The sequence below is a fragment of the Corvus cornix genome, chromosome 1 (genome assembly GCF_000738735.6).
Source record: "Corvus cornix cornix isolate S_Up_H32 chromosome 1, ASM73873v5, whole genome shotgun sequence".
In the NCBI taxonomy this organism is placed as follows: domain Eukaryota; kingdom Metazoa; phylum Chordata; class Aves; order Passeriformes; family Corvidae; genus Corvus; species Corvus cornix.
The window spans coordinates 4732616-4852096 of NC_046332.1; the positions used below are offsets into that span (position 1 = coordinate 4732616).

General features: G+C 45.6%; 5 protein-coding genes across 16 annotated transcripts in view; 3 read left to right on the forward strand and 2 right to left on the reverse strand.

The window, feature by feature from the left end:
• The window catches only part of GPA33 (glycoprotein A33), a 9338-nt gene extending 7470 nt beyond the window's left edge, over window positions 1-1868 (forward strand). Inside the window, exons 5-7 of the mRNA XM_010399474.4 lie at window positions 291-404; window positions 860-983; window positions 1409-1868. Coding sequence (XP_010397776.2) covers window positions 291-404; window positions 860-983; window positions 1409-1499 — 329 coding nt within the window. The 3' untranslated portion in view covers window positions 1500-1868. The remainder of the gene's footprint in view (window positions 1-290; window positions 405-859; window positions 984-1408) is intronic.
• A 5584-nt stretch (window positions 1869-7452) lies between these two features.
• MAEL (maelstrom spermatogenic transposon silencer) lies at window positions 7453-20582 on the reverse strand. Its single transcript, XM_039556363.1, has 12 exons — window positions 20413-20582; window positions 19935-20024; window positions 17751-17853; window positions 15654-15809; window positions 15138-15179; window positions 14381-14508; window positions 13589-13643; window positions 13111-13252; window positions 12339-12401; window positions 11586-11718; window positions 11291-11369; window positions 7453-10515 (listed from the first exon to the last, which is right to left on the reverse strand). The coding sequence occupies exons 1-12, from the start codon at window positions 20542-20544 to the stop codon at window positions 10400-10402; spliced, it is 1239 nt and encodes a 412-aa protein (XP_039412297.1). The 5' UTR covers window positions 20545-20582; the 3' UTR covers window positions 7453-10399.
• Window positions 20583-31123: 10541 nt separating this feature from the next.
• Window positions 31124-70536, forward strand: ILDR2 (immunoglobulin like domain containing receptor 2). Of its 8 annotated transcripts, none has more exons than XM_039555350.1 (10): window positions 31124-31270; window positions 39978-40310; window positions 41397-41516; window positions 51627-51683; window positions 56322-56468; window positions 57198-57374; window positions 62539-62655; window positions 64071-64281; window positions 65244-65991; window positions 66754-70536. In XM_039555350.1, the coding sequence occupies exons 1-9, from the start codon at window positions 31225-31227 to the stop codon at window positions 65974-65976; spliced, it is 1941 nt and encodes a 646-aa protein (XP_039411284.1). In that variant the 5' UTR covers window positions 31124-31224; the 3' UTR covers window positions 65977-65991; window positions 66754-70536. The 8 variants fall into 8 exon arrangements, with proteins under 8 accessions (XP_039411284.1, XP_039411297.1, XP_039411289.1 ...); XM_039555363.1 differs by having other exon boundaries at window positions 62542-62655; XM_039555355.1 differs by having other exon boundaries at window positions 31125-31270; window positions 65244-65937.
• Window positions 70537-78091: 7555 nt separating this feature from the next.
• LOC120410450 (zinc finger protein 239-like) lies at window positions 78092-84615 on the reverse strand. Of its 5 annotated transcripts, none has more exons than XM_039556647.1 (4): window positions 84422-84615; window positions 83738-83930; window positions 81411-81497; window positions 78092-80973 (listed from the first exon to the last, which is right to left on the reverse strand). In XM_039556647.1, exons 2-4 carry the CDS (start codon window positions 83748-83750, stop codon window positions 80057-80059), a joined length of 1017 nt encoding a protein of 338 aa, XP_039412581.1. In that variant the 5' UTR covers window positions 83751-83930; window positions 84422-84615; the 3' UTR covers window positions 78092-80056. The 5 variants fall into 5 exon arrangements, with proteins under 5 accessions (XP_039412581.1, XP_039412572.1, XP_039412590.1 ...); XM_039556638.1 differs by having other exon boundaries at window positions 83738-83953; XM_039556656.1 differs by lacking the exon at window positions 83738-83930.
• A 20648-nt stretch (window positions 84616-105263) lies between these two features.
• On the forward strand, window positions 105264-114531 carry LOC104689393. The gene is made up of 6 exons (XM_010399478.4): window positions 105264-105707; window positions 106544-106822; window positions 108267-108515; window positions 111689-111823; window positions 112424-112543; window positions 113974-114531. Exons 1-6 carry the CDS (start codon window positions 105647-105649, stop codon window positions 114132-114134), a joined length of 1005 nt encoding a protein of 334 aa, XP_010397780.1. The 5' UTR covers window positions 105264-105646; the 3' UTR covers window positions 114135-114531.
• The last annotated feature ends 4950 nt before the right edge of the window (window positions 114532-119481 follow it).

Sequence of the window (119481 nt, forward strand, 5' to 3'; positions counted from 1 at the left end):
TCAAGCACAGACACTTCTTTACCCTCCACCTACAATTTTCTTTCTAAAAGGAATGTTCAAATACCACATGTTCCCTGTAATCAAAACAGCACACTTCTGTTTATCCTCCCACAAATCACACTAAAACCTAGGGATGAGCATGGCAGCTCCCAAGCAAGACAGAGCAATCCATCAGCTTTAATAACCTCTCATCACTCCAACCACCCTGGGCTGGAACTGGAGGGCTGCTGTTGCTGCTTCCTTCCCTGCTTTAATTCTTTTTTTTGGGCCTGATTTGTGTTTCACAACAGGGCAGCAAATAACTTTGACGAACATCTCAGCAGACACCTCTGGCTTTTACATCTGCACTTCAACAAACATTGTGGGAACAGAATTTTGCAACATGACAGTCAGCGTTGTGCCACGTAAGAGATGGGGCTGCCTGGGGGAAGAGGAGTACCAGACAGAGTATCTTAGCTCAGAGTCAAAGCTTTAATGGAGGGGAATGTTGGTATCTGCTTTCTGCACACCTTTAAGAGAGACCCTCTCCATTGGTTTACATGCTAGTAGAACACTCACCAACTCATTGGGTTAGTTCAAAAATGACAGAAAAGCTCTACAGAGTCAGACAGCACTGAGTTTGCAATGCCTGAAACTAAACTTTATAAAGAAGAGCAGTTGTTCAGATGCTGGGGCTCCTCCCTGTTAAGTAGCTAATTAACTGCTCCTGTACTACCTAGTACAGAATTATTTCCAGGTGCTGTAGTCAAATAAATGTGGCTTCTACTCAGTCTGGATCTGGTGGGGGGATTTGAAGTCCAGTGATTGTGCTGAGCCTATTTGACATCATCTTCCCTGCTAATTCCTCCCTTCCATGCAGCATCCATGAACATAGCTCTGTATGCTGGCATCATTGGGGGAGTTGTTGCTGCCATTGTGGTGATTGGGATCATTGCCTACTGCTGCTGCTGCCGGTCAAGCAAAGACACTGACTACGAGATGACGTGAGTACCTCTCCCTATAGGAGTGAGTGGAACAGGTGAAGGGCTCTCCTTTTCCCTCCAGCATCAACAGATGGAGTGGAAAGCAGGGGAGAAAACAGAAATTTGGGAAAGCATGCACTGCTTTCTCCTTTCAGTGCCTACCCCAGTAACTCCCATCTCTCCTCATGGGACATGCCCAGGAGCCCCAGACACCTTTGTGTCTCTGGGTAGAACCAAAGTATTCAAACCTTGGATCACACATGCTATGAAAAAACCAAGCAGCTCATATACATCTTGCATCACCAGCAAGACTGAATTTGTGGACTTCAGTTTGGTACAGCTCCAGATCAGCTTAGAGCAGTGCAAAACTATTCTAACACAAAATCTCTTCAGTGAGGTTTCTGGCTGGTTTTGATTAACATCTCCACTCCTGAACAATGTTTCAGGGTGCAAGAAGACAGAAGTGAACCCTCCAGGCAGACGCCAACGAGGCATGAGAGGCATGAGAGCACAGAGGAGGACGTGGAGAACGTGTGAATAAAGAAGCCACTGCCATCTCCAGGATCTGCTGAGGCACAGACATCACTGTAGAAAAGAAATCAACCCCTTTCTTACTGCAAGAAGTTGAATTATAAAATGAAAGCCAAAGGCTCTGCCTTCAAGTTCTGTGAGAAAGCATTCTTGCTTCCCTGGAAAGAAGTGCTTGGTGTACAGTGAGCACTACCGCACACTCTCATAGCAGAAAAATGCACGTGGAGCACTGCTGCACCCAGTCATCCAAAAATAACCAGTCTTCCAGACTTCCCACTTTCTGAAAAAAGAAACCAGTCAGGTCTATTTGGAGAACAGAGGAATAGAGTTGCTGATGTATCCCCAGATCCACAAAAGGTTTCAAGGTCACCAACTGCGACTGATCAAGGAAGGGTGATTTTGTTCACTGTGTCATGCAAATGTCACAGCTTTCACTGCGGTCCAACACAGAAACTTTTTTCATGGAAGTTGAAGCAAGACGATTTTTAAAGGCATTTTATTAAATGGGTTCTTTGTATATATTATACATGCACACAGAAATAAACATATGGAAAATATTAATAGATGACCAGTGAGTCTCCTGTTTGGGGCAACAGTGCATACTGAAGTCACAGAAAAGGTAAGAACTTAGATGGGGAGCTGATTAGAACTAGAAACAGTCTAGTACCTATTTATTGTCAGACTCCTGAATTCTGAGTTCTAGCTCCCAGAGTTCTTAATTTTCATTACATTATTCTTTCCTCCTGATTGTTGCATGGGCATGTCAGAAAGAGTCCCTTGCTCCTGCTGCTTCTGAAAAAATGACAGTGTGAGAGCATGTACATGACAAGTACCTCTTTAAAAGAAAAAGGCAGGGGGAAGGGGAAGGAAGAAGGAAAAATCCATTTTTATTCAAAACTGTAGCAATTTAATCAGAAGCACTCTATGTGCAAGATGTGTGCAAATGTGGAGAGAACTCCTGCCACTGGTATCTTTGGAAGAGAATGGACTGTCCATCCCCAAGGATGGGCATTAAAGCTAAGTAACAGCTGGTTTAGGGTTGGTTGCCTTCTTTGCAGTAAAATATTTATCCTTTCAAAGCTCCTTATTGCATCTTCAACTTTGGGAGTTTCAGAAACTTACAGCAATGCCTCCCACATACCCTTTAGCCCCAAATAGTTACTGTAATAAAAATCTAAAATTTAACTTCAAAGGAGAACCAGCAATCCTCCTACACATGACCAGCATTTTCTAGATTTCAAACTATGAAAATCACCCTACCAGAACTGTAATTCTGGCTTGCTTTCTGGCTGCCTTTGTTTTACATAATACTTAAAATACAATTACTCGTTTGTAGTGCAATAACAACTGCAAAGACCAACAACAGGAGTTCTTTACAAAGAACACACAAATCTAAATCTCTCTGGCAATGGACAGCCTGAAAGGCAAGACATCCTGAGGACCTTTTCTCATGATGTGTGACAAAACACTGCAAAAATGGATGGCTAAAAAAGAACATTGCACAGAAAAGCTGAAGGCAGATAAAAATGAAGTGCATAGCTCAGAAGCAGAGCTGGTATGCGTTCTATTCTCATTGTAACAAGCAAGTATAGTGTGAATTATCTAATTACCACTGTAACACATTTCTACTGTGAAACAAAAGCTATTTCTTTTATAAATGTTACAGACATTAGTCAGCACAACCCATTTCCTCCACTAAAACCCTGTGGCTGAAGAGGGCTTCTGCTGAGGGATGGATAACTCTGTGGATTCTCAAAGATCTTAACTGGAAAGTCCAGCAAAAGGACTTGAAAATTATCACCAGAATAACGCCAGAATATAGCCAGAAACTGTCTGTGGCCACTAAACCATTGTAATACTGTGCTACATGTCCCACACTCTTCACTTTTAGGATACGTGAGGCTTAATTGCTGTTTGTCAGCTGAAGTCTTCAGGTAACACTTGCACAGTGGTCATTTTAGGCATGAAGGAAAATGCAGATTAGCAGACCTACACTAAGTTGTCTGAAGAAACCAGCCACAAAATAGAGAAGAGTTTATATAATGACCCCCAAACCTCCAATTCTCTGTGAGCAGATTCCATAAGAACTAGCAGAGGAAAAGCAAGAGAGTTCAACTCAACGACCTTTAAAACAGAACTACTTGAAGTTTTGCAATGCTAAGCTTAGTTCTACACTGAGAAATAAACTAAGTGATACATGGAGATATGGCTGGGATAATTCAGTGCTGCTTATCACTTGTTACCTTTTTAAAAATACCTTGGAAGTAGTGCATTTATCAGAATGCTTTATGTGTTTTTCCTCAACGAATTTGTTCAACCCCATCAGCCAGAAATACACAAATACACACATTCCAACTCATACCTTATTCCAGGGTTTTCCTGCGACTGAATTCATTACTTGCCTGTCTTGTGTGTCTTTTGAAGCAGGAATAACTCCTGTGGTATAGGCACAACCTTATGCAAAACTAAAACCAGCAATAATGTATTTGGAGGGAAGATAAATTAAGCTAGTGATACTTAACTAATTCCAAGGAGTTTATGTATACCCAACTTCAATAACCACTTCCCTCAAAAGGGAGGAAGGAGGGACAAAATGTATGACCAGGCAGAAAAGTAAATTCCTACTTTATCCCCTTTACATAGCAAACAGTAAACTTCTGTTTAGTTATGGTTCAACTTTCTCTATTCGCAAACTTATCACAGAAAGCAAACAGGCTGGTCAGGCGTGATTTAGCATTGGCAAATCCATGCTGACTCTTTCCAGTCCCCCACTTCTCCTTCATGTACCCAAAAACACATTTCAAGAGGGCTTGCTCCATGACTTTTCCAAGGAGTGCAGTGGAACTGAGAAGCCCAGAATTTCCTAGATCACCCTTTTGACAGATGGGTGCAGTATTTGCCTCCCATCGCTGTGGATTTCCTGTGCTCTCTGTGACCTTCCAAAGGTGAGAGAACGGCCTTGAAAAGGTGTCAGTCAGCTTCCTCAGCATCCTGGGATGCAGCCCATCTGGCTCTAGGGACTTGGCATGGGTCTGGAACTCCTGCTGCTGTTCTCCTCCCTGAACCCTTCCTGAGTACAGATTTAAGAGCCCCTCTTGGAAACGACTGAAACAGAGAAGGTACTGAGCACCCCAGCCTTCCCTGCACTACCCCAGTCACATTACTAAGTCACTCACCCCATTCAGCACCGGGACCCTGTTCTTTTGTTCACTCTTTTACTGCTAACAAAGTCATAAAAGCTCTTCATTTTGACCCTGATCTCTTGTAAGCATCAACTCCAGATGAGCTTTAGTTTTCCAAACAACATCCCTACAGTCCCGGCCAGTGTTTATGGATTCTTTGGAGCCCAAACCTGCTTCAACCTCCCTTACACTGCACTAGGACTAGAATACAGCCACAAGATCCCTGTAAAGGCAAGAGAGTCTTCCCAATCAATCTCCCTGCATTCCTGGACTGCTCTTGTTGTTTGGGAGACACCGTCCTTAATGAACAGCCAACCTTAATGAACTCTACCCTACACAGTTGCCCTCAAGGATTCCACCCTTTCCCATCTCCCACACAACCCCCCAGATCTGCTCTCACCGTCTTCTCCACTCTTCTCAGGATATTGGGAAGGATTTCCAATATTACACACAAAAGCTGGTGCTCCCACAGCCCACTTCAAGACTCAGTACAGTGCACAATTCACAGCTTGTCAGAAAGACAAGAGTTAATTATCTCACCATCCTTGTTGCTAGAGCAACTGCACTCTTTTTCTGTTTATTTGCATCATCTGTTCCAGGAAAGACACCGAGGCAGTGTTCTGGCTGATGAAGTTCACAGTACAACGATCAAACCTCCAAGATTAATTCCGGATGTGCTAGAGCTACCACTAAATTTATTACAGCTCAACGTAAGGGAATTTGTAACTTCTGTTGCATTTCACCTGTTCACTAGGGATTGAAGGGAATTATTTGAAAATGGCATTTAGAAAAGTTTATGGGAGTCTCTAAGACAGAACCATGGAAAAGTGAGGGAACAGAGATAATACAGGGTTAGATTAATAGAAGTGTTTGCCAATTTCTTCATTTTACTAAATCATTGCAATAAAATTTATTGGCTGGCCGTTCTAGGGTGACAGTGAGGGATGATAATCCTGCAGAAGTCATCAGGAGGGCAGAAACTAGATAACAAACTTGTTTTTCTCCTGCTCCACTACAGTACATTTACTCTGCCAAATGGACTATGTTGTTAAAGCCTCTGCAGTCAGCTGCAGCTACTTCTATCAACCAGAAAATAAACCCAGTTTCACACACATACTTGAGTCACTTCACTTTTGGGCAAAGTTCAAGATCCTTGCTAGCAGAAAGGGTTAGCACTTTTTAATTCAACTAAAAAGTCCAAAAGCACAATTCCTCTGTGATAAATATGCAGGTTTTTTTACAGGTATCAGGAAAAGAAAAATACAACTATTTTACAAGAAATTTGAGACAGGGTTTCCTAGAAAAGAGTTTTTCATTCACCCAAAACAAGCACTTATTCAGAAGAATCTGACCTTCAGCACACCACTACTTGACTGTGACTGCTCAAGACCCAGAATCACTGAAATGGCAGCAAGTTTCCTAGTTGGGAATGACTCAGCATGGACCTCACTCAAGGCAGCTGGCACAGGACACACCCCAGGGAATGAGCATCAGCTGTTTCTGTTTGATCCAGGATCACAGCACTGCTTCCTCCAGCCTGACAGGCACCCCAACAGCACAGTCCAATGCCTGACACCTGACAGACCCTCCACACAAAAAATCCCCACCAAATCACCTCCTTGTTTCTATCTTTTAGGATTTGGATGAGTAACACATTGCCAAGGATGCAACAAAGATTTATCTTACCTTAGACACAGCAAACACCCTCTGATAACATCACAGTTATAATGCAGATCCCAGAACTAGCACAGGCATCAGGAGTCAAGAGATAACGTGGCTTCCCTTCCCACACATCACTCACTGTCCAGCTTCTTTTCTCACACCTGGGAGGTAAGGAGGGAAAGCTGCTCTCCATGTGAGAGAGCAGCTGGAATGCAGAGCTCCACCTGGGAACACACCATGAGCCAGTTGGGAGCTCTTGGGTTGGACACAGAGGGCAGGCCAGTGTGGGTGACATTGCAGGGGATGTCTGCTACAGGCAGTCCTGCCAGGATGAAGCTCTCAAGGCCTTCTTCACACCTGTGAGGAGCCTGACACTTGACAGAAGTGACCGAGGAGCCAAGGAGCAGAGGTGCTCCCTGCTGGATCTCATCCTTATGGATAAGAAATAACTGGTCAGAGATGTGAAGGCTAGGGGGCAAATTTAGCTTCAGTCACCATGAGATAGTGAAGTCTGGCATCCAAAGAGGGAGGAAAACAGCAAAAAAGCAGCACCACAGCCCTGGACCTCAGGAGAGCAGTCTGGCCTTCTTCAGAGATCTGCCTGGAAGACTCCTGTGGCACATGGTGATGGAAAGAGGGCCAGGCAAGACTGTTGATTTTTCAAGTATTACCTCCTCCAAGATAAACAGCAGAACAAGCAGAGGTTAACCAAAGGAGCTCCTAACAAAACTCACCCATGAAAAGGAAACATGCAGGAGACAGCAGCAGGGAGAACTGACTGGGGAGAAACACAGAGGTGCTGTGTGTGTGCAGGTATGGGAAAGAATAGGAAAAGGTTAGGTAAGAATAGGAAAGCTAAAGCCTACTCAAAGCTGCATCTGGTGAAGCACATGGAGGGCACAAAGAAAGATTTTTGTGGGTGCATCTGAGTGGGAATGGGCAGCTGGTCATAGAGGGCACAGCTAAAGCCACCTTCACCTCAATCTTTACTGATAAGACCAGCCTTCCAAAACAAAATTCAACTTAAAGATGTCAAAACCAGGTTCTGTTGTATCTACAGTATAGATGTGTGCATGTAAGAGAATGCTGGAGCAGAGACAGTGTTCAACAGGAACTTCTGCCACATCCCTCATTCCTGCAGTTTATTGAAAGGAGAAGGTGGACAAGCCAGCAGTGAGTAATAACAATTAAATTAGAAGTAACAGCAACTGCTATTATCTATGCTAACATGTTTTATTTTTCAGTATCAGTTACATACTTCAAATAGAGTGTAAAAGGAATGGTTACAGGTCACTATCCTGATGAAGACTAGATCAGCAAAGCTGTCACTACAGTCATTGTTTTCGTGACCCTCAGACAACCGTTCTGGCCAAAACCTCTAGAGTAGCAATACACAATTCAACCATTTGTCTACTATTGTTATAACAAGGGCACAAACACCTATGCAATGTGTGTGTTAAACCAGGATGACTTTAACCCTTTCCTTTCATGGGAGTGAACCAGCTACACCAACAGCAGGGCAGGAAGCCAGGTCTGATAGAACCTATCAAAAGTCTCCTTTACAAAAACAACTCTTTAGCCAGTTCGACACATGTGGTACCAAACGCCCACACGCAGAGCGTTGTCACCATTACTTTTACCCTGTCGGAGGTACATGTTTAAAGCTCCCAGGCTGCACCAATCAAACTCTGCTCAAGAGCCATTCTGCCCTGCCTTGGTTTTGTGTCCCCTTGAGAATTTTGTCATGCAAGTGGGGAGAATTTTGTCCTGATTTTGACACACTTCGTGCCTTGCCAGTACTAGTCCCTGCACTTAGGAAGTGGGCTAGGCTTGCAATCCCTCATCTTTACTTTCCTTTACTTAAGGGAGAGAAGCATTACTTTATTGTGCTTGTTTTTCAGAATTTATTTTTCCAGAAATCAAACTGCCAAACAGCCAGGGACACAGACCTCCAAAATGCAAGAATTTTCTACCATCCTTCAACAGCTGTTAGGGTTCCCCCTCAGTAAGTGCAGAATACCAGTATGAAATGGGTTACTTTAAGTTGGTGTACTCATTCTAACCACATAGATCTTATTATTTTCACTACAAAAAAACCCAACTAGAGTTGCTGGCTGTTACAGTAAGACAGTTACTGCCCCAGTTAACAGCCCACTGCCTGCAGCATATAATTAGATCATCTACAGTTTATGTGCTATTTTAATTTACAGGTGATAAGGTACAGATATGCCACGGAATCCTAACGGCATTTTCCCACTTCTGCTCAGATTCTTTGTCTCAGTCTTGATATGCAATAAGGTTTAGTAACAAATGTTCTTAGGTTTGTGTATTTAACACTAAGTATTTTAATAATAATTTTTAATGAATTCTCTCCTACATAATAACTGAAACAAACTTTTATTGCAACACTGCACTTTGAAAAATAATTCAAAGACAACAGTTCTGTATGTCATGAAATATCAATGCAGCAATGGCTGTCAGTTAAGGAACTTGCACAACTCTATACAAATGCGGAAAAGACGGTCTGTTACAACATTCCCGGGTGCTTCATTGGTAAATTTCAGACTTAGAGGTTTATTGTCCCTTATTCTGTGGAAATTAAAATTAGCAGGTAGAACAGCAGCCCCAAAGGAAGGAAATACAGAATCAATTGAAGAAATTCAGTGATAGAGGTGAACAGTTAGGTAAGAATAGAAATGCCTCAGTGATCCCAAAATACTAGAAGAAAGGGCTCAACTGGCCTTACAGCAACTGTAACAGGCTTCCAACTAAACCAGCGATGGCCTTTTCTGACACACCGATCAGCACGCTCAAATAAACCTCTTATTTTGGCTGCATTTTGCGTTTTGCTTGCATTTGTTTTGTTGAGTTTTTCCTTATTCAAGGGAATGAACCACCTCATCCTGAGTTTCAGTACCTACATGGAATGAAATCTTCACACAGTTAGTTGCTATGGAAATAGTATTTCAAAACTGGATATCTGCTGGTACAAAATTTAGGAACAGCTTAACAAAATAAGCTCTTAGTTCTGAGAATCACTTGCTTAGGAGACACATGGACTAAGCACAAGGCTCAGACCGACAACTTTTTGGGGACTAGTCCAAGCACTACCTCCACAAAAAGGAATATCTAACTTCCCTAGAAAATATCAGACATCTCCCACTTTTTTATGTGCCCCCAAATAATATGACTGGTATCTACCCAGCCCGACTAAACTCTTGTGAAATCTATCAGTTTGAATTTGATATTCCTTCCAAAAAAAAAAAAAAAAAAAACCCACCAACCAACCCTGTAACACCTACACTTCTCTTCAGTCTCTAAGTTTGAGGGACATGCATTTCTCAAAAAGAAAACAGATGCAAATTAAAAAAACCAATCTATGCTGTACTTGTCCCCAATGTATATAACACAGCCTGTGCCTCTAAGTACATTAACAGATGGATAAATTTGCCACAGTATTTCTTTCCAGACATTTTCTGTAAGGTCTGCTTTTTTGCCTTGAAAGACCACTCAAATTCTTCATGGCTAAAACTAATATATTACAGCAAATCTTTGGGACTATTGACCTTTAATTAATTCCCCTAGGGCAGCCCTTCACACCTTCAGTGCTTCCCCCCCTGCACCAGCTTTCTGAAGCAAGACTGTTACACACTGAAATTCTATCTTCCACATGCAGGAGATGGGAAGGCTATTAAAAAGGAAATAAAACAAAAAGTCTAAGTTGTCTAAAGTCACACTGGTCACTAAAGAATTCTTCTAATTCAATTATATTGATTAATCAATCTTGAAACTGCACTCCATTCACTAAGAAATGCAACTAGTACAGCAAGTATTTTTAAAGATGTGACTGTCAGGTTCCTTCAAAATACATCTTCACATAGATAATGAACAAGATTTTTTATCTTCTTTAACTCCAGTCAATAGTGTTATTATTCTAACAAGAACTTGAACTGTCAAGGTTTGCACAAAAGATGAAAAACTGAAGTCTGGAGAAACTACTGGTTATCTTAGGGAAACAAAGAAAATTAGGATTTACAGCTGTCCTGGATGTGAAAGAAATTTTCAGTTACTGAAAGACTTGGATAGACCAGACGCACTTCTCAGCAATCGAGTAACTCCTCTTCCTTGTACAACACTTGTTCCACAAGGGAAGGTCTTCACACCACATGGAGAATCACCTATTAAATCAAATACAGTTCGCACATCAAATCAGCCTTTAAAGCTTGCATAGATTAATGGAATTGTTCTTTATATGCTGTGGAGCTGAACCTATTCAACAGCTCTGATACAAGAAGTCAGGCAGATCGTGTCCTCTACAAACACCAAGACCATAAGATCATGATTTCCAGGTGGAACAGAGTTTAATTTAGCATTAATCTGTGCACAAGAAATCAAGCTGCAAACTCAGAATTCTTACACTTATTTATCTTGCAAACCTGATTCTGTTCCTCTGAAGATTAGCCATGAACTGCCCAGAGAACTGAGCTCAGAGGCCTTCTAGGGAAAAAATCCTGTCTGCAAAGAGACTTTAGAAGAGCAGACTTTATAACTGAGTTGTGACAGAACACTTGCAACAATGACAAGCTCAGCCTGTACATAAAATGATTTAAGAGCAAGGAGAGTATTTTAAACATGGTCCTGCCTCAAAACACCTGGGCATGAGAATGGCTTAATGTAACAGAAAAGCACAAATGAGAGAGCAACATTTGTAAGAAAAACTAAATTTGCAGAGATGTTTTTTGACCCTAAGATTCTGCCCAGTAAGAAAAGGGCAGCTCTTCATGCTTGGGTCTTCAGAAATTCAGTGAAATCCATACACAAGAATAAGCACAGCTCATGCAGAGCTGTGCACCACTTAGAGGCAACATCTAAGGCCAGAAATCTGAAAAAGCAACAACTGGGTTAAGTTTAAAGATCTCTTTCCTCTTAAAAATGTGAATGTTTCAAACTCACGATTAGAAGGGACAAACTCTTGATCCTGTCTTGGAGAGCCCAAAGGCTTGTCACACCCAGAACTCTCAGCTTTCATTTTCTGTATGAAAAAAAGAAACATTCAAAATAATGTACATGTGTCTGCTAACATGAAATATACACCACTAATCCATCAAACCTATGAATTATGGTCAAAACCCTGTGAGTTCATCCGTCTGCCCAACATACGTCACAAAGGACAGCATCCAAAGACAAAAGAGATCACCTGAAATTGGCAACTGGAAATAAATCAGGGTGTCAACTGAAAGAATCTGACCTGGATATGTCCAGCATTCAGTTTCACAATCCTGGTATTTGTGCTTTGATCACAATCAGAGTCTTGCAGAGGCAGGTGAGCTGCTGTTAGTGGGACTCCATACACACTAGCAAAAGATTTACTGATGCAGTAACTTGACCAAGAAAAAAAAAGGAAAACAAGGAAAGTTTGGCTAAGAGGGCTATAATGCTTATGTTTAACAGCACAGCATTTTCAATTCTTCAACTGGCAAACAAAACCAACCAGGGCCTGAGATGCACAGAGCAGATACCAGAGGACAGAAGGACTTTACATCAGCATCACTGCATCCTTCCAAGACCACCAGTCTGTTCTACAACTACACATGAAATGAAAACAAACTGCTTCCCCACATTATCAAATTCAGCACTTGGAAGTGTGAAAAGCAACTTTTTTTTTATCAGGGCACGGCAGTCCATGGTGAGTTTTTTGAGTGAAAGACTATTTATTATTGTCTCTGTAAGTGCTACTACTGCTGTCAACTGAGATCATAAACTGCATTTCCTCGTTTCCCAACTATTTACTTTTCCTTTCTCCCCTACAAAAAGATTACAGAACCTTATCTACCTACATCACGTCAGACAGAAGTTTCCAAAGCAGAGATATCCTAGAGTATAGTGAGTATACCTCTGAAGCAAAACAGTGAATTCTAATGCAATCAACACTTTTCTCAACATTGCAATACTAACAAAATAAAAGCCATCATGCTGGAGGCAACTCCTTAGCAATACTCACCTGATTTTCTTACAGGATGCCAGAGCACAGCAGATGATATCATTCTCCTCATGCCACTTGCACCTACATGAAATTAAGTTCAGGCTTATTTCAGAAGCACCTACATTGTTAATCAACAAGAGTAGCTGGTCTGGTCGGATGAACAGGAACAAATATTAAAGATGGTATCTTTTTGTTGCAGTGACCATGCAGTACCTTTAAAACTTCAGAGTTCAATAGCTTTGCCCTAAGTAGTTTATGAGGAGTTTAAAGGTTTGCTTATCAGGCAACCTGCTTCATACTGAGGTGGGAGGCAGGGAGAAAAGAGAACCCTAAGAGACAAATGGAATTTAAACCATTTGAACCATTTCAAGTTCCCCATTAATGTGAAATAGTTTCTCATCGCATAAACATCCTCTTTCCTCTCCAAATGTGTGTTTTAAAGGAGATTTTTCCATTCTCCTTAAGGTTCCCCTCTAGTGTGAAGATACTCATGGAAACAGAAAACTGCCTGACTATAAAAAGACAAAGTGACACCGATGAACCCAATGGATCTTAAAACCCATATTCCAAGCAGACTTCCAAGAATAATTTATATGTTTTTTCTACTGAAATTTAATATCAAATTATTGGCTCTTAAACCAGTAGCAGAGGAAACATTAGAGTCTATTTCTAAATTAACTGCATAATCACCCAATATACTCCTGCAACACTGCAAGCAAACACCACTTTTTGTACAAACACAGAAGAATCTGAAAGCAGGCACATTTACACAAAGAACCACCCAACACACCTGGTATTACTGGAGAAATCCCACAGGCAGACATCCAGTTTTCTATATACCCAGATCTTGGATGGCTCCTTTTGGTATTTCTTCTGGTACAGTTCTGTAATCAGGTCTTCTACAGCAAAAAGCTCCCAATGGCTCTCAATGCCTACAGTTCAGTGAAAATCCAGGCCAGGAGAACAGGAGTCAGTCAATGTCCTGCTTGGCTCATTTCTCAGTCAGTCCCTGTTCCCTGCCCAGCCTCTTATCAGAGCATCAAAGCTCAAAGTTATTCCACCAGTGGTTTTAATAAAACCTGGCTTCCTAGAAAGCGGCAGGAGAAAGGAAGAGGAGGAAGCATGCAAAGCAGTTCTAGCTATCAGCACCAGCTTTTATGAAAACTTTGAGACACGTTTGTCAGACAAATACAGCTGTCCATGATTACACAGCCCTTATTTCTGGGGGACGAGAGGAAAAGGAAGGACAAAAACTATCCATTTCCTACCTGTTATGCTGGCCATTCGACCAAGACACCAATTAATTCGGAATCTGTCATTAGACTGGAGGAAAGAAAATTTCCATCACGTCAAAGGAGTACAGTATATAATTCTGACACTTGCATGACTTCTGAGTAGGTCTGAGAAAGTCACCTCCAAACCAAAATTGTTTCTGGGACTGAATGTAATCTCCCTGACAACTATCTTGAAGAGGAACCAAATTTCATGCATATTTGTTCAGAGCTCTATATTTATGGACGGAGCCTAAGATCTTGTCCCTCCCTACCTTTTTGAGGATTAATATTAGCTTTGAATTGAATTGAAACATAATATACCTGTTATGAAACTTAAACGCCTCTGAATCCTAAGATTTTGTTCTGTTCCCTGGAAAATGGAACTTGAGCAAAAATTTAAGGCACGTGTTATTCTCAAGGGTAGAAGAGTCATGAAAACGTAAAAATATCCCTTCAAAAAAAGCAGGATTTATGACTATTATTGAGCACAACCAATTTAAGTCAAATCTTAGGAGCCCTTAACTAAAGTCATAACAATGTCAGAGAACAATAGACCCTGTTCATCAGTAGATTAGAACCAGAAGTGCAGGCTGAAAATAAGAAGGCAGAAAAATTAGGTCTCTGCTTTACAAAAAGGTTGGCTTCTAGAGGCCATTTCTTCTTGCATGGAACTGGGACACTTTGGAAAGGGTGTCTTTTCCCACTTATATGCACACTGATTAGGTTTTAGGGTGAAGTATCTCCTTAGTCACCCAACAGGACTTCAAGCTTTGATCTTGACCATACCCTGCAGAAGAAGCGAGGCTGAGCACCTCTGGCAGGCTGGGCAAACTCAAGAAGTTCCCGTAGGACAACGGCATAACAAGAACGAGGAAGGTGAAATCCAGATATGGGGATCTTATGAGTTTCATCACCTAATTGAGGGGGGAAGGGAGACAGGGGGGGGAAAAAAAAAAGTCAACAAAAACCCACAAAGTTATGGGAAGTCCAGTTTCTGTAAGAGATACGGTTCCCTCCTCCTTTTTATCTTTCTATGTACATATGTATATACACACACAAACACACACACTCCTCCACAGACAAGGCCTGTGATTAAGCAATCGAAACCTTGCTTCTGTCAGCAGGTCTGGGCTGGGAGCAAACACTCACACTCTTAACCCTTTTAAAAGGCCATTATCCAAGTATGAGCCGTAGGAAAACACAGGCCAAATTTGGTCCCTCTGTACACAAGGAGAGGAAGTGTCCTAATAGAAACAAATTGGAATCTATAAACATTACTGAGAGTCACAAAGGAAACAGGCAGGCCAAGCCAGACACAACAATGGTGTAGATATTTTAATTCTGTTAATATATGCCAAGCTGCTAAACATAACTTTTAAATATCAAGCAGTATCTTTGAGTTACCCTGTTACTAATTATCACTACATGCTGAAGATACACACAAGGATTATCAAGACTTAAAAAACGTTTGGCTAGAGGTCAGATAAGCTGAGTCTAAAACTGCACACCTTTGCATACCATTCTTTTCTCCATTAATACTCACCAGCAGTCTGGCAGTGGTACCGAAAACCACGTGGTGGTACTTCTGCAAAAAAGAGGAAAAAGTACAATCATCATCCAACACCAACAACAAGAGATCCTTAACTCTCAACTCCACACCACAGCTTCATATACAGAAAGGAACAGCTTCATCTTCCCTTGTGGCCTTGTAAAAGTGCCACAACTATTTCTGGGGAAGTTATTTTCAGTTACGTGCATTTTAAAAAACAAAGTGCATTGTATAGTGTGTTTAGGTCCAACCAAGAGCAACAGTCACTGACATGAAATATAAAGCAACAACACGTGCACGTCTTCCTGAATTTAGCCTACCCTCTTTGAAGTTACATGCAGTTCTGACACTAATTCTGCTCAAAAACAATCAGCACTGCTCTGATATTTTAAGAAGTCTGACCACTTAAAGTCAAAGAAATAAACTTGTCTTAATACCAGAAGTCTAATCTGGGCAGCAGCGACACCAGAAATCCTCCCTCTCACCCCAGGTACACTTCCTGGAACACACCTGGATCTATGAAGTGGTGGAAATCAGCCATGATTCCATCCTGTAGGGAGTACTTGACACACCCAATCTCACAGGGAAGGAAGCGCTGCTCGCACTGGGGTGGCAGCTTCCCATAGCTGTAAATGTCCAGGAAGTAGAAGATGTCTGCAATCACATCTGAAAGAAAAAGAACAAAACCACCTTCAGACAATCTACCAGAGGTTACAGATGCCATGCAGGTCTCCGCCTCATCCAGGGAAAGCTTTGGTGAACTTTCTCCTACGACTGGGTGAAAAAGGGTAACGATCAAGCAAAACACACAGCTCTTCTTCTGTATCCAAGAGGACAAGATAACAAACTTATGGAGAAGTCAGGCACACTGGTAGTGCTGGTAACACCTTCCAGGGATGATGCTGTGTGTAGAGATCAGGCAAAAAAACCCAACAAATAAAAGCAACTACAAAAAAAAAGCCAACCTCCAAACCCAAAAGATGTTAAGAGGCCTGGAATCCAACAGGAACTATTATTCTTTTTAAGGATAGGTCTCTTTGCCCTTTCAGAAAATAAGGTTAGGGGAAAACCAAATCAGTAGCTGCAAACAGCCTCACAAGCTCGGTTTGGCAGCTTACAACACTCAAATGAATTGGTAGCAATCTTGTGGGGCAAGAAGATGAGAAGTTAATTAAAAGGATTGCTTCTCCTCCACCAAATGAGCTCCCAAAGAAAGCAGCAAAAATACCCAATACAAACATTAAGAAACAGATTTATCATTTACTAATTTTAAAAGTATCCAACTATGAAAAATGTTTTACAATACACCTTAATCCTTCTCTTCATGACTGTCACAATGTCCTCACTGAAATTTAACGTAGCTATTTTATCCTTACTCTAAACTTCTGCCCCTCACCAAAAAAAATCCTGCTTGCTCTACTAAATAATAGAGATGTGTAACTGTCTTTACACATAAATAATTTTGTATGCCAGACTTTAGGACATTTAACACCAGTTGCCCTAAGCTTGAATGGCCATGTTCGCTTATGTGGGTCTTAAACTGCACAAGCTGTGGGGTCAAAGGAAAGACACCTCTCCTACCTTATGAAAAAATGGATATAGCTACAGGGAACCATACAGAACTTTAACTGAGAAATATTAAGAGCAGTATCATGAAATGTATCTCAATTATCCTTTATCATTATGCCTCTCATTCAGCTGAAAGATCAATTGTGTCAACTCAAGCCAGCATTATCAACCCAATCAAATCTGCATCACAATGACAGGGGAGCATGACCCCTGGCACAGAGGGCACTAGTAAGTATTTCACTTTTTATGCAGCTACTGTTTCTTGTTCCCCCATAACCATGACAACATGAAAACAGTTCAAGAGACTGAGGTAAAACGCTGGAGCTGAGACTTAACCACACAGCAGATACAGCTTCTATGAACTGGCTTCTTGACTTACCTTGTAAGCACTGCCTTTTATCATTCTTCAGAATAACATAATATTAATTGGGTAGAAGATTACAAATGTGTTCACTACTCAACTCTAATTAGAATATCCATTTGAAGGTAGGGTACAGGTAAGAAAGATTTAGTTTTTGAGAATTCTTTCAATAAAGGAAGCAAGTCAAGGTGTTACAAAGGCACTGACCAAGTGCGTATTCCCTCTTTTATTCTCCCAGTGAGGCCAGGCCCTTGTTTTACCTAGCACCTCTACCATACAAATTTTGAACTTTGATACCTAGCAATTCTTCACCCTTTGAAATTGGTACAAGCATTCTTTTATGCTGAACTTGGATTAGGCCTTGTCAAATCATAAATGGAGGGCTTGACAAATTACCTTTTCCTTAAAAATCTTGAAATAACTGTTACGAAACCATTAGTGGCTATATTCCCATTGAGCTAAAAAACAGAGTATAGAATTCTTGGAGTTTGGGGAGGAAGGGTATTTGTGCTGACTTCCCTCTACCTTTTACAGCAGTAGCCCAGTAGTGTCAAACGAACAGCTGACACAGACAGCTTTTAGCAAAATGTAAAGATTCTTTGTAGAGGTACCACTGAGAACATCCTCAAAGGGCAAGCTCTCATCTACCAGGATCAACTGCTTTAAGATCACCATACCCTGGTCATTCTTCCAAGACAGAGCACAGGCATGTGGCAAAGGAGTAACACTGGGCATCTTTGTGGTCAGAGGGGCAGGAACTGGATCAGGCAGATTACATGTCTGGAAAAGATGAGAAAGTTAAAAAAAAAAAAAACCAACAACAAAAGAGTCTTCTCGCCCCAAATAAAGTCCTTCAGCTCCTTATATCAGAGAAAAATGCAACATCCACTAACACCTGTGGTTAGGTAGGACAGTTTATATATAAAAAGTGCCTGTATACCTGTAGGCCAGGAAGGCAGGATTTCTCTTCAGTACCTTTGTCAACCCGTTACCACTTTAAAGAACTACAGCTAAATTTACAAAATGTAATATAAAAAAAATATTTTTTTAGGTTCAGCCACTTGTCACAGGCAAGGAACTCTTCAAACTGGAATTTAAAACATTTTTCCATAAGTTTTTTGAAAAAAGCACCTGGCACATGTGTTAATTGTCTTTGACTAGGAAACAAGTTCATGAAAATCTGATAAAACCCCAAGGAAGTCATTGGATTGCTCTGAAAATCCATTAATGAACAATAAGCTTTTAATAGGACGGGAAAAGAAACCTGGCAGGCTTGCAGAATTTGATCATTCAAACCCAAACTGGGAATAACATCCACACCCAGGTACACTGATTGCAGATAACCATCTTAGCCAAAGTTAATTGGTTATCAGTTTGAACCATCTAAAACAAAATGAGGAATTATTCCCATCTAAATAAAGTCTGGCCACCTCCAAAAGGGGAACATGACCTTTCACCACACAAAGTGACTGTGGTTGTCTGTGTACACGGCTGGGATTAATAAACTGAGATCACATAACCTCATCTATACACATTTCCCTATTTCCACTGACAAGCAGAAAGGATGGCGATCTTTATTTTGGCAAAGCAATTTTTCCTGTCCCCTACTACAGTCTTCTAAAATGCTACAGCTTGTGGAAGGAAATACAGAAGCCTCCATTTATGGCTTACCTGCCATTTCACTTAGTTCTCTACGATAGATAAAAATGGAGTTTCATTAATTACATCCCCTCAGCCTGCTAAATGACACAAGGGTGATCACTTTTTAAACAGCTTTTTCCCAAACAGGCAGACCCCCCAAATCAGAAAACATTGCTTAACACCTCCCTTCCACTATAAATTGGCTAATTCAACTAATCCATATTTACTAGTTACTCCAAACTACAATCATTCTGCCACTCCCTCTATCACTATGTAAGTGTTTCGAAGTCCTGGAATTTATGCTCACCATTAATTCACAGTTCATAGTCATTATCTAGTAATAGAGCATGAAGGAGTAAATGCAGTATTATCCATGTGCTCAGTCAAGCTCTTTCCTTGGACACACAAGTTTTTACACTACCAAGAAAGACTGAAATAAAATAAGCTTTCTGACACCTCGTAATTTAAACTCTTAACTAACTCTGCTTCAGGGAAGTGCTGGAAGAGGAAAAGAGACAGAAACAAAAGGGACACACACACCTTTCCAAGGCAGCAAATAGTAGAAATGATCTGTTTAGCACCATTTCCAGCCACAACCATACACACTCAGCTTAACTCAACCGCCTACTCCTGTATTGTCCTCCACAACAGTAGTACTACTCTGTCCAATATCCAACCAACCCAAAAATAATGGCAGGGGGTAATTATTCTATTTGTGCATAGGCTGCAACATTTCATTGACCTGGTTCACCACACAGCTCCCCGAGAACAAACGAGCTGCCTCTAAGATGTGCTTTCAAGCCATCAGACAGGAACTACCTAAACCATTGACACTCACAAAGCAAAAGCAACATGAACCTATGACACAAAATAACACCAATTTACAGTATAAATTAAAATGAAAAAAACCCAACTAAGTCAGGCACTGCAAAATACTGTTAAAACTAGGGTGTTAGAGAAGTACATTTTACTTGGTAAAAGAGCGCACAGGAACAAGCTCTGCTGGTTTAAAGAGGTATATTTTTACCTTCAATTCAAACCAGAACAATTATCCGCATAATCTTCATAAGGGTATGAACTACTACTGCAGCCATAACCTCCAGAGGCTGGAGGCTGTGGAGAGCAGGTGGAACTTTCACAGCATCCTGTGGAACCGGCCACACGTAGCCCAAGACCATTTACTCCTCCTCCTTAGAGGGCGTTCCATTCTCAGCATTTACCTCCTTTACTGTAGTCTTCTGAGAGCGTTTCTTGCTATTCCATTTACGAGCCTTCCCTGCATACAGTGTCTTTTCTTCCTCTGTCAGGGACTTGAAGGAAAATTAACCGTTATTAAAAGGTTTCTAACACCTCCTTCTAGTAGTCCCACAAACCATTTCCAAAGGACATTATCGATGGCTGCCAAGACTGACTCAAACACTTCCAGTCCTTTTTTCCTAACAACGCCGTAAGCCTTGCTTCCAAATACACAGCAAGGTAAAGGTGAAGGACCTCCGAGCGAGGGCAAGCCACGAACAAGAGACGCCCTGGACCTGCTCCTGCCAGCCAGGGTGGCCACCACGCCGCCCACGGCACACGGACCAGCGCTGCCCCCGCACCGAGAGGAGAATGGCGCAGCCACCTGAGGCCACCTGAAATGGCGCCGAGCCGCCTGCCAGCCCGCCCTCCAGCAAAGCCCCGCCGACATTCCGCCCTCACCCCCCATGCCGGGGAGCAGTAGGGGATGGCATCCGCCACGTGGGCCACGGGCAGCCCGTGCCGCTTCAGCTCGGGCAGCTGATCGTGCACGAAGCACAGAAAGGCGCTGCGGAAGCGGCCGCGCTGCGCCATGGCCTCGCCGTCGGGCGCTCCCCTCACGCGGCGGCAGCGCGGCCCCTCATGAGGGGCGGGCGGGGCGGCGCCCGCGCGCTGCGGCCAGACCGGGGCGGGGCGGGGCGGCGGTGACCGCAGCGGCTCCGGGGCCGCCTGTGCCCGCGGTGAGGCGGTGAGCTGAGGCCCTGTTCCCGTGTGAGAGCTCCGCGTACTCCTCATCAGCGACACGGGAGACTTGTCTGCGGAACACACAGCGGCCAACAAGCTCTAAGGGTCACAAGACCGTAGGACGTTAAGGGGTTGGAATGGACCTTAAAGATGATGCAGCTCCAGGGACACCTTCCACCAGACCAGGTTGCTCAGAGCTCCGTCCAGTCTGGCCTTGAACACTTCCAGGGATGGGCAACTCCCCTGGGCAGCCTGTTCAGTAAGGAATTTCTTTCTAATATCCAACCTAGATTTCCCGTCGTTCATTAAGTAAAACAAGATGCTGTATGTCAGTAGAACCAGATGGTGCCCTTAGTCAAGGACATCCTGCAGCTAGCAAGCTCTATGGATGAAATAAATCAAGGTGTTGATGTATATATTGCCACTTTGGAAAAAGACTCAAGGTCTATGTGTCCTATATAATCCTAAAATCATCATGGTTGGGAGAGACGTTTAAGATGATCCAGTCCAACCATACAGCACTGTCACTGTAACCCCGAAGCCACAAAACCCCATCATCCTGTGCCAGATACAGATGCCTCTTGAATGCATCTGGATATAGCTGAACCGCCTTCATTATAACATTAAATATCACACCTCCTGGTCAGAAAAATCCCTGCCCAGGTGAAGATCCTTCCCCTGAGCATGCACAGAAATTAAGTGCGATTATGTAATTTGTATGGTAATTATTAACCAATCATACTTGGGAGGTTACTAACATATTTTTGTGTATAGGTAATGCCATGGAAAGCCCAGTGGGCTGTGCTTGATTTGTGGAATACTGCCAAGCACCCAGGCTTCTGCGACTCCAAAATAAGTAAATAATTAATGTCTCTCTCTAGTGTGTCATTATTGGCTTGTTGCACACCATGTAGATGAATCTGAATTTTCTGGACAACAACCTTACAGCAGGTCCTCTTGAGAGTGTGGCATGGCTGCTTTTTTGTCAATCATTATTTTTTTAATGTTCTTTGGGTGCTGAAGGATTAGAAATACCCCATGGGAACAGGAGCTTGCACCAGGTTCAGGACAGAGTGAGGGAAAAAGTGGAGACCAACTTCAGGTAAGAACCCTGGGTTTGGTTTTGAGATGTGTGGCAGAAAGCGGAGGAGGTGAGTGGGCATGTGCACACTTGGAAGGGCAAACTTGCTTAATAAAATTATTCGGGAGCTCATGTTACACAAAACTGAGGCTGCTGTTCAGACTCACTTTTTGTGGGTTTGGGTTGCTTTTTGTGGTTGTCGAGGTATTTCCTTTCATCTGTCTCATTGACATAACTGACACTTCCTTCAGTGAAAGTGCATAGGGAACCACAGTTCAGATAAAATAAAAGCTGGAAATAATCTGATCTGCATCATTTTGATAAGTGGCACAGACTTGCTTCCTGTCTTAAGCTTTCTATTGATCTCTCTCAAAAATCAAATGATCTCCACTGGCCATAGTAAAAAAATAAAGAGAAGTTAGCAGGGCTATAATCACAGCAGGTCAATAATCATAACTGGCTTTCAAACAAAGTTTAATCAGTTTGCAGAAATCTGGTTGCCTGGAACAGAGGACCCTACATTTGACGTGAGACAGGGTTACTGAAGTGGCAATATTGGCATGGGCCCTGATTAACTTTTGGCCTGGTTTTCCTTGTCTAGGGCATGTGATGTCTCCCACATTCCTCACTGTTCCCCTGTCTGTTGGGGAATCTCCTTCAGCATCCATCTGCTCTTCCTGCAGCCATCTCCAGTGGAGTTATCCAGACAGTCTCAATGAAAATAAATGGTGCAGCACTGACTTGGGAGATTCTGTGCAGTTCTCCATCTCAGAATCCGCTTGAATTTACTGTAAACTTAGACATGAGGATACAAACAGTGATGAAACACATCTGTGCATTTCCAAATCACTGGAAAAATCTGCCTCTTTCCTCAATCTAGCCACTTTTTTCATCTTTGGGTAAGTCTTCTTAGCTCCAAAGCAGGTAGCTGGTGGTTAGGCTTAAATCTTTGACTTAACTGATTATGTTTGTCAGTGGTGGAACTGCTGTCAGGTAAGGTCAGACCAGATTGCTCTGGCATCTCCCTGGTGGTTGGTTTCTCTGAGGGTTAAAAAATGCTGGCTCATTCTGGAGGCTGTTCTGTCTTGCTCAAATCTTGTGAAACACTTTGGTTTGTGTTCCACTTAGGCAATTTGCTGTTAAACACACAGGAGGAGTCAATCACATCATTAACAAATGTAGAAAATCGTGATGTAACCTCAATGAGAATAGGTAAGCATTTTTAAGGTCACTTTAACTGCTGTGGAAAATAATTTATATTCCAGTCTAGTTCCAGATACATTAATGCTAAGTCTCTAAGGAGAGACTGCAAGAAATGACTTGTATCTTGTAAATACAAACATCTGCACAGAGCCTAGTTCTTTCAGGCAGAAAGGCAAGTGTTTCCTGTTATATTACTGTAAGAGTTGTTGCTAGGAGTGCATCTGTGCACTTGTGTTTTATTTTTCTTCACATCATATTCTTTTCTCTCGTGCAGCTTTGGGACCCACCCTTCAGCAGCCCTTCCTTTTAAAGAAATTCAGATAATGTGTGTATCAACTGTTTGAAAAACACAAGGCTCCACTGATAGCTCTCCTAGGGCTAGAGGTGTGGTTGGAAAATAAAATTCATAAGCAGTAGAGAGAGAAAGGATTTTCCTGTGTGGGGTGGGGATCAGATTAAAAAAACAGGGAACAGATCATCTTCAGCACATCATATGATCAATAGTCTTCCCCAGGGTGCTGAGGAGAGCCCAGTGCCTCTGAAGAAACTCATGTTTTAAATCTTCATTTGTCTGCTGTTTAACTTAGTGGGTGAAGGACTTTTCTGGACCATTTACACTGATTTGAAAATAACATTTGTAGCACTGGGACCATTCCAACAGATAACAACAAGTGTTGTGCCAGTATTTATATATTACTTGTTGGGGTTTTTTTCTTTTAAGCACTTAATTTAATTAATTACTATGCCAACACTTTAAGTCCTAGGTACCTGGCCTTGATTAATGGCCCAGAGAACTCCTCTGCCAGCCTGTGCTTTTCCATCAATGAATGAAGTTTGCCAGTGGCTCAAAATAGGGTCTAGGTACCCTAGTACTATATAGACAGAAAAACTATCTGGAAGTTTTCTGCCAGTAATGTATTTTCATTCATTCAGGATTCAAGGCTATAATCTTTCCTTGCAGTTTTTTGTCAGAAAGAATGAGCAAAGTTATTCTAAAAAGCATGGCAGTGGCTACATCTGCTGTTCCCCCCTTACCTGCTGGTCTGGGGCTACAGCACTCACCCACAAAGGGAAATATTTGGTGTTTATGTTGGAGGAATCAGGCCACATCCATCAGCCCAGGAGAGGCGCAGCTGATGCAACTCCCTGCTCCCAGGTCTAAGTGAAGGGAGGTCAAGTGTGTATTCCCAGCCTAACCCAGCTCCTCCTGTGGTTTTCCCATTAGAGATGAGCCATCCTTTCCCCCTCCCGGGCTCTCGGGGCACACCACCTTCCCACAAAGAGGTCCAGCTGGATTGGTACTAACGCTGTCACACTCGCTCCCTCCTGGCACCGCTTCTGCCCGCCGGTCTGCTCTAGGGGACAGTAATCCTGGTCACTCCCTCGGGGCTCTCCAGCTGTTGGCACCCAGCCACCCCAGTGCCTGGCCCAGCTGCTGGCACCCAGACCATCATTCACTACAGCTCCTAGCCCCAGGGACACGTAGGGGCCCTATCTACCTGCAGTCCCACTCCAGGTGCTGGCATTTGAGTTATTCCTGTCTGTCTGGTCACTGTCACCCAGGCACGTGGACTCTCCAGTGCATGGCTTGACTAGAGACTGGCACCAGACCCCCATACACATGGACACACCCAAAACAGAGAGTTGTTGTAAGTTATAAAGAAATTTAATAAGAAGAAAGGAATGCACTGTGTATGACAGATAAGTACATCACCCAGCAAATTCTTACACACAACTGGTACTTTCTATCCCTTTATCCATTTCCCTTACTTGTTCCTTCCCAAATCACCTAGATCTCTCTTTCTTTCCCTTTGATTCCTCCAGTAAGCATCCCACAAAGAGTCCTATGCAATCCTTAAATGCTCTTCCCTTGCATCCTCTAACGAGTCCTATATCCATAGGATACAATCCCCCTCAGTCCTAAAGTTACTGTGGTGTTGACTTATCTTGATAGGTTCCAGTCTGCACTCTGGGGCCGAGGCTTTCCTGGGACAGCCCTGGGAAGAGCCTGGAATGGTTTTCTTTTATTCGGAGTTCCTATCTGAGGGTTCCCATCTGCCAATTGTCCCTGTGCTCTTTGGACTTGAGAAAATGGGCCATTGATGGGCTATTGTGATGGGTGTGGGAGGAGCCAGGGCAGGGTGTTAATTGGGCTACAAACCACCCAAGTGGCATTGTCTCTGAGCACTCCTTTGTGTGTTTTGGAGGCAAGGTTTTGTCACATAATCGCACAGCTGATTTCTTTCTCAGCCTGGTTATGGAGATTTTGAAACCTACAAATTCTCTGGAGAGTGATACAAAGCGGAAACCAGTAATTATTATTGTTTCACATGTAACACATAAACATCCCAGGGATGAGAGCCTGCAGGCTTCCCTTCCCCAGGTGAATGATTTAATCAGTCAGCTACAGCTGCCAGCTTTCTCTTTTGACCTAGTGAATCTGGGGTTTCTTTCTGAACAGTGCCACGACTGCAAGAGGAGTGCAGGGTGCCTTACACCTCACCTATGTGATCAAGGATGTGACTTTAAACACCTATGAGTCAGGAGGCCTTTTTACAAAAGCTAAGCCATATCACCCTGCCTTGTTCCCATGCCTGTCTTTGCAGGGTTTTGCTGAGTGTTGGACCTACTGTGAATGTCCTGGATCAGGCGTCCCAGGAGGTATCAGCACCTTTCTTCCAGGTTTCTCAGGGAACTCAAATGAGAGCTGATAATGCTTCTGTCTGCTCTCCAGAAATGGTAGCATTTGTGTTGGGGGTTGCAGTGCAGCAGGTCATGGAATTGTGGGATGCATGGGACTTGCTGGGCAAGTGCTGTAACCCTGATGACCAGCACATCCCAGAACCACTAAACCTGATACATGGCAACCAGCTGTCCATGTGTGCTATAGCTACATCCCCTATATGCCATCAGTTTCATCTATCATTAATGCCATGGCTCCAGGGAAACCACCACATTGTTCCAAATATGCTGGACAAAGTCTGGGAAATCCTTAATATCTGGTAAGACCAGATTTTCAGGGTAGGAAACAAGGACCTGGCTGTGACACCCCAAATGCCTTGCCTTTGGGTGTTTGTTAGACATCTCTGTGCTCAGAACTATCTGGGCATGCAGAGAAGGAAAACTGGAAGCCTTTAGGCAACTTTGACAGTACATGTGCGCTTTCAGTCTCAATCTGCTGCTGAATGAGGGTGTTTTAGATTTGAGTTCTAAATGTTAGGTACCAAAAATTTTCCAAAGTCTTGTTTTGGATCTGGCCCTAAGTAGGATGACCTGAGTAATTACAGACCCGTCAGAGTGACAGGGACCCCAGGCAAAAGAATAGAATCACTGACACAGGATTTGCTTCAATAATTAATTAAAGTAACGTAATTAATGCCAATCAACGTGGGTTTGCAGCAAATCGGTTCTGTCACATTGGTTTGTAATTGCATCAAAAAAGATACTAAGTGTGGTTACTAAAGGAAGCACGTGACTCGACCACACAACACTGAATCAAGGATACAGATTTATGATACAGAGACCATCCAGTCCCTGGTTAAAGCATTGGCTTAAGATGTCCCAAAACGTAATTTTAAATAAGGAATTGTAATCACACTTTTTATTAAGCTCTTTCTTAGGTTGTTTCTTGGCTGCATACTACTAAATACTTGTTGGTACCTTTCTAGGAAACATACAGTCATCACAGTTACTTGCAAAAAATAAAAAGATTGAGGGAATACTTAATAAGGTAGGTGAGAGAGCAGGATATCCACCAAAGAGAGGCTTCCTATGTGATGCTATGTCATACTAGCAGCTGGTATGCTCCCTGGAAGGATAAACAAATATTAAGTAGGGATGATGATGCTGTAGTACTCCTGCTTTTATGCTTTTAGCAGCTGGGCCTGGGAGGCTCTCTCCGGTTCTGATGTTAGCATAAGAATATAGCAAGCTAACAGTCTGTTGAACTTCCAGAGAGGATCTTAAGGGTGCTTTGATCACAGCCTGCTGTGTCACCTCTTCAGAAATGCCTTAAGAGTGCCCTGCCTGCTGGCTTGGCAGTAGTAGAATGTGAAATTAGATTAAATTAGGGGCAGGGTGAGCTCCCTTCCAACCCAAAGTAATCTATGATTCGTTTTTGTAACATATGGGCTGTAGCTCAAACTAATCGATGTAGTGTGGCAAAGTGATGTGGCCTATTTTATTAAGAAAGCTGGATTGGACAGTCACAAAAGTCCAGGTTGTGAATTCCAAGTCCCTGAAGGTATTTGTGCTGCCCACAGTTTCTCTACAGCCAAAACCTTAGAGGGTTTAACAGCTTGTTGTCTCCTAGGCTATCTGTAGATAGGCAAGCAGGGTTTGTCCTATTGTGTATTTTTGCCTATTGTGACACACAAAAGATGGTGAGCTGGGATGATTCACTCGTGATCTTGTACCTATATAATAACTTCACAAAACATTATTGCTTACATGCCATTAGTGTTTTAAATGAAAATTTCAGGTTCACTCTGTAAGTGTAGCAAAGCCATGCTATGATTTTTGGTGTCTAAAAAAAGAGTCATGAGCAGCATAGGAAATTTACACAGAGGAGTAAATACTATAGGAGGATGCTGTTCTCTTGGGTTCTTCCTAATGCTGAATTTACATTACAGACCTGAAGGTTCATTGTAGCCAAATTTCTCCATTAAATATTCTAAATACTCTAAATATTCTATTTCTTGGTACAAACATCTGGGTATAAAACTACAAAAGCAGTTTATATATCCACATCACTCACTCCTGATGTTAATAGGACATAAAAGCTCTTATTATTGTGCTATCAAATGTAGCCAGGCAGCTTGGAAAAAACCAACATATACAGAGAGTACACATATTTCAGCAGTGTCTTGCTGTGAAGCTATCAAGGATTAATAAGAGATTCCAGCGTAACACAGCAAATGAGGAAAAGTTTTACTCAGTAGCTATCTGAAGAGACTCACTAAACGCTATGAACTGATGCTGTGTCACCCAGTAAGTTCTGCGATGTGCTGATCTCAGTACTAAATCAAGAGAGCAGTGTCTAATGGCTGAATCCAGCATGGCATCCCAGAAAAGCTGTTGAAATCACTGTTTCTATGGAAATTTCTACAAGGGAAATCCAGGGGGCTGAATGGCATGAAAATCTTCATGCAGCAGAGTGGGTTTTCAGGGGTGTTGTCGAGATGGGTCATTCTGACTGAAGTGCTGGTATAAATCGTTCCATGTGGTGGTAACTTAAAAAGCTGACTCTGCTTATCAACAGAGGAAATGACCACAAAAGATTGGTACTGGAAGATGAGACGAGGGAGGGAGGAATTAAGTACTTGGCAAGGAGAGAAAAGAGCCAGCAGCTGCTACAGCATGAGTAAAAATTTGTTTGTTTGTTTGTTTCCCTCTTGTTCAGCTGAATTTGTTCACGATCCCATCGCTTAGAGAACTCCTTCAGGTGGAGTCGCGGTATCAGCAGTGAGATCAAACACTGCTGAAGTGTGGTATTCCTCCGATTCCGCCCGGGACTAAATTACGCAGGGCAAACACTGGGAATTTGCTCATCCGGTATCAAGGTTGTCAATTGACCGAGGGAGATGAAGGTTTAAGGCCACCAGTATGTTGTTTTTCAAGGGACAGAGAATCCCAGCTGGGCTGTGGCTTGAAGCCATCTGGCTAATTGCATAGGAATTTACTCACCGTTTGAAGGTGAAGTGGGGCTAACTGCAGTCATGCAGCTTTCGGTCTTGGGCTAAAAGGAAAGACAACATCCTAACATTAACTATTAAGCCAGCTCAGATGTTGCAATCATGAGATCAAAGGTCTACAGAGATCTGGAACATCTATTCAGGGCCTGGGCATCCATCTTACGTGGATATATACAAATGACAGCTCTTGTTAAATGAGAAAGGACCGTACAGTAAGTTTATGAGAATTTCAAAGCAGATGTAAATCCAACGTTACATGCGAAACAATGGTGCTTCCTTGTATTGAAAAGCTTTCCTTCCTTTGTCGTGAGTCAAAAGTTTAGCAAAAGTGATGTTTGCCAAATTTATTTGCAAAAGCTGGAGTAGATTAAAAAAAACCAACAACAACAACAAAAAACCCAGTAGAAGCTAGCAATAGTAATGCATAAGGGATTGTACTGCTCCCAGTGTTAAACAGATGAGATGTTATCAACATTGTCTCAGGAAACTCTGGATCAGAATCCTGGCCAGCTAAGTTACAAAAAGGCAAGGAACCAGGAGTTCACTTGAAATTTTGAGGTTTATCAGGAAAAATGGTTAGGGGGAGAAAGATAGCTTTGTATTTACCTTTTAGGAGTCTTAGTTCAGCCCATACAAACTTCCATGGATTATACCCTATAGATAGGTAACAATGGTGAAGCAGGCCCTCAGCTGATGTAAAGTATTATAGTTCCATCTGAATTTTCTGGAACCACACATTGCTGGAGGCTAAATTTGTGGCCCGAAAGGGAGTTTTACTTTGTCTTCCACCTGCAAGTATGCACGAAGGCTGTGGGGTGTCAGATCAGTGTGCTGAAGGAGAACATCACTGTGGGCTGCTGCACATATCCATTATTTAGTGTAACAGGGACTTACTTCTTAATAGTAACTGTTAGCTAGTACTGCAAAACAGTTAAATTCATAATGTATCAGGCCAGAGGAACATCAGGACACTGATTGGGGTGGGTGTGTATTTTTTTTTAAAGCAATGCTGAATAAAAATAAACTTCCATGTGAAAAATATTTTTAAATAACATTGAATAGCTCCAAATAAAACACTTAAAACAGATTAACTGCCTAGGGATTGTCTCCTTGCTTAATTCCATTTTAACTGTACTAACAGAGGGACTACACCTGTTTGAAAACAACCAAAGATGTTTCAACACATCTTTTATCACAGCAAACATGCTGGTTTGCTTTTTCCTTCAGAAATTATTGATCTTTTTTTTCATTCACGCTTTTTAAGAAAAGCTTATCTTGCCTGTAGAGAAGTTCAGTCTGAAAGGCAAAATTATGAGCAACTGGAAACCACCTGCTAGAATGTAAACAGCTTGTACAGATTTACTGCCGCCATCCCTGTGCCCCCTGCCTTTAGCAGCAGGACCCACCAAGCGCTTTGCTTTCGAAAAATCAGAACCGTTTATGGTTTTTGGCAGATTCCAGACGAGACAAAGTTGGAGACTACTCCCATCTCTCATGTGGGTCACTGATGCTTGCACCATCCCAGCTTTGGTTACAAACACAAGCCAAGCCCTTTAAGAGAAGTGCCTGAGGATGAACAACACTCAAAGGGAAGCTGTGCTGGATGCTGTGAATGGGGAGTGCCATTTTGCAAGGTGCTTCTCTCTGGTGCTGAGCCACAAAAGAATGCACGATGCTGTTTTAGCCAGCTCTAGAATGCTTTTTAGCCAGCTCTAGGTCCATGAATAATTCCACTGACTTATTAAGTTTTCACAGAAACTTTAAAAGTTTTAAGTACAGTTAATGTGTATCCACGTGGGTTTGCTGCGGCCAGGACCATTTAATTTCCAAGCAACATCCATATTCTAAAATGTCGGTTTTAGCTGTATGTGACCCCTTTCTCACAAAAAAACCACACAACAAACCAAACACAAACAAAAAAAAAATCCCCATCCCTTCGCGGTGTTGGCACGAAAACTTAACACCCCGCAACTCGGCTGCCCATTGTTAATAGAGAGAACACCTCCTCACCTAAAATTATACTCCCACTTTATCTAAAATTCCAGTAATTAGTTGCAGCGCCCATGCTGGAAATTTAGAACAGGAACCGTCTACGCTCATTTCCCAAGGTATACACTTGGCTAATTTGGGGAGGACAGATGATCATCGGGGACATTTTTAAGCGCTTACTAGAGAAGTTGTAAGAACCCCGCTAAGAAGCGGGGATGCCGGGGGCTGAAGGAGTTGCAGAGGAACGTGCCGGGGTGTCCTTAGGCTGAGGAGAGGCACCAGGCAACCGAAACGCGCCTTTGCCGGAGGGAGGGCGGGCGGGAAGCGAAGCAGTTTCGGGAAGCCGCGTCCCCCTTCCCGCCGCCGCCCCCCGCCCGAGCCCCGCCGCCGCGCCCGGACAGCGGCGGGGGCGGCCTCGGGGAGCGGGCCCGGGGGAGGAGCGGAGCGGAGCCACACGGCGCGGCCGCTCCGCCAGCCCGGCCGGCTCTGCGGGGAGGCGGCTGCCCGAGCGGGGCCGCCCCCGCGCCTCTCCCGCCGCCCCGCGCCGCCTGGACCACTGGGAAGATGGATGGGCACGTCCTGGGATGGATCGTCCTCCTGTGGCTCGCAGGTAGGGCCGCGGGCGGGGGCACGGGTGTCCCGGTGGCCCCGACGTCCCCGTGCCGTGCCCAGCCCGCCGGGCTTCACGGCTTTCCTGAGGGCGAAAATGGGGACGTTTTGGGGAGATGCTGCGGAGGGAGCCGGCGTGGGGCCGGGGGCTGCTCGGGCACGTCCCGCGGTGCAGTTTACGGAGACTTCGCGGAGAGGGCTGGGGACGGGGGGGCAGCCGGTGCCTCCTGCCCGGCCGGGGCCGCGGGGCAGGTCCGAGGGGCCCCCGGCGCTTCTCTCCGCGTGGTCCGCGGGGCGCTTGGGCCCCCGCTCGCCGCCGGGGAGAGAGCGCGCTCGTGTCGGGCAAGGGGGAGCCCGTCCGGGGGCCCGGGGTGTCCTTGGCCGCGGTGCGGGGAGGGATGGCGACAAACCCCCGGCTCCCCCCGCCCGCCCGTGCCGAGCTGGGCCGGGAACAATTGCAGGAACTTCTCCTTTACCCGGTGTCCTGACCGCACATGCCGTCTCAACAGAGGTGTGAGAGGTGGGGGCTGACCTGCCTCTGCCCCGGCTTCCAGGGGGGGCAGAATTCCAGGGGGGCCCTCCCCGTGACGGTGCAGTTGAGCCCAGGCCTTTGTGTGCGCAGGACGGGACTGCCCCCCCAGCCCAGCTCGCCGACCACCGCTTGCCCCGCCGGCTCCTGAAGAGGTCGGGCAAGCCAAGCCCCCCCCTAGGGCAGGGGGAGGGGAGCCGGAGAGGCGAACAGAGAGGGCTCAGCGATGGGGAGAGGGCAAGGGGGACAAACTGAATAGGGGCTGGGTCTGAGAGCTGGGCGGCGAGGAAAGGAGGGGGTAGGGATTACAGCAGGGTGTGAGCGGCGGGGCAGCCGGGAACCGGGGAGAAAGAGAAAGTCCTGTCAGGTCCGGGGCAAGATCTGCCTCCTGTGAGCCGGTGCAGCAGCCGGGCACAGGAGCAGCAGGCTATAGGAAAAGCTGCAGTAGGATGACTTAGCCAGGCGGGCTGGTTACAGGCTGAAAGAAGAAACAGACACTTGGGTTAAGTGGCATATATTTCCCCCTGTCACCAATGTATCCCACAAAAAAGACCTCAGCCTCTTCCCTCTTCCTATTCAGATTTAGGATTCACAAGCAGTAAATTCGGCTTTTAGTCATAACACCTCTCTCCCACCACCCACCCACCCCTTTCCTTGCATTTTCACTCTGAGTCATCTTCAACACCGGTGCCTGCCTACTGCTCCCTTCCAGGGTTTCACGGCCTCATCTGGGGCTTCAGCAGCTTCCAGCTCATCCTCTCTCCCTTCCTCCTTCCCTGCCATTTGGCTGCTTCCAAATGTATCCCACTTCAGTGAGCTGGTCTGGAGTGCCAGCGCACCCTCAGCTACCCCTCCTTTCCTACTAGCCATAGTAGTGTGCTGATAAATAGCGTCCAGAGGCCGGCAAAGGAGTACAGGGTGTAGCTAAACATGACATTACATTCCTCCCTCTTTTTGAAGAGCTTCTTTATCTGGACATGTCAGGCTAATCAGGACTTTTTTATCAAGCTAAAAGACCGGGCTGTTGACACTTTTCTCCCTCCACCGAGGGCAGTTCACGATTCCTGGCAGCGAGTGCTGCTTGGAGCATGCAGGGTCAATGCAGAGAGACAGGTACCGCTGCAGTGGGAAGACCTTCCAGTTTCCTCTAGCCCTGTGATTTTGAGACAGGGCTGCGTGGTGCTGGTGCTGTGGAGAGCTGGCAGGCACAGGCTTCCGGCAGGCAACAGGTTATCCATAGCTGTGTGCTGAGGGATGGAGGCAGTCAGTGCTCGCCTGCTCCCCTCCAGCCGCTGCTGCCCAGCCATAAATCAGGTGCTGATGTCCTTTTTCACAGCCGAGAGAAAGTAAATAAGCAAAGGTATGTGAGTGTGTGTATGTGCACAGAAAAGGAAGAGGGGGGCTAGCAAACGTGGATTCAAGATTTTCCTCTCCCCAGTGGCTGTGCAAAGGAATGAAAGGTCTGCATCAAGGTAAGGAGCCCTAATCCAGCCAGAGTGGTACACTCCGGTCTGGGAAAGAGAAGTGGGGGCTGGGAGGTGGAGGGGCCAGGAGACAGAGTGCAAGATGGGGAGGAAGCAGGGAGACAAAAGGGAGCACGAAAGAGAAGGCTCTCGTTCCCTTCTCTCCCCTCCTCCCTCCTCGAGGTGGGTTGAGAAATTTCTAATCAGCACTTTCAGTCCCTTTCCTCCCAGCGGTAATTCCTCTCTGTCCTTTGTTTGTCTTTAATTTTTGGCTCTTGCATTTATCTTTTGTTTGGTTTTGCACACTGTGAGTTCTTATGGCAATTTGAAAAAAATCCTGTGTGAGGTACAATGGATTTGGTTTGGCTTCTCCCCCTCCTGTCCTGCTCTCCCACGTGCCTAAAGCTCATGTTTTAATAACAACAGCAAATGGATGAAGAGCAGGTTGTTCTTTATTCCTTCCTGTGAGGTCACACGGGTTAAGATATGTGTAGGGCTGTGCTCTCATTCTATAAAAAGCAGATCCCATTTGCCAAGTATCCTTAGTCTCTGTGTAAAGCCTGTTCTTGTAAATTACCAAGTGCAGCTTGATTCTGGAATGAATCCTCCCGTCGTGTTTACTGTTTTCTTATTAATGCTGTAATTTCTGATGCATTTAAAACTAGAGAAAAGTACTGGACTGGAGACTGAACTCCAGTTTTAGTACAGAACAAGCAGAGCAAATTTTTTCTGCCTCACAACTTGGACTAAGCTTGGAAAAGTTACAATTAGAAGACTGTCCACATTAAAATGGGATATTTTTGTCCTGATAAGTACTTTTCCACCAGTAATTTAGCACTCAGTCCCTGTATACTGTTGCTGTACCTGTTCTTTCCCAGCCACAGTTCAGGAGGGCAGGCAGAGGGGGCCTGCTGGAGCACAGTTGTGCTTTGCTGTTTCTGGCCAGCTGACCACACTTCTTGGGAAGGCAGGGAAATGGATGGACTCTTTTACTTGTCTTGATTTAAAGTGTTCATCTGACTTCCCTTGCCTGGCTTCACAGACCATAAGTGTAATGTAACTGGGCAGAAATCTCATGTTTTTCTTACTTTTTATTCCTGTGAGGTCACCTTGAGTAAGCCTGTGAGGAGTAGAAATCCCAATGCTATCCCAAGGACAGGTATTATAGCTTGGTGTTACAAGGCTGGGAGAGACTCTTCGCATTTCTTTTGCTTTGTTCTCAGGCTTCTGATGAGTGATATTTCTGGGAATGATTTCTGGGATGCTGAACCAAGTCTAAATCAGGAGGCATCTGACAACTGTAACAGCTTTCAGACAGTAGTAAGGGTGGGTTCGATCTGGTGGCCAGAGCTAATTCACCTGAGAGCACCCAGGGTGACTTTTGTGAATGTGTGAAAGGGAGTGTAAGGAGCACAGGGAAGCTGGTGAAGAGAATGAAGTGAGGAGCAGGGGGTGCCTGGGGAGAGCACCACAGAGAATGGTGAAGAGCAAGAAATAGTCCAATGTCTACTGCAGTCACTTTGCACAGCCTGGGCTGTCCTGCATGGAGGGTTTTTGTTTTGAGGTTCTGTCCTTTGAGTGCTGGGTGTGCAAGGCCACGCTTTTCTGCAGCTGCTTTGGGTTTTTCCCTTTACAGGTTAAGCAGTTTGAGAGCTGAAATTCTTGGGGTTTGCCATGGAGCTGTGAAAAACAACCATGCTTTCACCTCAGCTGCAGCTGACCTGTTCAGGCATTGGTTTCTTCCTTCCAAAAAAGTTGACAATTAGCGGTCACGTTGCTAAGAACACAAGTCTGATAGGAACCAGACCAAGACATCCTATTAATTTCCCATAAGGCACTCCACACGATCTGATGGTGATGGCTTTTGCTGATAAATTGCATGGATTGGATTTAGTCCAACATGAGTAGGCAAGAACCTGTACAATACAATCTCAGTGATCCCACTGGCTCTCCATTCATCTGTTTACGCAGCTCTTTATTATCTCTGACTTTCTGGTTTCAAAGCCCAGATCTTGCACTTCCTGATTCAGGCTTGATCCGTATTTGAGAGGTGGAACTGGGTGCCAGTATTCAGCAGTGGAGGAAAGAACACTTTGTAATGATGCATAGTATCCAAGATGCCAAAAACAATGATCCTTTTGCCCAACAGTTTACTTTAGTTGGGAATTGGTATAAGCTACCCTAAGGGCACTGTCTCTCACCAGTGAACAGATGCTTTTCTGCCAAAGCCCTGAGGTAAAGTCTAGGAGTAGCTTTCCTGAGGTGCCTGGTTCAGGACCCAATGATTTCCATTCTCCTATGTGCACAACTGCCACTCCTGTCAATAAAGGTACATGAAAATGGGGGAGGCAATTTTTGTAGTTTCATAGAATCAGCTGTACTACCTCAGGCAAGCAGTAGCGCGAGCCAGGTAATTGCAGAGAAGGAGATGAGATGTATGCACAGATAGGGAGGGAGACCCATGTGACCTGAAGAATAATGTGTGCTGTCTTCTCTTGGACTCAATTCTTGCATTCCAGAAGGAGAGAAAGACCTGTTCCACTGAACTACAGTATTTGGCTTTGCTGTTACTTCCAGGGTTTGGTGCTTCAGATCAGTTTTATTCTGACTGGTTGATATTTAAGGTCCCCTCCAGTCGAAACCATTGTGTGATTCTATTCCTAGAGGCTGTGTAGTGAAGCTAAATCTTCCTGGGATTCATTTCACCTCAGGGAGGCATAGCCTTCTCTGGAGGTCAATGGCAAAGCAAGAGCCTCAGTTATCACCTCTCAGTTGCCTTCCCTCTCTTGCTCAGGGAAGGCGGTTATGAAGATCGGGCTCACAAGGCTCAAACCCGCCCTTACAAATATCCCCTCTGTAATCACTTCCTGGAATTTTCTTTAATCACCAGTGAAATGTATTAGTGATAGCTTGTGTGTAGTGTTGATTGCATAGTTTGAATGCATAATCTGAGGATAGTTCAGGAAAGGAATCAGAGAAGGGAGACAAATGCACATTGCCAATTGAAACAGACAAACCCCATACAATTATATTTCGGAAGTGTGATTATTTTTAAGCTCTTTCTCCGGGAGTGTGTGTGTATATATATATTTGTACAGACACACAAAACCATGGGTTCTTTTTATTTTCTAAGAGTAAGGATAAATGTGTTTGTAAGATGCAATTGATTAATATTTTCAGACCTTTTTCTGTGGGTTTAGGAGAGCAAGAAGGGAGGAAAGCAAAATAGTCACATAGTCTTGAGACTCCCAGGAGCTACATTTTTTTCTTGTGAAACCTGAAACATTCACAATGAACAGGTTCCTTCTCTAGAGTGCAGGAATTGCATTTCCATGATGGTTTTGTAGTAAGGGCTTATTTTGCTCTGTCTGCATTAGTCAAAACATAGCACAACACAATTCAGTTTCTTTTTAGTCCTATTTGTCTTAAACTAGACAAAGAGCTACCATGGTGCTGTCACTAAGCTTCTCATAATTTTTCACATATTTCGTTCCTTTTTCTCTGGTGTATTAACAACCCAGAGTTCTGTCCTCTGATATGTCTGAGGCTCTTCTTATCTTGGCTACATTACATTTTCAGGTCAGCAGTTTCTTCTTGAAGGTGAGGAAGTCCTATAATTCCCATGCTTGGACATAACTGATCAGTGTAGAGCCACCATCTTGTCTTCAGGCAGTCAAGCATCCTGGTGGCCTTTTTGGTGGACACTGTTATAGCAGTGACGTACTGCATGAATCAATTCCAATAATTCTTTTTTGGCAGAGGAAATAACAGGTGTATAATTTCCCAGTTCAGCCATATATAATTATATATAATTTGACTTAAATAGATCTAAAGTTTCCTCTGCTCCAGTCTCTCAATCTGAGGCACTGTGTTGCTCTTAAGTGCTATTCCTGGAAAGAATCCGAAAATAATACTTAAGAAGTTAATAAAGAGCTTGAGATAGGATATAGAAGGTGCCAGATAATTTTCTGCACATCTCCAAAATGCTTTTGGGGAGGAAAATAATTCCTGCGTTCTCCCAAAAGCTGCTTTTCTTTTCTTGATATAGGCGTTCACATGGGGGTAGGGTGGGGAAAGTTAGTCAGATGAGAATTTGCTAAAGCTCAGCTAATCATTTATTAAAGCAGTCCCTGGCTTGCCAAACTCATTAATCTCATTAACAGGGAAGGAGGGCTGTGGTGCATGGTTATCTGAGAGCACTGTGTTTACTAAGCAGCGTACTTGGTTCACAAGGGAAAGACTTAAATATTCAGTGTGTCACTGTTTTATCCCTGGAGCTGAGGTAACGTGATGAGTCACTTGATCAGCTCATGCACATGCTGGCTTTGGCCTCAGACTGTGAGGGGTCAGGCACAGGGTTGCCAGACACATGTCTGACATGGACTCATTTGTTTTTCAAGGGGTTCTTCATGTTTCTTGCATTCAGATGCAACCCAGAAAGCACAAATCTCTGGAGAGGAGAGGATAAGACGTCACCACTTGGTTCACCTTGAGAAGCAAGTGGTGGCATTCCCTTAGTGCCACATGGCCCCTGTGTTTGGTCCCTGGGTAAAAGAAGCTTGGCAGAAACATCCCAGCTGCCACTTCCTGAATAATCTCCTTGCCTGTGCAGGAGCTGCTTCATTCCCCTTCCTGTCCTGTGGGAGACCTCAGCTGTGCTTGGTGGTACTCTGGAGAACAGCCACACTTCAGTGTTTGGATTTGGGTCTGGGCACTTCTGGCAGACCTGATAACCTCCTGTGCAAGTACAATGTGCCTGATGTCCTGCATTCATTGTATGCATAATCTGGCATTGCTGTGCAAATGCCAGAGCACCCTTGTGCTCTTCAAGCCTTCACATAGTAGTCCCCAAGGTCAAATCCTGCCTAGATCAGTAACTCTTTGTTAGTATCAGTGACCATCTTGCATACCTGAAATAAGCTTTCCCCTAGGTTCTAGCTATACTGTGTTTTTCTCTCCAGCTGGGATTTATAGACTTCATTGTGCTTTATAGTTCAGACAGTGATAACTTGTTGAATTTAATATTCACTGCTTTTCCAGCCTCTTCGCTTTCCTTTGGTTTTGAATCCTGATCATGCAATCTCCTCTTGCTTTTGCTTTTCAGGTCTGCAGCTGTCTCCAGCTTGACCTTGTCTCTTCATGCCTGCTGCTGTTACACAGTTGATGCATTTATTGCTCTCCGTCTGCTTCAAGCTCCAGTGTTTTAGTCTGTGCCTTCCTCCCCCCCCCCCCCCCCACCTTCTAAAGATATCTCCTGTCATTTCACTTTCTTTTGCCAACTTCCATCTCCTTTTCATCTCTGTGTTCTGGAGTGGGTGGATTATTTTTGCTGACTCCATTTCTTCTTCTCTCTACATCATTTCTGAATCTCCTGCAACCTGACTGCAGCCCTTTGTACTTATTTTGACCTGGGCTGAGACACCTTCTCCAGCTTCTTCCAGCTGAATGCAAGCTTCCATGATTGTCATCCTGCTTATCCTTCTGTTTCTTGTATTTGCTCTGATACTTTATCCTTACTCTGTTTTCTTCTTTCTTGCATTTTCCCTTCTCTTCTATTGCTTCTTGATATCAGGAAGCCTTTCTTTGTCCTCAGTCTTTTCATTCCTCACTAAGCTTCTTCAGGTCCATCATTCCCTTCTCCAGATGTTGTGTAAACTTTCTCTTCTGCTTTGCTGTCCTGAATGTTTCCTTGTAATTCCTCTTTTTCCCTGTGTGCTGCTCTGGGCGAGGTGTGTGGTAACACCAACATTTTCCATACTGAGCCTGATTCCCTTTTTCCAGTGTTGGATGAGTGCTCTCAGACATTGCTGCCTGCAGCACAAGGAGGGAAGCAATGAAGGGCATGCGGGGGAGTTTTGGCCGTCCCTGTGGGTGTATGGAGTGCCTCAATTTCCCAAGTGCTCTCTGCTGACATTCTGACTCTCCCTCAGCTACACAAGGGTGTAGCAGCAGTCCCCTGCATCTTCTCGGGAGCCTTAATGCATCAGGTCCAGGCTACAGCTCTCCTGTCAGCTGCTAGATAAACATTACGTATTGAGATCCCTCTCCTCCCTGGGAATGTGAAAAACTTGAGTGTTTGGGCCATTTTTCTCCACACCTCCCACATGGAGCAATTTCTCTCAGTGTTACTTGCCAGCCCTGGGAAGAGCTCTGTGATTTGGATCCACTCCTTCGTGCATCTCTAGGGTTTGGCAGAGCAGGCAGCACTAACTAGGCACCAGTGCAGAATGTGCTGGTCCAGGCACTGTGTGTTGCCTGACTTTTAAAGAGGAGGTGTGATGCCGCTGAAATGGGAGGGAGGTGACTTATTCTGCAGTGGGGTTGTCATGAACTCAGGATCTGGCCCCTTGCTGACCTGCTGTACAAGTGGAGCACGGCCATCCCTAAAATACCTCTTCCTTATGTTTGATCCTGCCCCAGAAGCCATGAATCATCACACCATTGTGTTAGGTCTCCTACAGCATGAGGATGCTACATTTGAGCCTTCAGCCCCATCATGCTGTGTTTTTCTTTGTGACTGTAAGCTATGAAAAAGCAAACTTATTTCTGCTGCCAACATCTGCGCTTACGTACATTGAGGAGTGTTGCGCCCTAGCACCTGGAACGGATGGACAGTTTTACCTATTTATGTGGGGAGAATGATGCTATGATGAAATGCAGTAGCTCCCTCTTCAAGCAGTGCCATGGCATATGATACTCATGTTTTTGTTTTCTAGCTGAGGTGGAAGGGTTGCAGGTCACTGTGCCTGAGAAGAAGAAGGTGGCCATGTTGTTTCAGCCCGCTTTGCTTCGCTGCCATTTCTCTACTTCTTCCACCCAACCAGCTGTGGTACAGTGGAGGTACAAATCCTACTGCCAGGACCGGATGGGAGAAGCTCTGGGTATGGTGACTTCTGGTTTGCAAACAATGAGCAAGAGGAACCTGGACTGGGATCCCTACCTGGACTGTGTGGACAGCAGGAGGACGGTCCGTGTCGTGGCCTCCAAGCAGGGATCTGCCATCACCATAGGAGACTTCTATAAGGAAAGAGATGTCAGCATTGTCCATGGTAAGTCTCCTTCCCCAGTGATGCTTGGTGGGGGCTGGAATGGACCCTTAGCAATTTGGGATACTGGAGTCTGGCACTAATTGTTCAGCTGACTCTTAAGAAAAGGCTGTGGGAAGAGAGCTGTTGTTTGTCAGACATTTAGGATTCAGCCAACCAGCCCTAGACCCAAAGGTAATTTCCTTTGGCACTTCCCTTCAATTGACTCCATGTAGGTCTTCAACTCAGATACAGTATCCTTTTTTCCTTTCCATGAAGTAGAAGGTTTTTATTCCTGAATTCTGCGTATTGCCGTGTATATAGATTTTCCTTAGCAGGGGGATGGCAGCAAGAGAGATACAAATTCAGTCTTTGCAGGATAGATTTTTCTTCCTTGCAAATGCCACTGATGTTTTCCTTGTTCTGAAATACCAAGATTATCCTACACCTCATGTTTGCTCAGCCCCGGACTTCACCGGCTTACCCTGTCATGAACCTAAACCCACACAGCCTTGGGCAGAGTGAAAGGAAGAGATTTCCATGGGGTGAAGTCAGGTTGGGTGGAGATGAGGGATGGCAGGCTCCTTAAACATTTTTGTCTGGAAGGCTGTGTGAGAGGCCTTGTCCCTCAAAAGTACAAGGTGTCTGATTGACTCGGGATACCACCTAGCCAGAAGTGGAGACTCCTTGGTGTGGAGAGCATGTGATCAGCCTCAGCAAGAGGGAGTGTCTTCCTTTGTGTAACCTCTTTGCAGATGACTGAGGTGCTGTAGCGGAGACACTGTCTAAGCCCTTTCTTCATGACATGAATAGTGTTGGGACCCCAGCCTTAGATGACAGGAAGGACAGAGACATTAGTGACCCCTTCTGCTCTTGGCACTTGCAGAGTGAGCTGCCTCTGCAGCATTGTCTGTCTTCCCACCTACAGCCAGAAGTCCTGAGCATGTTGTTTTTTCCTGAGTACTGTCATATTCTGGCTAAGGCTAACCCCTCTTCTTAATAAGGAAATGAAATGGATTTGGGACACAGAGATGGACCCAGTGCATTTAACATTCCATCCTTCCTGTAAGTGTTGGAGGGAAAGCCTGACTTTTCTTTTTTGCCTTCCAGATGCAGACCTGCAGATTGGGAAGTTGATGTGGGGAGACAGTGGCCTCTATTACTGCCTTATTATCACACCAGATGATGTAGAGGGCAAGAATGAAGAATCAGTGGAGCTGCTTGTGCTTGGTGAGGCCTCTTGTCAGGCTGCTTTTTCAGCAGATACCTGATGCATCTCTCCTCCTGCTCTCTCTCCATCTCTGCACTGTATTACTATGGGTGTAAGAGCTATGTAAAACAGTGCCTGCAGCGCTGTCACCATTGCCTTGCACCTTGTGCAGTCATTCACACCTAGGCAAAGTGGGTGGCAAATGCTACCAAACCAGAATAGTAATGTTTACACCCACACTGCTCACACGTTACACAGGCGTAAATGACTGCAGAAAGTGCAGGGCTGTGGAAAGGCAGAACCCTTGTTTTTAAGGGATAAAACAATAAACTTGCAGCAAAATGAACATTTGAGACAGACACCCAGAAGACATCAGATCGTGTGATTTTTGCAGTCCTCATCCCACTCTTCTGACCTGTGAGGATGCCAAGAAGCACTGTGTTGAATGTGTCAGTTTGGGAGATTTTTTTTGTGTGCCCAATAACACTTGTCCAGTTAGAGGTGCAGTTTCACAGTCAGCCTAATCAGGTCTGAGCTGGTGCTGCCACTAACAGGACCTACCCTCTCTGTGGTGTGTGTGCTTGGCTCTGTTTCTGTTAGACTCCCTTGAGCACTGTACTGAGCAGGATCAGCTTCTTCCCTATTTGTAGGGTTTGCTTTCAGTGGTGGCTTCCATGATACAGCTCACTGTAAAGGTCAGAAAAGCAGCCATACCAACTAGAGGAGAAAAGCAGAGTGGAATGGGCCTTTCAGGGACTTTTGTTGACATGCCTTGAGCCAGCTGTAGTATTTCAACCGTAGATACCCCAGGAGAGCAAGCCGAGTTTTTCCCGACTTACCTTAAGACCTTACCATGGTTCTTGTGTGTACAGATTTGTGCATCCTGTGATGGAAATATTAAAAAGCTTGGGTTGAAAGTCTGTAGGTGATCTGTGGAGGTGTACAATAAAACACATCTGTCAAGTGTTCCCTTGCTCTCCTGCCTAAGGTCAGAGTTTAATTGATATTTATACTTGCAGCTGTAGTTATCATCACCAAGTAAACCAGGCTGTATGGGTGAGTGACTGTCACAGTGCCATTGCCTCTCCTCACCCCTTTGGATGTCAGTCAAGCAATGGACAGTTGGAGGGGAAGGTCAGAAAGTGGAAGGTCAGTCTGGTCACTCCAGAAAACAGTGTCACGTGCCTGTATAAATCCGCAGTGTGACTGTGTATCATCTGCCATTTACTGACAGGCCCAGGACTGACCTGTGTGAGTTCAGGTGAGGTTATCTCTGCCAGGTGGCAGTGGTAGCTGTTAAAATCCTCCCCTGAGGTCCTGTCTGTGGTTGTGTAGTGATGAGTTGCTGAATTTTTGTCCCTTCTTCACCTTCCTGTCTAGGATTTGGTGTCTTCCTCTTGTGTATCTACAACTGTACTCAGACACCAGTGATGAAATAGTGCCATGGTAACAGGAAGAATCTGGTTTTTCAGTGTGTACAGAAGACTGTGGGGAGAAAACATAGAAATCCCCTCCTCTGGAGTTGGCTTGATGTCTCTGCCCCCAGTTCATTGTGGATATGTTGGGGGGCATGTGTAGCTTAGGCTGCATCACCCTTGACCACATAAGCTTTTCTGTTTGGCCTCTGGGTCTGACCTTGCACTTTATGCAGCTCTCTGCCAAGTTTGGCAGCAGCATGAAAGCAGACTTGTCGTGGGCATACTTCTGCCTCATGCTGTTAGGCAGCTTCTGTATATTGCTTTTCCTGGGTAGAGGCAACATTCCAGCTTTTGGTGCAATTGCAGGGTTACTTACCAGTTTTCCTCCCTCCTTCTCTCCCCCTTTCTGCCTTATTCTTTTCCTTCTGCTTTGCTGTTTTTTTTTCATTTTTGTTTATCTCTCCCCATTGATGGCTAAAGGATGAAGCAGCCAGTGATGAAAATATCATTTCTTAATATTCTGCATATGCTGAGATATTTTTTTGTTCCATCCCACTGCTTGGAGGGAGACACTAAATACAGATGTAGATTGTAGCAATTCCACCGTCCTAGGGGACACGTGGTAAAAGGGTTTTGTTTGTTGTTTTGCTGCTCTTTGGGTGGAACCCAGATTCCCTGTTAATAGAGGTTGGAGCAGCAGAGGGATAGTGTGCAAGAGATGCCACGATTCCCAGAGCACATTGCTGTTTGCTCCCTGCTGACAGTGGTCTCTCAGATACAATTCACATTGCTTCTTTTGGGGTTGCTGCATGCTTTAAGCATAAATTAGAGTTTTGAATAGAGCAGAGGTTCTACCCACTCACGTTATCATTGGGGTGACAGAGGAATCAGAACAGAAAAGGAAATAAGAAAATATCCTTTCTAGTGGTTTCATATTAATGCTGGAATGAAAGGGCAGTTTAATATCACATTGAAACCGTGAAAGGACTGAGAGACAAAAATGGTAGATACTGTACTAATAGCATCAATAAATTAATGGAGGTTTAGTTAGCTAAAAGTGGAGGGTCCTGCTTTTATACAATGAGTTGCACCACAAAAAAAATGGTCAAAAGGCACTTTATCATGACTTAGAGCAAAATCCAAAACCTGGGCAAGTTACAGTATTTCCTTTTTTCTTAGGAAAGCAATCACTGAGACTATCAGCGAACTGTTAAGTAGCCAGGGATCCTGGGTCATGATGGGATTGCATGTTGGGTTTTGTTACCTGGGTGTGTCATGTTGACACGCAGAGCTGCTGGGTAGCATCAGACCCCATGTGCTGTCCTCATGTCACTCTTATTTCAGAAAAGTATCTAAGCATTTATTTATATCCATTTGTCCTCAGCAAAGCTGATAGGATTTGTAAAGCATACCTGATGTTAAGCACGTGCTTATTATGTACTTTGCTGAAAAGACTGTCCAGTATCTTTTGCTTAGTCAGGGACTTTAACCCTCTCTAAGGGAATCAGTGGAGGTGAGGGAAGAGGGGTAGCAACCTCTGCCTCAGAAACACAGGAGATGGACTGGTAGTGAACCTCCTGAAGGGTAAGGAGAGAATTTAGATTAAAAAAATACTATTACACATTTATTCTATTTAAAAAAATATTCTTTAGTCCTTATTGCTCTCAACAACTGTCTGAAGGACGTTGGTAGCAAGGTGGGGGGTCATCCTCAAGCTGTGCTGGAGGGGAGTTCATGTTGGACATCAGAAGGAATTTCTTCCCAGAAGGGTTGGTTTAACATTGGAATGGGCTGCCCAGGGAGGTGTTGAAGTCCCTGTCCCTGAGGTGTTTAAGGACAGACTGGATGTGGCACTCAGTGCCATGGTCTGGTTGGCAAGGTGGTGTTTGGTCACAGGTTGGACGCAATGATCTCAGAGGTTTTTCCAACCTAAACGATTCTGTGATTCTGTGATACATGTGCATTTTTATGGCATCTGGAATCTCCAAACAGGATGTAGCGTGCTGGAAACTGTATGAACTCTGCTTCTGCTGCAGACTAGTCCAAAGCTTAGCAATTCCACAGCAGGAATCAAGTGACACTCCCTGCACTCATGTGTTTTATTAGAAGAGGAGAACCTTTGCTGACATTACAGCTGGGCTAATGAATCCATTTGCAACTTTATACATTTTATTTTTTAAACTTTTTAATGTGATTGAATCTAAAAGGCTGAATCCTAAATTGAAGGAAGTCTACGTTTCTGTCATAGTAGGTGGCAGCTAATGTCCTCCTTCTGGAAACGCAGACAGTGCTATTAATCATAATGTTATTTGTAGCCCCTGTGTATTGCTTTTTATATGAGAATGTCAATGGGCTTCAGTAAAGTAATTCATTGCAGTCCTTCTGAAGGGAGCTGCACGTGTACCAGTGCAGGGATGCAGCGTGCCTGGAGTAACCTTCAAACCAGAAGTACAGGGCAGCGTCAGCAGATACCCCATCCTAGCTTCACATCACCAGCTCACATCAGGAAGCAGTCCAGCTTCATTGCATGGCATTGGATACAACCCAATAAGCCTTCCCAAGAGCCAGAATTTACTAACCAGGTGCAGGGACCTATGGAAGCTGCTACACTGCTCCTTCCCAAGCTGGAATAGCTATGGAGCAGTGCCTGTACCTACAGCTCAGGACAGCTGAGACCTGGAACACATAGGTCTGTGCAAGCTCAGTGATGTTTGCATTCTTAGGTTTTACATAGCTTAGACATGCCTCACAAAACAGTTCCCAAGGATCTGTCAAGTTTCTGGAAGAGGTCAGAAAGTACTCCACTAATCCCAGTTGTTGGTTTGACACTTTGGTTAGTGATCCGTGTGCTTTGCTAGACAGCTATTGCCTGCTTTCTTTTCTATCCAATTCGGCAGCTAATATTACATAAACTGTGTATCAGTGAAATACTATTTTATAGTTAATCATAGAATCATTAAGGTTGGAGAAGACCTTCAAGATCATTGAGTTCAACCTTTGACTGAAGACCACCATCTCAACTAAACCATAGCACCAAGTGCCACATCCAGTTGTTTCTTGAAAGCTTCCAGGGATGATGACTCCACCACTTCCCTGGGCAGCCCATTCCAGTGCTTAACCACCCTTTCAGTGATGAAATTCTTCCTGATGTCCAACCTGAAACTGCCCCAGCACAGCTTGAGGCCATTTCCTCTCATCCTGTCACTTCTTCCCTGGGAGAAGAGGTTGACCCGTCTTTCTACACCCTTCTTTAAGGCTGTTGCAGAGAGTGGTGAGGTCCCCTCTGAGCCTCCTTTTCTCCAGGTTAAACACCCTCAGTCACTTCTCATCAGACTTGTGCTCTGGATCATTCCCCAGCTCTATTCCATTCTCTGGACTCACTCCAGCCCCTCAACATCTTTCTCAGAGTGAGGGGCCCAAACATAAACACAGGACTTGAGGGGCCTCGCCAGTGCTGAGTGCAGGGGGACAATCATTGCTCTGCTCCTGCTGGCCACACTATTCCTGCTCCAGGCCAGGATGCCATTGGCCTCCTTGGCCACCTGGGCACACCTGGCTCAAGTTCAGCGCTTTTGACCAGCACCCCCAGGTCCTTTTTCATCAGGCAGTTTTCCAGCCATTCTTCCCCAGCCTGTAGCACTGCCAGCTTCTCCAGGAAAATGCTGTGGGAGACACTCTCAAAGGCTTTATTAAGTCCAGGAAGACACATCCACAGTCTTTCCCTCATTCACTAGTTGGGTCACCTGGTTGTAAAGGAGATCAGCTTGGTCAAGCAGGACTTGGCTTTCCTAAACCCATGCTGGATCCTGCTGATCCTCTGGTTGTCCTGCATGTGCTGTGTGGTCGCACTCAAGATAATCTATTCCATAACCTTCCCAAGCACCAAGGTCAGTCTGACAGGCCTGAAGTTCCCCAAATGAATCTTTTAGAAACGGAAGCTTCTCCCATTGTTTTGCTTTAAATAACAACAATTAGCACTTGAGGTTTGTGTTAATTTCTCTCCAGAAATTAACATTGGCACTTAACATTGATAAACTCATATCTTTGGTAGTTTGTATTACCAGCCAGTATCCATACAGTCTAAATGCAGAATTTAAGAAGCCTAACACCCATAGTAAAAGTAGTAAAGGATGTAAAGTAAAGAATGTAGATACATGTACACACAGCATATTGTACAGTAATTAATGCACTAATACAGACATGTGTTGACTTTCAGGGAGGATGAATCTCCACTGGGACACGTGTGTATGGTGTGCAATGCTAATAAGGCAGTTCTTACTCAGCAAAGTGACTCAATAACTGGTATAAATATAGCCAGGTTTGGAGTCTCTTCTATGCCAGGAGAGACTGTATTATAAAATTTGACATGATTTTGGAGATTGAAAAGTTCTTGGCAAAATTTTCCCTTACACGATGTTGGTTTTAGGATTTTGCTCTGATTTGCTGAAAAGCTGCCAGTAGCATCTGAGCCAGTGCTCGGTCACAGGAGTTGGCAGAGTTGTGCTGGTGGCCTTGTGCTGGGGATGTGTTGGGCCAGATCTCAGCTGGGAAAATGTGAGCAACTCCACGGAGAGGGCTCGCCGACCTTGAGCTGTGACCAAAGGTGGGTAGTGCTAGCAGGTGAAGGAAGTGATTGGCACACTTCCTCTTAAAAATCCTGGGGAAGTGTTGATGCACAACCTCAGACCACTGTGCTGCCGCCTTTGTAACCTGCTTCCAGTCCCCTCGTCCTAGCCCAGCCTACTCCTGGTTATTTATTTCACACCGATTAGAAGTGCTACTTGTTGCCAAGGTTTTTTGCCCCTCTTTTCCTCCTTATTTGCCAGCGACAGCCACACGCTGGTCACAAAGGAGACTGGTGTGATTAAAAGACCTCGGTTACTGAGGTAGCCATGGCAACAGCCTCCTTGGAGGTCTTTGTTGCCTGCTAAAACTTTGATCTCCGAAAGGGGCTGCTGCTGTTTCTCCGTCCAATTGAAGAGAAGGATGGGAAGAAAGGATAAAGTTTACTCCGAGCAGAGGGAGCACGGAGGGAATCATTGCAGAGCCATGCTCCCCCAATAAATCTCACAGCAGCTGCCTTGGAAAAGTATCTGATTTACAAGGGCCACACTTCCTTTCCTATGCTTTCCAGCCTCTCCTCAGGGCAGTGTCCCTTGCCAGGGCCCTCTTGCTGTGGCATGGCTTGGCAAAGTTTTCCACCACTGAGAAGGAAATAATTCCCTCTGTAGTTGCTGTGTCCTGTGATCCCACCGCAGCAGGTCGGGCTGCGGAAGCAGCCTTCAAACAGGAAAACAGTTCAGCAGTTACTGCCATAGCTACCCAATATTTATCGCATTTATGCAATTGCCAGTATTTACCATGTTCCCACATTTACCCAATTGCCATGTTTCTGACTGCACCTGCGCCTACTTTATTCATGCCACCATTTCTTTTCAGCTGCACCACTTACCCTAATTATTTTTGTGTCTCTTCTCTGCAGACTCTCTGCTAATTGTGTGCTTGACTCCAGGTCTTCCCTGCTCCGCTGCTATTTGCTCACTGCTCTGTCGCCTGCCTGCCTCCTGTGTATTAACTCCTGTCCTCGCTCGCCTCTGCTGTGTGTCTGCACCTCTTGGAGCTGCTCTGCATTCCCTCAGCTTTTTCTCTCCCATTCCTCCTCCTGTGCTCTGCCAATGCAGATGGGGGGCTTGCGAGCTCCGTTGCATTTCAAGGCTCGCTGGGGCCTGGGGCATGTGAGGTGCCTGGTGAGAGGCCACTATGGGCAGGTAAAACCCTTCAGCAGCATGATGGGAATAGAGATGGCACATGTCCCAGATCCCTGCAGAATGAGGACAAGCTCCTAGCTCTGACATAGTCACCCGGGACAACCCTGGAAAACGGGGCCATTGTCTATTCCCTCTATCCCGTTGGTGGTGAGAGCTTGCACAGAGGACATGAAGCTCTTGTTGGGTGGGGGCACAGATCTGTGACTCAGCAGTGGTGCCCAGCCATGGCTTGGAGTGCCTGCAGCCCTTTCTCAGGTGGGCAGAGCTGCTGTGCAGAGGTGTTGTGGCCAGATGGTCTCTTGGCAGGATGTTTTACTGAATTGTTTCTTCCCCACCAACTGCTATCTAGCCCCAGCCTCCACTTTAAAATTTCCTTGAAAAGAACTGCGAGCCACCCTGTCCCTGTGCCCGCTGGCTGGCAGGACGGGGTTTTGCTCCACTTGTTGCTGGCAGCAGCTGCAGAGGGAGGAAAGGCAGAGGGAAGAAAGTCGCCTTCAATGAGGGACAGTGGCGGGAGCCTCCCGTTGCTGCGGCAACCGCGGGCAGCCTTAGCCTGTTGGATTCACTGAAGGAATGGTGTGGGGAAAGGTTATCAGGGGATTAATCCAGCCCAGGGTGGGGAGGGGCCCGAGCTGTGGAAAGCTGCTGGGGCCACAGCAGTCCAGGGGTGGGCATTGTGCTCGCTGGCTGTCAGCTGGGCTGGCAAGGCAGGCAGAGTTCAGGCTGAGCTGTGGTGGGATTTGCTGCTGCCTTGGGTCCTCCCAGGCTTTGTGCATCCCTGCTGGGGGCTCTGGGGCCTCCAGGGCTGTGTGAGTCCTGTTGGTAGGGCAGGGATGCAAATTCCCTAGGCAGATACTCTGACAAGCCAAGTGAGGCTGCATGAGCAGGGAACTACTGGCTGCTTGTGGATACCACAGAGGAGCTGCTTTGGTTGTCTTTGTTTTTACCAAGTTCTCAGGCACTGTTATATTAAGGGATGCTTTTTCCTTGTTGGACATGTGGTTCCTCTTGGAGATCAGAAGGTACCCAGCACTAGCAGGGTTCGAGGCTCTCCAGGTAGGTTCAAATAAAGTGGGCACCTATTTTGTCAGTGACCATTGGAGGAGTTTCTGCTGTTTAAAGGTGTCTGTTCCTTGCCTTTTTTACCACAAATAGAAGCCCTAAATTAGCTGTATCCCTCCAGCCATTTATCCAGTGGCATCTGCTCTCACAGTAGGGCTGCATGTGAGCTCCTGCAGAGGTAATAACGGCTGGGGGGTGAGCTACATGCTCATGTCTGCCCATATTCTGCATGCATGTGGTTCATGTGGGTGCTGTTCACACAGGCACACAGAGGACTGCGAAAGAATTGTGTGTTGTTTTATCAAAATAAGGAATATGTTTAATATGCACATGGAACATAACGTGCTGATTGTGAGCAGCTTGGACACTTGATCCTTCCAGGAAATGGACTGCAAAGAACATCACGGAACTCTTTGTAAATGTAGATGAAAATGTTGCAGCAGACTGGTGGCAAGAGTCTCCTCCCTCAAAATGGTAGATGGGGAGCAATTATGTGAAGCATCACCATGCTATCTTTTGCTAAGGATTCAGGACCACCTCATCAGGATGGGCGTTCCTGTGAGTACTAGTCAGCTTTGATGAGTTGCAACTGGCTGCAAAGCACTGCCTGCAGTCACAGTATATTCATTATGGCTCCAGCAGGCTTCCTTGTGGATTTTTGATCTCTACAGAGTCTCTGCTGAAGCACTGAGAAAAAACGGATGGTGGGAATTTGATTGTAATAAGCTTCAAGGATAGACTAGAGGCCAAGGAACTTGGGATCCACTTCATCACTGTGCCTGAGTGCTGTGTAGTGCAGGACCTGAAGGGCATGTGGGGAGGCTAAAGGTAGCTTTCTGCCACTTTTGCATTGGCTTACCCTTAGCTGCTCCTGTTGTGTGTCTCTCTTCAGAGTGCAGCTCTCCTACCATATGCATGTCTTTAAAAATCCCGGCATGATCCTGGGGCTCTATGGAAGAGTTCACAGCACAGCTGCACTTAGGGCTGTTCTGCCAATGCGCAGGTGTGTGTAAATTACAGCTGAGCCCTGTGCAGGATGTTTGCTGTGTACTGGAAATATCCCAGACATTCTGTGCCAAAGCAAACAGGCACCAAGCTGCCTTTGGGCTTGGAGTTTGTTTGTTTGTATTTGGTTGTAAATTATAAATTTCGAAGTTGACTTGCTTTTTTTTCTTTTTTTTCTTTTCTTTCCTTTTTCTTTTGCAAAGTGATCCCACGAATTTCTACACGAATCCTTCCCTGGTTGGTTTGCTTCACTTGAGAGTTGGCCTTCGTCACACAGTCTCACCAAGATGCTTGTGCATCTCCAAATAATTAGCATGTATGCACAGCATTGCTTTGAGGCTCCTTTCCTGGAGTTGTCTGTGCACTCACAGAGCCCCGCACAGAGAGCAGCATTCACGGGTTTTGGAAGCACGTGGCTGATTTATCAATAGCCTTGGGTTAAAGATGTTTCATATCTGTAGAAACTACATCAGTACGTTTCAAAAATAAGCTGTGTCCTTCTGTTTAAGGGCTGTTGTGCATTTCCAGGAGCTTTTGCATGTGTAGAGCATAACTCCAGAAAGATGTTACCATGTAACCATGCTAAAGGGACTCCTTTTACTTGTTGTTTTGTGCCTAGATTGGAGGAGCTCTGTTCCAGATTCTTTCCCTCCAGCTCTGCTGATAAAGATAAAACGCAAGGACACAGAAATGGCAGAAGTGCAGAGGCAGACACCAGGCATCGAGCAGGATGACATCTGTGGTTGATAGGAATTCACATAACGCAGAGTGCAAGTGGGCTGATGAGGAAGGGAACTAGAGGCTGAGGCAGGGGCTGGGGAGTGTGTTTTCCTTGCAGTAACCTCTCTCCTTCTTCTCCTCCTTCTGTCTTTTCTAGGCAGGACAGGGCTGCTTGCTGATCTCTTGCCCAGTTTTGCTGTGGAGATCATGCCAGGTATTCAGTCATTTCACCCTTCAATCATCCATTCCTCTGTCATCTTGTCTGTTTATCCTTCTGCAGCATCTTTGTGTGGTTTATGTTTCACCTGTATGTGTGTTTTATCTGAGAATTTAAAGAGAAAATCCTATCACTTAACTGGGAAAGTTCTGGGTTCGGATCTGAGAGAGCTGATGCTGGGCCATGCTGGGAGCCAGCACACAGAGATGGCTGATGTCATGCCAGGATCAGTGTGAGAGCAGAAATGCCAGAGCTGTTGTGGGCAGGTTTTCTATCAAGCTCTCTGGTCTCCCCCTGCTAGCACAGAGGAAGCTGTGCTGCAGCCTGTGAGACCTCACAGCCCTGCATGGTTCTGTGTGTCAGCTGCTCCTGTGCAGCCACTCAGCTCCCCAGACCTGGCCCGTGCTACTGCTACACCATCACCACAGATGGCAGCACAGGAGGTGCTAGGAATGGAGCATTGGCTAGCAACCCATCAGTGGCACAGCTCCTCTTGTGCTGCATGGCCAGGCCATGATCTTGGTAACACCAGGTGGCTGGGCCCGACGCGAGAGCTCTGGGCCCGACGTGAGAGCTCCGTGCCTGTGATAAATCCCTTGCTAGCCAAAACTAGTGAGAGCCACCAGTTCTGGCACTCCTTGCAGAGGAGACAGAGTGCAACAGATTGTTTTTGAAAGGGAAAAGCTGTGAGAATATTTAGCCCTCGAGTCATCTGATCATTCCCTGGTGGTGCCCGAGGAGCATTTCTTTCACACGTTCGTGCAAAAATGCAACTCCACATAAATGTGTGAAGCTATTTTCGAGCCTGTCCCAGAGATGCAAACGGAGAGAAGGCAGACACTCACCCACCTCCCGTGTAACCCAAAGCTCCCAAGAATTCCTGCATGGCAGGAGAGGGATTGGTCTTTTCAGCATAGATAACAGTTGATTCTCTATTGCCTAACACTTTTCCTCCCGTTATTTAGAATTTTACTGAACGGGTATAAAATTCTGGTGTGTTGGGCAGATAGCTTTCTGGTACCCTTACTGCATGGGTAGACAACAAGAAAGTGTAAGATGCAGCAGCAAACCACATTTCAGCTGTTGGTGTTGCCTGCTATCTGAGTAAACAAAGGCAGATACTTCTGCAAGCACACACCAATAGTTTCCAGACAGTGAGGACACAGAGCATGTCAGCTTTCTCATCATTTGGATCTCAGCATTACACAGTTGTATCAGGAGTTGGTTGAATCCTAGTTGTGTGCATAAAGGAAGAACCAGCAGGCTCTTTTTGCTGTTTCCTTACCCTCATCAGAGAAGGAAATGGTCTGACTTCCTCTGAAGTAAAATTCTGACTCACAGGTCCTTGTGGCTGGGACACTGATTTCAAGCATCCACTTTAGATGCCGAGTGAGTATCCTGCAATGTGCAATGTACACGCTAACCTGACCCCCTTTTGTAGTCCTAGAATATTTTCAGGAAGACCACAGATACACTAATAATAGACTTGCTGTCTGCTTTTTCCTCTACCAGGCTTTTATCCTTTATGGAGTGGTTGTGAACTGTTCACTAACAGCTCTGGAGATCTGACATCTGAGTTTCATCAGATAGCTGTGGCTGGCCACTTGTGTCCCGCAGTACTGTTTCACCTCCTTCTCTGTGTCCATGATGGTCGTAGAAAACAAGATGAGAACACAACAAAAGAAAAGCCACTAAGCTGTTGCTTAGATTGGCATAGATTAGGAAGTGCAGGACTGGAACGGATAGTCTGGCTCCCTGTCTTGCATTCTATCCCCAGCACCATGTAATTTCATCCTTTCTGAAAGTTTAGCAAGTTTAGGAGTAATCTGGGTTTTGCCTTTCCCGTTGGATCACTTTCTTTGATGGGTTTCTTTTAGCTTCCCTCTACATCACTGATCATCTATTTCTGTCCATTTATGTAAGATCTTTAACTGCCATACCTGCTTTTCCTCCTGCATTTATCCTCCTACCATATTTACAGGCAGAAGCTACATCTGCCCTCAACCTTCTGTTTAACAGAGTAACTTCAAGCTCCCCTGCTGCCAGGCAGGCTCCAGAGTCCCTTCATCCCTCAAATCCCTCCTTTCCATGGGCTCTGACCTAAATTCATCTTTTCTGCTGCAAAGATGGCCAGAGCTTAAACATCAGTAACTTCATCTGGAGTTACCGGGAGAGGAGTGTCGGGCTCCCGTCCCCCCGCCATGGCGCAGCCCCGGGCGAGGGGCCGTGAGGGCGGCACGGGGTTTCCCCAGCCCCTGCTCAGCCTCGCTCCCATTGGCTGCTCTGTGCTCCCTGCGCGGGAAGGACCCTCGGGCCGGGACTGGGAGAGTTCCTGGGCAGAGCCCCGGCCGCGGCTGGGGAAATGAGCAGCTCTCCAACACCTACCAACAGTCCCTCCCTAGAGATTGCCTTCCCACCGGACTCCTGGTTTGGTATAGGCGTGTTACAGTATCCCTGCTGTAACAAAGGAGGCCTTATGTGATGGCATTGATATTTCCTTAATGCTACTGGAAATTCTTCCCGTATTTGACCTAGGGTGACATTTGTCATTTTTGGTGGCTGTATTACATGAGTGGTGACAGTAATCCTTTGTATACTGGATCATTTCTCTTGTTCTTTTCAACCAGTGAAGTCTTGTTCGGAACAGAAATTGTTCTTCGTCTTTGAACCTGTGACTCTGAAAGTGTTGCTGCATACCTTGAAATTCAGGAGAATGCTGCATTTCACATTTCCTACCGTAGGCCTTTCTGTAACATGTCCCAGCCTTTAGTGACAATGCATCCCTACTGCTTACTGTCATGATCTATTAACACATTCTTATTTTCTGTGTCAAGATAATTAATGAAATTATTAAGCAAAACAGCTGCTAGAAGCAGAACTTGAGGGACTGTGTCAGCAATCTCTCACCTCTTGCTTTCCCGTTCATGAATGCTTCCCTTCTGCCATTTCCTTACTTATTACCTGAATTTTTCTCAGCATACAGTAAATTCAACCCCAAAAAATTATTCCACAGGGACCAAAATTAACTGCAAATTTAAGTGAAAGTCATCTGTGTCAGCCAAAAAATAAATAAAGAACTAAAAAAAAAAAAAAAAAAAATTCACACTTCTGAAGTGTTCTGATTTGTAGATGCCAGATCTTCGACTGATATTTTTTAAAGGAAATTTTAAATTCTAGATTTAAAATGTCATTTTAAAAAAGGGGAATTGTTTGTAAAAGAGTTAAGGAGAATTCCAACAAAGTAAAGAATCATACTTTTGTTCAAACAAAATGCTGTGGGTGGATCAAAAATGACACTTCTTATTTTTGTGTTGTATTAAGAACGACGAAAAATTCCATTTTGAATGGTCCAAGGGAAACATTTTTCCTTCACTTTTTAACTTAGCAATACAGGTGAGGGTGCTGCACTGTTTTTCCAGTGTGATTCTTCATGCACATTGCAATCCTTGTATCAATACCTCTTCATGTCAAATAATAATGTGCCAGGAGACTCTTTAGTGAACTCTGGACTTCTCTTTGGAAATAGTGGTCTGCTGCTTTTTTTCCTCTGGGATGGGGATAAACCCTTTCCCACTGCAAAGCAGCCCCACCACATCTTTATTTGCTTTTTTGCCATTTTTCCAGGGTGGTTGAGTAACCACCTGGGTACACCTGAAGTCTTTACCCACCAGCAGTCTTGCTTCAAGATAGGTTGGTGCATTTCTCTGACATAAAACCAACCCCAGGCCTCCTGTATGTTCAGAGTCTTGCAATTTCTTGGTCCAGATGTGTTCACAGATCATCCCCTTAGTCTGTGGAATTCCTATGTGGCAGTAGGTGCTGCCCTGGCACAGGCTGAGCCCTGCTCCCACCACCCCTTCTCCCACCAGATTTTCCAGTAGCAAAGTTTGAGCAAAGCTTTTCTCCCTCCCCTTCTCCTTCAAGCCCCATCCTGGTTTTTGTGAGCCAGCTCTTGCATGCTTTCATTTGTAGGGTGTTTTTCAGCCGCTCCCTTTTGGGGCCTGGCACACATCATCTGAGGCTTCAATGGGGGAGAAAAAAAGTGGTTGTTAGGTTTCCTGGCTGGCTGTGGTGCCTGAATAGGGTGTTCGTTCGGCACATTCACAAGAATAATTGCATGCGTAGGCCTCGCTGGGAAGGGGCAGGCCTGGCTCGTTTACTGGGCTATTTATAGCCTGCTTTTCACCATCGTATGTCCCATTAAAACCAGAGTGTGGGTAGGGAACAAACACATAAGCAGGGCACGAACATGGCCAAGAAGAATGAGTCTTTGATGAGGTCCAAATGCTAATGGAGCACGTCCTGCAGCATTGGCACAGGTCTGCTGTGGGGTGAAGGGTTTCTGGCCGGGGAACCAGAGCTCCTGCCTCTGTGCTGCTCGCCTCTCAGCCAGCCAGAGATGCTGCCAGAAGGGACCACATTCGTGTAGCTCATTTCTCACTGTCGTCTGCCATTTCTGCTTCGACACAAGAGGAGGAGTAGACCTAGTCCTGGTCCCATGGGGAGTCGGTCCACTTCTGTTATTCACCTGTGTGTTTTGTCCTTGTGCTCTCCGCTGGGAGGATGTTGCTGACGTTCCCTTCCACAGCAGTGTGCAGTCCTGTAAGTATCTCCCTTTCTCCCCTTTTTTTCCAGAGTGGGTCTTTGTGGGCCTGGTGATCCTGGGGGCGTTCCTGTTCTTCCTCCTGGTGGGGATCTGCTGGTGCCAGTGCTGCCCACACAGCTGCTGCTGTTACGTCCGCTGCCCCTGCTGTCCTGAGTCCTGCTGCTGTCCCCGGGCACGTGAGTGACCCTCTCCAAGCCTGGTGCAAATCTTCTGCCCTACTACTTCTGCTCCCTGGCAGAACAGGAGGAGAATCTGCTAATATTGCTTCCTTTGCCCTGAGCACTTTGCTTGGCTAAAGAACTGGTTCTTAGGGAGTGAAGCATCTGACCTATTACTCAATGGTTGAATGCTCAAAGTTAATTACAAATGTAATTCCCCAAGCCCTCCCTGCCTTGGCAGCTGTGCCTGCTTCTCCAAAGTGTCATGCTCCCGTTCCAAAGTTGTTGTTGTGTCAGTGAATGTTGTGGGTCAGAGCTAAGAGCATCCTGGGAGGTTTCTTCCTGGCATTGCAAATCAGCTGTCTTCTACAACAGTGCAAAATCCTTGCAACCCAGCAGGTTCCTGGTCAGGCTCAGTCAGATCTGTCAAGTTCCATGAGCCTCATCCTGCTGCTTGAGTCATCAGTTATTTTTAAAGCTGAACTGCCACTAGATCATGGCAGCAGTAGTGCTGGCTGTAACACTCTGAGTGTCTTTCTGGGCATCTCACAGTGCTGTGTGCATTTTTTAAACTCCCCTCAGTGCCCTTTAAGGCTTAGAGAAATTCAGGTTGGTCCTTGTTAATTCATTTGTCTGGTTGTCTCCTGTGGAGTTGCCACCAGTATTGGTGCAGGTTTCATCCATGTGTCCAGTGACTCTGTGGGGGGCTGGTGTGTGATGCTAACTCTTGTTCTTTTTCTTTTTCAGTGTATGTAGCAGGCAAAGCAGCAAAAGCTGGGTACCCTCCTGCAGTCTCTGCCATGCCAGGTCCATACTACATCCCCAGTGTTCCTGTAGCTGGTGTCCCATCTCCTGCTGTGCTGATGGATAAGTCACACCCCCCTCCCTTAGCCCCAAGTGAGGCCAGCGCAGGAAGCCAAAATGGTAATTTGCAGTGCCAGGCACAACATTCAGTCTTCTTACTGGGAGTAGGGCTGGGAAGGGGAGAAACAATTGTCACTGATCTAGTGGTGTGAAGAGAAGAAACACAGGGAAACTGCATTTTAATCCTGTCTCTGACAATGACATTTGCATTAGGGCCACATGGTCTAACTTTTCTAGGGCCATCAACACAGAGTCAGTTTGTGGGTGCCTAATTAGGTCAGCAGGGAATGGGAGGCCCAGTTCCTCTACAGGACCCCTCTCATTACTGCTGCAGATGTTCACTTGCAGAGGACAAAAGGACAAAGATGATTTCAGGGGAGCAGAGGCAGGAGCCATTTTCCCCTTAGAGCTGATGCCTTGCAAGCTGCTTTCTCTTTGTAAACTGTCCTTCCAAGCCTCTGTAGGGCGCTGCTTGGCCTCTGGCAGCAGTTTTTGCTGCAGCATGTTTTACTGTTGCCATGGCATTTTGGGCAAAGTAACCTATTCCCTTGATATTTCTGCCCAAGAGCATTTGGGGCTGGACCCCGTCCTCTACTTTACAGAAGTCAGTAGGTCACTTTTTTGTTCAGCCTTTGCATTTGTGAAATGTGAGTGATGAAAGGCTTCTGACTAGAAAGGAGTTGTGGATCAGTGTCAGACCTAGAGTGTCAGTGAGATGCCTCTTGTCTTGGTGAGGGTCACTTCTGCTGCCTCAAAGGAAGCTGCCATCAAGGAAAAAGGGGGCAGTTATTTAGCCACATGCATTTCAGGATCAGAGCGGCTGTCTAAATTCAAACATTATGCAGCAGAAATGACTCTCACCAATGTAGAGTCATCACTGACCCAGCTACTTGTCTGATTTCAAAGCACCACACTAAGTATCAGTTGTTAAGTTAACTCACAACAGACAGTGTGTTGATAAAACACATCTAAAAGACAAGATTAAGTAGCATAATTAATGAAGCTTCTGGAACAACCCTACACATGCTTCCGCTGCCCCAGTCAGTATATTAACCTTTCTGGAATTACAAAAGGTATTTTCTTTTCAACAATCGTACTTTTTTTTGGCCACTGGAATCAAAACAGAGCTCTGGAATGGAGCATTTTGAAATAGGAAATAAATCAATCACTGATCCGACGCAGAACGTATCCAATTCAAAAACCTTTGTCAGAAAATGATGAATGACACCCCAGTGCTTAAAGTTCTTTCTCCTGTGAAAAATGTCACTGCACATAGAGTGTGGTATTGGTTGTGGGAACTCCAGGGATTTTTTAAGAGTCAGATCACAGCTCCCAGTCTTGTCTCTGCTAGCAGAGCACAAGTGCAGAATAAAAACCAGTGGATACGTTTGGTAACCAAATGGAATGGCTCTTAGGATCCCATGATCCTTACACAGAAAGATGTATTTAATATGTGATGCATCCAAATCAGGTGTTTGGATTCAATCCCTCACCTCAGGACCTTACAGGAAGTAGTGCGTATGGCAAATAAAAACATTATCACAGAGTTCTAACCTTTGTGGCAAGACAACAGAGATTCTTCAGGTTTTTTTAAAATTAGTTAAACTTTTTTGCAATAATGTGGACAAACCCTTAGTCGGGATCATGAATGTGTTGTTCAAGGTACTCAAACTGTGGAGCTGAGGAAGAGTTATAGCCTGTACTCTGTTCTTTTAAGGTCCTTCACAATGCCAGAATATCCCCTAATGGCAGGCTGTAGAAGAGACAACATTGTGTGGCTTTTCCAAGCTAGTTATTTGCTTGTTGGCCAGGCAGCAAGCTAAACAAAACAGGTAATGGTTGAGTTTATAATAAAAGCCTTTCTCAGAAGGAGCAATAAAAAGCCTCTGTGTCCTCCACACAGCCAGTGTAGGTCTGATCTGAAACCTTCTATCTTTGTGGCTTCAACCTTTCTGTCAAGTCCATTTAAAAAAATGGGATCAGAAGTGCTGGGGAACAGAGACTGGAGAGTTCTGTAATTCTAGCTAAAAACTACAGCCTTTGCCCTAGATAGATTCTGTGCTTATAAATGACCCCTGTGAGGGGATCTAGTGAGCAAACTTGTGCATGAGGATATTTAGAAAATTTGTCTAGGCTTACATAAAAGCCATGTGGCAAAGCTCAGATTAAGCTTAGGAACTCTATATTAAATTTAGGACTGAATAGGGGAAAAAAAACCCCCATTTAGCTCTCTTATTTAGAAGAGTGTTGACAACACATAAGTTAGGATTTATTCTCTATTTTAAGTGCAGTGGTTGCCTAGAGGCTCTTGCATAGATCCCTTAAACCCTGCACACAGGGAAGCTTTTGGTCCTAGATCTTTAACATGGGAAGTGTATAAGGATGAGACATAATTTACTTCCTAAACATACTTGTCTGAAAAAAAGGTAGTGGTGTCCTTTCTGAGGAGGGAGACTGCTTACAGTTTTGGCTGACTTGGTTCCACCTACAGAAGAATAAAAATAGTGTCCAGTTAAATACAAATTAAACATTAGAAATTTATGAACTGTTCAGGAGAAGAAAATATGGTCTAACAGGGAAGAATGTTCCATTCCTTTTGACTTCAGTGAATGGTTCTGCACATGTGGGCAACATCTCTGCATCTTTATTTCTTTATAATTAAAATGGGCTTAAAATTATTCAGACCTGATTAAAGGATTATGGCAATTTACAGATGAAGAAGAATGTGAGGAGAAAGCTATAATATCTTTGGTTCTCAGATGAAGTAATAATGAAGCGATGTAGTAAGTTGAACATGTAGTATCATGAGAAGTATTTAATAAACAAACATAGAGACAAAACATGCTTCCTCTGTAATGGAAAATACTTTTTATGAGCTGTTCACAGTCATCTTTGCAGATTTAAATCCAAAATTAATTTCTAGATGGTTGCAGAATTAACCAAGAAATTAATTTGTCTTTTGATACACAGCTGCAATAGCAAGTTTAGTATGAAGCTAGCACGAAGCCTAGTTAATTCTCCATCAGTTCCAGGTGCTATAGATGTTGCCCAAATAGATGTTTGGCACAGCCTCAGTGTGAGCAGTGGCTCTGGGGAGACGGAGTCTGGAAGATGCCTGTTCAAGTTCCCCAAAGGTTATTAGTAGGTCAGAGTGGTTTGGTGGCCTGTGTATAAATGAGGTGGCAGCTTAGCTGAGCTCCTAATAGGCACATTAGAAGAAAGAATAGTGAGAGGCCTCTTTCCTGGCATGGTACCAGACAGAAGGGAGGTACCAGCTGTGATGGTGAGGTGGAGAACTAGCCTTGCTGCTCATGCAGTGCAGCCAGAGGCGTTGCTTCTGAGGCCAGTCAGGCCAGCCTCACTTGAGGAGACCTGCTGTGCTTCCACTTCGGGGGGCAGAGGCAGGATTCCTTGTGTTCCGTAAACCACTGTCTGCGTTTCCAGGCACTGTGCATTCACTCACGGGGATAATAAAGAACACACTGCTGTCAGCTGAGCTGTCTGGAGGCACGTTAAAAGAAGGGCCTTGATAGACCCCTACTGTGTTTTCGCATCCTATACCATTCCCAAGTGCAGACCCACAAGGTAGTATTTCAGGATGTAATCACTTATTTTACACACGCACAGTCCAAACCTACAGTAAAGCACTTTGCTTCTGAAGCAGTCTGTGGGGTTATGAGAGGAATCACTCTACCCATTTCTATGGCACAGGCACTCCTGAAGCAGAACATGGTTATTTCCTACTGTGCAGACACATGCACAGCAGTTTAGGACAGAAGGTGCCTAAGAATACCTCTGCCAAGTCCTTGCTCAGCCCACACAGCACATACTATGCGACGTACTACCAAAGCCATATGTTAATAGCTCGATGTGTTGCGGTGGTGAGGGATAAAACAGAAGGAACAGGTTGGCTCAAAACCACTGTCCAAGTATTTAAATTGTTCCCCAGCAGGAGCATTCATGCAACACTGCAGTATTCCCTCAAGGGAACGTGTTAACCCCATGCAAGGCGGACAGGTTCCATTTTGTAGTGCTAAGTGAATTGTCCATAGGATGGTTCTCTAATGAGGCTGAATTTGAGGGTTTTAGTCCGCTGTTGTACCTAGACCTGAATTTCTGTCCATCCTGAAATAGCTCCAGGCTGAGACCTTTCTTGAATAATCTGCTATAAAAACCTGATTTTCTTCAAAGAACGAGTGGAAAGGTGGAGTTCTCTGCTTGCTGGCCACAGTTGCCTTGAGGTAGTCAGGTTGTTTGTAGCTACTGTTAGCAGGTAAAGTGTGCATGGAGCCATCCTGCCAGAATTAAAGCTGCTTTGGCTCCAGTTGTATAGGGTCTTCTTTTCTACACACAGGAACATGGACAAGTCAAAAAGCTGTCCAGACTTCCCAGAAGTCAAGCATTTCATGTATGTCTAAGATACATACCTCTTCTGTAAAGTAAAGCATGTAGAGAATCCCAGAGCAGACAGTTTCACAGCTACCAGTGACCTGGTTTGCCTCATCCCTGGAGTCAGTATAAATCTCAAAGCAGTGTGATGTGCTTTGTGGGACTTTGTGTTTCCTTCTGTATTCTCTGGAGCTTCTGCCACACGCTCTTCAACCTATGTGAGGAGAATTCATGGAGGTGGGAGGGTGGAGTGGTCTTGCACAGTGACAGCTCCCAAATGCTCAGCCACCTGCTTCTCCTGCAGACGGGGAGCTTAGAGGAAGCCTGATCTTCTGGGACTGTTTCTCCCATACCATGACGAATCTTTTCAGTAGTGCTGAGGAAGGAGAAATGAGTTCTGCTTTTCTCTCTGCCATCAGCTGTGGGAGGTGGAATCACTCTGTGGCAAGGAAGGGGTTGCCTTTGTTTTAGCTGCGCAAGTCTGGCCAGCTCCAGAGCCAGCCTGAGCCACCTGGAAAGGTGAGGTGGCACAGCTGCTGTGCTGTGAGGATGTCCCACCATGCTCAGTGTCCATCACCAGATGTATTGGGTTGTACAAACTGGGCATTTCCAAGCCGTTTTTGCTGTTCCTGCAAACTTTTAAAATGATGCAAGTGCTTACAACTTCACATCCCACACTGTAGATGAATTTCTGGTGAAGCAGCGACTGACTCAGTGTGTTTTGACGCAGCCTACCTGCCTGCAGACGTGAGCTCAACTATAGAAGCAGAGTTGTGGGAAAGTCTCCTTGTTCTTACATGGATTTTCCTCTAATGTTTTCTTTTCTTCTCCCTAGCAGTGCGCAAAGGGTACAGGATCCAGACTGACAAGGACAGGGACTCCATGAAGGTGCTGTACTATGTCGAGAAAGAATTGGCTCAGTTTGACCCAGCTAGAAGGATGCGAGAACGATGTGAGCAACAAGCATGGTTTGATTTTTTTCCCCCCCACTGACCTAAGAAAGACTGCAAATTCATAGTTAGAAGCTCACTTGGTTTGCTTCAGCATCAACCCTTAGGATATGATGTTTAGGATATGTAATTGGGACAGATAAAGTCTAGATTTTAGGTATCTACAGGTATGTTCTTATTTTAAAGGTCTGGTGCTTGCCTAATCATTATTAATTAGAGCAAAGTGAGTGTTACTGAAAAGCTCATGAAAATTGTCCACTCATATAATTAAATTTTGGGATCATCAGTATCTGAAAAGCCAAGTCCCTACCCATACCTTCTACAACCTGTGGTGTGATAATAGCTGGGATATTGTTTTCACAATTTCTTAAGAGTGTGGTGTCTGTAAATTCCCAGCATGGCAAAATAGGAGAGGGATAATTTTATTGAAAGGATGTTTTGTGGGCTGCAGTGACCACTGTGTGGCTTGAAGGAAGCAGGAAGTTTGTCTGGAGTGGCTGTTGCCCTGCAGGAGGAGCAGGGTGGTGAATAGGGACGTGGTGCAAACTCAGAACTGAGCTTCTCTGTGGAACTCCTCACTGTCTTCCCATAGCCTCTGGTAAGCTTTATTTCCTTAAATAAAGGCTGAGGCTGCACTTAATGTGTGTCAGAACACAAACCCAAGTGGGGATCTTCCCACATTAGGAGGCAGAGGTACAGAGTGGGACAAGGTGTGTGGGGAGGACCTGCAGTGCTGTTCCTTGTCCTGGGGCTGCTGTGTGCAGAGGACAGGGCAGGTTGGGGGCTCAGTTCCTCTGGGCAGCACAGAGCTAAGCCATGTTAGGCACTGCTAGAGGCTCACTTAAAACAGACATGTGAGATCCTGAAAATCATTGAAGGGAAGAGCTTTAAGGAATGGCACTACATCAAAGCTCTGTACAGATTAGGCATAACGAACAAATTATATATACTTCTAAAACAGTCATTGCTGAGCACACTGTCTTCTCCACCCACAAGATTTACTATAAAAAGACCTCTGCAGATTGGTATGTCAGGCCTACAGATGTCAGTGTGCTTGATGGGGTAGAGACTGACAGTGATTCAGACAGACTTTTACTTTTTTTCTTAATCTTTTTTTGAGGGGGTTGCTTTTGTTTTAGCTGGGCAAGTCAGGCCAAATCCAGAGCCAGCCTGTTTCACACCAGGAGAAGGGGAGGTGGCACAACTTCTGTGCTGTAGTGGTGTCCCACCAAGCTTGGTGCCCACCTGACAAGGGTGGGGAGCTCACATGTGTTACTGAGGGTAAGCTCTTCCTGAAGGCTGAACTCAGTTATCTGGAACGCAGGCATCTCATTCCATGTGTGATACCCTCAGAAGCCCCGCCTGGCGGCCGTCGGGTGATGCCTATCTCGTTTCTTTCCTGCATCCTCCCCTGCAGATAACAACACGGTGTCTGAGCTGAGCTCGCTGCACGAGGAGGACCTGAACTTCCGCCAGCCCTACCGGCAGGCGCGGAGGAAACCTCTGCCCCCCGCGGGGGACATGGACGGCGACACCGAGTACTGGGCAGGAGTTGTGGGCGGGGGCAGCACCTCCAGATCACAGGCTGTATCTGATTACAGGGATGAGCGGGACAGCTACTGGCACAGGTGAGGGACACCACGTTGTGGAGCAGCTCTATCTGGCAAAGAGAGCAGAAGGGACAGATGGACTGGTAGCTCTCCCCTATTTCCTTCTGCTCTTGTTCTGCTTAGCAGGGGAGAGGGGCTAGAGAGAAATAGGAAATCTGGGTATGTCATTAGATGAGGTCAGAATGAAGCTGATTGCCACAAACCTGCTGAAGCCTACCCAGCTGGGTAAAGCTAGGTACAGCTTTAGTAGTCCCAGTGGGACGTAAAAGTGAGATCAATAGGGAACCAGGCCACCCTTCCCAAAGTGGGAAGGTGCAAATCTCTCTTGAAATTTGTACCTGATTCCTCCAGCACTTCCCAGTGGTGGTGTGCTTTATTAGGAGTCACACCCTGGTGCTTTGGTGCACCAAGCTTAAAGGACTCTGTGCTCCAGGAGATCTGTGCTCCAGGCCTAAAGGACTCTCACTCTGGTGCCTAGAAGAGAGATGGCACAACCTTCCCTCATGTACAAGCAGTCCAGTATTCCAAAAGCAGTGGCAGGGATTTCCTTCCTTCAGGAGTGGGCTATTGTACCAGCTCACTGTCTTTAAACCTGCTTCAAAACTGCCCTGCTGTGAGCTTCTATGGCTGGGTTCTTGGGTTTTTCCAGCAGGATATACACCTACAAGCTCTAGGATGAAGGAGAAGCAGGTGCAGCCCTGCATATTGGAGGACAGGGCAGGTGCAACTGGGGATAACCTCAGGTAACATTAGACATGCAGAACCTGAGCTATCTGTGCTAAGCTGCCTTTACAGACAGCAGAGAGAACCCGGGGTTTCAAGGATGTGATAGATCTTTTCCTACGATGAAAGACAATGAAAACAGTTCAGATGATTCACGCTCCCAGGAGGGCCTGTTTCCCTCCATTGTCTGTGCAGGCAGCTGAGGGGATGAGTGCAGCTGGATCCTGCCCTCTAACTCTACCTCCTCCCTCTTCCAGCCAGCAGAGATCCAAGTCAGAGATGCTGTCCCGTAAGAGTTTCTCCGTGGGAGTGCCGGCCGTGTCCATGGATGAGCTGGCGGCCTTTGCCGAGTCCTACAGCCAGCGGCCGCGGCGGGCGGACAGCCAGGACATGCGGCGCTTCGAGCGCTCCGAGTCGCACGGCGGGCGCGGCGGGGGGCTGCCCCACCAGGACAGCTCCATGGAGGAATACTACACCAAGCGCTGCAGGGGCAATCGGGAGCCGCTGACGGACTCGGATCGGGGCTGGTCCTACAGCCCGCCCCGCAGACGGGCCCACGAGGAGAAGCACCTTCCCAGGCTGGTGAGCCGGACGCCCGGAGGCAGCCAGAAATACGATCACTCCTACCTCAGCAGCGTCTTGGAGAGGAAATCCCGGAGCTATGACGAGAGTGGTGACCACTGTGCAACCCCCTCGAAGCTGAGCTCGCAGCCCAGCCAGAGGGGAGGGAGCACATACTATGCCTGGTCACCACCCTCCACCTACAAAGCCGAGAAGTCGCAGCCGCCGGCGCCGCCGCAGTCATCGTCCCCTGAGCAGGACGAGGAGGAGGAGGACAGCCTGCCCCCCTACAGCGAGAGGGAGCTGAGTCGAGGCCCTTCCTACAGGGCCAGGGAACAGGCCTACCTCAATGCCTCTGACAAGAAGAGGAAAAAGGACCCCAAGAAAACAGTGAGGCCATGTCTGGTGGTCCTGGTCCAAATAGGCTGAGCGGAGAGCCACCAGGCAGGGGTTACTAACCAGAGTTGATGGGCCAAGGGGGTTTTCCAGGAGGGTGACACCTGGAGTCTGGGTGTCACTCCCTGTGGGAAGGGGGAAAGGAACTGTGGGTGTAGGAAGCCAGAAAGGGTGATAGCTCCTCCACAGGAGTCCATGATGGAGGGGAAAGCCAGATGTGCCTGGGACTGGGGAGGTAAGGGATGTCTTTGGCATATGTGGCCTGGTAAATCCAAGGTGGTGGGAGTTTATCTAGAGTTCAGGAGGATCATGGTAGGGAAGTTACCCAGGCCTTACAGAAATTATAGGGCTTTGCTTTGGCCTTAATCCTTGTTAAGGAAGGGTTGAGAGGCTCTTGTTCTTCTGGGTTGGTAGCAAGGGATGGCATAACAGACATCTTCCTGAATGGGGTGAGATCACAGACTCCTGTGGGTACATGGGCTTCTGTAGGGGCCATTCATGCCAAAGGCATTCCTCACCCAGGATACCAGCAAGTGCAAAACATCCTGCCACATGTGGTCCAAGCTAGTGAGGACTGATGAGTTCATTGTTGCTGGAGAAGGGGATCTTCCCCATCTACCCCAGCTGGGGAAGCCTTCGCCATGAGGGAGATCTTATCATTAGAGTAGCTTAGCTGTGGGAGAGAGGATTGGATTGTGAGTGGACAAAGCCGTTGCTGTTTAGTTGTCTCTGTCAAAGCTTTGTCTGTCCCTTTGTCTGTTCCAATGAGTGCTTTCCTGTTGACATTTAATCTTCTCTCTTTCCTCCCAGAATGATTTCCCAACAAGGATGTCCCTTGTGGTTTGAAGTTGTTGTGGACCTGTCATGTTGATGGGCTGGATATCAATCATGAGGTGACTGCAGTGGAGAAGATGCAGAGCAACGAGCAAGACAAGCCTCTGTGAACCTCTGCAGCCATCAGCCATGGACTGTTTCAATTGTTTGTTTCATCCAGGGGAGCTGAGGCTTTTGTAAGAGACAGACTGCCATGGACAGCACTCGATCTCAGAGGCTCTGAGAGTCTGCCAGGAAAATGAGGCCGGGGCTCTCTTTGGCACCGTGTTTTCCAGTGCCCTCCATTCTGCACTGGACGGCAGCCACGTCCCTCCTGCCCCTGCAGCCCTGAACTACAAGTGAGGCTGCCTTTGTGCCTCTTGCCCTGTCTCATGTGCAGAGGGAGGCCTGTGTACCTCTTGCTCTCTCTGTCTCCTCAGTTCCCCGTTTGGATCAAAATTGTCTCCATACTTAAAGCCTTTTCTGTATCACCCCCATGCTGGGAGGAGGCCTTGTTCTTAGAGCTGCAGACTGCCTCCAGCTGATCAGGCCCTAAATCATGAAAGAAAATCTACATCCTTTCAGACACTGTAAGAAATGACTGATGAGATGTTACCTTGATAAGGGCTGAATGGGGAAAGAGACAATTATGAGCTGGTTTGTTCAATATATTTAGTTCTGTTCATTGTGTGATGAGAGTTGCAGGTGAGATTGATGTATTGTTTCAAAAGTGGGTCAAAGTAGCTTTTATTGTGATGAGAGCATGATTTGTTTCCCCCCTGCCTCCAACTGTGTTTTGTTTTGATGCAGTTGCATTTCCTTGCAGCTGAACTGTGACCCTGTAGAGCTTCAAGCTGGAGTACCTACTCCGCTGTTTTAAAAGTAGTGCTCTAGCCTTCCTAGTGCTCTGCTTCCAGCACCACCAGACACCTCTGCTACTCCAGTGAGTGGCCTTTTTGTTTCAAGGAAGCAAAGAGGGGACAGCCTCAGCGAGAGGGCAGCTGCAGACCTTCATTCTGTGCCACTGGTATCACTCCTTTCTGGGAATTGTTTCCAGGCACTGAAGAGAGCCCGAACAGCAGTGGGAAAAGAATTAGTACTGTGGATGGATACAAGTTTTGAAAGTCACCTTTTCAGTTAAAACCATTCCATTCACTTTGGTTGGGATGTGGTATTAGTGGCTGTTGTCTCAGGAATAGCTTTATTTAGAAGTGAGTGCTTCACACCATTTGGAAGCCTGACATTCTGGTTTTCATAGGGTATTATGCAGTCATTTATTTAGCTGCTAAAATCATCATGTGAGGGAACATGATGGGAACATTTTAAGGTCCAGTATCTTGATCCCTATTACACCTAGAAACAACTTAGTGCCCTGTTGTGTTACGGACCTTATCAGCCTCTGAAATGACATCTTTGTTGCTCCTGTGGGAATTTGGGAAGCTGTCTGGCCTCAGATGCTCATACTGGCAGTACTGTTTGGAACACAAGGTATAGTAACATCACTGCAGTTCTCCATAAAAATGATAGATTAATTTCTGCATTACTCCTTTGCCAGATTGTTCACCCACCAGGAATGGTCAGGGGAGAGCAAAAAAAATCTCCATAGATTTGATGACAGTTTTCATGTGAGAAAGTGCATTGATGAAAGGATGACTTTCTTCTCCCACACTCCTCTAGTGATGACTGTAGTTTTGGAAAGCCCAGTCCTGGGTCTTCCTGGCCTGAGAGGGATTGGCCAGCAGGACCACCCAGTTGTGGAATTGCAGAGTTTTTTGTGCAGGAGGTAGCCTTCAAAGATCATCTAGTTCCAACCCTCTGCCATGGGAAGGGACATCTTCCACATACCAGGTTGCTCAAAGCCCCGTCCAACCAGACCTTGAACACTTCCGTGATGGGCCATCTGCAGCTTCTATGGGCAACCTGTTCCAGTGTCTCACCACGCTCACAGTAAAGAATTTCTTCCTTGTATCTAATCTAAAATGGCCCTCTTTTAGTTGAAAATCAGTGCAAAAAAGTAAAAAAGTCTGGTAAAAAGTCCCTCTCCAGCTTTCTTGTAGGACCCTTTAGGCACTGGAAGGCTGCTCTAAGGTCTCCACAGAGCCTTCTCTTTTCCAGGCTGAATATCCTGTCTTCATAGAAGAGGTGTTCCAGCCCCTGTGACCATTTTTGTGTCCCTCTGGACCTGTTCTAACAGGTCCATGTCTTTGTGCTGGTGGCCCCAGAGTTGAACACAGCACTCTGTGTGGGGTCTTGGGAGAAGAGAGGAGAGGGAAATTCCACTCCTTGACCTGCTGGTCACTCACCCGATGCAGCCCAAGATATGGTTGGCTTTCTGGGCTGCAAGAGCACATGGCTGGCTCATGTCCAACCTTTACCACTATAAAATCATAGAATCATAGAATGGTTTGGAAGGGACCTTAAAGATCATCTAGTTCTCCAAGTCCTTCTCAGGGTTCCCAGTCCATTCTTGCCCCAGTCTGTATCAGTACCAGGGGTTGCCCTGGCTCAGGTGTAGCACCTCACACTTGGCTGTGTTGAACTTCATGAGGTTCTCATGGGCCCACTCCTCAAGCCTGTCCCAGGGTCACTCTGGATGGCATCCCTCGCCTCCAGTGACTCCGTGGCATCACTCAGCTTGGTGTGACCCATAGACTGCTGAGAGGGCCTTCAGTCCCACTGTCTGTGCCATTTATGAGGATTGAACAGTGTCAGGCTTGGTGCAGGCCCACGAGGGACACCACTTGTTTCTGATGTCTGTTTGGACACTGAGCCATTGCCTGATGCTCTGGATGTGGCCATCTAGCCAATTCTGTGGCCATCAAGTCCATCCATCAAACCCATCTCTCTCCAATTTAGAAACTACAGTATTGTGTGGGACTGTGTCAAAGGCCTCACAGAAGTCAAGGCAGATGACATCAGATGGATTTTCCTTATCCACAATGTCATCACTCTCATAGAAGGTCTCCAAGTAAGCAGGCATGATTTGTCCTGGGTGAAGCCATGCCAGCTGTCTTTAATCACTTCCCTGCCATCCATATACCCTGAGATAGCTTCCAGGGGAATCTTTCAGGGCACAGAGGTGAGGCTGATTGGTCAAGAGTTCCCAGGGTCCTGTTGTTTTACTCCTCTTTAAAAGAGGTGGGATGTTTCCCTTTCACCAGTCACTGGGAACCTGACTACCTGAGTACCATGACTTTCCAAACAGGGAGAGCAACTTAGCAACTGCCTTTACCATCTACCTGTATTATGGCTGTAGAGATGAACATCTTAAGTATTTTCATCTTTTCTTATCATTAATGTGTGTTTTTAGGAAAATCACAGCACAGTTAGCAAGAGGTGGGCAGTTGGGTGCCATCTGAGGACTCTGGGGCCTTGAGAAGTCTATGGAGCTTCACTACATGCTGTTGTAAATCAAACATTTCATTCCTGACCTATGAGGATTCTAGCAAGTTGATGTTTTATTATTCTGAAAACCTTGGCAACCCATGTGCCATGAATTTCAAGGGAGCTTAGCCTGCTATCATTTCCATCAGACATCCAGCAGACCCAGGAAACAGTTGATACTGAAATTTGAAAGTGCATCTGACTATGCCAGAAAGGGGCCAAACCAGTGATTTTACAGTCTTTGAATCTTTACTGTCTTTTAAATCATACTGAAAGCCTGAGCATTACAATCTTCTCATATCAGTTATGTTCTGTCCCTTATCTCAGTCACTGTAGTTTATTTGATCAAGCCCTCAGGAATGAGTTGTGTGTATTAAAAATACAAGTCTTCATTTATTTGAGTCAGGTTTTTTTGTTCAGTGCTGGTACTTTAGGGCATCTGCACACTGTGTGTAAGAAGTTGCCATTTGTGTATCTATCTTATAAATAAGTAGTTGCAAGCTAATTCTTTTAAGAAAACTGTCTTGATTGTAGAAACAACTGTTTGTGAGAACTTGGAAATGTCTCTTGAATCCAAGTACCTGGAAGAGTATTGAAGATTTTATGACTAGGGATTCTATGGGTTTTATCAGGTGATAAAAGTTTCAGCTGCAGAAAAGAAAAAAAGGAGGCCTTAATTGCCTGTGATGCCTTTTCCTGGTCTTAAAATCAAGAGTCAAACACGGTTAGGAGGGAAAAAGGGGTTTTACTTTGGTATTTATTTTAAGGATCCATAGGTGCACACGTCCAGGTCGAATGCACTGAAATGCACACCGCAATGCACACCCCCAAAAGATCTGGTATAACATTATAGGTGTTACTAATTAGCATAGCTATCAAAAATTCCCCAATGAGAGGCTCAAATCAGCCCCCCTCCCCAGGGAAGCTTCCCCTGGATGGTTCTGTCTCAGTTTACAGAATGTGTTCTGGAGAGGACCTTGGGGTCTGGGGCACACTGATCCCTAACTACGAAGCTTCTAAAATGTTTAGTCTCTTAGCTGAACAAGAGACAGCTTGTAGGCAAAAAGCACTAAGAATATAGAAGTTGTAAAAAGGTATAACAGGTATAAAAGAAAAGGCAAAAAATCATCATGGCATCACCTGAAGTCAGATCTGGGCAGCAGCAACCTTGCTCTAAAGTTTTAGATTTCGTATTTTGCTGTACAAATCTCCAGGAATTTTCAGCTACTGATCATGTCTGTCCTCAGGCCATCTTTATTTTTCCCATTAGAAATATGTCTGCAGCAGCAGCCAATGGACCAAATCAAGAAGCGAGGGGTGATGTAGAGTACCTGCACAGCTACACAACCCTAATGACCTGTGACTCCTGCAGCAGGGGAGGACGGGGCCAGAGACTGACAGACAGCTTGAGAGGAGCCTCAGGTTTCAAGAGAGGAGTAATGGTTTGTGTCTGTGCCATCTTTCAGAACACCTGCAGAATGCTGGCACTGGGAAATAATAATGAGCCTGGCTATTATGTGGTCTCAAATTATAAGTTTTCCAGTGATCAGTTTTTATTGCTGGCATAAAATTAAAATCCTTTTCTTACTGGATATGGATGTCTGGGTCATGTCAAGGACATGGAGGGTTTTGTGGTCTTAAAATCATAGCATCACAATGGTGACTTGCTAAGAAAACAGATGATGAGAGAATCCTGTAAAAATTTAGAAGAGCCCCTAGAGCAAAAGCAGGATTGAGCATCAGCAGTAGATTTGGCTGTGCTGTCAACAAAAGTGATCTTGGCTACTAAAAAAAAGATTTTGACATAATGGACTAGGAAGATAAATACCAATGGTAATGACTTCTCATCAATCCCTTTATTCCTTTAAGGTGCATTGTAAAAGTTCCAGTGGGTGGCTTCAGTGTGAATATCTTCAGAACACTCAATTTCCACTGAAATGGAAAATTAACAAAATTAGCACTTTGAATACTTAAGAGAAACTCCCAGCATTTATCAGCTGAAACAGGCAGTCAGAATTACTCAGGTCTTTATGCTGGCATATGGTACAGGGGACTGGAGCTGTAACATCCCCACCTTCGTTGCTGGAGCTGGGTCAGGGGTGGCCATCAGCAGTGCACCCCAGAGCTGCATCTCGGAGAGATAAAGGACAGCCCCTGGGATAGATCCCTGAGAAGGAGCAATCACAAAATATTTCAGGAGTCAAGCCTTGCCACAAACTGTTCCAGGCATATAAATGCAGCACCATGGTGTTTTATCATGCCTGAGCTATTCTGAAAATAATTTTAATGATGTGGAGATTGTTGAGAAACTGCATGGAGCTGTCTTTTTGTCCAGGTAGCTTTCACACAAGATGTGGGTGATGATCCGTTCGCTGTGACTAGGTACAGGGTTTGGGACATGTGGAAATAAGAGCTAAAGGGGCTTTAGCCCATTTTTTTACTGGAGCAAAGTAGAATCCAGAAGCAATGCCTTTGGCATCTGCCAGGTGCTGCAGATTTGCCCCTCTAATTCCAGAAATCTCTGTGGTGCAGCATCTCCAGGCTCTACTGGCTGTACATGGTTGCTACAACAGCTGTGATGTCGAAACCACCCTCATAGTCACCTGGGGCTCCTGAAGTCCCTTTCCCATTGCCTGGAAGATCAGAAAAAGTATCCATTGTATAATGTGAAGGAACAGCTATCATTTTGATGTGATCTCAGAAATGCCAGCTGGATTTACCAGCATTAGAAACAGCAAAAATCTAAATAATAAAGTTAGCTAATACTAAAGGAAGGAACCTGCCACGATTCCCATATGAACTCTCTTGTAACCTTTATAATTCTTTCTGGCATTCACCCCTGCCTGCACAGGGGCCTTTGCCAGGGGAGGAGGCCACCACCTCTTTTGCCTGTCATGTTTTGTCATGCTTGTAATGCCTCTCTGACCCCTGTGCTTTCCTTTGGCTATTTCCAGTCAGCCTTCAGTGTTGTGCCTAGGGGTTCCAGGCAGCTTGGATGTAGAATGGGTGGTGTTTTGTAAAAAAGGCATTTTTACCCCCATAAAAGCAAAAATTGCAGAATGCCCGCAACAAAAGCCCAAGCCCTCTAGATACTCTCTCAAGCCCAAGCAGGGGTGTTACTGGAAACATTTTAAAAATTAAAGCTGAACATAATTTCAAAACGAGTCGGTATTGTTTTCAACCCCAGGGCTGCTGCAGTCAGAGCTGTGGAGTGCAAGCCGCAGGAGCAAATGCATTCAGCTTGCATTGTCCTTGGTGAGAGCAGTGGCAGAGAGCAGCAGCATTTAATGAGTCAGAAAGCAAACGGTGTTCCAAGGTGCTATTAATGACATGTGAGTTAGAAGTGTGAACTAGAAGTCGACAGGCTTGGCTTAAAAGCAAAATTCAGTCCAGGGAAACTTGAGCCCTGGCCCAGGGGTACAATCCTCTTGCTGTTTACAGATGAGCTGGGCTTTTTCCCTGCCTCTGTTGCTGCCTACCACAGCCATTTCCCAGCCATTACACAGTGAGTGAGTGGCTTTCTTTGCTGCTGCTATTTTACTTAGATTGTCCTCCCCTGTAATGAACTTTTTCAATATCAGGGGGAGAAGGACGTAACAATACTCTGTAATGAAAATGTAACACTTCTATAGCTTTTTGGGACACATCCACATCCCCAATTACCAAGCATTATACATTTGCCATGCATACAGTATCGAAGTCATTGCTTTTGAGTTGTCACCATGGAGAATAAAAGCAGGAAAAGCTACCACCAATCTGCCTTTTTATTATCCTGCAGGCAAATAATTTGCCCAATTTTTGCTAAGATATGAGCAGTTTACATGAGTAGTTTTCAACCCATTTTTTTTGATTAATGGCCAATAAACCAAACATTTTCCAGTGGAGCAGCAGACCCTTCATAAATCTCATACCATTCATAGGATACCATACAAAAACATTCTGCCCAGCATTTTCATACAAAAAAATCCATGCAGGTACCCTATGGAGCCACACTCCTTCAGAGAAAGGATAAACTCTCCCCTGGTCTTGCAGATGTAAAACTTTATTTTATTCAGAAATCTTTTATCTTTTTAGTACAGACATGTTCTTTTCTTTTCGCCTCTTTGTCCTAAAGTCTGCAGTACTCTGGACTAATGATTTTTGTGTCATAAACAAGCAACTTCATTCAGATCCTGTCTCCGTGTTGTAAATAATGGATTAAGACTCACACTGTTTGTAGGTGTAACCTGAACAGCATTTGCACATTTAGATTGTGTCTGATAGGTGTTATCAGCAGTCAGGTGCAAGAGAAGCAGCTCCCAGCTCTGCTCTGTATTTCTCTGTGCAAGGCACAGCATCTCTTGGCTCTGAAAATTGTCACTCATCCTCTATTTTACCACCTGTCAACGTGCTCAGTGTTTCTTTGGGCTTCTTTAGCACTCCTCTGTCCCTCAGTGCTCCCCCTCTGCAGAAGTCTCCGAGCCAACACGGAGCAGGAAAGGTGCCCATCCCTACCTTAAAGACTAATGGGGGTGAAGAAGACCTGACAACAGCAACAGGGAGAGGTCACCCAGCCCTGCAGGAAGTCACTTCTGGGGGGGGAAGTGTTTGTGCCAGCAAGGCAGAGGTGCCCTACAGCTCCCACCGTAATTCCTGCTTACAACTTGCACTCTTCCATGCTCAGCTACCCATGAGCACTTGGCTCATGGATACAGGTTTGTGATTCAGGGCCATTTCTGAATTAGAGAAATGAGTCTGAAAGAATTGCCTAAAATTGCACAGCATTACTTACTACAGCAGGTGTAGTGTTTTCATTTAGTCCTTGCTGTGTGACAGAAATCCTTTCTGCTAACATGTCACGTTCGTTTCCATCAGCCTCTCCAGAGCAGGTGGGAGTGATTTTCTTGTCCCAGTTATCAGATCTTCTCTTTGAGCAAAAGATCACTCAGTGCACTTGTGTCTGAATAGGTACTCCAGGGTAGTGAGAGGCAGATCTCCAACTGGTTGCATTTTACACTCAAGAGCCTGCTAAATGATTAATTCATTTAGTTTCTCAAAGTGCTCTGCTTCCTGGCAAAACCAGAATGTGTGTTTCTACAGGCCTCAGGCCTGCTCACCTTGGAATTACAAGTTTTCGCAAGGACTTTTAACATCCAGTAGGGTGGAAATCAGGTAAAACAGTAGCAGAAAAAGCTAAAAGCTTTACCTTGTGTGAAGTGCATAAAAGATGTGTAAAGTGTGTAAAAAGTGTAAAGATACCATCTTCACATCACTGATTCTGCAAGAAGGGTGAGGTCACTAAAATGAAGGCTATCTTAGCTATGTAAACTCCTCCTGGATTTCTCTTTCAGGTTTTTGGCCATGTTAGACTTTGAAGAGTAGGCCTACACAGTTAAAGTTTGAGCAGTACCTGTCTAAAATGCAGGTTCTACAAATCTTCATGCATGAACTTGGCCACAATTACTGAGTGCATACAGAAATGATGTGTGGACCTGGTGCCTGGAACATTTTTCTTTAGAACTTGGAGTCCCAGTTTCTTGAATTGACACTTTCAGCACAATCAAGTATTCAGGATTTCTGAGAAAGTAAAACTACTCAAATTGGTAAAACCACAGTGCACACAACACCCCAGTGCAGCCAGTTTACAGAGACTGCAATGTGCAATTTTGGCAGCCAGAACCAACTGATGCAATTTGGAACCTGCATCTTTGGGGAGCTGAGCTGCCAAGGCTTGGAGAGCACTTGGTCCCATGCACAAATAGGCCCTCACCCAATGGGCAGAATGACAGAACTTGAGTGGGTAGCAGCCTCTGAGCCCAAGGTATGTTTTAATTAGAACTGGGGAAGTGAAATGATGAAATGGGTTTGGGAGTTGTGGGGGGTTTTTTTGTTTTTTTTTTCTTTAAATAGAAATATATATTTATATATATAAATTTTTGTCTCTGCTCCTCAGAAGAGAGATCTGAGGCTGCCTTCTGTTCAGGCCAGTATGATGCCTGAATGGAAAATTTCACTCCCCAGTTTCAGTAAAATGCAGTCTAGACTGGTTCTTGTGAATAGCTGTAAAAGGAAAGTTACTGTAGCAGAGCTCTGTAATCAAGAGGTCTCTATGGACAGCCTGTCATCCTGATGAGAGACACTTCTTAATTAAGAGAAGATGCTGCATTGTAGATGAAACAATTCCTAAGTGTACCAACTTCCCTCATCATATCAATGAGCCTGGAGTTAAAGAGCTCCCAACAACAAGGGGTTTTAGAGGATTTCAAGAGAATTTTAAGTCTGAAAGTTCAACACTCAAGCATGTGCAGCATGCAGAGAACACATTTCAAAAAAGTGTTTGAAGAGCAGAAGCCTAGTTTTGTACTACTTCAAAGATCTTTGAAAGGCAGCACAGTGTTGTTGGAAAGATCTGAGATCCACACACTTCTGTGAAAAGCTCAACCTTACTTGCAAGCAAATCAATTAAGAAGCTGTCCTTGCAGCTAAGCTTAACTGATTTCCTGTTTGAGCATCTCAGTGACATTTGGTTTCATGATTAAACGTGTTCAGATTAATGGGAAAACAAAAAAAAAAATCATGGTCAAAATACTGGACGAACTGTTTAGGAGAATGAAGAACACTGGTGTTTGTGAAGCGGCCAGTAGGGAGCGCCTGGAAAAGGAAAAGAGCTGCCTGCAGATTAACACTAAATTCAAGCGAAGTGAAGGGTAACACGCTGGTGTGCTTCAGCACATCGAGTGGCAACACAAAAATGCTGCATGGACACCGATCATCTTACATCTTAGCTGATTAGGACCCTTATGTTGTCTACACCCGTGTGTAATACAGCCCCAAGGAGTGAACCTGGGTGCTGTCCCTGCCCTTCTGCTCTGCATAAGGGATTAGTGTACTCTCTTCTATATATACTGTATATTCTGGAGTAAAATTGTTTGCCACAGCCCACATTCAGTCACTCTCGCTGCCAGCTGAACAAGGCTGTCCATGGGGGCACTTGCAGCAAGAGCTACAAATCTAGAAGACCAGGGCACAAGGTGCACCAAAACCAACATGTGGTCCAGGCCACAGTTAGGTGGCAACCTGGCATTTTGAGAACCTGACAGCCAACTCTCTGAGGAGTCATGCAGCAGGCATACAGGCAAGTCCTCACAGCAGTTTTGTTTGTCATTTCTAGAAAGAGGCTGATCCCGAAATGGCCCGCTGCCCGTTCTTCCTGTACCTCAATGAATGACTAAGAGAGAACACGGAAAGTGTGGGACAGAAAAGGTCCTCAGATGTTCGTAATTCTCCCACTCCCCCTGGCTCCCAGCTAAGGGAATCTGAATTAACCATGCAATGAAGCTGAATTGGATGCAGTGGGCTCTGAACTACGGGGTTTGTAGTGACTGAACAGAGAGAGCACAAAGTGCCCTGGCTTGTCATGGCCGGAGTGGAGAGTGAGGGCACAGGGGCTGCCCAGCAGCAGTGTTTGTGTGAGGACTTACTGGGTGTAGATAATGCCCATCAGCAGGTTCTACACGTGCCTAGTTTGAAAAATGAACAGAAACAGCATTAGAGCAAAAGAGTTCACCTGGGCTAACACTGCTTGGCTTCTGTGCCCCTGGCACCTTTTACTGTGTAAATGTCACCACCCTGGCCTGGCTTTGTCCATTCCACAAACATACACAATTGGCTGAAACTCCAACTCTGAGGCAAGAGACATCTTTTCAGCTGCTTTATGGGGGCAGAATTACCCTTCAGAATAAACACATGTTTTGGTAACAGCATGTGCAGCAAAGACACCACAAAAATGAATTGCAGTTTCCGTCCTCTGGTGGCAATGAACGCTTTCCTGATGGGGCTGGGAATGCAGAAACAACAAAGGCAATGTGTCAGGCTTTTTCAGGTCTAGCCCTTTTTAGAAACATTAAAAAAAAGAGGAAGGAAAGCAACAAACATCTTAAATGATGTATTTCTTGGGAACTAACAGCAATACTGGCCACACTATTTATTTCCTTTTTTTCATCTGTCTGTTCACTGACTCCAAGCCTTTCAGTGGTACATACCCTGCTCCTCATGAGCCTGTGGTGTAGATTGGACTAATGGAGTTTGGAGTGAACTCTCCAGAATCTGTACTTCAAAAAGCATGGATCATCTTATGGATCGTAAGAGCACAGCCATGTGAACACTTACTCAGCACAGCTCTATTAATTCAGGCTCTCGGGGAGAAGGTGGGAGTAGAGACCAAATGACTTAAACCAGATCTGCCGCCAATGGAGCAAGAAGCTGTGCTCTTTGTGGCAGCAGTTGGTGGCTAAGGGAGGCATGGATGTATCCACATTACTCAGCCAGGAATTCCAGTCATATTCTGGTCACAGCTTGCTGGTTTCCTCAGGATCCTGTGTTCTTCACGTTGGGTGTTCTCTTTGCCCTAAGTGATCTCCCCCGTTTGGGAGCTCAGCCCTGTGTGAAAGCTCATTGTTTGCACCAGGCCTGTGTGTGGTGCTGAAAATAAAAATTCTGCAGCACAACAGATTTGATTGCTTCGTTTTCTTGCCTGAAGCACACTGTGATTTCTTCCCCTGTTTGTCTTCGTGGGTGGAACAGGCATTTCAGTATATACTGCCACGCTCATTACAGGGAGTTCTTCCATGCTAGAGATATTAACATCTTTGTTATTACTGCCAGTTCCCTCCTCCTCCCCCGTACCAAGCGGTTGCCTGAGCTAGAAATCCTATTAAGGACAGACTTCCAGTAGTAGTATTCTCCTCCTCAAAGTGAAGAAGACCTCTCCAGAGGTCAGATCCTTCTGCTTTCTCAGAATCCTGTCTCCTTCATGTTCCTTAGAAAGTCATTATTAAAATTGTCAAAACCACTCACAAAAACATCACAGAAATTCTCAGAATCAGTCGAGAAATAATTACCCCTTTGTAATCATTAGCAACTCAAAACTGTAGTGTTTGAATTTAAAAGTTTTATGCAAGAAAAAATGCTTAACATTTAATATAAAATCAGTTTGACACAGCTTATTTTTCAAATGCCATCATTTTTCTGTGCATCATTTTCTTGTTCATTTTCAGTTCATCAGACAATTAAAAGACCACAACTGAAAAAGTCATCCTAAATACTTTTTAAAGCCTTATAAAAACATTCATAAAGTGCCACCCACAAAAGCGCCTAAACAAGACTCTGAAACACCTATTAGGAGGTTAAGGTAGGTGCTTCTGAGGGCTAAGCTGTCAGATGGCAGCATGATTTGTGGAATTGTCAATTTAACGATGATACAACCCAGCAAAAGCACTGCTTCATAGATGTGGCCCCAAAAGAGCATCAGCTGGGCCCACAACATGCACGCAGAGGCACCCAGCACAGCGTTGCAGGGGTTTCAGATAAATAGATGCAAACACCATCTAAAAGCAAGACTACTGGCATGTGGGAGACATGGATTCTATGGGAAGCAATCATCCTGTGGCCTTAGTGTGAGGGAAAACACAGGCAGCTTGTACAAGAAATGGGTACAAATTTTAGCTGTTTTATCCTGGGATAAAAATCACTCCCCACTAGAAATAACAGGAAAAGACACTGATCCTTGGAATGTCTCTATGTTCTCTGTGTCCTTGAAGGTACCACACTGAGTAAGTACCTTTGTGTTCTTCATCCCCAAAAGAGAGGCTCACAACAACCACTGCACCACAGTGAACGTGCTCTAGTTCATTTAATTCAATCAGCAGTGGCCTCCCTCTTGGCTTGAGTGGCTGGGCAGTGCTCACAGACAGATTTGGATAAATCCAACCAAAAAAAAGTAAAAAAAAAAAAAAAAAAAAAGTAAAAAAAGGGACAGGCTCTGAGGGCTCTCTCCACCAAAATTCATGTCCCATACAAGATGTCCAGGGAGCAGCTTTGTATCTTCCCAGCACCAGCCAGCTTCCTATGGTCCATGGAGCTTTCTCCTCTCCACCAGCTACTCTGCATGGTGCTTCTGGTGCCGCACCAGCTGGGGCTGGAAGCGGAAGCTCTCCCCGCACTGGGAGCAGCGGTAGGGCTGCTCCCCGGTGTGGATGCGGGTGTGCTTGATGAGGTTGGAGTTGCCGCTGAAGCCGCGGCCGCACTGGCTGCACTTGTAGGGCTTCTCGCCGGTGTGGGTGCGCGCGTGGTTCATGAGGTCGGAGCTCTGCCCAAAGCGCTTCCCGCACTGCCCGCAGCTGTAGGGCCGGACGCCGGCGTGGGCCCGCTGGTGCTGCAGGAGGTGGCAGTGCTGGCTGAAGCTCTTCCCGCAGGCCGGGCACTTGTAGGGCCGCTCGCCCGTGTGCATGCGCTGGTGCTTGATGCAGGTGGAGCTGTCGCTGAAGAACTTGCCGCACTCGCTGCACGCGTACGGCTTGAGCCCCGTGTGGATGCGCTGGTGCTTGAGGAGGTTGGAGCTCTGGCTGAAGCTCTTCCCGCACTCGGCGCAGGTGTAGGGCTTCTGGCCCGTGTGGACGCGCCGGTGCTGGACGAGGTGGGAGCTCTGGCTGAAGCCCTTGCCGCAGTCCCCGCACAGGAAGGGGCGCTCGCCGGTGTGCATGCGCTGGTGCTGGAGCAGGTGGATGCTCCGGCTGAAGCCCTTGCCACACTCCGGGCAGATGGTGGGGCGCTCCACGCGAGAGGCTCGCCGTGAGGCTGCCACCCTTCTCCCCTGCCTTTTCACCAGGCTGATGTCAGAACAGGGCAGCTTAACCTCCTCCTCCTCCTCACAGCCACCTTGCTGAGGCTCTGAGCAACCACGCTGACTTCCATGGCTGTCCCCAAACTGCTCCTCTCCTCCTCTGGAGCCCACTGCCAAGGCGTCCTGCAGATATGCGCTTGTAAGGTGATCTGGAAGGGGCCCCAGCTCACCACCTGGAGAAGAAAATACGACTGTGTTTCCCACTGGGAACTGGCACAGCAAACAGGCAAGCTGTTACCTTAGGGAGCCTTGTTTGCACCACACAGGAGAAGCAGTAAATGGAAGACTGGGAGCAAATGGCAACCCAGCTGGAGAAGCTCTGTAGCCTCATCATAGGACCCAGAGCAGACATGCCATGAACAGGAGAGCCAAGGGCAATGCTACAGGTGTCTCCTTATCCCCAAAAAACCTTCACACGTTCTTAATACTCCCTCTTCCTACACATCCTTACCTGCAAGCTGAGAAAGACAAGCAGACTGCCTTCCCTGAGGGGGAAAGAGCAAGTCTGAATGTGACCTGCATAAAATAAAGTGGCTCAAATAGCACTGAGGCAGCCCAAAGAGCATTTCACTTGCTCTGTGTTTATAGACTTATATAACTTGTTCCTCACCTGTATGTGTCTCCTCCAAGGCTTTGTATTCCTGTTCTTCTCCCTGGTCCATCTGTGCAGTTACATCAGGTTCAACAATCAGGAACCCTTCGTGCAGGAGCAAACAAAAGCAACCTTAGTTGAATATTCAGAGCTTGTCATATTGTCCTAAAATCCACTGACCCTGCTGAATATTGGGAACAAACAGAGTGGTTACTTAAAGGAATGGAGTCAACTGAGCACAACTAACATTTAGGGACATCATGTGCACTACTGAGGTATCTGGTGTCAGATATTTTCTTTAAAGGAGACTCAAGGCTGCCCCTCTTCTGATAAGTGATACACATTAGGACATGCACCAGACGAGCTAGGCTCGGAATTGGTTGACAGTAATCATAGATACAGGTGTCAGAAAAGAGCAAAAGCCAACCATACTTACACTTCTTCAATAACAACAGCCAAAAGTCTAATTACTCTCCTAAAAGTATTTTACATAGACAATTACTTTTTAGACACCAGAATCTGATTTTCTTATTTGCTATCTCATCTCTTCTTTCTCCTCCAAGACTCTCAGGCTGAGGCAGAAAAACACAACAAAAAAGCAATTTGATGTCCTGTCTACTCTGGCTGGATTCTGCCAGTTCCCAGCCTGGCATCCCTGCTGAGCTCCAACAACCACCATGAATGCAACTGTTGGGCAGGCTGCCCTTGCAAATGCCATCAACACCCAAGACAAGAATTTCTCTGTCAGTATTTACTATTTTGAGGCCAAAACCAGCCAAACAGTAAGCATCAGCAGTTAGCACCAAGAAGGCTGGCATTAGCAGTTGCTGAAGAGAAAAGGCAGAAGAACAGGGAAAATAGAATGGTAAGAAAGATCCCATTTTATTTTAAAAGGTAAGAATCAAAGATAGCAGGAAAGGGATACCAGGGGGATAAATCTAGGACCAGGGAGCGACGTGCACCACAGCTAAAGCTGAGATCACTCATGGGGATATTTTTAAGGCATTTAAGACATTACTTTTCCCCCTGTCTCCTTTCAATCTTTGGAGTTACTTGTTTTTATCACTTCAAAGATGCTGCACAACCACTCAAGCTCCAGATGGAACTGACTTACTGGACAGATGGGCAAAACACTGCAAACTAATGGGTGCCCAGACCACTTCATCCACCACCAGCTATTTAATGATGGGAATAAGGGACTGCATGGTGTCAGAATCAAGGAGACAGCTCAGATGAACGGAACAGTTTTGGACCTCAGGTGCCAGGGATTACAAAACCACCAGTCTTGAAGTCTTTTATTCTCTGTGGCAAAGCTGGACAGAAGCAAAGTGAGCAAGCAAAAGAAAAAGGCTGCAGTTGTGAGCTGCAGAATCAAGAAGGAAAACATAAACAGATGAGCAAAAAGGAAGCTTTAGCAAAAAAAACCGCCTTAATCTGAGTCCCTACTTCAAGTATTTGCTGAAAGCTGAAGTGGACCACCCTTGCAGATGGATTGTTTCCAGCAGTTCCAAGCTGGTATATAAAGGGAGGTTGCTTTCTGTAGCCCTGCAGCTCTCAGGATTTTGCCACTCCTGAGAATTTCTGCTGCAACAGTTTGGCAGCTCAGCCAGCCCAAGCTATTTACATGCTGCAAGGGGCACCAGATGGGCAGCCCCCGCGCCAGAGCTGCAGTCAGAACCGTGTCCACACACAGACAGCTCCCCCAGGCAACTCACCAAACAGAAGGGGTTTGCTCTGAAAGCTGTCAACAAACAGGAACTTTGGGGGAGCAAATCCATCAGCATTTCAGAGGTGGTACCAGCATCTGACAAATGCCCGACAACCACTGCCCTGGGGAGCATCTCAGCAGGCAGACAAGGTAGAAGGAAGAGTTCCCTTCTGACCCAGCACAAATTCCTAGCTCAGGTTGCCACTGACACTGCTGCTATGCTCAGATTTGCTATGGCAGGAAACAGATAACTTCTATACAACTAATAGGGCAGTCTGGACGAAGAAAGTACTTCTTCCTTTCCCAGGATCACAATCATGTGTCTGTGAAAGGAGGGCACAAACTGCATCAACAGAGGGGACATTCCTGCAGGGATTTCATCTGTTACTAGCAGAAGCATATCCTTGGGTGTACTGAGTTATTGCTTGAATGTGAAAACCAAAACAGGGAGATCATCTGTGTACGTGAGGTTCCTGTAGGCAATGTCCACAGCTTTACTAAAACAAGGTATGAAGGGTACCCAATCTGGACCTTCTCAGGGAGGCTGTGCAGACAAACCCTACTGTTCCTGGGGCCTTGGCTTTAGTGTTGTAATAGCCTGTTTTGGCATTTGGATCCTACAATGGACGCTCTTTACCTTGGCTACTCATGTTCTCTTCCGACCACCCAGCTCTGTATTCCTGCCATGGCTATAGCGAGGTGTGGAGGTTCTGGGACTCATCCTAGTGCAGAGCTCCACACTCCCAGCTTCCTGTGCTCCTGATATGCCACCAGCAGCCGAGCGCTCTCCCCACGGCCTTAAGAAGACGTTCAAATCTTCCTCTCCCCAGCTATTTTTTTGGGGCAGATAATGCTTGCGGTAAAATCAAAAAGTGATGACATTTTTTTTTTTTGAATCACCGAAACCTGTTAATTATGCAGCTGCACCCCCCGGTGTGGTGAGAGCCCCCTTCCCTGCGCTGTCAGATTTGATCACACACTAGGGTGGGGGGACAGGAGGCAGAACGGGAGGGGACGAGGATTTCCCACCGAGCCGGGGCAGGGGGCAGAGCTGGTGCGATCAGAAGCACTGGTGGGAGCTGGGGAAGGACAGGCCTTTGCTGTGCGGCGGACGGGAACGGGGGGAACTGCGCTCTCGGCACGGGATGCAGGCAGGCACGGCAGCGGCAGAAGGGACAAGCCGGCCCTGCCCCGTCTCCTCCGGCCGCCTCCTTCCTCCGCAGGGCCGGCACTCAAAGGCTCTGCCACGGAAGGGGGTTCAAAGCCCGGCCCCGGGGCCCCCGGCCCCCATCCCGGCGGGCGGGGACAGCGCCCAGCCTACCTGCAGGGCTGCTCCCATCCCGGCGCTCCGGATCCTGCTCCGCGGGCAAAGGGCGCTTCCTGGGCGGGGCGGCGGCGGGCAGGGAACCGGGGAGGCCCGGGGGCTTCTCCTCGGCACCGGGGTACCGCCACCATCCCCGGCATTACCTCCCGCGGCCCGGGATAACCCCTCCAGCCTCGGGATAAGCCCCGTTGCCCTGGGTACCCCCCCGCATTCCCGGGATAACCCCGCCCCGCAGCCCCACACCGCCCGCATTCAGCGCGAGGAATAATGCTGATGACAGCGGTGCTTGGGTTTCGGCTACAAGTCGTGTTTATATCCTAAGTCAAGGATTTTTTTAATGTGTATGTGTGATGCTCTGCCAGTGAGGAGCTGCACGAAAGAAAACTGGGCGGGAGCGTAGCCGGGATGGGTGACGAGAACTAGCTGTAGGGATGTTCCACACCCTAGAACTCGTGCCCAGTATATAAACTGGGGAGTTAACTGGAAGTGGAGCCAGTCTGGGTTCAGGAAGGGGATAGCAAACAATTGCATTGTGCATCACTCTTTCCCCCCCTCCCCTTTATATTATGATATTATTATTGCGTTTTACTTCGTTTTCAATTATGAAACTCTTCTTATCTCAACCTAAAAGTTTTGCTTTTGATTCTCCTCCCCACTCCACCGGGCTGAAGAGGAGAGAGGGGGCTTGAGCGAGAGGTTGTGTGATGCTTCGTTTCCAGCTGGACTTAAACCACAGAACAAGCAGGAGCTGTGACATCGCACTGCCAGGCTTAACTTCAGGGCAGAAGGGAAAGCAGCCGATATGGGGGGTATAGTAGGTATCAGTGGTAGAAAACAGGACACACAGCAGTTCCATGTGAGGACACCATGCTGTGAGAGGTGGGAGAAGAGACAGGAAGTCACTGTTCTGGATTCATTTGTCTTATTTGGAATTTCCCCAGTAGAATAAAATGTTTTTACACAGATGTTTTTACAACATGATGTCTGCTCTTCCTAATTTCTCCAGGTAACTCATACATGGAGGGAAGAAGGGATTTGACTCTGCGTGTTTTCATGAAATGTGGTGGAAAATGTGAGAGCTTGGGTGTTCGCTTGAGTTCTCCCCACACAGCAGGTGACACGGGAAAGGGTTTGCTGGGGCATGGGGACACTCGGGTTTCCCTGCCACCTTACCCGGGGACCGTGAGCAGGTTTGCAGGCAGAGGAAGCCACCCTGTGGCCACAGGCAGGAGACTGCAGATGGGTTTCCCGAGGCCGTAAAAAACCAAGTTGCTTCTCACCTTGGCCCCTGTATCCCAGCTGATGAATATACTGCCTTTATGGGTGATGGTTTTGCTCCCAGGTGATAATACAGAAAATTGCCCAGCCTTCCCAGGAGCTAAAACACCAGTGCACGTAGTTTGTGCTTAGCAGTGGTACAAAACAGGTTGGCCATGAGATGAGGACCCACATGATGACAAAGGAAGAGGTGTTTTTTCAGGAATCTGAAAATCTTTCCTGCTAACGAAGTGAAAAATACTCTGAAAGCCTCCAGATTCCCTTTTCACTTCAAGCTATTGTTAGCAGGGCACAAACGATGTTAGTCAGCAACCTTAGTCACTGTGTACCCTGGTGTATGGGAACTGCAGTAAGAGACAAATGAACAGGGTTCAGCGTTGTCATGCTGAGGCTCTGTTTGTTAAGGTTAAAATATCAATTTGCATTAAAGACCTTTTCTGTTGGAGAAGTGATGACTGATACAGGCTCATTAGACTCGATGGCTGTGTACAGATGGAGAAACAGTTGTCAACAAAATAAGATGGGAATACTGAAATAGAATGAAAGGGAAAACATAACCCCATCAATTTACAAAACAGTGCAACTGACAGGCACATTGCTGTATCCTCGTTGTGCTTGTACCATACAGCACATTTGCTTGGAAGTGTGGAGGGTTGGAGATCACCGTGTTCACAGTCAAAGCATAAATGTATGCAAAATGAGAGGGGAAACTGGCTGATTGCTGGATCTCCATCACTGGAGGTTTTTGACATGTGGCCACACAAAGCCCTGCCTCACCTGATCTGGTGCTGGTGACAGTCCTGCTTTGAGCAGGAGGTTGGATTCCAGAGGTTTCTTCCAGTCAACATTCTGTGTATTATTTCAGAAGTTTCTGAACTATTACAGTTATTTTTTATACCATACTGTCTCTATCATGCAGACAGTTCAATAATTAAGAGTTGGTAATTTAGGAGAAATCTTCAGAAAAAGATTTGGCTGTCTTGAAAATGCATAAAGCAATAAAGTGTACAAAATAGGTAATGTGACTGTATTTCTAAGAAAAGGGAAAGAAACAAAATATCTTTAGGTTGATATAAATGACAAGCCAGCATTTACTAGATCACTACTAAAAACTGCCTGAATCTAGACAGAAGGTATAAAAAGAATTTCTTGCATTTCAAAATATCTGTAATAGTTCAGAAACACCACTGTGTCAAGCCTTGGCTCCATTTTTTTACTACATCAGAGCAATTTCGGTCTTTGATTACTTTGAACTTCAGGCTGGCTAGTGATTTAACAGTCACCTTTCCTTTATTTTTGGTTTTGTTTTGACGAGGCAAATATATCAGTTTTAAAAGGCTCTATGCTTTTATTGTCACAAGTATTTTGTCTTTAAAAACTCCACAATTTGAAACTCCACAAGTTGAAATTGCCGAACCCACATGTTGAATGGAGAGCTCATTGGAGAAAAGCAATGAAAAAACCCTGGTGGGAATGACAGAATAAGGAGAAATACTGAGCTGTTTTTCCATTTTGCAGCAAGCTCTAGCTAGTCTTAACCTTTGCATTTCTCTCGGTATTGTAGTGCCGAAAGGAACACCGTACCTACCCAGCAGCTTTTCTAGGAATTCATTTACGCCGAGCAAAACTGCCATCTGAATAGAAGGAAGTAAGTTTAATAAAGGCATTTGAAGAATTGTGGCTGCCCACTGAAGATTGTTTCTTAAACTTAGGTATTGATCAACCATTTTCACCTGCACTGAAAGAACTTTTGGCGTGGAGTGATGCATCAATCACTTATATGCAGAGAACAGCAACACTCTGAAGAGCTGCTAAAAGAGAAATAAACAAGGGGAACAGTTTGCTGTCTTACTCTTCTTCAAGCCTGTTTGACAGGAAGCTCTATTCCAAGTATTCCAGCTCCATCAACACATGCAGTTTTCCGTAGCCTAGGGAAGATTGCTTGTGAACACTGCAGAAAGTTAAGTGAAGTGCTTTCCAAGCAGATAATGGCAGCCCTTGGTTTGGATGTGAAGTATTAAATCTTCCCCTCCCCCAGTAGTTTCTGATGTGGGAATTACAGACTCACAGGTTGGAAGGCAGCCCTGGAGACCACCTAGTCCCACTCCCTGCTGAAGCAGGGTAAGATGGAGCAGGCTGCTGAAGGCCGTGTCCAGTCGAGTTCTGAGTATCTCCACATCTCCATGGCATTTCAGGGGGAAAAATGGCAGGAAGCAAACTGACACCAGATTGACTGAAAAATTGGAAAGCAAACAGTTGCTGTATCAATGCTAAAATGCAACTACCCTAACCTAGGCACATGCTCATGGAAAAAACCAAGTGAACAAGCATATTGCCAAAAGCTTGGTAGCATCACTGTGTCATGTTCCATTTTTTATAGTTCAGGGCACCTTCACTGTGTTTCAGGGAGGTACACGTTCTTCACACCACAGCACGTGCCAGTCCTGGGAAAGGATTCCAGCTTAAGGTATTAATTTTGTATTTGATTAATAACTGCTGCTTTGGGCTTCTTGCATTGAGTTGAATCTACTAGCAGCCTTAGAAATGGGTGCAGAAAGAAGAGCTTTCTGTCAGGACACTCAAGGACACCTGTGACAGATTGGGACTGAAATAGCCATCAAAGTGATTCCAAACACATGGTCCAAACGCAAAGGAGTTGCCACAAACTTCTTGCTACGTTTGACTCAAGCTTACCCAGACTGGGTAAGTTGCAGATTTTCCAAATAAGAAGAAGATGAAAATGTGTGTGCACATCTGTGGACCTGCTGCTCCCTTTATGAAGAAATTGACCAGTGTGTTTGGCCAATTACATATGCAATGCAAAATCAAAGTTATGCTTGTGCACCAGATTCACCCCTTTGGCAAGTGACATGTAGTTGAAGAGATCTACTTTATTTGATTTATAATCTCCCCTGTAAAACACAGAGGGAGATCACTGGGGGTTTTCCTAGGCACACACTTGTAGAGCAGCAGTCTGTAGCTGACATGTGTGAAGGTTAATGTAAGGAACCTGAAAGGGACCCTTCCCTCACCAAAACAGAGGGTAGCTGTCATTGTCTGATATTTTAAGACTCCCTAAGTAAAATTCAAGGAAAAAAAGCTCTTGTGGAGATAAAGGAGTGTAACAGCTAGGGGAGGAGAATCAACCAGGGGCAGCAGAGGCATTCCCAGCTTTGAGTAACTGGAAAAAAAAAAAAGTTAGAGAAGACTAGAACAAAGAACAAGTGAACACACCTGTGTGAGTTTATCAGAGCAAACCCCCAAGCTCCCGAGGCTCCCGGGACAGCTGGCCAACACACTGGTGCAAGCTTGTAAGTGGAGGCTGTGTTTATATCCCCAGAAAAGCTTGTGAGTTACAGGAGTGACTCCCTCAGTTCCTGATTGCCTAACTACCCCTTACCTGGATTTATGGCTTTGGCCATGCACTCACAAAACCAGCTGAGGGCTGAAAGCTGGAGAAACCCTGCAGCCTGAAAAGCAGCCAGGGAAGCTGCATTAAGTAGTCTTTCAACAGATGCTCAGTTTTGTTACATCTTTAGAAGACAGACAAGGTTTAAATATTTCGCTGGTTAAATAAGCCTCAAGTTGCACCAGGAGAGGCTCAGATTGGATATTAGGAAAAAATTCTTCACTGAAAGTATGGTCAGGCATTGAAAGGGATGTCACACTGAAGATCCATCTAAAGGTAAAGGCCTGCTTGTAAGAAAGGCAAGTGCTGGGTGATGCTTCCTCTGTGAGACCCTTCCAAGTCCAGCTTACCTCTGCCCTGACTGCTCTGCCCAAAGTTGTGCCCCCAGCTTTGCATTCATGTGGTTGCAGCAGCAGTGCTCTCTTATGTTGTAACGTTGTCATTTACATCACAGTTTTACAGGTTTGTTTCTAATAGTGTTTTCCTTGCAAATATCTGAACGCGATATTCTAGTAAACATCTTACTCTCTCGAGCTTTCTGTATCTGCAAACAATGCTACCTACTGATGTCTTAGTTTTAATTAAGCTCAAAATGTAATCTTAGAGGTCTAGAGGAAGAACTCAACATATAAAGGGTAGAGTGCCCTTAAAATGTGTAAGTTTTTTAGTAAAGCGCTGTAGTCGTCCCTCATATTTTTCGCTGAGGCATTTCAGACTGCTTGAAGTATAATGCAGTCTCCTGTCACTTAATTGCCACTTGCCTGTGGGAGGAAAAAGGGCTTGTTTGAGCAACACGGATGAAACACCCTCAAGGAAACGGCAAACATCATTGATCACGGCCTGCAATTGTCCCTTGAGTGTGGCATTGATGAAGCTTGCTGTGGTCTGCCGGTGTATTTGTAAAACGCAGACGGATTTCAATATTGTACTTGGTGATTTGTGAGTCAGTCCTCTCACGCTTCTCTGTTTGTGCTAATGAATTAGGAGATCAGTTTCACTGGGGGTGCAGAGCCTGTGGCAGAGCATTGATTAGGTATTTAGAAGAAAACATGCAAAAAGAGCATGCTGAGCAGCAGAAGTTAGGCAAAATGAAGTGACCAGTGTGCATTCATTTTTCCAGCAGTTTTCTGGGAAGTAGCAAAGCAGTCCTGATGTAGTCCTGTGTATGGAGGGACAGCACTGGGAAGCCAATCAGAATGGGTGAAGGGAAATGTGTACAATTGTGGGAGAATTGGAAGGAGAAGCACGAATGAGGTGCTTATTGTCTGTATTTGAAAGCTTGTTTTTCACCAGAGAGAACTTGCAACTTGTTTTTAATCGCTTTAACTCAGCTTTGTTAATTTTTAAAATTACATAAACGTCCTGAAGTGTGCTAAGAAGGCTGTGTTTTGCTGTCAGACATCTGGGGAATAAGACGTTCTTGTACTGAAGGGGTCAGTCTTTCCCCACTTTTTTCCTCAGGCAGTCTGTTGTTGAATTACTTCATTTTAGGTTATGGCTGATCGGGGGACTGAGCTATATTAACATGGTTATTTGTTTAAATATTTATTTTCCCGGCCTCATCAGGGTAATCGCGTTATGCAAAGTAAAAGCGAGCGGCCCCGGGTCCCGCTGCAGCTCCATTTCAATCGGAACCGATGGGCTGACAAGCTCCAAGTGCATCTGTGCACCTGAAATTGCGTGCACCAGCCTTATCTGCCCAAAGATAATGGCATATGCAAATTATCTGGGCTCCAGTGGTCTGTGGGTGCTGAGAAGACGTGATTAACAATGATTATGAGACTACTGGAGGCTGCTGCTCTGTGAAGGTTTTGCGCAGCAAGCCTGGCAAGGGAGGCTGGAGTTATTCAGCTGCTTTCCTCCTGAGCCTTCTCTAATTACAATGACTGCCTGAGGATCCAACGAGCAAGACAAAGCTTAAAACAAAAAGCTCAAACAGAGCTGCCTGTAAACATTTGCACAGGGACAGGCACACCTGCACAGGCTCACAGTTCTTCAGAGCAGGAGAATAATGAAGGGCACAGTGATTTCAGCAAGACTGGTGGTGCAAGGCGACATCTTTCCACTTTGAACCTGGTATAAAGCTGTAGCTAAAGCCCCAACTACTGCTACTCACCCAGTCTTGCTGCTGGTCTGGGCTGTGCAAAGGCTCAGCCACTTCCTGGCTGCCTAATAAACGTGCTGCCTTGTTATCCACGTGAGGAGGAGCATCCCCAGTTCAGTGTGGCAGGAGGGCAGAGGAGCTGTGCCGTTACCAGCAGATCTGCAGGAGGGTGAATGGATTGGTGCCTCTGGGGACCTGCACTGCTTGTGGAGGTCATTTAATGAGCCTTTGTGTGGACTGTTGTGCAAGGATTGAAACTGGGGAAGGCGCCTCTGAGGCTGCACTCTGTCCATCCTTGTTACAGCAAAATATGTTAATTATTAGTGTAGCTGCTCTCCTTCAGAGACCTTTGAAGCTGAGTGACATTTGCTGCCAATGGCACTGACAGACATCCAGCATTTTATCTGGTTTCATTAAGCTGCCCTATTCATTTAGACCTCTGAGTTGCTGCAGGACTGCACATGGTTTCGACTTCTTGTATTTGCTGGCTTTTTGCGCTTGTTTCTTGCTATTTTAATATTTAATATTTAATTTGGATGCTTTTGTGTTGAAAGGAGCTGGTTTGTGTTTTTTCCCTTCCTCTTCTTATGAATATGTAATCATAGGTTGTTTGTTTTCAGAGTGCCATGGTTTTCACAACAGTCTCCATGTTTGCAGAAACCAGGCAGTAAAGAGACCCACAAGGCCAAGCTGTGGTCAAACACAGCCTATCAAGGTAGCAATGAAAGTTGTGGAGGCTCTGGTAAAGTTTGCATGTGAGAAGCACTTGACTTGTTGATAGGATGGCAACATGTATTTTTAGTCAGGCTGAGATCTTTCAGATGGTTGCCTTTGAGATTTGCCTCTCATTTCTGTACGTCTGTAAGCAACAGCAAGTAGTTATTTTGGATAGTCACTGTGAGGCAGCTGACATTTGTTTCATTTAAAGGCTTTTGGAAGCATGTTCTTCTCTGACCCTGTACTTGCTGAACTGGGGATCAAGGCATTGCTTGACAAGCAGGGAGACAGCCTGTTCTCCTCCTCAGGAGTTCTGTTTTGGTGCTCATCCTGAGTGCCAGACCTGCCCTGTGTGCATTTTTCCTTGTTCTGTGTTGGAGGTGGTGATTTGTGCAGAACCAGGAGGCAGCAAAGACACGTTCAGTCAATAATTTGCTGCTCAAGTTGCAGCCTTGGTGCAGTGCATGTACTGCAAAGGGGAACTTCATCCTGCAGGCTGCCTGTCAGGCTGGGAAATCAGATTCTGTGAACTCCAGAAATAAATTTCCTTTCTGAGGTGACTGCTGAGGAGAGGCGTTGGAACCACGGGCTTCTCTAGAAACTTGCAGGAGTTTGGCTTCTTTGCATATGCTCCTTTGGCATATCAAGGAGTGCTTTGCACTGTCTCCTGTGGCTTCATATGGTTTGTCACATCCACAGGGAAAACTGGAAGCTGAGGAGGATGCATGGCACTGCTGTGGGTTTCTGTGTGGGGTTACACTATTTTACACAAAGTTTGTTTCCTTGGGGGAAGCGCTGATGCTGCAGGTGACTGTAACACAGGGGGTTGTTTGGAGACATCCTCACACTTTTGATGATAAAGACATGCACCAGATACAAACAGTTGGCAGTGTTGGGGTATTTTTGCTGAGGGCCAGAGGAGCAGTTGCCAGTCCAGACATGCAAGTCCATCTTTAGCAATTAATCTTCCTTGGCTGACCTGCAGCTACAGCTTTGGATTTCTTTTGGCTGTGAAAAATTGTCTGATGATGTGAATCTCCACTGTCACACTTGCGGCATAGAAAAAAGGGAAACTCACCCACAAGTTCATAGCAGATACTGCTGCCAGTTGATGAAACTACAGGTTTGGGCTTTTTTTTAAATGAAATAGTATCTATTCTATCTAAAAATTCTCTGCTTGAGTTCAGTAAGGAAATAATTAGTATGCAAGAATACTTGGATCTAAGCTAATGGGATTTGAAGGTTTCCTGGTGAACAAGCCCATGAAGAAGTGTATACATAATTGCAAAGAAAAGGTCACTTTTGAAGAGTTACCTATTTCAAAATTATTTTATAATTATTCATATTTTATAATAATCATTATAAATATGAAATATTATTCATTACAGGCTGTGTTGTGTGCACTTGTTATTTTTGAAGGTAAGAAAATTTATTTAATCCTGAGTAATTCCCTAGTAGCAGCATGTTTTTATGCTAATCTGGTTTGGTGTGGATGTGTTCTTAGAGGTTTCAGCTGTGAGTTTATTAGCTGCAGGACCAGAACAACATTTGTGTGTTGGGTTGAAACAAAATTATGTTCCCAAAGTGTTTTAGCATGCTGCACTCGCTATTGTTAAGTAGCTTCTGCTTGAAATTAATTCCACTGGGAAATAAAAGACCTCGGCTAATGGAATTACGTCAGTATATTTAGAATATGAAAAAGGCAAGCAATTAAAAATAGAATATTAATTAATTAAGCTTACGGCTTCCTCTTAAAGATTTAATATTTGAAGGAGCACTGTAATAAACTCTAGCAAGATAATACTAATAAAACAAATATAATTTGACAGAGTTGGCTTATTAGATATTATTAATTTACTATGAGTTGAGAGTTGTGTCTTAGTGTTTACAGAGAGTAGAAATGGCTGGATCATTAGCTGGCAGCAATACTTTTTAACATTTATCAGTTTATGCCATTTGTGGCTTTATTTAATAAAAAAACTTCACAGGAGTTTAAAGAAATTTGTCATTTAAGCTTTATAAAACTGCTAAGGAGAAAGACTGGTACAAAGCTTCTGGGCATAATCTGTGGCACTTGGACAAGCCAGGCTTTAGTGCTTAGTTAGGGACCACACACTCCAGTGGCTGGATTTGGGAGTGGATCCCAATTCTCACTTTTAAATTCCAGCTCCCAGGTGATGTTCTCAACCCCCCATCATCACCAGAGTTTCAGCCTGATGTCTACAGTCATGTTCAATTGTTTGTTACTGCCTTCTTCCCATGTGCTGTGCTTTCAGCTCCCAGTGATGGGCCCAAGATCAATGGATCAGGCACTTGTTTGTGTTATGTTGCATAGATTTATGTGTTCAAAGTTGGCAGCTGCTGCCTCTGCTTTTCAAAAAATCATCAAGGTTGGAAGAGACCTTTGAGATCATCCAGTCCAACTCTCAACCCAACACCAACCATAATCACTCCTAAACCATATTCCCAAGTGCCACATCCAGGTGCCTCTGGTACTTCCAGAGATGGTGACTCCACCACCTCCCTGGGCAGCTTATTCCAATGCCTGTCCACTATTTCAGTGTAATTTATTTATTTTTTAAAAAATATTTAATGTGAACCTCCCCTCACAAAAGTTCATGTCAGTTCATTTTGAGCTCATGTGATAATCTAAATGAGAACTCCTGCATGTTATACTCTTGATTTAAGGTTTGTTACACTTGCAATTAGCATTTACGCTTCTCCTACCAGACTGAAAACAAGATGTTACAGTTAGACTTTTAAACTCAGCCATTTAAGCTCCTAAATGTGCTGAGCTCTTACTGAGCTTCCTTGTTTAATTATTGGGTGCTATTTTTAGACTCTTTCACATCTCGTTGGTTTTGGGTTTTTTTTGTCTCTATCCAGTTCTTGACTTTGCCAGCTAGAAAAATTAGATCCTTATTTTGAAATATGTGTTAACCTAGATATTGAGGTCAACCCAGGCCAGCAAGGTTTACTAAAAGCTGCCTTAGCCTTCATGAAGTCTGACCCACAGTGGAATAATGTGGAGATTTTGGGACCTACAAAATACTTCTAGTTTAGATGGGAAGATAGAACAGACTTACAGGGGGGGTTTCAGGCCATGTCCTATCTTATTTTGAAATAGCTAAAGGACTCAACTGTGTTATGGCAGGTGGTTTCAATGTGGGCAGAATCTTTGCTAGTCAGAACAAAATAATCTTTGCCCAGAAGCAGTTAGATTTTTAGAAGCAAGCAATCATCATTTGTATGTGAGTTATTTTCATTCAGACTACAGTAATTGTATAATTCAGACATGCCAAATTCAACTTATGACAAAAGGATAGGGTTTGTTTCCACTTCTGACGCAGCAGCTGTTGCAAATGTCAGGATCCAGTTTTGTAGGGAAGCTGTTAAAAATTACTATTTTAGTTTTTTACAGTGTCAAAGACAATATTCTAGATGTGTCCCTAGGCACTAATATATCTGATGGACGCTGATTCAGAACACACTCTTGCTATGACTTGTGACCTCCCAGTAGGATTCTCTCTTTCTAAATCAAATCCAAGTAAAATGCTACCTCAGCTTGACAAGGAAATGGACCTTCTTATGGTGGGGGAACTGTTCAGGGACCTCATTTGTTACTTGCTGCCTTCTCACCAGCAACCTCTGGCTGTGTGCAGGCTCCCAGTAGGTAATTTGTAAGCCTGTGTGGCAGTGCTTCCAAAGTAGTGGGAGATTTCAGAAAGCAAATATATGTGGTCTCCTGTGCATCCCTCCTGCACATCTTGTTGTGGTGAGGAAAATCTGTGTAAGCACGTGGAATGGAAGAAACACTGTTAAAATGAAAAAAAGCTATTTTATTACAAGGTAAGGTATTAAAGCACTCACAGTGAATCTCTCTCTATTGGTTTCAGGCTAGTATTTCAAATAAATATAGTAAAGGAAGAACATTTCCAATTAACAAGAGATAAAAGGAGTAATCCTGCTTGTGGTCACTCTCTGTGGAATGTATCCCAATAATGAGCAGATACGTTTTTCTTCCCTCAGGAGCGTAAACATTTAAAGGAATTACAGAGCTTATTGGTGAATCCACATTCTTGAATCTAACAGAGCCAAAGCTGAAACACTTCTTTCAGGTGGTCTGGAAAAACGGAAAACACAGAAATGGTTTGGATGAATTGTTTGTGCTTTTGGTACCATGAGGAACATGTGGAGAGTTCTGAGACTGTTCTGTCTCAGACTGGGCAGGATACAGGAACATGACACTGGCAGATACTCTATAGAGGTAAATGACAGAGCCTCTCCCTTCCACACCAGGATGTGATCTGCAGGAAGCAAAGGCAGCAGTCCCTGCTGACACCCTCAGGTGGGTGTGTGAGGTGGCTTTTCCTGTGGACAGAAGCCATTCCTGCCTTGGAGTGCTGAGCACTGCAACACTAGAGCATCACGTGTGAGCTGGGCTGTCCAGGGAACAGATGTGTCCTCTTGGGCTCCTTTCCTGCTGTGTTTTATAGTTCTAGGAAGTGATGGAGGTAGTGGGTAAAGCGAAGTGAAATTCAGATGTTCTGCTTGAGAGACGTGGCAAAGACTGAGGTTTCAATTTACACTTTTTCTGAGTTTTCAGTAAATAGACAAATCTAGGAACTGCAGAAACTTGGCTTCAGCTGTGAACAGACATTTTTGTTTGCTTTCTGCTTTCAACAACATGCTTCCTCATGGAGGATGCTATTCAGATTCCCATAATTACTTATGTAGCATCCTGTAGTTAATCCCTACCTCACGTGAGTCCCCACACTGGTTATTTTTCTGCCAGCACCAGACTGATCAATGAGGACCTTAGGAAAACACATTAGACTCTTATGGGAATGCTTTGCAGTGGGAGTTGTAATGATATTTGGGTGAAAATGCTTTAAAACTGCAGGTACTGGTCACAAACTGTCCTTGCTGGTGTTTGATGGCTGTTCTCCTGCAGAATTCAGTTACTGCAGCTCTCCAGGATTTGAAGGGTGACTCTGTTATCTTGAGATTTCTTAGCTTTTGATTTTCAAAACTGACCACAATATCCTTGTTGAATTTTGAGGCAGTGACAACTATGAGGTGGAATGTTGGCAGGTTGCTCCAAGGAGAAGGATTAATAAACAGCAACGTGTGTTTGGCAGTCGAAGGGGAAGGTCTTTGCCTGTGTTAACCACGGGGTGGCAGAGGCAATGCAGAACTGCGTGTCTGAAAGTGCTGTAAAATAAAAATACTGAGTGTGAGGGGAGAGGGCAAAGGTGTATCTGCGTGCTGTCAGATGACCATGCTTAGTCTTTCTTTTCTAGACGTATATAAACTCCTTAAAAATCCCTCTGGATCCCTTCTGATGAAGGAGGGGTCTCATGATCATGAAATAAACACTTTGTAGTTCTGTTCCTGTGTCCCTTTCTTCCTCAGTCGACAAAAATCTCAAATCAATTTGGCAGCAGCATTTTTAGCCCAGATGGAACCCCCTCATCCACTCTTTAGCTGTGGCATCTCATGGGGAGTGTCTGATCCATGGGCCAGGTGAGTTCATCTACTTCTGTCACAGGGAGTGTGCTGGGAGCCAACCAGAAAGAGGTGAGGTGGTGGTAAGTTGAATTTCTGTAATTCCACATAATTCACTCAATTTGGAAATGAGACAAGGTTTAGTGAGAGATACTTCATTATCAGAAATCTGGAGTAATTGTAGCAAAATTGGTGGGTACCCATGGGTTGTCAAGAAAAAGGACTGTGGATTTGTAGATACCTGTCTGGCTGTGACTGCATGTGGGAGTAGAGAGCAGAAGTGGCCATCAGTGGGCAGTTCTAACTGTGACTGCATGATGCGTTTAATGCTGACACTGTAGGCCATTTCCTGGCTCAGATTGATCTTTGGTATGTTTGGGATAATTGGTGACATGATGGATCTAATGGCAATTTGCAAGCCAGTCTTACAAGGTAAGGTAAAGAATGAGAACAAAACCAAGGCATCTCCTTAGTCACTGCTATTCATACAAGCTTAGGCAGCTGCCGTAGATGTGTCTCTGTTTCCTTTGCTTCCCATTTGCTCTATCACTCCTTCTGTTCCCCTTTCTGCACCTTCTGCTTTCCCTTCAACAGCTGTGCAAGCCCCGCTGGAGAAGGTGGTAATTCCTTCTGCAGCAGTGGGGGCAGAAACAATGGTGCCACTTGGTCTGGCAGATTTGGTGGCTTGGCAGCAGCAAATGCCCAGGCTCCAGGAAGGAGTCTGGAGTAAAAGGTTCAGTAAGTGACTGGGGGAATTTTTAGTGCATATGACCCTTTTTGTTCAGATGTTTGATGGTTACTGGAAATTCTATTTACCCTGTAAGAGAAAGTGTTGATTATGCAAGAAAATAGAGAACAGTCTGCTGGATGGTAGGACTGTGTGGGCAGAGGCAGACAGTTCCTACTACCAGAACAAGGCAGGATCAGATGCCTTAAGATTATGTTGAAGAGGATTTAAGAAATGGTTAATGGGACAAAAGGAAAATAATGCTGACAAGGCATTCGCTAGGTGGTGGAACGGACCCAGAAGCCCTGCAAAATGGATCTTTGCTTGTCTCCTTATTTGTAGATCAAATGACCCCAGATATTAAGCATTTTAACCAATGTTTTCTGGGCTGGCATGGGAAGCTCATAGAGAAGATATTAATTACTGCGACGTCTGTGTATAATGGAAGGGATGAGGCTGAGATAAGGCAGAAGAGAAAACAGCAGGAAGAGAAGGCTGGCTTGTTAGCAGCTGCTCTGCAAGGGAGGAATTTCACAGGACAAAGGGGAAATAATGGAAATAAGGGAAATGGAAATTTAAATTGGAGAAGTCCAAAGGATTACTGCAATAAAACCAAGATACTGGAAAAGAGGATGTCCTGTGATCCTGAGATGGGAACTATGAGAGCAACAAAGCGAAAATCAAATCAATCGGGAGCCGAATGAAAGCAGTGAACAATGATCAGACCAGACCCCCAAGCCCCAGCAGTGGAAGGGGATACAAAAGTAATCCCCTTGGGGGACTCAGTGAACCAATTATAGATTAAAAAATTGGAGATGAAACTTAAGGCATGTCTGGTAGATACCAGCACAATTTATGTGACATTAACAACCCCCCATGAAGGATCAACAATTAAGGGTAAAGTAAATGTTGTAGGAATAGAGGGTAAAGCTACCTTTGTACCCAGGACCTGATGGCACAGATACATCCACAGTCTGATAATCATTCTTTTCTGCTGTTGGAATCATCACCAGCAAACTTGGTCGAGAGGTATTTGTTACACAATTTCAGGCACAGCTGCAGTGTTTACCATGAGGAATTTGTGTGTTCACATTGTGACTCTCAGTGGATAATGTACCAAAACATCATGATGGCCATGTGACTGAAGGGGGAAAGAAATAGCCCAGGAACTCAGAGGTGTCCCATGGGTTATTAACGTCAGCTAATCCAGTACACCTCGAAGTGCAGGAAGGCAAACCTCCCTCCTTAAAATAGTACCTGTTATCTTGGGAACCAAGGGAAGGTATAAGACCAATAATTGAGGATTGTCTCCCTGTAATACTCTTGTCTTGTTGATTAAAAAACCCCTAAATTAGGCTCAGATGGAAGATCAGTTTATAGATTTGTCCAAGACTCTAATTCCTGATTCTTCAACAGCTATAAACATGGCTAATGCAAAATGTTTTACAATAATTGTTTTGTGCCCAGCTTGTTTCAGTATAACGGTGCATGCAGAATCTCAGTATAATTTTGCCTTCACCTGGGAAGGGAAACAGTAAATGCGGACTGGATTTCCTCAAGGGTTTGCAGGATTGTCAACTTTATTTCTGAAAACCCTAGGTAGATTTAGAGGAGAGTTAACCAACAACTCTGTATTAATGCAATGTGTGAATGGTGTGATAATGGCAAGTACAAATAGGGAAAATTGCTTGGAAGACACGTGTAATGCCAGTTGCTTTGACTCCTGAAGGCTATCAAGTCTCCCCAACCAAATTACAATTCTGTAAAGAAAAGGGAGGGTATTTAGGAGATTTTTCTGGGTTTCTTGGTCAGGAAGGTGCAGGAAGGTACCAGATGTCTGAACAAAAACTCTCCAAGATATGTCTAAACCTACAGCTTAGGAACAGAGAAAAGTTGTGTGCTCTGTACCACCCTCAATCACGGAAATTAGAAAGAATGAATCGAAGCCTTAAAGACATCAAAGATTTGTGCAGAGACTTAAATGGCCAGATGCTACACCTGTACTCCTGTTGCTTTAAAGCACACGAGGTGTAAAGGCCAAATAAATTGAGTGTTATGTGGCAGGAATATTCAAATTCTGAACACAACCTTGGCTGCAAAAACATTCCACTTTTTTTGCCTTTTTTTATGACTTGTATTCCTGGAGAGACCCCGAGATCCAAATGTTTGATAAATGCACTCAGATTTCAGTCTCTAAGGAGATAGAAAGAAATATGTATGCAGAAGGGCTCTAGAGGAAAGAACAAGGGGTGAGTGTCAGCTGGATCTGTGCACTGCCCATGGGCCAGGGGTTGCTCTCAGAGCATTGTCAGGCATTTATTTTGTGGGGTAAGTGCCTCCATGCTTGCACTTTCTGAAAATCTTACTCATTTCACAGTTTCAGGGTACACAGGAATTTAATCGAGTCTTAAAAGGCCTCAATTATTTGCTGCCTTGGCCCCAGCCAGGGCTACCTTGTTCAAGAGTGTCATGACCAAGGACTTTTCAACCTGCCTTTTAAGTTCTAGTTGTCATGCTAAGCTGTATTTCCAGCTTTGAGCCTATAAAACACTATTTTTCAGCCTCTTTCAGTTTGTGGATCTCCTAAATTTTTTTTTTTTTTCAGTGCTGTTCTGGTGCCTTTACAATGAATTTCAGTCTGTTGTCAAAACCGGGGGCTTTGGTTGGTTTTTTTTTTTTTTTTTAATCAAAGAATATTCTCTGCTGCTTAAAAGAAAGTTTTTACTGCTCTTGAATTCTTTAATTTGCTACAGGTATTAGTGGCTGCAGTTTCTTGTGTCTGGTAGCAAAGCATCAGGAAAAAGCACCAAAGTGTGTTTTTTGCTGCTTTTCCAAATCTTCTGACTGTCACATTAGGTTATTCATGTGCTAGAGTGCAACAGGATAGGGAATCCCTGTCATGACCACCTGCAATCTCATGGTTGTAAAGCTGTTCTGGTGGCTTTTGTCCCCATTCTACACTGTATTGGAAGATTTTCCTAAATGAGCCTGGCTTTAACCTTCTCATAACCATAGCAGATGTAATGCTCAGACACTGTTAAGTGAATCCTGCAGAGAATTTTAACCTGTGAAATCTCTTTGCCTCTGTAAATAATGCTTACACGATTAGTTTGAAAATGGCAACGTTAGTGGAATTTTCCAAGTTCATCTTCCAAGTTGGGGTTTAGCAAAGTCTGCTTTCCCCTCAAAATGAGGCAAGACAAAGCAATGAGGAAGAGGAATGTGCTCTGTCTTCACGTTCAAGCTTTGTTCATGCAGTGACAGGATTGAACCCATTTGTCTGAATAGCTCTGCAATAACAAGACATTTGGTTTGTTTGGGGTTTTTTTCAAGCAAATGCAAAGCATTTCACCCTGCATGCAGCTAAATATAGATTGTGTCATTTCTAGCAGTTTTTCCATATATGGGCTCTTCTTTTTCACTTGTCATGGTGGGCCATGCTGGGAGAGCCATGTCAGAGGAGCTGTATGTGGTTGGTGTGCTCAACCTGGGCAGCTGGGATCCTTGTGTTCTCCCACATCCTTCTGTTCTTGTTTATCTCACCTGGAAGTGTGGTGGCCATCACCAAGAGGAGGTGGCAACGTACCAAAGCATCTATGCCATGTCTCTGCTTTTTTGTGGACCTGCCTGGATCTCTCCCCCACAGCTGCTGTGCAGTGCCAGGTAGCCTTAGCATCAAATAGCAAAAGCAGGGGCTGCGTCAGGAAACATGAGACAAGGACCAGCCGTGTGTATCTCACCAGAGAGATGCCTGAGGCACAGCAGTGCTGCAGGGAGGGCTCCCAGGTTTGTTTTTGTGCATCAGAGTGGACACCACTACAGGTTTTCCTTGTCTCAGCCCTGTTCCTAAGCCCCCAGCACAACAAAATCCTCACTGTGTTTGCAGGATCTTGGACATTCCTTCTGTCTCTTAGCAAGAGAAAGCTGAAAATATCCATGGGTGCTCTGAAGAAGAGACTCCATCCCTACTGGCCCCAGTTACAGGCCTGGGCATCCCAGGAGATCCAGAAATCCTGGCCCTTGCTCTTGCAATTGTTGGGCTGTGCCTTCTCCAGAGATGCTATAGGATGGAGAAAACCGCATGTACCTTGTCCATAATTAGGTTCGGAGCCTTTCTGTAGCAGCTTCTGATCTCAGCACATTTCTGCAACATCCCTTTTCTTAATTTGTGGGTTTCTTTAAATGTCCCTGTCAGAGAGATATCATCTGTAGTTGAGGCTCTGACATTAGCATTTGCTTTTATTTTTGCTTGCTATTGCTATTGCTTTGATCAAGAAAGATCTTGAAGATAAGCATAGCTCTCTGGCTAGTTTAACGTAACAAAGAAAGAGTTCATATGAACATGAATCTTCATCAGTTTCTGGGGTCCTGCTGCCCACACAGAAGCATCTCTCAGGTGTGTGCCCCATTCCTGCCTTGTGGCTGCACAGTCAAGCTCTCCTGTGAGCCACTCAAAGCCCATTTTAAAGAAAATGTCTCATGCATGAATGTAGGTGTGGATTGGACTGGTGAGCTGACCAGGAGATATTTTTGTCTCCCCTCACCTCTCAGCCCTGTTCCCACACTTGCAGCTCTCTTCAAGCTGCAGGACCTTGCAGAGCCCCTGTGGCTGAAAACCTCTCCCTCTCCCAGTGCTGTCCAGTCCCGGTGCCCTGCCCTGGCAGCCTGGGCTGTAGCCATGGCCATGCTGCTGCTCCACCACAGGGGATGGATGGATGGATGGATGGATGGACAGACAGACAGAAGGGCCACTGCAGCTGTGCATTGCTGGAGCTGCAGGCCTATTTTCTGTTTGCATGTGTTGAGTTTCGGGATTTAGTTCTGCTGGCTACCTCCGCGTGAAGCTGGGCCCATGTGTTTCCCCAGTGAGCACTGACACACATTAATGACAGTAAAAATAGGTGTGCTGCCTATGCTTACCAGCCTGTGGAAAGGGGGATGTGCAGAGTTGATATGTACAGGTTTCTCTGTAATATTTCATGGGTTATTTCCTGCTTTACTTGCTAGCTCAGGTTTTCCCATCTCCCATGCTCCATCAAGGCCTCATGCCACGTATGGAATGAATTTCCATTTTCTTTTCATGGAGCCTTCAGCCTGAAAGGGCAAAATGGCTTGCAGCTCACCAAGTAAAAAAGGTTTTAGTTCACCTTCTGACTACAAGTTCTTGTTGTTTTTTTAATTTGGTCCACCTTCCCTCCCCCCTTTTTTTACTTGTGATTTCTGTTAAGCCTTACAAGGTGTTTTTTGTCTGCAGTAATCACACAAAACTCTCTGTCTCTATATAAAAAGGGGAACTGAATTCTCTGCCTAGCCAAGCGTGTTGTGAGCACTCATTAGCCAATGCTAGAAATGAATGCCTGATCTCATCTAACAGTTTCATTATATGTGAAATTTGAGAGTGTTGCTCTTAAAAGAGGCTGCCGATTGATGACAACACAGATTGTGTGTGTGCTGTGATCTTTATCCTGGCTGTGATTCCTTTTGGGGCTTTTTTTAGCTCGTGAGGATGTGAGGGACAGGAGAAGCCTAATGGGACTTCATATACTGCATGATGTATGGGGCACTTGCAGTTGGGAATATTGAAGTCATAAATGTACTCATTTGCCCTGGAGTCGCTGAGAGGGAGACGAAATACAGGACACTGCAATGTCACAGTCGTGCAGAGTCACTTCTGTAACAGCAGAGCGGCAGCAGAAAGGCCGTATCTTTCTTGGCTTTAACTGCAAATGTGTAAATGGGCTCTGGTCTCGTTGGCTGGAAGAGAAGGTGAACTTGTGCTGGATTAGTCTTTATGCAGATCCAGTTTGCTTCTTGTTTTTCTGAGATTCTGGACATTTTGGGGTGCTGTTTTGAACCGAGCCTGCACATGCTGTCTGTTCTGTCTTGTGTCTCCCCCACAGCACTGCAAGCCTAAGCTCCACCAGCTTGCCTTTCAAGCATGAAGGTGAAATGAAGTTGAATGTGCACATCCGAGGCAGATGGTTAGCCCCAGTCTTGCAGTGGTATTTGAGAGAGATTTTCTTCATGTTATTTCAGCAGTACAGAAGGAAATGAAAGTGTTTCTTACTGCAAATACTTTTTTCTCTCTCCCTTCCTCTGCACTGCTGTGAGTGTCTGAAGACTCACTTCACTGCTTTTCTCAGAGAAGTCTATTTCTGTCTCATCTTAGATCAGTTTAGGCCTGTCCTATGCACATATGATAAAGACAGCATATTGCTGTGATAGCCTTGAACCAAACTTGTAAGTTTGGGACACTTGGAGCAGGAGGTGAGATGTAATTGTCATTAATAACAAGTCACAGTGGCCAAACCAGTGGCTGAAATGTGGAATTTATCAAGCATAGCCAGATTGGTTGAAAAATGGTGCAGGCAAGGGTTTTACCCACTTGTCAGAAGTGTGTGTGTACACGTGAATCCACTGTATGGAGCTTCCTTAAGGGGCTGTGTCTATGTCTGTGTCCAGAGAAACAAAAGGATGAGGTTCCAGCTGCACCCTGAACCCAGCTGTTGCAGTTATTCCCCAGCACATCTGCTAAGCATCTGAAATCATCCAGATGTTGGCTGTAATGCTATAGCAGTTTACTTCCTCCAATGAGAGAGACAGTTCCTGCTATGTTGTTTGTGTAACCCACCTCGGCACAGTGCAACACCCAGTGTGCTTTAAGCCATCTCAAAAAGTGCCAAGTATCTGCCTTATGGGGCCCTCCAGATAACTGGTTCACAGTGTTTCTTCAGGATTGGCTTTTCAGTCTCATCTCTGAGATTTGCTGGGGTGGCAAACAGAGCTGGGGTGGCTTTCAGGCTACATTCAGTTTAGTTTTGCAATGTAAATTAATTTCCCATAAGTTTTACTCTTTGCCTGGGTGGCTGTATGAGCCTTTTCTGCGTGGCAGGTATCACTCAGTCACTAAAGGAGCCTGGCAAAGTTCACACTGGCAACACAGCCTTTGGGAACAGAAGGAGCGCCTTGTCCCACACCTCCTTCCTGCTGGTGAGATGTCAAGGAGCGATGGTTTCCAGTATTTCAGAAAATCAGCTGCTTTTCATGTGCAGTGCTTTATCTGATTGGACTGATTTCTCCTCCCTGGGTGGGGATGCTGCACTTCGATAAACTAGAAAAGGATGAAAGAAATAGGTACTTCTCCTTTGCCTGCTCTTGGCGTTAGCATCTTCCAAAATGGGGTGAGCTGACCAGGAGATATTTTTGCCTCCCCTCACCTCTCAGCCCTGTTCCCACTCTCGCAGCTACCTTTGAGCTGCGGGACTTTGCAGTGCACATTGTGGCTTGCATTGGCTCAGCCCGAGTTCAGTCACCCAAAACCTCGCACGTCTATTTTGAAACATCATTCAATCTGTCCGCTATGGAGTTTCTTTTCTTTTTTTTCCACTCTTGCTTCTGACATCATTTCCCGAACACTATATTCACCCAGCTCAGTAGCCAGATCATCTCCTCAGCATACGATGCACGGAGCTCTTTAAAATGGATTTCGGCTCTCCTTTTACTCTGCTCTGCTTGCTGATGACAATAACTGTTACTCAAGGTAAGTAGGATTTTTCTTTACGGGGTTGGCACAGATTTGCCTAGATGAGCAGACACCTTAATTTTGCTCCAAGATCTTTTAAGGACGCTACCAGATTTGGGGCGACATCAAATAGTGTAGCTGCTAATGCATGAAAGGGGAAGTCAGACCAGAGTAAGACAGGTTATTTTTCTAGTAAACGAAGGATAACTAACAATATTGTACTTTCTGAGTGTCCTGCGTCTGCAGAAGCTTTCCAGCGGGGAATGTAAGGTCCTTGTACGCAGAGTGCTGGCTGGAGAGCAATGTGGTCCAGCTCCCTACACTCGGTGCAACCTTGGGTTAGTCCCCAAGCTGCTGTCGCCCTGCCATTTACCCATCTCTGATTTACACACAACAACTTAAAAACGTGCAAGGGTACTGTGAGACCTGTTCAAGTTAAAACTGCGACCTTCCTCTTTGGGTGAAAGCAGCTGTGCACCTGCAGCTGTTGTTTCTGCTACCCTCTGTAACAGGTCCATGGCATTGATGCCCTGAGGACCTCTCTTTGCACAATCTCTCATCTCTGACAGGGGCTGGTAGAGTGGTAGATGGTCATCTTAAATTTATGGGGAGAAAAGACCAGCTGTTCAGCTTTTTGTGTCCCTGTGTGCATGGCGTGCACACCATTCCTGTGCTACTGAGGTGGGGGAAGTTGGACCTTATTGAAGGCATCCCACTCCTCTGATTTTTCAATCATTGGGGATCCAACCTGTCACTAGGGTTGGGTCTGTCCCTCTTATGTCTCGCCTGGGCATTTGCCTTCCTGGGAGGCAGCTGGGAGGGGATGGATGGACACAAGCTTGCTCTCCTTTCAGGCTCTGCCATCCGGACCACTGCGGTCAGCGGCGACTCAGCAGTCTTTTCTTTGGGAATCCAAAGCCTGCAGAACTTCTCCAGCATGAGCAAGGAGGATGAGAAATGCGTTACAAATGTCCTAAGTGATACTTTGTTGGCCAAGTGTGGCACTTCTGCCACTAGATGCCTGAACTTGGAGAACGGCTCCCTAGTGCTGAGGAATGTGGAGAAAGATGATGAAGGAAAATATGAATTTGTTTTTCAGAACAACACCAGAAGTTTTGCACTGGAAGTATTTGGTAAGTGGCCTTAGCAACAAAAAACTTTTGAACTTGGGAGCCTGGTTGGAAGCCTGATGCCTTGATATTCTTCCTAAGAAACTGTTTGAGCTTGCAGGAGCTATAGGTGCCTCTGGGAATGATGCCAGTCTCCCTCCTGTCCCCTATGGCCTCAGAATTCCTGCTCCCTTTGATGTGCCTGCTCATCCATCTGCAGGCAGCAAAGACAGAAACAAAGTCACTTCTGTACAGGATCCAGCTCATTGCTTGGGTTAATATGGAGAAGGCTTAGGAGGGTTTGTCCTCCTGCTGAATAGTGCTTCGGGCAGACAGAGAGCATTGCTCTGGTCCTCATCATCACCGCTCCTTTTGCAGGGCTTTCACTTACACAGGCTTCTAAGATAAATTGAAGTGTACGAAACTGTAATGAAAATGTCTGAGCAAACTGCTCTCAGTGAAGACAAATGATCCCTTACGCCTTTTGGGTGCAAACAGGCGGAACTGCTGTGCACAGTAGGTCAAAGATGTGACTCCTTGGTATGAAGAACAGGGGCTTAGACTGGAAGTAGTCAAAGACTGCAGAAGTGTCCTGGGTTTTACCTCCATTTCAGTGGATTTGCTTTGGGAACTTTTGCCTCCTCCTTCTGTTCTGTTGCCTCCCCTAAGCTAGGGAAAAACTTCCACAGCAAACATATTCCTGGAGGCAGGGAATTGTAACTGATGATGATGTCCTAGAATAAGAAAGTGATTTCTGAGGAAAGTTATTTCCATGGATGGATGTTCTCAGTGTTACTCCTGCTGTCATAAAACCATACCAGTTCTCTATCTAGTTTGTATTGGCAAATGTAGGAAATAGGTTTGCTATTGTAGAAGACTGAAAGAAAGAAGTTCAGGGAAATGTAGTAAGAGCAATGATCCATTGATTCATTCTAAAATGTCCTAGTCTGGGTACCCCATCTAACTGCAGGTGTCTTGTGTTCGTAGCCATGTTGGCCATGGTTTGCACCAGCTCCTCTCTAAAATGGGAGAAGGGGCAGAGGGACAGCAAAAGTACAAACCTCTGGTGGAGGAGAGGGCTGAGACTCTGTTATCTGCTGATTACAGAGGAGGGCTCTGGCTGGCAAATAATTTGGATGTTTCTACCATCCCCTCAGACCAGGGACTTCTATTTTTTGGTTTTTTTCAGTGTCAGTAAGGAAAACGAAGAGATGCCACATTTTGGTGGCATCCCCAAAACAGGGACCAAGAGTCACTAGCAGGGTGGGCAGTGGTAAGCATTTCAGGGCAGAGTGCAGGCACTCAAGAGTCTGGTTACTTGTTTTTCTGCTCCCTTTATACAGTAAATGTGGTGGTACTGAGACTGCTGGTAAGGGATGCTTCTGTCCAGCTCATGTTCACTGCTGAGTCTTCTCCTCACCTCTCTCTTTCCTCCCTGTTCCCATTGCCCCATGCTGTGTGTGACCAGAGTTGACCATTGGTATCCAGTGCTTCCCTGATGGGACTGCAGAGTTGTCCTGCAACGTGGCCAGCAACGAGAACATGGTCTTTCGGTGGCTGCTGAATGGCACCCACCTGAATGCTGAGGGGGCTTGCATTAAGAATGCTGGGAAAATGGTTCACCTGGACAAAACTGAGCCTGGGAAGTTTGTATGTGAAGTTTTGAAGGGGAGCCATGTCACAAGGACCAGGCCCATTACACTGTCTTGCAGCTACGGTGAGTAACAGCGTCTCCAGAAAATCTTCCTTTTGGTCTCTTGCAGCAGCAAACCGAGTTGTTGGTGTCCTCAAAATACCAAACTCTTCTCTGGCATCTGCCTTTTATATTTACCAAATCCTGCCTTTAGAAAGTGACCCCTTGGTTTCCTTCTCCCTCTCGGGCCTTGGACTGACACAGCCTGCAACCACAGATGGGATAAGTTTGTTGAGAAAGTTCTTTTACCCAGCTCTGCAGCAAGGATGGATCTCCATCTGTCTCTTTTCCCACTTTTTGGTGATGGAGATTTGCACCCTTCTGTGCACCAATCCTCTATGCTGCTTTAGAAACACAGGCTGCTTCCTACTCTGAAAAGCATCCATGACCCAGATGCTTTCCAGTTTCTGTGCATCCCCATAAAACCCCTTCCCCTAGTTCAGCCCTGTTGCTGCTGGACTCAGTTGAGGTGTTTTGACTTGTCTCTTCTCCCCTTATGTAGGCCTGAAGCATGAAAGATTTGCTGATCCATACAAATGTCTCTCCATCAGCCCCATACCATCAGGAGTGGGTAAAGACACAAGTCATTTACTGATAGAATGTAGGGGTTTCTTCCCCTCCATATTCTTGCTCAGGCATGTAACTCTGCGAGAAGGCTGAGACTTTATCCATTTGCAAACTATTCATAAATGCTGAGTATTCTTCTTGAATGAGGCCAGAGTTTAATGAGACAGAAAATCTGGATCCTTGGGTATAATTTGATTTGCACCTCCAGTAGTGAAGGTTGTTCTACTCTCCGGCAGCAAAGATGGTTATCAAAGCTACATCAAAGCTACAGACATAACTTAACCATAAGGTTTTTGACAAATTTAGCTGTAATTAATTTAATCATCTTTGCCACTAAAGAAACTGTACTCTAGCATTTTAGAAACGCTCCAGCTCCATGGCAGATACTGTCTGTTTTTCTGTGGCTGGCATGCAGCTGGTGTGAAAGCAAACTTCCTGACCTAAACCCTGTGTCCTGTGTGGAGGCATTCAGCACAAATGCTGTGGGCTGTCCGTGCCTGGTCCTGTTGGCACCACTGGCCAATCTGTGCAAATTTGGCATTTGTGGCTGTGGAGCAGTGATCTGAATTTTGCCCAGTTAAATTGGTTGGAGGCTGTTCAGTGCAGTCAGACCCAAGCTGGCTGAGGCACTGGGGAGCGAGGATGTGAACATCCGTGAGCTGTTCAGTCAAGCCCTGTGATAAATCACACAAGTGCTGACAGATTCCATGGTTGATCCTAGGTGGCTGCCCAGTCCCTGTTTCCTCTTGGAAAGCTCACGAGGGAATTTAGTGATAGCTCTGTTGGGATGGACACACACATGGATGTGTATTTGGAAGGAAAGCGGCAGCAATTCCACTTTTTAGTCACCAAATGCAACCACATTTCTAAAAAGTGAATTAAAGCAATTCTGAATACCAGTAAAATGAAGAGGGAAATGGGTTCATTTAATTTAATTGGAGGCTAACTAATTATTTTTGTGGGATATTATTTGCTCCAGGCAAAGGGCTGAATTTAGTTTTTCCGCTGTAGGTATAAGATCAGTGTAAAAACGTCCATTTGGGCAACCTGTTGGCTGATGAAATTAATTTTGAGTAATTGTTACCAAAAAGCAATTTGGCAGAAATGCCGTAAACGTCCCAGGCAACAAAGGGCTCTGAACACAAAGAATTCAGAAGTTAAGGAGTCAACATATATAAAAGACTTTCATTGATTAATCACTTGTTCATTGCTTATTTTTAACACAGTAATTTATCTCAAAAAGACCTTATTAACAAGCAGCAAATTTTTAGGAAACAGATGCAGGAAAAAATTTCCCACTTACACTTTTGACAACATTCTCTACGCTTATATCAACTAAAATCATTCAGTAAATTATTTCAGAGTTGCTGAAAATTTTTAATTTTGAATATGGATTTTTTGGAACTTGGTAACTCTTCTTAAAAAGACTGGAACAAGCACTCTGGAAATACCATGAGCACCTGTGTGCAGTTGTTTTTACCATCCTGGTGAGTAGGTAGAGTATGATGGTGTGTAGTATATCCTGGAACACTTAAAATTCTTCCTAGTCTCTGGAGACACGGAGCAATTAGTGCTTTTGAGAGCTTGAAAATAAGCTCCAAATGAGCCTGTTGGTTGCTGCAGTGCAGTGCTGTGCTGTGCAGGCGTGTGTGCTGCTGAAAAGGAGTTAAATTATTCAGAAAGGGATGGCACAGGCTTACCTAAGGAGTTTCAAGGAATTTATATTCTCGTTAAAGTGGAGCTGCATGGGGTTTTTTGCATATGGGAAGGAGAGTTTTCCTAGTGGCTACCCTAGGTTGGAGCAAATTGTCTCAGTGAAGGAGCAAGCCTGGATGGGTCTCCCTTGTGCATGTCTGTGATGCCCTCTACCAGCTGCCTGCTCAGCAGCAGCGAACGTGTAGGTCTGCCCTGTCAGAGCAACCCTGAACAAGGGCTGCTGAGCTGGGTAATAATTACCACTGACTTGTGCTGCCCTTCTGCTCAGCCATCTGCAGCCCTCACTCCTGCTGCGTGTTCCGCACACTCCTGGCTGGGCAGGGGAACGGAGCGGAATCCTTCCCTGAGCAGCAGCGGAGTCGGGGAAGGATTTTTTTTCCTACAGCTCTGGCTCGAGTGGCCAGTCTTTGGTGCCTGAGGCAGTGCAGGCTCTGATGAGACTTGCTCTGGGGTTGGTGCACTCATTATGCGGTCTCTGATACTCATAAGCGGAGTCTCTGATACCAGCTCTGAGGATAGACTCTGCAGCTTTTCCTTCAGCTTCCTTAGGTCTCCCTCCTCAGCTGCCCGTTTTCGTACAACTTGTTGAAATGTAGTATCTTTCAAACCACCACCCTCCCTGCTAAATTTGGTTAAAACTTACAAATTGCCGTGGATGCCAGTGGTCAGAGCAGGCAGAAGCGAATGCGCACAGCTTAGGCACACAGGCCTCTTCTCCTAATGAAAAATTTCATGCTATAATTAAACAAAGTGATAAAAATCACAAAGTGCCACCACTCACAGTATCAGCCCCCGTGATCCAAACCAAAGCAACAGTGACGTCCACATGCTCTAATCTGGCTGTAGGGTTTCTCCCACTGGGAGAAAGGAGCTTGTCCACCACGGTACCTGACAATGCTGTGTCCTTCTCGCAGACCTGCTGCGGTACCCGGGGTTCATTTACATCCTGGCAGGGTGTGCAGCCGGTGTGCTTATCCTGGTGGTGGCTTTGCCTGCAGCCGTATGTTGCTGCATGAAGAGGAGACACAAATTCATCCCAGTGCCTTCAGGTGAGTGGGGAATGCTGTGACCCCCTGGGGATGAGTATTGGAGAGGACAGTGTTTGTGCAGGCTGGGGTTGACATGGCTTTAGAGTAAACTGGGGTCAGCTGGGTGGCTGCTTGTCCTGCAGCCTGTCCTCCCTTGACCTGGTAGAGCAGAAGTCTGCTTGCTGGTAGGCAGCTCTTACGGCTAGCAGGGTCTTGAATTAAACCCCACTTTTCCTTTACTCACCTCATACTTGTCACCATGTGCTCCTGGCCAGAAAAAAACCCACAACAAAACTTTTCCTATGGGCAATAACATTGAACCTCATTCAGGTGTGATCCCAAAATGACCTGAAGGTTTCTGATGGCACCAGTCAGCACCAGTCCCTGAGTGCAATCTGCCCGTGCCACCTCAAGCTGTGATCCTGCCAGCATGGCCAGGCTGGTCTCTGTCAGGTTGGCAGTGGCCCTCCATTCTCGGCATCTGTCCGCTCTGGGAGTGGAGCCAGTGCCACATGAGGAGGGGACACAGACACGTGTGGGGGGTCTGGCCTCACAGCAGACCTGCCGAGGCTGGGGGCGTGGGAGGCCTCTTCCTTCAAGTCTCTGGCTTTGGTTTTACAGAGGAGGAGAAGGATGATGGATTAACAATGTCAGTGGTGTCCAGCGAAGGCATGAAGAGTCCCCCCAATGGAGACCGTGTCGAGGCTCAAGCTGCCCAAACTGACCATCCTCCGAAGCCTGGTGAGTCCAGTGACTGGTGTGAAGTCAGACAGATACCTTATTTAGGAGGGACACAGTGTTTGTGTGCGGCTGGTGGGGGTGGAGGTGACAGTAGAGAGGGGCCTGGGACATGCCAGCACAGGGAAGGTGCTGCAGCTTGTCCAGGAGCTGCAGCAGGGCATTTTTCAGTACCTTACTCATGCCATGAGAGGTAGGGGCAGCCATCCCACAAGCATCCCACAGAGGGTGCTGCCAGCAGGCTGCAGACTGCCTGTTCTGCTATCTCCCGTGTTAAAACACATACCTCAAAACCAGCAACCCCCCCAAACTCCCCCAAGCAGTTTTCCTGCAATTTTCTCAGCCCTCTCCCCTTCTCATCAGTAACGTTTTATAAAAATCGGTGTTGTTTTTGTAAGCAGTAATCTTCAGGACAGCATGAACCAATATGCTGAGCTGTAAACAGAGCTAAATCCCATCAAAGCCAGAGGCTTGTGTATTTTCTTAAATTGAGGCTGAAGTGGGAATATGGTCACATTTTAAATTCTTCAAAGAAATTGAGCATAAACCCCCACAGCTTTAGCACAATATGGTCAAGAGAGTGCAGTGATAAAAACCCTTCAGATATCTCCTGTTCTGTAAGTGCTTGATATTAATACTCCATTTTTTGCATTATCTTTCCCTCAGTTTTGTTACCCAAATAAAAATGCTGGCAACGCCTTGCCTAGTAATGCACCATCATCAGCTGAAGTAGGTTTAGCAGAGATGTCATGAACTGGAGCAGCGTTACAGAGGTCATAGCCTGGTCTCAGCACTGCTGTCTCCATTTCTGGTGTCCTTCACTGTACTGTGCACAGCCTCTTGTAGCTTGGCTGTGCTCTGTGTGTAACCTTGGATGCTCTTTGCTCTGCTTTTAAAATATTAAATGCTACTCATGAAGATAGAGCAAGAAAGAGGGGAAAAAAAAAAGTCTTTCAGGTCATTGTTTAATATTAATATACTTCAAGTGTAGAGCTTTTAATGAAAAATTCACACATTAGAAGTTTGACTAAAAAAGTAGCCCATATTTAAATTTTTTACAATTAAGGAAAAAGCAGAGGTATGCGTGGAAAGTAGGTGAGAACATACTAAATGTATGCTCTTAGCCAGCTTTAATTATTCAGATGTAAGAGAATAGATTTGGCTTTAATATTTTGGTACTAAAGGTTTGGTACTAGCAGTACTAAAGTACTTTGGTATTAAGAGGCCAGACACCTTCAATACCAAAGTGCTTTAAGGCATGATGGATAGCTCAGTAAATGATTAGTTACAAAGAACATTGAAATTTGACTTGCAGATGCCTGGCGAGGGGACTGAGTGGATCAGGCACCCTGCAGCATTAGGTACCAGGGGAAGAATTTCTATGAGGGTGAGCCATAGTGTGGGCACTCATGAACCATTTCTCCCTTTTCCAGATGCTGCCCAGATTGGTCAAGGTGTTGAGCCCCAGCCACTGGCAGAAGAAAACTTACCAGTGCAGATAGAAGCTGAGGAAATGCCGGATCCTGAGGTCATAGTTGATATGGAAAGCCAGGAAGATGCCTCAGACTGTTTCCCGGATCCAACTGATGACTGATCTGACATGCTTGCTGTTCCACCCTGAAGCCTGTGACACTTGTCCTTTGCATCCCATAGTCTCACTGTGTCCGGAAAATGTTAGCAGGGAAAAGATGTTAGGTGTCAGACCTTCTAACCTCATTTAAAAAGAAAAAAGAAAATATAGAGAAAAGCACACGTGTGGCTGCAAGGCTGCACTGCCGTGGCCTGGCAGGTTCACTAACAAATAAAACCGGGCAGCTCTTTGATGCTTCGCCTGATAACAGAGCTGCAGCTAAACTAAGGAGCCCCAAGGGACAGCCTGGAATGAGACGGGCGGCTCCTCCTGCTTCCTGCCCACCCCATGCCTTGCCGTGTCTTTGCCAGCCAGGGGCAGGCACTACAGGCAGGTTGAGGTGGCCTGCCAGTCCCAAGGCAGAAACCAAGGACCTGCCAGAGATTTCCTGAGAAAGCCTCTTCTCGGGAGACTTCAGGGCATCTTTTTGCAGGCCCTGCCAAGGAAGCTCAAAGGAGGTCTCAGCTTGGTATCTGCCGTGCCCGGTGCTTATCTGAGTCACTCCTCTGAGCTCCAGACCCTGTGATTTGGCCCTCACCTCTTGCTGCCTGGAGCAGGAGCAGTGGTGGCGGCTTGAAATTTGACTTGCAGATGCTGTGTGTAGATCTGGGGTGATTCTGGCTTTGCTCACCTCTTGGTGCCCCAAATGACAGAGGGTACAGGTGACCTTTCACCAGAACCCAACTGCTTGGGCTGCCCCTGAGCTAAGCCAGCGCTGGCACTCGCTTGCTTGCCTGCAGCAGGAGGGGGCCGGGGGCTTGGGGCTGCAATTTTGGCAGAAACCTTGATTTAATGCTGAGATTGTTTATCAGTGCAAGCATTAGTGCCTTTAGTGTAATGGTTTAGCTACTGCAAGCTGATGAAGGTGGCCATCTGCCTGTGCATGTGGGCTTGTTCGGCACTGTGCTATTTGCACAGACAGCAGCAATTTATAGAATCTCTTAGGTAAGTCTTGCTGCTACGCATGTGCTGTTCTGCTCAGGGGAGGAGTGCCTGTGGAGCAGCGGGGGTAGACCTGCAGGGAAGAAGGATGTGGTGAGGAGAGGGCAGGGACTCTCTCATGCAGCAGGTAGCTGGGTCCCAGCAAAGCTGCCAGGGGCTGCAGGGAGTGCTGCAGGATGTGCTGCCAGAGCAAGGTATTTACTGTAAAAGACAATTTTAGCAGTCAGGGTGAGGTGTTAAATTGGTTGTCGGTGTTAAATTAGCCTGCTGGGCTAGAAAGGCATGGTAGAGTAAAAGCAGAGATGGTACAGATTGGGACCAAAAAGGATGGGAAGGTATGTACTGTGTTCCTCTCCTCCCTTGCCATTTCATCCCTATTTTATATTGTGCTGACAGTGTGAATCCCTTGGAAATGGATTTAAGACATGCCTGGTGAATGCCATCCAAGGAGGGCTGCGAGCACCCCAGCAGAATCCGAACTAAACCCAAGGCTTCTCTCCCAGGTGAGGGAGCTGGCGGGAAGGCTGCACGCTTCCCTGGGAGTCCTTCATCTCTGTGTACTTGCCAAGGCTCTGCATCAGTGACACCCAGCCACAGGTGATTGTTCTCCTTGTTTCCTTGTCCCGTGCTGTGTTGGTGGTGATTCAGCCTGCCTCTGCTCTTAAAGGCTGCCATAGGAATCAGATTTTCCACGGTGAGAGGGAGGTGATAATTCTTTTCCTTACGGTGCTGTTCTAACTCCTTTCAGTATAAACATTCCTCAGAGGCTGTGAGTTGAATGACAAGAGTGTGACACAGAGCTCTCGGGGTGGCAGCACAGAAGCAACGATGCTGGGTGAACTGTGTCACCGGGCCAGTGTCACCAAAAGGGGGACAGCCAGCTTTGCTTCACTTTTGCACTTTCTGGCAGGGGCAGGAGGGGACAGTCGACTCCAGCAGATGCTTCAAAGGCTGAACAGTGCTCTGAGCTGCACTGGGGAAGGTGGCAGTGTTTCAGTGCTGAGGCTGAGAGAGCTGCCAGCCTTGTCCTGCTGGGCTGGTGCATCCCGGCTCCAGCTTGTCCTAGTGCTGCCTTCCTGCTGCCAGCCCTGGGAGGGCTGCGGGTGCCCAGCAGCAGTGAACACCACCATTGTTGTAATCCCAGTCCTGGAAGGATTTTTCCCGTTGAGATGGGAGTCTGAGATGCGAGAGGTCTTTGTGAGACAGATTGAACCATGGCTGATTTTCTCGCCTTTACAGCTGAAAGTGCCGTTCAGCAACGGGGCAAAAGTTTCTGTTACTGTGAGGTCAGGAGAGAAGTGATGCAGCCTGTGCTCTTCCTTTAACTCTGTGTTCATGCCCAGCTATTGTCCTTTTTTGGTGGTTTTTTTTTTTCTTTTTCCTTTTTCCCTGTGATTCATTTTATTCCAAATAAAAAGATCTGTTTTCTACCTTGTTTCAGAAATGTTTAAGTTTTGTTATTTAATAATTGTCTCTTTCTGGTTTTTACAGGAAGTACAGGCTTGTTTTCAAATTTATACACAGACAAATAAAAGCAAGGTGATAACAAGTTACTGCTGGCTAGAGCTGACTTGGGTGGTCAAGGGCAGAGAGATCATGAGGACATTCATCTGAAGTCAGCCCAGGAGAGGCTGTAGGAGAGTGGCATATAACTTGTCCCTGGGCATGGGTGATCCCATCCTGCAGCCTGTAAACCCAGCACTCCGAGGAGCCATCTGCCTGAATTTGCAGGTGTTTTCCAGCCTGTGGTGCTGCATCTCCCAGGAAACAGCAGGGACACTTCCTGGCCTGGGTCTGACAGAGGAACGGGGTACGGATGGGCATGGTGCTGTCAGGAATCTGACCAGAATCAGACGTGCCTGGGCTGCCTCCGTGGGGCTCCTGGTAGCTTTAGTGAGGCTGTGCCATGCCAGCCCTGCCCTCTCTGGGTTGCTGAGAGAGTCCTTGGTGTCAGGGTGCCTCTGGCCTCCTCTGGGGAGCTGGTGCTTTCCAGGTGATGGGAACTGCCAGTCACTGTCCTCTCCGGCCACTGGTCCTGACTGGGGAAGGCTGGGAGTAGTGCAGCTTCCACCCCTCTGCTAATCAAGTGCTGGCAGGACAAGGGGAGCTATGCTTTGTGGGAAATGTGGGTGTTTTGGGATGTGATATCCACCCACCAGTGGTTTATAGCACTATACAGAATGGAGGTTTAGATTTGTATCTGTGTCAATGCTTCATGGTGGGAAGAGAGGAGTTTGCTTGTGGCATGTGCTAAGCAACAACTGACATGAAAAGCAATATGTAATCTTTTCATCATGTAATTCATTTAGTTTATGAACATAAAAGGAGAGCAGAGAATGAACTTAATTGACTTAAGATCAAAGTGAAAGCAAAAGCAAGCAAGAAATGTGTTGTAGAATGGTGAGCAGAGAAAGGGGAATGATCCCTGTAGATTTCTTTTAGCATTCAGGATGAACTCATCCCCACAAAATTCTCATGTCAGAAAAGCTCCCACATCCCAGTAATGAAACAGTGCTCTGTTTTTCAACCTCTACCACAGGCTGCTCTGCCTGATGTCCCAAGGGTTGTGGATGTAGCCCTTGGGGTGCTCCCTCAGAGCCCAGCATGGGAGCTGAGGCAGCAGTTTGTGTGGAGCTGCAGGACCAGCCCTCCCTGTTACCCTCAGCTCTACAGGAACAATGGAGTAGAAGCTGGTGAGTCTGAGGGCAGATAGACAAAGCTGATAATGGTCAGCTTACAACAGCAGATGAAGCATTTGTACTGAAGAGAGATGCAAGCAGTGGTTGTGTGAACTTCTGATAGAAATCTCTGTGTAGTTGAAAACAAAGCTCTAGATTTTAGGCATGTACATGGTAAGCTCATGTCACTTTTCATGAATTATTGCACCTCATTTCAAAACAAGCAAACAAGAGGTTCATGTGTGACTCAGCTGTAGAAGGCACTGTCACAGATAGATATATTTAAAACCATTTCCAGCAAATTCTCGTGGTGCTGTAAGATCCAAACTGTAGGTATTATTACCATCAGGTGAGAAGGAGAGAGATGCCCCACAGATTTCCGTAGGTAAACACACAGAACCGGTACCAGAAGTGGGCAAGAAAGGCAGCGTCACCCATTTCTGCCTGAGGTGGAAGCAGAATTCCGTGATGTGTCATTGCAGAAGCTTGGATTAGCATATGGATATTGCTTGTTCCTTCTGCTCCATGCCTGGGTGCAGTGAAACCCTGCCTACACTTCACCACCCTGAGCACATACAATGCACCCCTCTCATCCTCTGGTGTAAAGCAGGCTGGGAAAGCCCATGACCAGCCATTGGGGACCCTGGGACCTTTGACAACTACTGCGTCCTGCATTGGTTTTGTTCTGAGTAAACGCTGCATTTCCTTTCTGCAAGATTACATTACTCATCTCTCAGGCAGAGGATGTGGCTGCAGACAGCTGGGGAGTCTTTACCGAGAACCTAGAAGGCCCTAAGCCCTTCTAAAGGGCAAGCAAGCAAATCATAGAATCATAGAATCATAGAATCATAGAAATGTTGGGGTTGGAAGAGACCTTAAAGTTCATTTAATTCCACCCCCCTGCTGTGGGCAGGGACACTTTCCACTAGATCAGGTTTCTCAGAGCCCCATCCATCCTGGCCTTGAACACTTCCAGGGATGGGGCAGCCACAGCTTCCCTGGGCCACCTGTGCCTCACCACCCTCACAGAATAGGATTTCTTCCTGATACCCAACCTAAACCTACTCTCTTTCAGTTTGAAGCCATTGTCCTACGTCCTATCACTGCATGTCCTTGCTGGCAGGTGTTGTTTTAATTATATCAACATTAACTTAACTTTGGTATGATCACTTAGCAGATTTCTTTGGGCTGTGCAGGACCACAGGGAAGTGCAGCAGTCTTTCTGGCTGCTCTCCCTTGAATGGCACTCCTTGAATTGGTGGCTCCAGGTGGCTGAAGGGCTGAAGTGAAGCTCTTGGTCGGCTCTGGGGCTGAGACAGCCCCAATTCCAGCCCTCTGGGTCACCACCAAGTGAGCTGGCTGAGACGCAGAGTGTTGATAGGGTCTGAAGAAACTGTTCCCTGCCTATACCAAAGCAGACTGCCTGGAGGGCCAAGGATGTTGAATGATCAGGAAGATGAGGGAGTTGGGGTTGGGCCACAGAGACACCCACCCTAAAGAGCACTTCAGGGTGTTCCAATATGGCTAAACCCCTGAGCTGGAGAGGAAGTACGTTCCAGCGGTATGTGAAGAGCACAGAGCAGCTCTGCCTATGCATGCTGATGGCATCGTTGTCACCTTCATGAAGATATTTCCTGCCTGAGGTGGGATTTCAGCCCCAAGCAGCTTCTAGTCCCTGAGGTTCCCCCACT

Excerpts from the sequence above, each read along its gene's own strand:
- MAEL (XM_039556363.1), bottom strand. The coding sequence starts at position 20,544 with ATGGCGCAGCGCGGCCGCTTCCGCAGCGCCTTTCTGTGCTTCGTGCAC. Across the intron at positions 13,644-14,380 it reads AGCCTCGCTTCTTCTGCAGG|TCTAATGACAGATTCCGAAT; the intron begins GTATGGTCAAGA and ends TCTTTCCTCCAG. Across the intron at positions 11,719-12,338 it reads GCATCCTGTAAGAAAATCAG|TTACTGCATCAGTAAATCTT; the intron begins GTGAGTATTGCT and ends TTCTTGGTCAAG.
- ILDR2 (XM_039555350.1), top strand. The coding sequence starts at position 31,225 with ATGGATGGGCACGTCCTGGGATGGATCGTCCTCCTGTGGCTCGCAG. Across the intron at positions 62,656-64,070 it reads TAGAAGGATGCGAGAACGAT|ATAACAACACGGTGTCTGAG; the intron begins GTGAGCAACAAG and ends CCTCCCCTGCAG. Across the intron at positions 64,282-65,243 it reads CGGGACAGCTACTGGCACAG|CCAGCAGAGATCCAAGTCAG; the intron begins GTGAGGGACACC and ends TCCCTCTTCCAG.
- LOC120410450 (XM_039556647.1), bottom strand. Across the intron at positions 80,974-81,410 it reads CTTGGAGGAGACACATACAG|GTGGTGAGCTGGGGCCCCTT; the intron begins GTGAGGAACAAG and ends TTTCTTCTCCAG.
- LOC104689393 (XM_010399478.4), top strand. The coding sequence starts at position 105,647 with ATGGATTTCGGCTCTCCTTTTACTCTGCTCTGCTTGCTGATGACAATA. Across the intron at positions 111,824-112,423 it reads ATTCATCCCAGTGCCTTCAG|AGGAGGAGAAGGATGATGGA; the intron begins GTGAGTGGGGAA and ends TTGGTTTTACAG. Across the intron at positions 112,544-113,973 it reads TGACCATCCTCCGAAGCCTG|ATGCTGCCCAGATTGGTCAA; the intron begins GTGAGTCCAGTG and ends TCCCTTTTCCAG.